General features: G+C 43.7%; 3 protein-coding genes and 3 non-coding genes across 6 annotated transcripts in view; 3 read left to right on the top strand and 3 right to left on the bottom strand.

Moving 5' to 3' along the window:
• Positions 1–20,983: 20,983 nt before the first annotated feature.
• edem2 (ER degradation enhancer, mannosidase alpha-like 2) lies at positions 20,984–66,812 on the top strand. The gene is made up of 11 exons (XM_078554934.1): positions 20,984–21,299; positions 29,445–29,555; positions 37,075–37,114; positions 41,703–41,808; positions 44,575–44,700; positions 49,204–49,415; positions 52,007–52,148; positions 53,921–54,045; positions 58,519–58,663; positions 63,994–64,115; positions 66,257–66,812. The coding sequence occupies exons 1-11, from the start codon at positions 21,196–21,198 to the stop codon at positions 66,743–66,745; spliced, it is 1,722 nt and encodes a 573-aa protein (XP_078411060.1). The 5' UTR covers positions 20,984–21,195; the 3' UTR covers positions 66,746–66,812.
• Positions 66,813–74,653: 7,841 nt separating this feature from the next.
• On the bottom strand, positions 74,654–74,726 carry trnam-cau (transfer RNA methionine (anticodon CAU)). Its single transcript has one exon. It is a non-coding gene; the product is annotated as a tRNA-Met (tRNA).
• Positions 74,727–75,668: 942 nt separating this feature from the next.
• On the bottom strand, positions 75,669–75,741 carry trnam-cau (transfer RNA methionine (anticodon CAU)). The gene has a single exon. It is a non-coding gene; the product is annotated as a tRNA-Met (tRNA).
• An 834-nt stretch (positions 75,742–76,575) lies between these two features.
• On the top strand, positions 76,576–76,648 carry trnam-cau (transfer RNA methionine (anticodon CAU)). Its single transcript has one exon. It is a non-coding gene; the product is annotated as a tRNA-Met (tRNA).
• Positions 76,649–86,103: 9,455 nt separating this feature from the next.
• On the top strand, positions 86,104–118,817 carry LOC144688424 (microtubule-associated protein 1 light chain 3 alpha). The gene is made up of 4 exons (XM_078554935.1): positions 86,104–86,262; positions 88,791–88,846; positions 93,359–93,465; positions 117,647–118,817. The coding sequence occupies exons 1-4, from the start codon at positions 86,223–86,225 to the stop codon at positions 117,807–117,809; spliced, it is 366 nt and encodes a 121-aa protein (XP_078411061.1). The 5' UTR covers positions 86,104–86,222; the 3' UTR covers positions 117,810–118,817.
• Positions 118,818–132,430: 13,613 nt separating this feature from the next.
• Positions 132,431–144,179, bottom strand: part of pigu (phosphatidylinositol glycan anchor biosynthesis, class U) — a 22,698-nt gene continuing 10,949 nt past the window's right edge. The window contains exons 6-12 of the mRNA XM_078554936.1: positions 143,319–143,419; positions 142,356–142,453; positions 139,416–139,570; positions 138,229–138,372; positions 135,992–136,116; positions 134,517–134,659; positions 132,431–133,378 (exon numbers count right to left, since the gene is read on the bottom strand). Of these exons, the coding sequence (XP_078411062.1) occupies positions 133,265–133,378; positions 134,517–134,659; positions 135,992–136,116; positions 138,229–138,372; positions 139,416–139,570; positions 142,356–142,453; positions 143,319–143,419 (880 nt within the window). The 3' untranslated portion in view covers positions 132,431–133,264. The remainder of the gene's footprint in view (positions 133,379–134,516; positions 134,660–135,991; positions 136,117–138,228; positions 138,373–139,415; positions 139,571–142,355; positions 142,454–143,318; positions 143,420–144,179) is intronic.

Here is a 144,179-nt window from a genome sequence, read left to right on the forward strand (position 1 = left end):
CTATATACTTACATTATTACATCACCAGATGCATGCATTAACATAATATATATATACATATATATATATATCGCATCAACAGAAATCATTCCAGTTCAGAGTCCAGGTTTTTAAATGTCTAATTGTTCCCTTTAAGCTTCAAACTCTTGATAAAGCATCTGTAATCAGATTCTCTCATCCAGCGATATGTATAATCTGTAGATTAAATGGTTGCAGTAATAAACTCTATCTGAATAGCTTTGCACTCCTGTCTCAAAATTTGTCCAGAAACTTTAAAGGATTGTGGTTTGCATAAACAATTGTTTCTGACGAATTGTTTGCCACATAAATTGCAAAATACTGCAACGCTAACACCAAACCCAAAGTCTCCTTTTCGATCGTTGAATATTTTCTCTGTTGTACATTCAACTTCCGTGAAAAATATCCTATCGGTTTTTCAATTCCAGCGTCATCTTCTTGTAACAGTATGACCCCAATGCCTATATCACTTGCGTCAATGGCCAACTTAAATTGCTTGGTGTAATTGGGTATTGCCACAACTGGTGTCATAGTTAATACAGTTTTCAAATTGTCAAATGCCTTCTGACACTCCTGTGTCCATTGAAACTTCTTGTTTTCTTTTATAATAGTTCAGTCAGTGGAGCAACCACACTGCTAAAATTTGGTAAAAATTTCCAATAAAACCCACTCATGCCCAGAAATCTCAAAGATTCTTGTTTTGTCGTAGGCACTGGGAAATGCACGATGGCCTTGACTTTCGCATCTCTTGGAGCCACCTTACCATGTCCAATGTTATGGATAGATATGTAACTTGCGCTTTTGCAAATTCACTTTTAGCCAAGTTCATCATCAAAATAGCTTCTTGTAATCAAGTAAATAATTCTTCCAGATGCTGTAAATGCTCCTCCCATGTAGGACTGAAAACTATCAAGTCATCAATATAAATGGCACAATTGATCAGACCTGCAATTACTTTATCAGCCTTTGAAATGTCCTTTCTTTTTCTGCTGCCTTAAGTTCCATTTTTTCCATTTGCAACTGAATTTGAGCCCATTCCAATTAACCACCCCTTGGAGAACTCAGTCTCCCAGATATTCCTTCCAATTTCAAATGCTGTGCTACACCTTCAATTGTGTCTGATTTCCTCACCCCTGCAGGTAATCCTAAGTGTAACTTATCTGCCAATTCCATTAACTTAGCTTTAGTTACTTTTTGTTAACCAGCCAAAGTTATAACTTCAATTCCCAGACAAGCCTGAGCAACTGCCAAAGCCATATTGCAGACTCACCACTGCAAAAAAAAAACCTCACACCAACTCCTGAATTCCAAGTGCTTCTCGTACTTTTAACCGTGAGATTCCCCAACTTCAAAAAAATCAAGGAATTTCAAATGTATCCCGCAAAGGGCCCCCAGTTTTTGTTATGATGCTGCAGATGGTAAATGCTGAACTGTTCAAATCCCAGAGGGAAACTTGAAACAACTATCACAACTAATTTTCAATGTATATAAATTTCGAGATGCATGCATTGAATTCAGTAGTAATAAGACTACCAAGTCTTACAGGTTTTTACAAAACTAGATTAAATACTTATTAATAAGACAAATGATTTTAAATACATATTTAGATCTACAAATTACTACTATGATAACTTCTAAATCCCCTAATCCATCTAACTCCCAGTTACACTTCCGTTAAGGCAACAGTAAGACACACAGATTTTAAAAGGCCCAGGCAAAGAAACATGATACCCTGAGCAAGTTAAAGTGAGTTTTCTTAACTTTGGCCCTTTGAAGACAGCAGCTTGACGCATTGATGCTGAAGGTTTTTCCACACTTGTCAAGTTCTTAAAATGCTACCCTTACATACAGCCTTTGCTCCTTTATACATATTTTCCCCTTTGAATGTAAATATCCATTGTTTCACTATGTCTTTGGACTTTATCTAATAAAAACCTCTCAGAGCGCTAAGTTTTACCAGTAATCTTTGGGAAAAATAAACACACAATTTCTAAACTTCACCTGGCTGGGTGACACATTTCACTCCCTCTTTTGAAAACAACCTAATCTAGATTATTTAAAAATGCAAATGTTCCCTTGACACCTATGTTTCTAAACTTCCACATCCTTACCTAATTAACATTTCAAACCTAACCTCTCTTCTTACATCAAAGTATGCCGACTTGCTGCCTCTAATTGAATTAAGTCTTTCACACACACACACACAGACATCTGTAGACACATAGACACATCCCACTATTATTCTATTTTACAATAAATTCCAATAATATTATGAGAATTATTAATCTTTGTTCCACCATGGGTAATCATACCCAGTGGGGTCGTATTGAGCCATACCCTTTCAGACACGATAGGCTGAAAGGCCTCTTTCTGCACCATAGCTTTTCTGTGGTTCCAACAAAAACATGCATTTGTATAGCGCCATTAATGTAGACAGATATCCCAAGCTCTTTCGCAGGAGCACTATCAAAAAAAAAATTTGGCACCAAGGCACATAAGGAGGTATAAGTGCAGATGACCGAATGAAGTAGGTTTTAGAGAGGGAGAGTTAGAGAGGTGAAGAGTTTTAGGCAGGAAATTCCAGAAATCACAGACCAGGAAGGGCCCTGATCTGTGCCAATTTCAGTTAGAACAGCAATGGGTACGTTATGATTGTCCTCAGTCACCCTAAACAGGGAGTGGAAAAACCACCAAAAAAAAGTTCCTGCTCCAGACCATCACCCAGTAAAGCCAGATGGACAGTTTGCATGCATGGTCAATATAGGATTGAGCTCCTGGAGAAATCTTCCCCACTACTCGCAGATAGTGCAGCAAACACACATCTTATAGACTCACACTCAAAGGATGGTCACTTCAGGATGAAGTACTGGAAGACCACTAGCATTGAACAAGCTGCACTCCAGAATAAGCACCACTTTCAGGAGAAGAGGGGTAATGCAAGAAAATGTTAAAAAGTATATTTGTTTTTTATTCTTTCATGGGATGTGGGCATCACTGGCAAGGGCAGCATTTGTTTCCCATTCCTAATTGCCCTTGAACTGAGTGGCTTGCCACACCATTTCAGAGGGCAGTTTAGAGTCAACCACATTGCTGTGGGTCTAGTGTCACATATCAGCCAGACCAGGTAAGGACGGCAGATTTTGTTCCCTAAAGGGCATTAGTGAACCAGATGGGTTTTTATGATAGTTGTCATGGTCATCATTACTGAGACTAGCTTTTCAATTCCAGATTATTAATTAAATTTAAATTTTGCCAGCTGCCATTTGAACTCATATCCCCAGAATATTAACCTGGGTTTCTAAATTACTAGGCTAGTGACGTTACCACTACACCACCTCCTCTCCAAATATTAGCACTGTTTTGCTGTGAGAATGCTAATATATTTACTGGATAAAGTGATAGGTTATAAAACTCCAATGCTCAATCCTCCCAGCAGCAAAGATTACACAGGTGTATAACAGTGCCTCCAGGTGACTGGTTTTCCAATTTTCCTCCACATTTAGTGGAGCAATGCATGGCTTCCACTTGTAGGCTTGTTTGACATAACACCGAATCTGAGATCAGAACTTTACCACCCAAAGATTTTGTTGAGCAGCATAAACTGAGGTTCCAATTTGCCTCTTGAGAGAAGGAGATAGAAATCCATTAAAAAGCGATACACACTTGATCTGAACACTTTGCCTTAATACCTCAAATGTCTAGTTGGATTTAATACAAGTGGTTAAAATGAGTTTCTCTATCCATTCGGCCAGTCAACTGAGCCTGAGGTGGAATCTTTGTTGGAGCAATATTTTAACTACAGCAGTATTGGGACTCTTGCCAGCCACTACAGCCTGGTGCAGCATTTAATCACAGTGTTTGAAACTGGATGATTATAATACAGTGTTCTGCACATTGTTTGAAAGAAGAAAGCAAACCAGACGGTACATTCAGCAAAGCAATTCCCTGAGAAGCCATGACCTTTCTGAGAAAATGAGGAGTGATCGATAGGCAATTGGGTAAGAGAAACTCAGGTGCAGGTAGGTTAATAAAGGGCGGATTAGTTCCATACATAAAAGCACAAGGGATTTAAAGACAGTGTGCAGTCTTCTTCAGGGACATTTATGTACCACAACTTCAGAATGTCCAAAAATGCTTTACAGCCAATGTAGTCACTTTTGTAATGTAGGAAATGGAAGGGAGGTTTTGTGGTGGGGCAGGTAGTGTCGCTATCACTGGACCAGATGCTCTAGGCTCAAGTCCCACTTCAGGAACTTATTGGCCATGGTTCCATGGAAGATGTGTTCATAACCTGGCCAAAGAGGTTGATTATCAACCTGCAAATCCTTCCAATATGCCTATGGCAGGTGGTAAGAGTGGGATAGTTCTCCCGGTCAGCCAGGACCTCATGTGTGGTAGCTGCAGTGCAACAGCCTCCCCACAATAAAAGGACTCCACATGCAAGCTGAAATAAAAACAGAAAATGCTGGAAAAACTCAGCAAATCTGGCAGCATCCGTGGAGAGAGAAACAGTGTTACGAATCGGTATAACTTCTGATGAACTCAGAAGAATTCTCTCCAAATGTCACTCCCACTTCAACAAGGATCCATCTCCAGGGTTTCATTCTGAGATTCCTTTCCCCTAGAATTGCAATTCGTCACAGTAGTTCAAAGCAAAAGTTGCCTAAAAATTTAACGTTTAGTTTTTATTCATCTGTTGCAGTCAGTGTAACACTCCCTCAGCATCAGTCCGTATTTAACACTGAAATCGCTGGAGTAGGCTTCAAGCCCACAACCTCTGACTTGGAAGTAAGAGTGCTATTCACTGAGCCACCGCTGGAAATACACAGCTACCTACTGAGCCACCACAGCAGGAGAGTTCAGATTCCCCTTCTATTGTTTGACCGAGGGGCAACAAATAATGTTCCGGTATCTTTGTACTGCATTGCCTTTCCTTATTAGATTAATGTGGTCATAGGAGGGTTAAAAAACAAGAAATAGAGCTGGATAATGAAATTGTATTCAATTTATGTCTAAAACTAGCATTTGTGAATTACTCATCCTTTAGAAGATGATGGTTGGGGGTGATTATGGGATTATTGCTCCTTTATCCCTCACATGAGTCCCTTAGTGACTGCTGAGTGTAAACATGAACATAAGGTCAGTCCTCAATGAGCACATATTCAGTTCAGGATGATCAGAAACTGATGAAAGGCAGGCAATGGGAAGTTCAGAGCTCTGCAAGCCCTCCCATTCCATAATCTGTTAGTTGATGAACGGCTGCTATCCTGGAGGTCGTATTTTCTTCGATCTCTGTGACAATTTCAATATTTGATTGTCCTAAAATTTCATTACCAGTTCACAAGCTGATCATAAATATGGTGGCCTTATCTGATGTCGGCATTAAGCAATATCGGGCAGAATTGTTTGGATGGTGGTGTCTCCCAGCCCCCCTACCCGAAGAGTCAATGGTGAATGCACCCCGCTGATCCCAGCTGCCCTGTAGCCATAGAACCATAGAACACTACAGCACAGAAAAAAGGCCATTCGGCCCTTCTAGTCTGTGCCGAAATATTATTCCGCTAATCCCATTGACCTGCACCCAGTCCATAACCCTCCAGACCTCTCCCATCCATGTATCTATCCAATTTATTCTTAAAACTTAAGAGTGAGCCCTCATTTACCATGTCAGATGGTAGCTCGTTCCACACTCTCACCACTCTCTGAGTGAAGAAGTTCCCCCTAATGTTCCCCCTAAACCTTTCCCCTTTCACCCTAAAGCCATGTCCTCTCGTGTTTATCTCTCCTAATCTAAGTGGAAAGAGCACACTGAGGGCATTAAAAAGGTAATTGGATGAAATTTTTCGCTGCCGTCCAACCTTATGGTGGGCGGGCAGGCGAAAACACCAAGCGGTTTTTGCACTTTTTAGGGCTTGAGGTTTCCGACAGCTATTACAAATTAAATAAAAATTTAAACATTTCATTAATAATTCTGTCACATGAGCAGGGACATGTTTTATAACATTTTTAGAAATCTTTAGTTTTAATATTCTAATCTCTTTATCTCCTTGAGGCAGCTCTAGGCCTCGGGGATCTTTTCCAGCGCGCACCCACTGAGCGCGCACCCGCTGAGTGCTGCCGCGCGCGTTTCACACTGGGCGGGCCTTAATTGGCCCATCAGCGTGAAATCACGGTCCGGCCCCCCCCATCGCAGGCAGCGGTCGGCTTCTTGACCTCGGGACCCAGGTTCGAATCCCGCCACGGCAGATGGTGGGATTTGAATTCAATGTCTATCACCAAAAGCGGCTCAGTAGCACCACCACTGACCAAGCTGGCCGAGCCCTAAATGACATAACTGCTAGGCTGGGTCTGCGTCTGGGAGCCAACTAGTGGGAAAAACATACTTGACCTCATCCTTGCCTACCTGCCTGCAGCTGATGCATTTGTCCATGACAGTATCGGCAGGAGTGACCACCGCACAGTCATTGTGGAGGCGAAATCCCGCCTTCATAATGAAGATACCCTCCATCATGTTGTGTGACACTACCATCTTGCTAAATGGGATAGATTCCAAACAGATCTAGCAACTAAAGACTGGGCATTCATGAGACGCTGTGGGCCATCAGTGGCAGCAGAATTGTTCTCAGACACAACCAGTAACCTCAAGGCCTGGTATAGCCCCCACACTACCATTACCATCAAACCAGGGGACCAACCCTGGTTCAATGAAGAGTGCAGGAGGGCATTCCAGGAGCAGCATAAGGCAAACCTAAAAATGAGGTGTCAACTTGGTGCAGCTATAACACAGGACTACTTGCGTGCCAAACAGCATAAGCAGCCAGTGATAGACAGAGCTTGGTGAATTCCTGCAGTGCATCTTGTAGATGGTACACACTGCTGTCACTGTGCATCGGTGGTGGAGGGAGTGAATGTTTGTGGAGGGGTCAATAACCAGGGGGCATAGATTTAAGGTAAGAGATAGAAGACTAAGAGGGGAGTTGAGGAGAAATTTTTTCACCCAGAGGGTGTTGGGAGTCTGGAACTCACTGCATGAAAGGGCTGTTGAGTCAGAAACTCTCACAACATTTAAGAAGTATTTAGATATTCAGTTGCATTGCCATAGCCTCCAGGGCTATGGGCCAAGTGCTGGAAAATGGGATTAGTGTAGTCAGATATTTGTTGACCGGTGTGGACATGATGGGCTGAATGGTCTCCTTCTGTGTGTAACCGTCTATGAAACTATCATTGATCGTTGTAAAAACCTACTTGGTTCACTAATGCCCTTTAGGGAAGGAAATCTGCAATCCTTACCTGGTCTGACCTACATGTGACTCCAAACCCACAGCAGGGTGGTTGACTCTTAACTGCCCTTTGAAATGGCCTAGCAAGCCACTCAGTTCAAGGGCAATTAGGGATGGGCAACAAATGCTGGCCTTGCCAGCGACATCCACATCACATGAAAGGAAAAAAAGACAGTGACAGATCGTGAAGCCCAGGCAGTATTAGTTCTCATCTCTTTCCTATCAGCTATTTCCTCTTTAACCTCTTGGGTTCCCCAGTGCAGTGCATCCCTCCAGCATGGCCTGCCATTAGCCACATCTCCCCAGCTTGTGGTCCCTGACACTCCTGCTAACATCCTTAAGCCCAAGCCTAGGTCAACCCAGCAGCCTTGAAGAATCTGCAAGTTCTCCATACAGAAGATCCCTTGGAATATCTTCATGATTGCTGTCCACCTTTTTAATGGTTCATCCAAATTCATCAAAAGCTAGCAAAACGCTAGTGCAGAGCTGTTTTAGCTCCACTCCATCCTGTGAGATGAGCACAGTAATTTCAGTGAAAAGAGGTTCTCATTTCAACATGTTTGATGTTACTGCCAGCTCTTAGGCAATATTAAAGAGTTTCCCAGCTGATCTGTTAAGTAGTAATACACCCTCAGGACTAGACATGAAAGCATAACAAAGAATTAAAATGCTACTTTATAGATCAGCATGTTACAGTGAGGGTAATAATGTGAAATCTCTATTAGTGAAACATTTACAAACAGTTCTGTTCGGTCTAGCCTAGATATCCAATTCCACTTTTTGAAAGCTTTTAAACCTGCCTGTAAAATCCACATGGTGACAATTACATCTATACAGGCAATGGCAGGACACTGAAACTCCGCAGAGCATTCCTAACCTAGACAAGAAATGTGATGTTGAGAAGTTAAAAGCTATCCTGTGCACTCAATGCTGCAGGAGACTGAGCAGCTTATGAATTATTGAGTTGCGTAAGGGTAGGATTAGTTTCCCTCCGATGTCATCATTTAATGGCAGTGCACTCTGATAAGGGTTTAACTCATTTCAGTTGGGTTTTTTTTCTTACCCTCTCCCAAGTTTTATTGTGAATTCTCTTCTTTTTAAGTTGTGTCCTTTCACGTGGAATATTGTCAGAGTTTGTTTGGAATCAACAGTATAAACATCACATTCCAGGGCTTTCCATAACTTAGTTGGGAAGTCACATCTTCCATAAAGGCCAGACAGGATTTGCTGTTGCTGTATTTATTGTGCAAGTGATCCTTAAGCTTACTCTAAACCAAAAAAAAATCCATTATTTTATCTAACCACAGAATCATGGATTGATACAGCATAGACAGAAGCCATTTGGCCCATTGAGTCTGTGCTGGCTCTTTGAACAAGCTGTCTAAGTATCCCTGTTCACTTTGCTCTTTCCCCATAGTCCTGCGTATTTTTCCCATTCAAGCATTTATCCAATTCCCCTTTGAATGTTACTGTTGAATCTGCTTCCACTGTCCTTTCAGGCAATGTGTTCCAGCTCACAACAACTCGCTGCATTAAAAACTTTTCTCTTCATTTCCCCTTGGCTTTTTTGCTTATCTTAAATCCGCATTCTCTGCTTACCAACCCGCTTACAATTGGAAACAGTTTCTTCTCTATGAAACTCCTCATGGTTTTGAACACTTCGATTAAATCTCTTCATAACCTTCACTGCTCTAAGGTGAACAACTTTGACAATGTCTATCTGTTTAGAGATCAGTTGCGGGCAGTAATTTTCTAACCTAACTCTGGACATATTTGTTAAGGCATAAAGATGACTTTAAGTTAATTAGAAAGGAAGTTGGAATGGGGGAAGTATTGTGAGGGAATGCTAGCTGATTATAGTTCGAGACAGCATCAATAATCTCGCAAATGCTGTTTGTACAAGCATTCATGAGAGAAAGGTGTGGCCTTCACTTAAAACTTCCCTTGGAGATACTGTCCAAGAACTGACTCTGTGTTTGGTATTAAGACACAAACTCTGTCTAAATACTCTGTGTTACAACACATTGGAACTTCTGTCTTTGAATGCTTTAAGCTGTCATCTGAAAGAGGATTGGAGTTGCTTGTCTATAAATTCTTAGTCATCTGATGAACATAAACATTTCATTTACTGCAGTATTACTTGTGAACTTTGTCAAACAGAAATTGTTCTCCTATGGAATCATTACAAAAGTTGGCTTTAATGGCACCTGGCAATGTCGCTGACTGGGCCAGCATTTATTTCCCATCCCTTATTGCCCTTGAGAAGGTGGTGGTTGGCCGCCGCCTTAAACCGCTGTAGTTCGTGTGGTGAGGGCACACCCATGTTGCTGTTAACTTGGCAGCTCTACTATTTTCACCCAGCAAAAATGAATGTGGTAATATAATTCCAAGTCAGGATGCTGTGTGACTTGGAGGGGAACTTGCAGGTGGTGGTGTTCCCATGTGCCTACTTCCTTTGTTCTTCAAGGTGGTTAAGGTTGTGAATTTGGAAGGTGCTGCAAAGGAGCCTTGGCGAGTTACAGTGCATCTTGTAGTTGGTGCACAGTTGGTGCACAATGCTACCACTGTGCACCAGTGGTGGAGGGGGTAATTCTTTAAACTGGTGGATATTAAAAGCTCCAACAGCAAATCATTGGCAACAGTGGGAAAATAAAACCAGCGATAGATTGCAAACTCAATTACATGGAGTTAATTTAAAATGATCATGCACGCATACACCCTCTCCCCATGACATCAAGGACAAACTGAACCAAACTCACTGAACAGAAAGACACAATTTCTGTTTAATACAGGGGGTGTGGGGTGTGGGGGGGTGGGGGTGGGTGCATAAGCAGCAAATTTAAAACCATACACTCTTATTCAAATACTGATGCCCTTGTGCCCTAGTGGGTAAAATTTTAGGACAGTGCCAGAATTTTAAATTAAAAATGATATATTCTGGTCAATTTTTGAACACTTTTGAACACGGGTTTTTGTTTACTTCACCAGATTTTTAATGTAAAAATGCTTTATATGAGGTTGATCTCAATAGGATTTTGAATCAGAAGTTCAGGATTATAATGAGAAAGGATTCTTTCCAATAGTGGCAGCTGGGGCATAACATATGATTGACAAATGTGACATTTAACTCTCATATCGACTACTTACCTTGTTGTAAGCACATGCACATAACCATAGCTTGTGCCTGTGCTCAGTTTAACTGTAACATTTATTTTAGGTGCCAGCCATGGCACAGTGGTAGCACTCTCACTTCTGAGTCTATAGGTTCAAATATTAGAGACTTCAAAGACTTCAGCCCATAACCTAGGCTGCCACTTCAGTGCAACACCAAGAGTGGACTGTGTTGCAGAATGTGCTAAGCCAGGATCCTAACAAGGAAGAGCTCCGGGCGTAACCTAACTGGATATTTACTTAGAAAACAGTTTATTTACACTATTTATGGTCTGTACATAGTGGGTTACAGGGAAGGCACATCTCCTCTCAGGGCTACCTATCTGCAGCCTAGAGTCTTCAGCATGTGACTGCTTGGTGTCAGTGCTACATCATCATGTACCTCACAGATTAGCATATCCATTCTGTTAACCCTTTATACTACATCATTCCACCCCTCCCATCCCTCACCAAGTGTTAAATGTGGCAGAGCTTTCGCTGTGTGCCCGGTGCCATTGGCTTTGTTTTTCCCGAAGGTTCAACTCCTTCACTCTCACTGTGTTATGGTCAGCAGGGGTGATATGAGGCCAAAAGTGCGCAGCAATAGGGGAACCTGCATTTTTAAATGGCAGCCCATAAGGAGTTCAGCCGAAGAGATCACTCGAGCCATCTTCCGCTTTATCTGGAGGTCGAAAATGGATCGTGTCCGCAGGGACGCGATGTACAAGCCTCTAGATAAAGGGGGAAAAAACGTGCCCAACATCGCCCTCATACTGATGGCCAACTTTGTGTGTGGCTGCATCAAGCAGTGCGTGGCTGCATCAAGCGGTGCGTAGACCCTCAGTACGCAAACACGAAGTGTCACTACGTGCTGAGGTTCTACCTGTCCCCGGTGTTGCGAAGGATGGGTCTGGCCACGCTGCCGCGGAACGCTCCAAGTAGTTGGACCGTGCCGTACCACCTGTCCCTCGTGGAAAAATTTATGCAGAAAAACACCTTTGACCACAAGTCCATCAGGCAGTGGTCAGCACGTAATGTCCTAGAGGCCCTGAGGGAAAAGGAGAGGGTGGACCCTGTGGGATGGTTCCCCGAGCAGACTGTCAAAGTCATTTGGCAGAATGCCTCATCGCCAGAACTTTCCAACAAGCACCAAGACGTGGCTTGGCTGGTGGTGAGAAAGGCCCTCCCCGTCAGATCCTTCCTACACGCCAGGAGTCTCACCCCCTCTGCACGTTGCCCTCGAGGTGGCTGTGGTGGGGAAGAGACCGTTGTTCACCTCCTTGTGGATTGTGCCTTTGCAAAGAAAGTCTGGAGAGAGATGCAGTGGTTGCTGTCGAGGTTCATCCCGAGCAGTTCTGTCACACAGGACTCTGTGCTCTACGGGCTGTTCCCAGGGACACACACCGAGACAAACATCAACTGCAGCTGGAGGATCATCAACTCGGTGAAAGACGCGCTTTGGTCTGCCCGAAACTTGTTGGTCTTCCAGCACAAAGAGTTGTCCCCGACCGATTGTTGCGGACTGGCACAATCCAAAGTCCAGGACTACGTGCTGAGGGACGCACTAAAGCTTGGGGCAGCTGCCGCAAAGGCGCAATGGGGAAGGGTCGCTGTCTAAGACCTTTCTGCCACAGCGCACCGAGGGACTGGGAACTGTTTAGAGCCCCTCGGGCTGTACAGCTCAAAATGAAAGGCTGTAAATGATTGTAATATTGTTTGTACTGATGCACCTGGTGATACATTTTGTAAAAGTTTAACCTGGATTGTACCCTTGTAATGGTGTTTTTGAAATGGTTTGGAATGTGATTGAAGATATTTTATGAATAAAGTATATTTTTGCAAAAAAAAAAAAGTTCAGCCGAAGAGAATCCATTGGCTAGGGGGTGTGGCCCGATACTACATGAGAGCTGAAGGTCAATCTGAATTCTTGGACAGGCCCTTACTGGTCCACACTGCTCACTCAGAGGAGAACGGTAGATCCCATTGTTAATGATGAATTGCTGAAAAGGGTCATTTGCAAATTGGTGTCCATTATCTTAAATAATTTTGTCCGGGAACCCGTGGGTGTAAACGATGGTCTGTTGTGCCCTGATGATGGACTCCGCTGTGGCTGTATGAAGCCTGATTATCTCTAACCATCGAGAATGCTAATCAATAACCACAAGATAATGTCTTGCCATGGAAGTCAATGTGGTCGAGCCCTAACTTCTGCCACGAGAGGTGAGGAAAGACAAACGGTACTAGAGATTCCGTTAATGCGGCAGGTATGAGAGGGATAGGACAAAATCCTGAACTGCTTGTGTGATGCCTGGGCACCACGTTATTGCGGGGCTCTTGTTCTGCATTTAGTGACGCCTAGGTAATCTCCATAAAGGTTGTGAAGATTATCTTGTCACATGGGGCGTGGAATGACCAAATGAGGGTCGTAAACCAGGAGGTCATCCACAACGGTCAAATAGGCTCACTGCTCATAGTATTTGTGGATAGGATGGTTGGTAGGGCTGTACTTAGACCACCCCTGGAGGCAGAGCACCCGCACTTTAACGCATTCAGCGTCCTCTCTTGGAGTGCTTCAAACATCCTGGAGTTTCATGGTGTTATGGGCAGTAGGCTCATGACAGTTGAGGAAAATGCTTCTACTTCAGACAGCAATGTAGAATCAAGGGTGACAGCATGGCTGACCATGGCCCTGGAGATAGTATCAGCTGTTGTTTGTGACATCCCTGGGGACATAGGCAGCTGTATATTGGTACTACATCAAATGGAGGCAAAATACAGAGGTTGAATACCAATGGGCACTTTAACAATCTCTGTGAAATTGAGGAGTGTTATGATGAGCTTTTGGTCAGTTTCTACTTGGAAGGGCAGCCCTATCAGGTAATCAGAAAAGTACACAACAGCCCAGTGCTTCTTTCTCAACAGCGGCATATCTTCCTTCGGTTTCCATGAGAGCTCTAGAAGCAAAAATGGACAGGTCTACCATTACTGTTCTTTTGCAGCTGGATGAGAACAGCGCTGAGGCGAGCGGAGAAAGCACCAGCAGAGACGACAGTAGGCAAAGTGGGCTCATGGTGCACCAGGACATCTGTGGTAATCTGAGGTGTAATACACCTTTAAAGACGGTTAGCAAATTGACCCCGTGACTGTAAGACCTAATAGCTGTGTAGCGCGGGCTACCAGGTTAATGTTAGTCTAGAGTAGGGTCTGGCCGGAGAAGCACACATCATGTTAATGCTCTGTTGTTTGTGTAAATAAATATTATGTGCTTCATTTCATACTGGTCTCTGCGTCTGCCATATATGGTAATCGACTCACCTGCCGACAGATAAGCGTGCAACCAGTTCGCGAGCATAGCGACCCATAGTCAAAACATAATAACATCTAAGGAGACTAGTCGCTCTTCAATGGATTGAAAGGCCTTGAATTGTTCTTCCACAGGAGATCTCTTCAGGGTTCCATGAGTGTGGCCTAGTTATGGATGAACTTTCCCACCTGGTTTACCATCCCAAGGAAAAGTTGAATGTCGGTGATACACATCGGTTGGGGAAACTCAGTAATGGCCTTTGTTTTCTGTTGCTCGATTGTATTATCATGCCGCTGGATGATGTGTCCTAGGAATTTTATCTTGGTCATGGCAAACTCACACTTGTCATTCAGCGTGAGGCCTGTTTCCTGGAGAATGTTGAGGACATCTCTTACCCTATGTTTGTGTTCCTCCCTTGTAGGGCCATGTATGAGAATGTCGTCCATGTGGCAGATAACCCCATGTTTGCCCTTGAGGATTGACGATATGGTACATTGGAATATCTCAGGGGCAGACAAAATGACAAAAGGGAGGCAGTTTAAAGAAAAATCAACTAAAGGGCATGATGAAGGTCATCAGATTCCTTGTCGACATTTGCCAAAACCTGCTATTCGCATCAAGCTTAGTAAAAAGGACACTATTGGTGAGATTGGCCAAAATATCGTCTACTAATGCCATTGGGTGGATGATGGTGTAGTGGTGTAGCTGGACTAGTAATGCAGAGACCCAGGCTAATGCTCTGGGGACATGGGTTCAAATCCCAAACATGGCAACTATTGGAGTTTAAATTCAATTAATTAATCTGGAATATAAAGCTAGTCTTAGTAACCATGATCCATGAAACAATCACGGATTGTTGTTAAAAACCTATCTGGTTCTGTAATGCCCTTCCTTCCCTTTGGGGGAGGAAATCTGCCATCCTATCTGCTCTGGCCTATATGTGACTCCAGACCCAAAGTAATGTGGTTGACTCTTAACAGCCCTCTGAAATGACTTAGCAAGGTCAGTTCAAGGGTATTTAGAGATGGGCTACAAATGCTGGCCTTTCCAGCGACGCCCACATTCCAGAAAGAATGAAGAAGAAGGGAAAACTTCCTCTATTTGGCTTTATTAAGCTGTGTATGATCCACACATAGCCGGAGCTATTAGGCTTAGAAACAGTGGCCAGACTGGAACACCAGCGGGTAGGTGGTGTGACCAGGGAAATTACGCCCCTGTGTAATATGCAGTCACTTTCTCCTTAATCTTCAGCAACAGTGGGGATTGTGGCACCTTCCTAGAGGTGAACAGGCACACTGGCATGGTGTCTGGGAGCGGAGAAATGTGATATCTGTCTTTAAGCTTCCCCAGCCCTTGAAAAAGTTGTGGAAATTTCTGGAGAAATATGACCCTGGTCTGTTGGAAGAATCTCATTGACTTTCTGTGTGATGCCTAACTGTACACATACATTCCCGCTGGGATGCTAAGATAGCGAATGATATAAAGGGTCTCCGTGATCTCTCGCCCCTTATGGCATAGTGTGGCTGTAATCTGACCCTTCACATGTTCCTCCCGGCCCCTGTAGTATTGTATCAGTAGGTTGGAGAGGAATTATGTGGAGCCATGCAAGGTGATCCACCAGTACAAATATCCCTGCACTTGTATCAAGTTTGAAGTGTGTTGGGAACCCTCTGACATCTAAATTGTTGGACTGGGAATGCTGGTGAACTTCACCTAGGAAGTGTGAGATAGGCGTTATCTCCTTGAGGTGCCATCGTTTGCCCCGTTTGTTGGAGACTGTAATTGATCAGAAGCCCTGGAAATGTCCTCTCCTGCTGCATCTGCGCCCCCTGCTGGACAATCCTGCTGTCTGCGCTGTCGTCTCGTGCCACAGCGTGGACATTTCAAAAATGGTGGCAGGCCGGTTTCCTGCCTTTAGTACTTTTTTGGTGGGCTTCAGCACGGGTGGAGTTACTGAGTTTGGGCCTGCTAGACAAATGGAATTTCTCGGCACCTCAGGCAGACCGAGACAATGCTGTGTCGGTAAAGACTAGTTATTGGGTCCGGAGTGGTCAGGAGCGAGTGACCGGCCCCATCTGAGGCCCGGGAGACATGGGTACCAAGGGTCCAATTCGTGTCCAGCCCCACAAAAGAAGGGGAAGAACCGACCTGGATTAGTTGTGTGTGGGTGATCAGACCCGAGGCTACTCGGAACTATATAAAGTTTATGTGGCATGTCTTCTGGCAGTGATCTCTGTGTGGGTCTTCGAGGCTCGAATTGAGCGGAGTTGGGGCAGTGACTGTTATTGCAGCGCCACCATCGCTACCCATCTTTGGTGAGAGATCGCCAAGATGCCTGACAAGACATCGTGCCGAGCTGGGATTGTGGTCGTCTTGGGTGACATGCATTGGGTTTGAAGTGTTTTGAGGTGTTTCCTATCAACTAAGACCATGCAAATGCAAGACTATCTTTGAAAATGAACCATACGGAGATTACAACTCCAGGCTGTGTGTCAGTTTCAGCTCACTTGGTAGCACTCTCACTGCTGGCTCAGGAAAGTTCTGAGTTCAAGTCTCATTTCAACACAAAAATCAAGGCTGGCACTCTAGTGAGATATTGAGGTCGTACTGCACTGATAGAGGTGCTGCCTTTTGAAGGAAACATTAAACTGGTACAAACTTACACTGACTGGGATGTGCTGCCTGAAAGAACAGTGTGAGCAGATTCATTAGTAACTTTCAAAAGGGGAATTGGGTAAATACTTGAAAAGGAAATATTTGCAGGGCCAAGGGGGGGACGGGGGGAAAGCAGAAGGGTAATGGGACAGGCACGATAGGCCGAATGGTCTCCTGCTGTGCTGTATTATTCTGTGAAATTGAGGCCCTTGTCTGCCCTCTCGGTTGGATGCAAAAGATCCCATGGGACTATTTTGAAGAAGTGCAGGAGGGTTATCCCCAGGGTCCTGGTCAATACTTATCCCTCAATTAACATCACAAAAACAGATTATCCGGTCTTTATCTCATTGCTGATTGTTGGAGTTTGCTGTGTGCAAATTGGCTGCTGGTGTTTCCTACATTACAACAATGACTGCATTTTAAAAGTACTTCTTTGGCTGTAAAGCACATTGAGACAGCTGGTGGTGATGAAAGGTGCTATATAAATGCAAGTTTTTCTTCCTTAAAATTGAGAGCTTGTTGAATCTTGAAAAAATCCACATATGATGCCAGCCATAATGACAACAGCTTGTATTTATATAGCACCTTTAACTTAATAAAGTGTTCCAAGTTGTTTCACAGGAGTGTTATAAAGAAAACTTAGGAGTTCTAAGTTCTAAGGCGTGTCTTAAAGGAGGAAAGAGGGGTAGAGAGACAGAGAGGTTTAAGGAGTGAATTCCAGAGCTTAGACAGCTGAAGGCACAGCCACCAATAGTGGAGCAATTAAAATTAGGGATGCCCAAGAGGACAGAATAAGATGAGCTCAAATATCTCAGGGGATTGTGGGGCTGGAGAGTACAGAGATCGGGGAGTGGCGAGGGCTTGGGATTCCAAAACGAGGTTGAGAATGTCAAAATCGAGACATTGCTTGATTGGGAGCCAATGTAGGTCAGTGAGCACAGAGGTGATGGGTGGACAGGACTTGGAGAAAGTTAAGACACGGACAATAGAGTTTTGGATGACTGCAAGTTTACAGACATTATATAAGTATATAATTGGTGCCAATATTCTCATAGATAAGGTGTATATCAGCAATGTTGTAATATGAAATGTACTGTGCAATTATAAAAAAGCACCACCATTGAGGAACAGCATGGTGTACCGTGACAACTGACTACCTGGGCAGTTGGTGGTGTAGTGGTAATATCACTTGGCTAATAATCCAAACACCCCCAATTAATGCTCTGGGGAGATGGGTTCATGGCACCTGGTAGAATTTAATTTCATGTAATGAAATTGAAAACTAGTCTCAGTGATGATGATTATGAAGCTATCAATTGTTTTAAGAAAAATGTATCTGGTTCACTAATGCTCTTTAGAGAAGGAAATCTGCCAACCTTACCTGGTCTGGCCTACATGTAGCTACAGACCCACAACAATGTGATTCTTAACTGCCCTCTGAAATGGTGTGCAAGCCACTCAGTTCAAGGGCAATTAGAGATGGGCAACAAATGCTCACTTTGGGTGAGGCCAACACCTTTAGAAGAGAGATTTAGGGAGAAGAAAAATTATTCTATGACTGCCTATAGCAACTCTATAAGGAGGCTTCCATTTTATAGCACTCTCCATTATAATTTGGGAAGATGGTGGCAATGTCACTTGACTAGCAATCCAGAGGCCCAGGCTAATGATCTGGGGACATGGTTTCAAATCCCATGATGGCAGCTGATGGAATTTAAATTCAATTAATAAATCTGGAAAATAAAGCTAGTCTCAGAAATGGTGACATGACAGCTATCATCAGTTGTCGTATAAACCCACCTTGTTCACTAATGTCCTTTAGGGAAAGAAATCTGCCATCCTTACCTGGTCTGGCCAATGTGTGACTCCAGACCCACAAAGCCATGGTTGACTCTTAACTGCCCTCTGAAATGGCCTAGCAAGCCATTCAGTTCGAGGACAAATAGAGATGGACAACAAATGCTGGCCTTGTCATTGATGCTCAGACAATTAAGGAAAGCCAGCATGGATTCATAAAGGGAAAATCATGGTTAACTAACTTGCTGGAGTTTTTTGAGGAGGTAACAGAGAAGGTTGATAAGGGAAACACTGCTGATGTGGTGTATATGGATTTTCAAAAGGCATTTGATACAGTGCCACACAATAGACTTGTGAGCAAAATTCTATGTCATGGAATAAAAGAAAAAGTAGGTACTTGGATAAAAAATTGGCTGAGTGACAGGAAACAGAGAGTAGTGATAAATGAAAAACAAAAACAGAATTACCTGGAAAAACTCAGCAGGTCTGGCAGCATCGGCGGAGAAGAAAAGAGTTGATGTTTCGAGTCCAGACTTGCTGAGTTTTTCCAGGTAATTCTGTTTTTGTTTTGGATTTCCAGCATCCGCAGTAGTTTTTTGTTTTTATAGTAGTGATAAATGGTTGTTTTTCAGATTGGAGGAAGGTTTGTAGTGGAGTTCCCCAGGGGTCAGTGTTGGGACTCTTGCTCTTCCTGATATATATTAATAACCTAGACTGTGGTGTGCAGGGCATGATTTCAAAATTTGCAGATGATGCTAAGATAGTGTCAATGTTGTCAACTGTGATGGGGATAGTCTTGAACTTCAAAAGGACGTAGATATGTTGGTGGATTGGGTAAACAAGTGGCAGATGAAGTTCAATGCAGAGAAGTGTGAGGTGATTTGTTTTGGCAGGAAAGATATGGTGTGACTGGATAAAATAAAGGGAGAGCCTCTAAAGGAGGTGCAGCAACAGAAGGACCTAGGTGTATATGTACATAGGTCACTGAGGATGGCAGGGCATGTTGAGAGAGCAGTTAATAAAGCATATAGTATCTTAGGCTTTATTAATAGGGGCATTGAGTACAAGAGTAAGGAAGTCATGTTGAACTTGCATAAGACACTAGTTAGGCCTCATCTGGAGTACTGCATCCAGTTCTGGGCACCATACTTGAGGAAGGATGTGAAGGTATTGGAGAGAGTACAGAGGAGATTCACAAGAATGATTCCAGTGATAAAGAACTGTAGCTATGAGGATAGATTGGAGAGGTTGAGACTGTTTTCCTTGGAGAAAAGGCTGAGAGGAGACTTAATAGAGGTATTCAAGGGGTGTGGACAGGGTAAATAGTGAAAAAATGTTCCCACTCAAGAGAACATCAAGAACTAGAAGACATAGATTTAAAATAATTGGCAAAAGGAGTAAATGTGATGTGAGGAAAAAATTTTTGGAACAAACTCACTGAAATAGTGGTGGAGGCAGGCTCGATTGAAGTATTCAGAAGGGAATTGGATTGCTACCTGAAAAGAATGTGCAAGATTATGGGGATAAGGCAGGAGAGTGGGACTAGGTGGAATGATTTCAGAGGGCCAGTGCAGACTCGATGGGCCGAATGGCCTCCTTCTGCACTGTAAAGATACTGTGATAATGTGAAGCCAGCAAGAGCCCCACATGGCCTCTTTTCAGGAAGGCCTACTGCATCTTGTTCCAGGCGGGCACTTGACAGGCCAGAAGTGGGCCTTTCACTGGGATCAAGGACCCCGGGAGTGGAAACCCATCCACTGAGAGCTTCCGACATGTTGGAGGCTGGCAGCTCTGTTGAACGGCAGCACCACTGGGAAGGCAGTGGCTGCTGCTGGTATAACACCTACGCGAGGCTAGTATCATCAATGGATCCCAGGTCACAGGGGAGTGATGGCGGGAAGGGGGTCATGGCCGGGGAGGGGGTGGTCAGCACCAAGGGCAGTGTGTGGCTCTCAGTGGACCTCCCCTTCCAGGTGCCTGGTCCCTTGATCAGGCACTGAATGCCTTTGAACGAGGAACCCACCCCCTCAAGCCCCCACCTTTCCCCCACCTCTTGGGAGCCTGCAAGCAACCCTGCACAGGTTTGCTGTGCACCGTGTGGCGAGCCCCTGCCCTCCATTGGGTTAACATTAGAGGCAGAGTGATGAGGCCTTAAGTAAGCCTTCATTGCCCGCTTAAGGGCCTCAAGTGGCAACAGGCTGGGAATGCTGCCCTTGGGCCTTCCTGCCATGGACTTAGTCAGGAGGTGTGAGGATGGCAGAGTCCCCACCCACCACCCTCCCACCTGATTAAATGCCCCCCTGCCACCAAACCCACCAGGGGGGAAGGCACAATTCCGCACATTATTTTTTTCTCCTTACATGGATTAAATGATTGATAAATACAGATGTGAGAACGGGTAGAGATGTGCATTTGTTTTGAACGCATGGCCCGAAAGGGTGGCGAAAGCAGATCCCATGGGAAATCCCAAAAGCCAATTGGGCGTGCATGTACTTGAAGAGGACTAATTTTGCAGATTATGGGGAAAAATCTGGGCTGTGGAACTAAATTGGACAGCTCTTTCAAAGAACCAGCACAGGCATGATGGGCTGAATGGCCTCCTTCTGTGCTATATGATTCTAAGCAAATGTTAAGCCTTTCTGAAAGAAGAGTACAGCCACTGAGAAGCTGCGGCATATTGATTGTTGCCATGTACGAAATGCACCAGGCAATTAAAAACCACAGCACCGCCATTGGGAAAGTGCAGCGCACTGACTGAGTCAGCGCTACAGATCGTGGTGAGGGCGCAGGCGCACATAGGTGTTCGCTTCCGGGTTTGCGGAGTCGCGCGCGGGGGGGGTGGGATAGCGGCCCGTCAGTCAAGCTGGCCCAGGGAGCGACCTGTCAATCAAGCTGTCCCAGGGAGCGACCCGTCAATCAAGCTGTCCCGGGGAGCGGCCTGTCAATCAAACTCTCCCGGGAAGAGACGTGCAGCGGAGTCAACACAAATACATGCTCGGCATTTTCTACACCGCCTGCTTCTCCATTGTCATCGGAGCGCGGGGCCACAATGCAAAAGGCAAAGAAATCCAGGCGGAGGAGATGGCTCAGTACAGGTCAGTGCCGCTGGATTGGCGTTGCAGGCGGGGTAGGGGAGAGGGGGGGTTAAAATGGAATGCCCCTTCTCCTGTTTGCAGATTGCTCCCTGTTGAAAGTTGTGCTTACACTTGGGCAAAATGAACTGCCGCCAGAAATAAATGCATCTTCCCCAGGCTCCCTAGAGGTGTCAGCTGTGGCTCAGTTCATAGCACCCTCGCCTTTGAATCAGAGGGTTGTGGGTTCATGTCCCACTCCCGGAAACCAAGAACTGTGATTTTACTCGAAAAGAGTTGCAATCTGTGACTGTTGGTAACTCAAAGAGTTTCCCCAGGCTCCCTGACCAATTAGAGGGCTGACGTGCCCGCTGATTGTATTGTGCCACAGGAACACATTTTTAACACTTAACACACAGCCTTGTTACGTTGGGAACAATGACCCCTGGGCTGTTTCTCTCTGGGGTGGGGGGGGAAAACATTGGTCTGCTTGGACAACTTCTTTACCTTTCTGCTGGTAAATATTGATAGGGGAATGTGGAATTCACTGCTGAAACCAGCTTCCCCCACCCCCTTAGCAAAGTTACAGGAAGAGGATGATGATACGATTTCCTGGTGTTACTGCATTGTGGTTCCAAATGTAGCAGCAATCCTCTGGTATCTTCGAAGCATAGAAAGAATTTACAGCAGAGGAGGCCATTCAGCCCGTCATGCCCCCGCCGACCAAAACGAATGAATCCCACTTCCCAGCTCTTGATCTGGACCCAATGCAGTTCCCTCTACATTGGAGAGACCAAACGCGGACTGAGTGACCGCTTTGCAGAACACCTTCGGTCTGTCCGCAAGCATTACCCAGACCTTCCTGTCGCTTGCCATTTCAACACTCCACCTTGCTCTCATGCCCACATGTCTGTCCTTGGCTTGCTGCATTGCTCCAGTGAAGCTCAATGCAAACTGGAGGAACAGCACCTCATCTTTCGACTAGGCACTTTACAGCCTTCCGGACTCAATATTGAGTTCAACAATTTTAGATCGTGAACTCTCTCCTCCATCCCCACCCCCTTTCTGATTTTCCCCCTCCTTTTTGTTTTTTTCCAATAATTTATATAGATTTTTCTTTTCCCACCTACTTCCATTATTTTTAAATGTATTTCCATCCATTGTTTTATATCTACCTTTTAGCCTATTTCGATCCCTTCCCCCCATCCCACCCCCACTAGGGCCATCTGTACCTTGCTCGTCCTGCTTTCTACCCTTAATTAGCACATTCCTTAGATAATATCACCACCTTCAACATCTCTTTGTCCTTTTGTCTGTGACATTTTGGTTATCTCCACCTATCACTGGCCCTCTATCCAGCTCTACTTGTGTGTGTCCACCTCCCCCCCCCCCCCAACCCCAAACCAGCTTATATTTCACCTCTCTTCTATTTTTACTTAGTTCTGTTGAAGGGTCATTTGGACTCAAAACGTTAACTGTGTTCCTCTCTGCTGCCAGACCTGCTGAGTTTTTCCAGGTATTTCTGTTTTTCTTTTGGATTTCCAGCATCCGCAGTTTTTTGCTTTTTGCTTTGATCTGGACCCTGTAGGCTACGGTACAAGTGTGTATCTGAGTGCTTTTTAAGTGCGACGAGGGTTTCTGCATCTTAACAGATTTTCAGGCAGTTTCAGATCCCATTACCTTTTGGGCGAAAAAAATACTTCTCAACTTCCCTCTGATGCTTCTTCCAATTACTTTAAACCTGTGCCCCCTAGTTATTGACCTCTATTTTAAGAGAAATAGGTCCTTCCTACCCACTCACTCTAGAACCCTCGTAATTTTATACATCTCAATTATTCACCTCTCATCCTCCTCTGTTACAAAGAAAACAGTCCCAGCCTATCTAGTCTTTCCTCATAACTAAAATTCTCCATTCCTGGCAATGGCTCCTCTGTATCCTCTCTAGTGCCATCACATCCTTCCTGTAATGAGGTGACCAGGACCAATGAGAATATAATGTGTGTCCATGCTATGATATTTTGTGTTGAGTTGTGTTGTGTGCCACTGACAAGGAGCTCTTGGCACCGGCTGCCTGCCTTGCAGCGGCTCAAACCTGTGCTCACCAGTCATCCTGTGACGAAATTTGCCTTAAAACACATGTGGCTTAATTAACTTTAGTAGGGAAATAAACATGGTCTTTCTGCAGTCAAAGTGGGTCTAAGATGGCAGGCTTGGTGATAGGAGATTCGAACCAAATCTACCCTCTTGTCGTAGACCGTGTATCACTGGAGTCATGCACATCCGCAGTGTTCCAGGGTACTGTTGGCTCATTAATAGAAACTGGAGGGTGGACCTGCAAGTGGGAGCTGGGGCTCACCCCACTCAACCCTAGATGGCTCTGCTCGTCAGTGTCCTATAAATCGAGGTGATCAGCGAAAAGCTTGTTGTGGCTTTACCTGGTTAAACTCATGTGCATTTAGGGGCCATTTGCCAAATCGTGCTGAAGCTCTCTCTGGGTGTGGCTGGACATAAGAAATAGGAGCAGAAGTAGGCCATTTGGTCTCTCGAGCCTGCTCCCCCTTTCAGTAAGATTATGGCTGATCTTCTACATCAACTTCACCTTTCTGCACTCTCCCTATATGCCTGGGGCTCCTTCAGTATCCAAAAAAATGATCAATCTCAGTCTTTTGAATATATTCGCCCTGCTGAGTATCCTCGACTTTCTGGGGTAGAGAATTCCAAGGATTTACAACTTTTTGAATGAAGAATTTCCTCCTCATCTCAATCCTAAACGGCCAACCCCTTATTCTAAGATTGCGACCCCTAATATTAGACTTCCGAGCCAATGGAAACATCCTTCCAGCATCTAACCTGTCGAACTCCTTAAGAATTTTATATCACCTCTCATTCTTCTAAACTGTAGAGAACATAGGCCTAGTCTCTTCATCAGACAATCCCTTCATCCCAAGAATCAATCTAGTGAATCTTTGTTGCATTCCCCCCAAGACAGGATATCTTTCCTTGCGTAAGGAGACCAAAACTACACATTGTACTCCAGGTGTTGCCTCACCAAGGCCCTATTTAATAGTAAGACTGCTTTACTGTATTTGCATGATAACTTTGTGATTTGTGTGCAGGTACACCCAGGTACCTCTGAATACCAACATTTCCCTGTCTCTCGCAATGTAAAAAAAACTGTTTTTCTATTTTACCAACAAAAGTGTATAACTTCACACTTTCCCACATTATTTTCCATCTGCCATGTTCTTGCCTCTCATTTATCTAAACCCTAGGTATAGTATTTCCTAATAGGGAGAAAGTGTGCCCTCCATATTGTGCAGTAGGTTATTTAACGGTATGTTACTTTTTTTTATTCCTTCATGGGATGTGCATGTCACTAGCTGGGCCAGCATTTAATGCCCATCGGTAACTGCCCTTGAGAAAGTGGTGGTGAGCTGCCTTCTTGAACTGCTGCAGTCCATGTGGTGTAGGTACACCCACAGTGCTGTTAGGGAATGAGTTCCAGGATTTTGACCCAGCGACAGTGAAGGAACGGCGATGTATTTCCAAGTCAGGATGATGATTAGGTTGGGCAGGAACTTCCAGGTGGTGGTGTTCTCTTGCGTCTGCTGCACTTGTCCTTCTAGATGGTAGTAGTCGTGGGTTTGGAAGGTGCAGTCCAAGGAGGCTTGGTGAATTCTTGCAGTGCATCTTGTAGATGGTATACAGTGCTGCCACTGTGCGTTGGCGGTGGAGGGAGTGAATGTTTGTGGATGGGGTGCCAATTAAGCAGGCTGCTTTGTCCTGGATTGTGTGGAGCTTCTTGAGTGTTGTGGGAGCTGCAGTCATCCAGGCAAGTGGGGAGTATTCCATCACACTCCTGACTTGTGCCTTGTAGATGGTGGACAGGCATTGGGGAGTCAGGAGGAGAGTTACTCACTGGAGGAGTCCTAGCCTCTGACCTGCTGTTGTAACCACACTATTTATGTGGCTAGTCCAGTTCGGTTTCTGGTTAATGGTAACCTCTAAGATGTTGGTAGTGGGGGATTCAGTGATGGTGATGCTGTTGAATGTCAAGGAGCGATGGTTAGATTCTCTCTTGTTGGAACTTGTCATTGCCTGGCACTTGTGTGGTGCGAATGTTACATGCCACTTATCAGCCTAAGCCTGGATATTGTCCAGGTCTTGTCGTATTTGGACAAGGACTTCTTCAGTATCTGAACAATCGCTAATGGTGCTGAATATTGTGCAATCATTAGTGAACATTTCCACTCCTGACCTTGTGATGGAAGAAAGGTTATTGAGGAAGCAGCTCAAGATGGTTAGGCTGAGTACACTACCCTGAGGAACTCCTGCAGTGATGTCCTGGAGCTGAGATGATTGACCTCCAACAACCACAACCATTTTCCTTTGTGCTAGGTACGACTCCAACCAGTGGAGAGTTTTCCCCTGATTCCCATTGATCCCAGTTTTTCCAGGGGTCCTTGATGCCACACTCGGTCAAATGCTCCCTAGATGTCAACGGCAGCAACTCTCACCTCACCTTGGGAGTTCAGCTCTTTTGTCCATGTTTGATCCAAGGCTGTAATGAGGTCAGGAGTGTAGTGATCCTGGCGGAACCCAAACTGAGTGTCATTGAGCAGGCTATGGCTTAAGCAAGCGCTGCTTAATAGCACTGTTGGTGACCCCTTCCACCACTTTACTGTTATCAAGAGTAGACTGATGGAGCGGTAATTGGGTGGGTTGGATTTGTCCTGCTTTTTGTGTATAGGACATACCTGGACAATTTTCCACATTGCCGAATGAATGTCATTGTTGTAACTGTACTAGAACAGCTTGGCTAGGGGCGCAGCAGGTTCTGGAGCACAAGTCTTCTGTACTATTGTCGGAATATTGTCAGGGCCCATAGCCTTTGCAGTATCCAGTGCCTTCAGCTGTTTCTTGATATCACGTGGCGTGAATCAAATTGGCTGAAGACTGGTAATAATAATTATTATTGAGGTTGAGGATATACAGAGGGAACATAAACAGAATTACCTGGAAAAACTCAGCAGGTCTGGCAGCATCGGCGGAGAAGAAAAAAGTTGACGTTTCGAGTCCTCATGACCCTTCTGCCGAAGAGTCATGAGGACTCGAAACGTCAACTCTTTTCTTCTCCGCCGATGCTGCCAGACCTGCTGAGTTTTTCCAGGTAATTCTGTTTTTGTTTTGGATTTCCAGCATCCGCAGTAGTTTTTTGTTTTAATACAGAGGGAACATGTTTATTCAGTACCTTGAGCACATATAAAGAGAAACTTAGGTGGCTGGGACTCCAAGTGGAGGGCTCTCTTCTGAGTCCTCGCCTTTACCATTGGGCATTTGGCGTGGAGGGTGTTGCATGCAGCAGCCTCTTGCAATTGTGGATTGAGATTGTTCACGGACTCCCAGGCCACTTGTATTTTCTGTGGTCTTGTGGAAGTCTATGTTCCAGGTTGCCCAATCTGGCAGCCCCTTTTTGACTACTTGGAGGGGCTGCTCCTCAAGCTTTGATTGCACTTCATCCACACGCCCCTGATCTGGCCACCCGGTGTGGAAGGGTGGGGCAGGCAGATTGGAGGACCTCCTCATGGGTCTGCTTCTGGGCCTGCACAAGGTGACCATTAACAGATATAGGCAATGGGCCATGGAGGGGGTTGTTAGACCCGGCTGTCTGCCCCTATTCTGTGTTCGCACCTGGGTGCCCCTGGAGAGGGAGCGTGTGCTGCCCGTCATTACGCTTGAGGCCCCCCATGACCAGTAGGCACCAGAGGGGCTGGGTGCATCATCAACCCCAGGAACATTGAAGAAAACTTATCAAAATGACTTGGATGAAGGGATGGATGGGATGGTTGCCATATTTGCTGATGACACAAAGATAGGTAGGAAAGTAATTTGTGAAGAGGACATAAGGAGGCTACAAAAAGATAGGTTAAGTGTGGGCAAAGACCTGGCAAGTGGAGTATAATGTGAAAAAATGTGAAATTGCCCATTTTGGCTGGAAGAATAAAAGAGAAGCATATTATCTAAATGGTGAGAGATTGCAGAGCTCTGAGTTGCAGAGGGATCTGGGTGTCTTCGTGCATGAATCGCAAAAGATGAGTATGCAGGTACAGCAAGTAATTAAGAATGCTAATAGAATGTTACCATTTATTGTGAGGGGAATTGATTACCAAAGTAGGGAGGTTATGCTTCAGTTATACAGAGCACTAGTGAGACCACATCTGGAGTACTGTGTACAGTATTGGTCACCTTATTTACGGAAGGATGTAAATGCATTGGAAGCAGTTCAGAGAAGGCTTACCAGACTAATGCCTGGAATGGGCGGGTTGTCTTATGAGGAAAGGCTGGACAGGCTAGGCTTGTATCCACTGGAGTTTAGAAAAGTAAGAGGCGACTTGATTGAAACATATAGGATCCTGAGTGGACTTGTCAGGGTGGATGTGGAGAGGATGTTTCCTCTTGTGGGAGAATCTAGAACTAGGGGGTCACCGTTTAAAAATAAGGGGTCGCCCATTTAAAACGCAGATGAGGCAAAATTTTTTCTCTGAGGGTTGTGAGTCTTTGGAACTCTCTTCCTGAAAAGGTGGTGGAAGCAGAGTCTTTGATTATTTTTGAGGCAGAGATGGATAGATTTTTGGTAAGCAAGGGGGTGTTGGTTAATCGGGTAGGTGGGATGCAGATTTGAGTTTACTATTAGATAAGCCATGAACTTATTAAATGGTGGAGCAGGCTCGAGGGGCCGAATGGCCTCCTGCTCCTTGTTTGTATGTTCGTATAATTAAATTAAAATAAAGTTTTGTCTTTTTATTACTGTGCCCTCTTAAGGGGCTTTCAATTAGTTGATTAGTTTATTTGTTATTAGTTTACTTTATAGGTATCAAAAGAGCATATAAAGAGAGACTTAAAGAGCGATGTCCACTGGTACGCTTATTATTTTAATTTGATAAGTTTCCTTTAAAGTTTTTTGGTTTATGTTACGTTACCCTTTCATGGGGTGCTCATTAGTTAATTAGTTTATCTGATTTACTGAAAAGAGTATGAAATGAGACTTCCCCTTTAAGGGGTTGTTTGTTCATCTTAATTATTTACTTGACTATTCAATTACCAAAAGATTATAAGAAGAGGCAATCTGGGACACTGGCTGCTGCTTAAGGAGGAGGCAGGATTGGAATGGGCAATAAAAAATGCTGATTTAGCCAGTGATGCCCAAGCCCTGTGAAAGTATAATTTAAAAAAAGCCATTTGTAATGTTGCATTCTGTACACAAATCTAGTACTAAGTAAAAGATTGGTGTCTGGATTTCTACATCATCGCCTGGCTTCAGAATAAATTAATATAGATTTCTCAGTAGCTTGGTTTGAAGCATGTAATGATATTTCCATAATGTAAGACAACTAGCTGACTTATAAAAATGCCCACAGTGAACATATGATCTTTAAAGGAAATCTTGCTAGTGACCGATGATTACTTGCTGTTTGGAATTTCTATTTGTTCAGTAGGGTTATTATGGGAATGGTAGCATAGTGATAATGTTACTGGTCTGATAATCCAGAGGCCCAGACTACTGGGGTTGTCCATTGAAATTGAGTAGACAAGGCCTATATTCTCTAGAGTTTAGAAGAATGAGAGGTGATCTCATTGAAACATATAAAATCCTTAAGGGGTTCAACAGGTTAGACACTACAGTTGGTGGAAGTTGAATTCAATTAATTAATACACTTGGAATAAAAGGCTAGCCTCCTTAATAATGATCACAAACTACTATTTTGTCATAAAAACCCATCTGGTTTGCAAACCTCCTTTAGGGGAGGAAATCTGCCGTCCTTACCCGGTGTGGCCTACATGTGACTCCAGACCCACAATAATGTGGTTGACTCTTAACTGCCCGCTGAAATGGTCTAACAAGTCACACAGAGGGCATTTAGGGAATGGGCAATAAATGCTAACCTTGCCAGTGACACTCACACCCCAAGAATGAATAAAATAAACTGAACAAATTCTATCTGTGACATGTGATAAGCACCTCAGACCTTGCTAATCCTCCAACAATAAGAACTTGTGTGTTTTTACCGTCCCTTTGGGTTCTGTGCTTCTTTAGGGTTTGACTGGAGAATTAGTACAGACTGGATTACAAGTCTCCTATATATCGATGTGGTTTCTTTCCCTTCACAGAGAGCGAGTCAAAGACATGTTTTATCATGCCTACAACAACTATTTGGAGAACGCTTTCCCTTATGATGAACTACGACCTTTGACTTGTGATGGCCAGGATACGTGGGGGAGGTAAGTTGTAGCTGACCTTAGCTGTATTCATTTTCTAGCAAAAAAATAATTTTCTTTTAATTTTTGAAGAAGAGGTGTTTGAGGGGACATAACCCAACCCAAACTATTAGATAAGTTACTCAGTAGTCATTGATCACTTAGCTTTGGATTAATTTGATTAGATCTTTGTGAATACGCACACTCATGGGAAAATAATAGTTAAATAATGCATCTTTTTGACAAGACTCCCAGATGCCTCAGTTTTGGAAATGTGTAGCAATCAGGTCAGAAAGTCCTGGGTTCAGTATCTGTGGTGTTAGCTGATTGTAGCTGAGGGCTGGGCAAAGGTGCTGCAGCTAATCTTTGGAGAGGGAAGGGGCTTTCCATTTTGATTGCTGCCTTGGTTTTATGGATGATTATATTACGGGCAGTGTGTCTACAGAGATCACACACTTGAGGTGTCTTTGTTTTGCACAGATGCTAAAGAGTCTAACAATGCTGGCTACCTCTGAGCTGCAGCCGGAAACACGCGAGCAGATTCCAATTTGCAAAGTGTCATGACAGCAACTAAACTCCTTTGGTATCAGGCTGCATTTACTTACAGCAATTAGACTTTGTGGCATTAAAGGGTTAAGGCATCTGAAACAGACAATGGAACTAATGTGAATACATTGAGACAGTGCATTCTGTGGTGTAGCTATACGCGCTAATTCAAAATAAAACTATACATGCAACATCAAAATAAAGTGACACACAAAACGAGTAATTACACTGAAAGTGCAGTGGGGCACAAGCTTGTAACTTGAAGTGTAGGCGTGCTCAACACTTCGCGTGTGTAGGAGCAGGGGAGTGTGGGGGTGGGGAGGAGAGTAAATACCTTGATAACCTGAAGGTTTAAGGTACAAAATTTAGAAGGGGTCTGCAAGATGCCTTCTTCAGAAATTTTGATTTTAACATCTTTTTTGGCATGGATGTTGCTGTTTTTTAAAATAATAAGTTCTGTTTGGTGCAGCGGCATACTTTTAAGGAGTTATTTAATAAATCTAAGCAAAGATTATTCCCAGTGAGAAAGAAGGGCTCTTTGAGAAGGATGCATCATCCGTGGCTAAATAAGGTGTCAGAGCCAAGTTTATGGCACCACAGGCAGCTCTGCTGTACAGGAGGGGAGAAAAAAAGAGGGGAAGACCAGTAGTAATAGGGGATTCGTTAGTTAGGGGAACAGGCAGGCCTTTCTATGGCCATAGGCGTGACTCCAGGATGGTATGTTGCCTCCCTGGTGCTGAGGTCAAGGACGTCGTGGAGCAGCTGCAGGACATTCTTCTGGGGGGGGGGCGTGACCAGCCAGAGGTCGTGGTCCACATTGGTACCAACGACTTAGGTAGGAAAGGGGATGAGGTCCTGAAAGCAGGGTTTAGGGAGCTAGGAAGGAGATTGAAAAGCAGGATATCTAAAGCCGTAATCTCAGGATTACTCCCGGTGCCACGTGCAAGAGAGCATAGAAATAGGAGAATTGAAGAAATAAACATGTGGCTGGAAAGCTGGTGTAGGAGGGAGGGCATCAGATTTCTGAGGTATTAGGACCTGTTCTGGACGGTCTACACCTGAACAGGACTGGGACGAATATCCTTGCAAGGAGATTTGTTAGTGTTGTTGGGGTGGGGGTGGTGGGGTGGTTAAACTAGATTGGCAGGGGGATGTGAACCTGAGGGCAAGTTCAGAGGAGGGAACGGGAGATGGAGAATTAGCGAGTGACTCTGAAAGACAGAAGCAGCACAGGTTAAAAAGTGTACAGCACAGGAATTTGGCAGTGTTAAAAGGTATATATGTAAATGCAAGGAGTATAACAAATAAAGCTGATGAGCTGAGGGCACAGATGGACTCATGGCAGCATGATATCATTGCTATCATGGAAACTTGGCTTGAGGGGCAAAAATGGCAGCTTAACATCCCTGGATATAGAGTTTTCAGGCAGGATAGGGAGAGGGATAAAAAAGGTGGGGATGTAGCATTATTGGTTTAAGAATCAATTACAGCTGTGAGGAGGGATGATTTACTAAATGAATCATCAAATGAGGCCATATGGGTTGAGCTCAGAAATAAACAAGAGGCAGCCACACTGCTGGAGTGTACTATAGATCCTCAAATAGTGGAAGGGAGTTAGAAGAGCAAATATGTAGACAGATTTCTGAGTGCAAAAACAGTAGGGCAGTAATCGTTGGGGACTTCAACTACCCTAATATCAATTGGGATACGAACAGTGTGAAGGGCACAGAGGGTGCAAAATTCTGGAACTGCTTTCAAGAGAACTTTTTGGCCAATACGTTACAAGCCCAATGAGAGGGGGCACAGTTCTAGATTTAGCCTTGGGAAATGAAGGTGGGCAAGTGGGTGAAGTAGCAGTGAGGGGGTGCCATTTTGGAGATAGTGACCTTAATGTAGTTAGATTTAGCACCATTATGGAAAAGGACAAAGATAGAACAGGAGCAAGAGTTCTAAATTGGAGGAAGGCAAATTTTACAAAGCTGAGAGGTGAGCTGGCGAGAGTGGGCTGGATACAGCAATTAGAAGGAAAAACTGTGTCAAATCAGTGGGAGACATTCAAAGGTGAGATTCTATGGGCACGATGTAGACATGTCCCCACAAAGAAAAAGGGTGGTACTGCCAAATCTAGAGCTTCCTGATTATCCAGAAACATACAGGCCAAGATAAAGCAGAAAAAGAAAGCTTGTGATAGTCACAAAAGACTTAATACTGTTGAAAGCCTATAGGAGTTTAGAAAAGGTGTGAAGTAAAAATGGAAATTGGGAAAGCAAAGAGAGGATATGAAAAAGTATTGGCATGTAAAACCAAAGAAAATCCTAAGATGTTTTACCAGCACATTAAGAGCAAGAGAATAACTAGGGGAAAGGTAGGGCCTATCAGAGATGTACATGGTAACTTGTGCGTGGATGTTGAAGATGTGGGCAGCGTTTTCAATTAGTACTTTGTCTCTGTCTTCACTAAGGAGAGGGATGATGCAGACATTCTAGTTAAAGAGGAGTGTGAAATATTAGATATAATAAGCATAGTGAGAGAGGAAGTACTGGAGGGACTGGCATCCTTGAAGGTGGATAAATCACCAGAGCCAGATGGATTGTATCCCAGGCTGTTGAAGGAAGCCAGGGAGGAAATAACAGATGCTCTGAGGATCATTTTCCAATCCTCAATAGATACAGCTGAGGTCCCAGAGGATTGGAGGGCTGCGAGTGTTATACCATTATTTAAAAAGGGTGTGTGGGATAGGCCAGAAAATTATAGGCCGGTCAGTCTGACTTCAGTGGTGGGCAAATTATTGGAAACAATCCTGAGAGACAGGATAAATTGCCACTTAGAAAGGCACAGATTGATCAGGGATAGTCAGCATGGTTTTGTTAGGGGAAGACCGTGTCTAACCAACTTAATAGAATTTTTTGAGGAAGTAACAAGGAGGATTGATGAGGGTAGTGTAGTGGATGTTGTGTACATGGATTTCAATAAGGCATTTGACAAGGTCCCACATGGCAGACTAGTCAGGAAAGTGAGATCTCATAGGATGCAGGGCAAGGTGGCAGGATGGATCCAAAATTGGCTCAATGACAGGAAACAAAGGGTAATGATCAGTGGGTGTTTTTGTGAATGGAAAATGGTTTCTAGTGGTGTTCCACAGGGCTTAGCGTTGGGGCCCTTGCTGTTTGTTGCTTATATTAATGATTTAGACTTAAATGTGGGAGGCATGATTGGGAAATTGGAGATGATAGAAGAATTGGCCGTGTAGTTAATAGTGAAGAGGATAGCTGTCAACTCCAGAATGAGTTGAGTGGGCGGAGAAGTGGCAAATGGAATTCAATCCAGAAAAGTGTGAGGTAATGCACTTGGGGAGGGCAAACAAAGCAAGAGAATACTCAATAAATGAGAAGTCATTGAGAGGGGTTGAAGAAGTGAGAGACCTTGGAGTGCATGTCCACAGGTCTTTGAAGGTGGCAGGACAGGTGGACAAGGTGGTCAAGAAAGCTTATGGAATGCTTTCCTTTATTGGGTGAGGTATTGAATACAAAAGCAGGGAACTGTATAAAATGCTGGTTAGGCCACAGCTGGAATTGTGCATACAGTTCTGGTCACCACATTACAGGAAGGACATAATTGTTTTGGAGAGAGTGCAGAGGAGATTGACAAGAATGTTGCCAGGGCTTGAAAATTGCAGCTATGAGGAGAGATTGGATAGGCTGGGGTTGTTTTTCTGAGAACAAAGGAGGCTAAGGGGGTGACCTGATTGAGGTGTACAAAATTATGAGGGGCCTAGATAGGGTGGAGAGGCCTGTTCCCTTAGCTGAGGGATCAATTACCAGGGGGCATAGATTTAAGGTGATTGGTAGAAGGATTAGAGGGGACATGAGGAAAATCTTTTTCACCCAGTGGGCGGTGGCCTAAGTTGGTGGTTGAGGCTGAAACGCTCAATTCATTTAAAAGGTACCTGGATCTGCATCTGAAGCGCTGTAACCTGCAAGGCTATGGACCAGGCGCTGGAAAGTGGGATTAAAATGAGCGGCTACTTTCTTGTTTCTCCTTTTGGCCGGCGCAGGCACAATGGGCTGAATGGCCTCTTTCTGCACCATAACTTTTCTCTGGTTCTATCGAAGTTAAGGATAGTATCAAATTGAAAGAAACACTGTACAAATCTGCGGCGATTAGTGGTAAGTCAGAAGATTGGACAGATTTTAAGAACCAGCAAAGAATGACTAAAAATAATGAAGAGGGAGAAATTACAGTATGAGAGTTTCTACAAATATTGAAAAAAGAAAAAAAAAACCAAAGCTAGTGTTGCTCCTCTAGAGAGAGTGTCCTGGAGAATTAATAATGGAAAACAAAGAAATGGCTGAAGTGTTGAACAGGTATTTTGTGTCTGCCTTCACTGTAGAAGACTTAGAAAACTTCCCAAAGACACTTGAAAATCAAGAGGTGAACATGAGGGAAGAACTTGAAGCAATCACCACCACTGAGGAAAAGGTGCTGGGAAAACTATTAGACCTGAAGGCTGATGAGCCATAGAACCATAGAAAAGTTACAGCACAGAAGGAGGCCATTCGGCCCATCTTGTCCATGCCAGCCCGAGGACACCTTTCTAATCCCACCTTCCTGCACCCGGCCCATAGCCCTGCAGCTTACAGCACTTAAGGTGCAGATCCAAGTACTTTTTTAAAAGAGTTTAAAGTTTCTGCCTCTACCACCAACTTGGGCAGCGAATTCCAGACACCCACTACCCTCTGCGTAAAAAAGTCCTTCCTCATGTCCCCACTACACCTTCTGCCACTTATCTTGAATCTATGTCCCCTGGTTCTAGAATTCTCCATCAAGGGAAACAATTTTATCCTGTCCACTCTATCTATTCCCCTCACAATTTTATACACCTCAATCAAGTCACCTCTCAGCCGCCTTTGTTCTAAGGAAAATAACTCCAACCTATCCAATCTCTCCTCGTAGCTACTCTTTTCTAACCCTGTGGACCTGATGGCCTGCATCCTAGGTTCTTAAAATAGGCGGCTGCAGAGACAGTAGATGCATTGGTCAAAATATTCCAAAATTCCTTGGATTCTGTAAGGGCCCCTGCAGATTAGAAAATACCTTTATTCAAGAGAGGGAGGCAGAAAGCAGGAAACTATAGGCCTTGTTAGCCTAACACCTGTCATAGGTAATTTGCCAGAATCCATTATTAAGGAGGTTGTAGCAGGATACTTAGAAAATCGTAATGTGATCAGGCATCGTTTTGTGAAAGGGAAGTTGTCTTTAACTAATTTATCAGATTTTTTTGAGGAAGTAACAAGCAATATGGATAAAGGGGAACCTGTGGAACATGATGTAAGTGTGGTGGACTTCGATTTCCAGAAGGCATTTGATAAGATGCTTTATTAAAGGTTGCTACACAAAATAAGAGCTCGCGGTGTAGGGATAATATATTAGCCAGGATAGAGAGGATTGGTTGGCTACTGGGAAGCAGAGAGTAGAGATAAATGAGTCATTTTTGGGTAGCAAGCTGTAACTATTGGAGTACCACAGGGTTCAGTGCTGGGGCCTCAACGAATACAATCTATATCAATGATTTGGTTGAGGGGGCTGAATGTATGGTAGCTAAATTTGCTTATGCCACCGAGATGGGTTGGAAAGTAAGTTGTCAAGAGGAGGTAAAGAGTTTACAAAGGGATCTAGATAGGTTAGGTTAGTGGGCACAAGGTTGGCAGATAGAGCATAATGTGGGAAAATGTGAACTTGTCCACTGTGGCAGGAAGAATAGAAAGGCAGTATACTACAGTGACAAGCAGTAAATAGAGAGAGATTGCAGAACTCAAGGGTACAGAGGGGCCTGGGTGTCCTGATATATGAATCTCAAAAAAGTTAGTATGTAGGTCCAGCAAATGATTAGGAAGGCAGATTAAATGTTGGCATTTACTTCAAGGGGAAGGGAATATAGAAGTAGGGAAGTTTTGCTGCAGCTGTACAGGGCCTTGGTGAGACCACATTTGGAGCACTTTGTGCAATTTGGTCACCTTCTTTGAAAAAGGATATAATTGCATTAGAAGCAGTTCAGAGAAGGTTCACTCAACTCATTCATGGCCTTATCTTGTGCAGAATGGTTGAACAGGTTGGGCCTATATACCCATTGGAGTTTAGAAGGTGAGAGGTGATCTTATTGAAAGATAATAGATCCTGAGGGAACTTGATAGGGTAGAAAATGGGAGGATATTTCCTCTTGTGGGGAGACTAAAACTAGGGGACACAGCTTATGAATAAGGGGGTCTCCCATTTAAGACGGAGGTGAGGAGAAATGTTTTTCTTTGTGGGTTGTTAGTATGTGGAATTCTCTTCCTCAGACAATAATGGAGGCCGTGTCATTGAATCTATTCAAGGCAGAGTTAGACAGATTTTTGTTAGGTAATGGAGTCAGGGTTATGGGGCACAGACAGTAAAGTGGAGTTGAGACCACAACCAGATCAGCCATGATCTTATTGAAGGACGGAGCAGGCTCGAATGGCCAAATGGCCTACTCCTGAAAATTGAGTGGCCGGTGGGGGGGCAATAAATTAAGGCAATAAATGTTGACCTTGCCAGTGACGCCCACATCCAGAGAATGGAATAAAAACCCATGAGTAGAACTGGATGGGAAGGGGCCTCGTTTTAATTTGCAAACTGGAGCCAGGCCCCAAAAGGCAACAAATGCAGATGGCGGCATGCGTCTTGTAGCACTAGCTCACTTGGCCTACAAAGGCCTCTGGTTCAGTTTTCCCCCAGTGCCGGGTCAGTTGACCTCAGCTAGAGGTTAGAAGGTCAGACAGAAGTGAAGAGTGGCCAGTTACCAAAAAGGGTCGATGGGTTGGATGCTTTTGGGGGAGGAAGTGAGTAAAAATTCTCGGGGGATTGAGTGCAAATAAACTTTTATTATAGCCACTAATTGAATCAGGGATATAGTCAAATTGCTGTGATAAGCATTCCTTACCGTGCAAGAAGTTAATTTTATTTTCTGCATTCACAGCTTTTCTCTGACGCTGATCGATGCATTAGACACGCTCTTGGTAAGTGCACACTCATGCTCGGACTGATTAGACTGTTTGGGTACTTCATACTGAGTCCGAGCTAGTTTTTCTCCTCCCTCCCTTTCTTTATAAACAATCTTTCTCCCTGTCATTGTTTTTTCTGCCAGCTAAGAACATAAGAGCGTAAGAAATAGGAGCTAGAGTAGACCATACTGCGGCCTGTTGAGGCTGCTTTGCCATTCAGTATGATTGTGACTAATCTTCAGCCTCAACTGCACTTTTGCATCCACTCCCCACACGTTTTGATTTGCTGAGAGACCAAAATCTGTTTATCTTGGCCTTAAATATATTCAACAATGGAGCATCCACAACCATCTGGCATAGAGAATTCCAAAGGCTCACAATCCTTTGAGTGAAGAAATTTGTCTTCGTCTCTATCCTGAATGATCGCCCCCTTATCCTGAGACTGTGCCTTCGTGTTCCAGATTTCCCTGTCAAGGGAAATAACCTCTGTGGTCTACCCTGTCAATCCCCTTCCGAATCTTAAATGTCTCATTCTTCTAAACTCCAGAGAATACAGACCCAGTTTACTAAGCCTCTCATCATAGGGCAGCCCCCTTATCCCGGGGACCAATCTAGTGAACCTTCACTGTATCCCCTCCAATGCAGGTATATCCTCCCTTAAATATAGAGACCAAAACTGTACACACTATTCCAGATGTGGCCTCACCAAAGCCCTATTTAATTGTAACAAGACTTCTTTATTCGTGTGCTCCAATCTCCTCACAATAAAGACCAGCTTGCTATCTGCCTTCCCGATTGCTTGCTGTACCTGCATGCTAGCTTTGTGTTCCTTGTACGAATGAGCCCAAGTCCCTCTAATTGTTACTGTTTGTGGATCTCACACTTTAAAAAAAATATTCTGCTAATCTATACTTATGACCAATGTGAATGACCTCACACCTCCCCACATTATACTACACCTGCCACCTTGTTGCCCATTCACTTAACTATCTATATCTCTTTGCAGCCTCTTTGTGTCCTCCTCACAGCTTGCATTCCTCTTCCTGGCTCCTCCCTGTTCACTGTTATTCAAGTGTATGTGTATGGACCCTGCTTACCTTCTAGCAGCATGTGTGGCTAAAAGCTGTTCAACCATGAGGGACATCGTAGTTCAGCCCAGAACTGTCCTTGTGACACTCACCCCACCAGCATCGGCACATGTACAGTTCTCTAGGAGAAAACACTACAAGGCGTTCAGAAGCAGGGACCCTGTCTGATTTATGTAGTCACATTGAGGTCTGCTGTAGCATTTTTATCGTTGCCCTGGTGGAGCTCAGCTAACTCAGCACAAACTTTGTGTTGAACCTGATTCTCCTGTTCCACCCCCATCCTTTCTTCTTTTAAAAAAACTTGGGATGTGGGCGTCTGTTGTCCATCCTTGATTGCCCTTGAACTGGCCAGGCAAGGACAAGAGCTTTCCTGCCCTAAAGGGCATTAGTGAACCAGGTGGGTTTTTACACAATCGACAACGTCACCATTAGACTTTTAATTCCACCATCTATGGGATTTGAACCCGGGTCCCCAGAACATTACTCTGGGTCTCTGGATTATTAGCCCAGTGACAATACCGCTATGCCACTACCTCCCCTTCTGACACACCAAAGCCTGTCTGCCATCTATAAGACACAAGTCAGGCGTGTGTTATGAGGATGTATCATATAGAATATTAATTTATAATGTCATCAGCTGGACATATATAATATGTATGTTGAATATTTTTTGAAAGAACACCTTTGTTAAACAAAGGACACTGGCCTATAGCAGCTGCTGTGTTGCATTTGTGAAGGACTCATGTAACTCTGTGGTGAGACAGAGTCTACAGTTCTTTCTGAGACAGTGGCTAAGATAAGCCCAGATTGGAACCAGAGAGAGGTCACGTGACCCAGCTCTTGGGTGTAAAATATACAGGATTTGAATTAATAGTCAGAGATTGACGGCCACAGGGATAGAAGGGCCAACAGCCTTACCCCCTCTCCCTTTCTTTGAAACCTCTCGCATCAAAGCTGAGCTGTATGTGATTTGAAAACCCACCAGAAGACCTCATTGCTGCAAACCAAGAGTTCTTATTGGAGGATTCCGAATCCACACCACTGTATTCAAGAGAAAAGCAAATCAAACAGCCATGGCTGCTCCAGTGAGATACCCAAGTACCAGCAGTTCCTGTGGATAGTGACCCTTCAGCTGTAAACAAGCATCCAGACAACCAGTGAATATTTTTTCCTGACTTTAATTTTTACTTGGCCAAGTTTTAAAATCTGATACTCTGAAGAGTTTTATTTTTTGCATGCTTGGGGTTGCGCATGTGTTGTTTTTGCATTAGTGGGTAATTGGACATATTAAACTTTTGTTAATAATTCTGCATCTTTGCCTGAATGAGTTTTATCAATAAAACTAACATAAGGAACCTGGCAAGCTTATTTCTTACACCGAGCTACACACAGTTAAGTATATATATTGAATTGGCATTATTGCCTCCTTTTTAAATTCAAACTCTGTTAATACCAGGAGTGGGACAAAGAGTTCATAACTGGAAAAGTCTGTTCATCCCTCCTAACCTGGTCGTAAAAAGTTTGAAAGGATACTGCCCACTTGCCTGGATGAGCGCAAACTCAACACCATCCAGCCCAAAACAGCCTGCTGGATTGGCACCCCATCCAACACCTTGAACAGTTGTTGCCTGCACCATTGGCACACAGCAATGTGTGCCATCTACAAATATGCAATGTAACAAGGCTCCTTTGACAGCACCTTCCAAACCTATGATCTGTACCACCTAGCAGAACATGGGCAGCAGATGCATAGGAACGCTACGATCTGCGATTCCCCCTTTAAGCCCCGCCCATCCTGACTTGGAATGGTACTGCTGTTCCTTCACTGTCTTTGGATCAAAATCCTGGAACTCCCGTCCCAACAGTGTTCTGGGTGTTCCTACATCAGATGGACCGCAGTGATTCAAGAAGGCAGCTCACCACCACCTTCTCAAGGACAGTTAGGAATGGGCAACAAATGCTCACCTTACCAGCAATGCCCACATCCCATGAAGGAATTAAAAAGGAAAAAAAACCTGTTGAATGGAATGGGACCTTGGATTTGACCTGGACACTGATCTCCTGCAGTCTGAGTCAAGGAAAATTCTTGCTACTCCTGTTGTTTTTTCCAGTAATTGGGCTCAAATCTACAATGGCTTGGGGAAGGAGTGGGTGTTTACAAGCCAAGGCATATTTTAAAAATGAATACATCCCCGAATGAGGCACGTGGTACCCTCTTTTTCAAGAGTGACATTGGAGAATATTTTCCATAAAATAATTAAGTTTATTTTTTCCTTTAATGGAATAGATATTGATTTTTTTTTTTAAATTGACAGAAATGTAGTAAAACTAACACAATGGGTGGTACTGTGGGGTTAGATTCCTATCTCTTCACTTTAAAGACCCGATGTCTAACAGGTGGATCTCCATTTACCGAATTAGGCAGCCGAAGACATTCTGTGAATCACAACTGTTTTATTGTTAAACTGTAGTTCGGTACTAATATCAGTTTCCACTCTTCCCATTTGGATCCTTTCCCTGTCCAGAAGTAAAACAAAGCCCCTCCTTGGGGAAAACCCAGTTCTTAAGTACAGGCTTCAATGAGCATCATCTGCTGTCAATTCACTCTGAAGCTTGTCCTGGTTTACGCTTAAAGGGACCTGCGTTTCTAACATTGTCACCTCAAACCAAATCCAGCCAAACTTTAAGGGTCCCAGGTTAAATGAGCTCAGTTTCTAGTGATCTTCTATTCACACCTCAGAAACAGAGTCCAGCCCGTTCCAGTGAGTGTGCTTGGGTGGGAGACCCGTGGTTGGCTGAGGTCTGAATGTCTCTGAAAAATTAAAGATAGCCCCCCTCCCCCCGGGAGTCCAAATGGACAAACAGACTGCTTCACACGAGCCAATGGTTGATGGCCATCATGTGTTTCTTGCTGCCATGGTTTTGCTGGGAATGATGTGTCTTGGAGGCATTAGAAAGATTCGTTTCCTTGTAGGAATCTAATTTTTCAGGTCAGGGGTGTGGGGGTGGGAATGTTGATATGTTGTCCTTCTCAGCTGACGGACAAAATAGAAAACTGTCACGAGTGAGGGACTAGGTGGCATATTGCTCCTTTAATCAATGAGCTGCAAACTAGGCCAAAATGATGAGGCCAATGTTGCCTCTCTCTCTGCTGGCTGAAAGGAGCCTGTATTAAATGAGTCTTTAAGGCATCTTAATCCAGTTCCAATGAGGTATAGGGAAAGAAAATGGTGTAGGGAATGAATATGTTATGTGAGCAAACGCCAGTAATATTGGGGCCTCTGAAATGAACCCATGGGGCAGGTTGAACCTGCAGCTTTATTTCCCACACCCTTGAAGTGGTTAACATTATACAGCTTCACAGTACTAGTCCCCCTCCTGGACCCTGCTCAAGCAGCCATTATTAATATACATGTCTTCTCCGTTGGCTCGCTGCAGTAGTGGGGAGGGAGGGGGTGGCTGGGGTTATGAATGTGCAGGTTCTCAAGTGTTGTTCCAATCTCTTCTGCATTCAGGTGCTGGGTAATGTGACCGAGTTTCAGAGAGTTTTTCACGTTCTTCAGGATGGAGTGAACTTTGACATTGACGTCAATGCATCTGTGTTCGAGACCAACATTCGAGGTAAGCTTGCAAGACATTCTTTGAAACCTTTACAAACTACAGAAATAACTTGCACTTTTGATGGCCTCCCAAACCACTTCACAGCCAATTAAGCACTTCTGAAGTGAAGTTGCTATTGCAGTGTAGGGAACATGGGAGCCAATTTGTGCACAGCAAGATCCTAAAAACATCAATGAAGGTAATGACCAGATCATCCGTTTTTATCAGTGATGTTGGTCAGGCCATCACAGATAAGTTCCTTGTTGTTCTTCAAATAGTGTCCTGGAATGTTTTATGCTGACCTGAGAGGGCACATGTGGCCTTAGCATAGCATCTCTTCCAAAAGGGCACCAATGACAGTATAGCACTCCCTCAGTACAGTGCTGGATTTTGTGCTCAGGTCTCTGGTGCGGGGCTTGAACCCACAAACTTCTTGCCCAGAGGTGAGAGGGCTGAAACCTATAGCCCCTTCTCATTTCCTTCCGACCACCTCCTCTTAAAGCCCATATTTTCCCAATCCTATCTCTATTCTATCTTAATTTAAACGTTTCTGCTTACATTGAAGCTTTGGCCCATTTTAAAGAAAAATCTCATCTCTCCAACCGTTATTTCATGACAGGGTCTAACCATATTTAAGTAAATCCAACATGGAATCACCCAACTTGACAACCCTTTCCAGCTGCTTATCTCCCTCTGTGTAAAGAAAAGCTAACAGGTGTCAGTCTTAAATTTGGCCTTCAACAACTTAAACACGTGGCTTCTTACCTTTATGTCCTGATGAGTCTGAAAGAAAGGTCGTTGAGTTTATTTTCTATGTGGCCTTGTTACGTAGGTTACTGGCCCCATCTGTTGTGACATCTGAGTCTGGTGTCTCTTGTGGACAAAATCTTACTTGCCCACGTGTTATTCAATATAACAGCAGTTGCAAAGGAGCCACCATATGGCAAGATTATTGTCTTACGTGAGCATGAGCAGCGACACCATCTTTGTAGCTGTTGTCCTATGTCCATTTATTTAAAGTCTCCCCAAATGTTTTGCTTTCCCATTTTCATGCATCTCCCACTCCATCACTAAACTAAGATTCTCAAACCTTTTTGGTTGAAGGACCCCTTTTCAAATGGATTAATAATCATAGACAGCACCTCCTTCTAAATTATAATATTATACGATATGAAAGTGCTGCATGTATAGAGTGCTTTAATATTGCTTTGGATGCAAACTGAAGCTCAGTGAGTTGCACTCTCGCCTCTGAGTCAGAAGGTTGTGGGTTCAAGTCCCACTCCAGGCCTTGAGTACAAAAGTCAAGGCTGACACTCCAGTGCCATTGGAGGCACTGTCTTTTGGATGATACATAAGCTGAGGCCCTTTCCGCCCTCTCAAATGAATGTAAAATGTCCAGTGGCTCTATTTCAAAGAAGAGTAGAGGAGGTATTGCTAGTGTCTCGATCAACACCTCAAAAACAGATGATCTGATCATTATCACGTTGCTGTTTGTGGGAGCTTGCTGTGTGCAACATGACTGCCCCTTTCCTGCATTACACCAGTGACTACACTTTAAAAGTGCTTCATTGGCCGTAAAGTACTTTGGGATGTCCCGGTGGTCATAAATGGCGCTATATAAATGCAAGTCTTTTTTTTTAAAGAAAACACATTTGTTTACAGGTATCAGTGAGATTGTTGTGCCTACTTCTGAAAAGTCTGTCTGCCCTTGGTGTGATTTTTGTCCCACTCTGCTCCTGTTTCCCGGCTTGCCCCAAGCCCACTTCATCAGTCCTGCCGCATTAACACCCCCCCCCCCTCCTCCAAGAAAGTCTCTGCTGATCCCCAGGGTCTGCGCCCCCACTTTGAGAACTGCTGCACCATACTTATGATAACATAGCAGGTAGGCGACCATTGCTTGTGGCTTGTTCTGATGTGTGACTGGCTGCCAGTGGGCGCAAGTGTGTGGCACTGGGGGACACCTTCTGATTTTGTTCCTCTTCAGGAAAACAGTTGGCATCGGACTTGCTCCTGAAAGCAGGTGCAAGGTTAGGAATTCACCATTTAGTGAACGGCAGGAATAGAGATGTGCACTTGTGTTCCACCAGATTGTGTAACACCATTGCACTGCGCAGTGTTGAAAGACTGACAGCCCCTCCTGACAGCAACACTGGCTCTCCCTGGCTGCAGTAGCAACGGAGTCCACAGCAAAACCCCTCCAGTGTCTGAAAGGGTAAATATACTGGCATATAGCACTGAGTCACTGAAGATCAGGAAAATGCTGCTTTGGTTTGGATCTAAAAATATTTGTTTCTTTTACACAGATTGTCTCTCTGAAGGGGACTTGAATAAAATTTTCAGTTTGCCAATTACTATCAAGTGTTTTTTCTTGAATTTTTTTTATCTGCATAGGATTATATAGGATACGTGGCACACAAACAGGCCATTCAGCCCAACCAGTCAATGCTGGTGTTTATGCTTCACTCAAGCTTCCTCCCATCTTTCCCCATCTAAATCTACCATCGTAATCCTCTATTCCCTTCTCCCTCACATACTTGTCTAGCTTCCCCTTAAATGCATCTACACTATTCGCTGCAACCATTCCCGGTGAGAGCGAGTTCCACCTTCTTACTGTTCCTTGGGTAAAGAAGTTTCTTCTGAATTCCCTATTGGATTTCTTGGTGACTATTTTAAGGCCTCTCGTTATTCTGTTCCCCAAAGAGGAAACTTTCTCTCTCTCTATCCACTTTTTCTACCTGCCTGCATGTTTTAATGCTTTTTTGTTTGTGTGTTTGTTCCTTTCCATAGTGGTGGGAGGCTTATTGTCTGCTCACTTACTCTCTAAAGAGGGCGGAATCAAGGTGGAGCCAGGATGGCCCTGCTCTGGACCTTTGCTCAGGTTGGCGGAGGAAGCTGCTCGCAGGCTGCTACCAGGTGAGGGCCCTACTTGCTACCCCTATACTGGCACACCAACCATCCACCATCTTTCTTTTCTCTGTGAATATTACCGTCATTCTGAAACATAATTACATTTGCAAACTATTGCTCGGTGTTTCAAACACGTGCTACACTTCACTTGATGGTGGTATAGCGTATAAGAGCAGGAAGGTTGTACTAGAATTGTATAAAACACTAGTTAGAGTGCAGCCAGAGGACTGTGTACACCTCTGGTCACCGAATTACGGGAAGGATGTGGTCACACTTGATGGGCACAGAGGGGATTTATGAGCTTGTTGCCAAGAATGGAGAATTTTAGCTATGAGGGAAGTTTGGATAGGCTGGGATTGTTTTCTTTGGAACAGTAGAGGTTGAGGAGGAGATTTCATTGAGGTGTATGAATTATGAGGGGCCTGGAGAATTTGGATAGGAAGGACCTATTTCCCTTAGCAGAGAGATTAGTAATTGGGGGCGTGGATTTGAAGTAATTGCTAGCAAGATTAGAGGGGAGTTGAGTAAATTTTTCAGGCCTGGAACTCACTGCCTGAAAGGCTGTTAGAGGCAGGAAAACTCATCATATTTATAAAGCATTTGGAAATACACTTGAAGTGCCGTAACCCAAAGAGCTGCAGACCAAGAGTTGGGAAATGGGATTAGGCTGGATGGCTCTTTTTCAGTTGGCAGGGACAAAATGGGCCAAATGGCCTCCTTCAGTGCCACAATTTTTTCTATTTTTTTCCATTCATGCCCATCCCTAGTTGTCCTTGAGAAAGTGGTGGTGAGCTGCCTTCTTAAACCGCTGCAGTCCATGTGGTGTAGGTACACCCACAGTGCCGTTAGGGGGGGGGAGTTCCAGGGTTTTGACCCAGCGACAGTGAAGGAACGGCGATATATTTCCAAGTCAGGATGGTGTGTGGCTTGGAGGGGAACTTCCAGGTGGTGGTGTTCCCATGTATCTGCTGCCCTTGTCCTTCTAGATGGTAGCAGTCGTGGGTTTGGAAGGTGCAGTTTAAGGAGTCTGGGTGAGTTCCTATTGCCATAACTATTGAGCTGTAAGGGCCTTTCACCCCTTGTCAACTTCAAAACAAGAATGAATATAATGGAGTCAGATCCAGAACACCGCAATTTGGAGTAAGACTGAAATAGACTTTTGAGTTTTCCATTGCTTTTGGAAGTGATGAATTTTGCTGGGTACAAATCCTGGCGCCCCCCCCCCCCACCCCCCCCCCCCCTCCCGCCCCCAGGTACAGGCAGACCCCTCGTACCTTCCGCAACATGAGTCCAGCTAGTGAGTCGGCAGGAATGGAGGGGAGGGGGGAACCAAACCGGAATCCCATCTGTTTGCAAATTTAACTGACCATTTTCCCACTGAAAAGAGTTTTCTAAAACCTGGAGTCGGGAACCTTAAATTCTGTTGAGTTGCAGTTTGTCAGTTGATGTATCATATTCACAGGACAGTTGTGGGTGCGTTACAGTTCACTCCGAGTCTAAGTTGCTGTTACAACATACACTTTTACATGCGTGTTGTGGCCTGGAGCTATGGATGGTGATGGTAGAAGCTCCACCAGGCGGCCGACCAGGAATCTTCCCCCACTCTTTACCGCCTGCCATTGGCGTGTGTTGGAAAGGTTTACAGGTGGAAGCACAATCTGTTTGGCCACGTTATGAACAAGCCTTCCTTGGCCATGAAGGCCTGGAGCGGGACTCGAGCCCGGAGCTTCTGGCTCAGAAGCAGGGACACCACGCACTGCGCCACAAGACCCCCATCATAGGATGGTAATCAGACGCAAATGTGAAAAAAATACATGAAACAAGTCAGCCGTTTATGGAATACCAAACGGATGTGCAACAGCTCTTGTAGCCTCAATGGGCTCAGCAAAAACAGAAGGTGAAATAAAAGCTTGAAGGGCTCTTTGAGCCACCTTGTGGCTGACAGAGTATTTCACTTTGAGCTGAGGTACATTATTTCTTTATGTTAAACATTAAAAACTTGAGCCCGTCATTTATCCACCCACCAAAAAAAAGGTTAAATATTTACGTACGCTGGAGGGAAAACATGATTCCCTGGCGGGATGCGGGTAACGTTGCCAAGGCCCTATTTATTGCCCACTCTGCATTAATATGGCGCCCTTCACAACCTCAGGATGTCCCAAAACACTTCAGAGCCAGTGAAGTTCTTTTAGAAGAGATGAGGTATTCCGAATCACGAGGAGTCTGGACAGAGTAGATCATTCCTGTCGCTGGAAGGGTGGACACGCAGAGGACGTCGACTATAGAGCGGACGGCAAAAGAATCGATGGCAATATGAGGAGAAAGTTTCTAATGCAGCGGGTGGTTAGGGTCTGGAGTGCTCTGCCTGAGAGTGTAGGAGGCAGATTCAGTCACTTCGCAGGGGAATTGGATAAGCACCTGCTGGGGAAATATCTGCAGAGCTTTGGGGAAAGGGCTGGGAGTGCGATTAGTGAACTTGCTTTTGCAGGGAGCCGGAGAGGACGTGACGGGCCGAATGGCCACCTGTACTGTAACCATTCTATGATTCTGCGTAGTCAATCGTTGTGATGTAGGCGAGGTGGCAGCCAGCTTGCACCAAGCAAGCTCCCACAAACAGCAACGTCAGAATGACCAGATAATCTGCTTTTATTGATATTTATTTAGGGATAAACATTGGCCAGGACACCAGAGAGAACTTCTCAACCCTCAGGCGTTGGTGATCAGGATCCTTGGACCTTCTCCATCCTTGTGTTGGTGACATTCCCACAGTGATGTTGGGCAGAGAATCCCAAAATATTGACCTGCAATGTTGAAGGAGCGATGTGTGACTTTGATGGGAACTTGGTGTTCTCGCAACATTGCTGCTCTTGTTTTTCTCAATGCTGGCAGTTGCAGGGGAGGGAGATGCTGTCAAAATAATCTTGGCGAGTCACTTCTGCGATTCTATATATAGCCTATACCACAGCCACAGTGTGCCACAGGGTGGTGGAGTGAGTGGATATAGAGTCTAGTGGGGGGAGGTGTGCCAATCAAGCAAAATACCCCATATTGGAAGATCTCAAGCTTTTTGAATGTTATCGCAGCTGCACCCAGGCAATTTATCATGCCTGACTTGAGCCATGTAGTGGATGAGAAGGCTTTGAGGGATCAGGAGGTGAGCCACTAATTGTGAATAGCATTATTTCCAAGCTCCCCTCCAAGCCACACATAATCCCGTCTTGTACATATATCACCGTTCCTTCACCGTCACTGGGTCAAAAGCCTTGTAATTCTCTACCCAACAGCACTGTGGGAGCACCTTCACCATATGGGTACTGTAGCAGTTCATGAAGAAGGCTTCACCTTTGCAAGGGCAAGTCGGGATTGGCACTAAATACCAGCCCTACTAGCAATGTCCACATCCAGAGAATTTTGTTTTCAAATCTTACGAATTGTTTGTCCCGCCTCTTAAGCTCCATCCCTACCTGGTTATGTGGGTGCGCAGGCTATCCGTCACCAGGCCTCTGCAATGTCTGTCTCAGCTACTTCAAATATTGTTTTCCATTCTGCTTGGCAGTGCCTCGGTAAAAAGCCCATGGCATATCCTGTGGCACTGGAGGCTGATGCTCGAATACAATGTACCATGCCAGCATTTGGACAGGTTTGCCTTGAAGCCAATCATTGGGAGCTGTGATGAAAGTTGTACACACCGACGAACCTGATTCATTCTTTAATCTGGCCTCTTTCTTAAACTGTCAATGCCTCACCTCCTGAGTCAGTCTGCAGACTGCAGTGTAGGAAAAGAAACCGAAGGGAGATACCATCTTGAGATATTTATGGGCAAGGAAGGCCCATCTTAATTCATCAATCCAGGAATACCCTACACTTCTTCCAATGCAGCAACTCATTGTTTCCTGCTTTTCACCCTTACTATTTGATCGGAGCGTCCCTTCCTTGTGTCGGTCGCTCTTTGTGAAGAAAAGCTTCCTGTTATCAGTGTTAAATTTACCTTTTACTGAGCCTGTGTCTCCCGACCCACTCTTGGAATTTAGTTTATAACAATATCCTGAGTTTACCATTTCCATTCCCTTTATAAGATGTTTTATTGGAGGCCTCCTGCTCAGGCTGCAAAGCCCAAGATTCTCCAGCCTTTTCAAGAGCACCAACTTGCATTTATATAGCACCTTTTAATGCACTGAAACATCCCGAGACACTTCTCAGGCGGGTTATCAAACAAAATTTGACAGCAACCGACGTTGACAAGGAGATCTTGGGACAAGAGAATTTGATTAAGGGGTAGGTTTTAAGGAGCTTGTGAAAGGAGGAGAGGGAGGTAGAGAGATTTAGGGAGGGAATTCCAGAGGTTAGGGCCTCAGCAGCGGAAGGCAGGCCTTTGAAGCCAGGGCTCGTAACGCAGCCCTCAGTAGCTGTAGCATTATAGTTCAGGGTTTAGCTTGGTTTTGTTGATACACCTTCACCAAGTGCCAAAGCTCAGGGTGTGGTGAAAAAATACATGTGTTTTATTCCAAGCTTTCCAGACTCCGACAGGAATGCCTTATGGAACAGTGAACCTCATGAACGGAGTTAATCCCAGTGAGACCCCAGTCACTTGCACTGCTGGTATTGGCACCTTCATTCTGGAATTTTCTACTCTCAGCCGTCTGACAGGTGACCCTGTGTTTGAGGAAGTGGCGAGGAAAGCACTGGACGCACTATGGAACAGCCGATCGGATATTGGGCTTGTGAGTATTTCTTCTTATAAGGTTTCACCCGCCTTTCCCCCCCCACCTCCTCTCTCTCTGATCATTGACATGTAGTCATGAGGAGTTTTTGTTTCCCCTATTAGGTCAGATGCTTTTTGCTTGACATCAATGTCAATGTCACATCTCTGTGAGCAGCTGATGTTTCACCCAGGCATTGAGACACCAAAACCAGCTCCAGCAGCTGGTCTGAATTATCAGATCTTCATTCAACAGCCCTCTGAGATCTCTGCACTCTAATTCTGACCTCTTGTGCATCCCCAATTTTAATCACCCACCACTGGTGACCATGTGCCAACCCTCCCTAAACCTCTCCACCTCTTTCTTTTTATTCTTTCATGGGGATGTGGGCGTCGCTAGCGAGGCCAGCATTTGTTGCCCATCCCTAAGATGTCAACCATCCCTAAGAGTCCTGGAGGTCTGTGGTCTGGAGTCACATGCAGGGCCAGACCAGGTAAGGATGGCTAAAGGACATAAGTGATCCAGATGGGTATTTTTGACAATCGGTGATTGTTTCATGATCACCATTACTGAGACTAGCTTTATATTCCAATTTTATGAACTGAACAGAAATCCCGTGGTGGGATTTGAACCCATTAGCCTGGGCCTCTGGATTACTAGTCCAGTGATATTACCTGCTATGCCACCACCTCCCCATCTCTTCCTTTAAGGCACTCCTTAAAACCTACCTCCTCAATCATCTGCCCTGATATCTCCTTAGGGGGGTTTGGTGTTACATTTTGCTTGATAACACTCCTGTGAAGCGCCTTGGGACTTTTTTTACTGAGTTCAATGCAAATTTCTATTTTTCCTCTCGTGGTTGTTGCCTCCAAAGGGTTGATTCCCATGTACCACGTTCAGACGACGCTGAGCTAAGAGATTTGTTAGTCGAATGTAGAAGAAATCCAGTCCACCGGCAGCAGTCGCTCAGTCCCGAATACAATACACATGCATTTCCCATAGAGCAGATTGTGACCCTTGCACAACTATTTTGTTCCTGTTCCACTGTGCACTGCTAATTTTAAATACCAGTTGGAAATGAATTGCATGTCTCACAGAAAATACGCATTGTTGAACTTTGGTCATCAAGAGAACTTGGTTATCAACTGCAAGGTTGGATTTGTCATTAGTGAGATTTGGCTGCTTGTAGTTGGCACTACCTAGGAAAGAGTCAATTTTATTTTATTTTTTACAGTTAATTAGTGATCCATTGCTGCTGTTTCACAAGTCATACCTTTACTGTCACTTGCCCCTGTACTCAATGTCATTTACCAAGACATTCACCCCTGAGCTCTGAAATTTTGCACCAGACATCGCCACCTCTTGATCCTCCGTAAAGGTGCTCTTTCAAGCCTACGTCTTTGACTACTTGTCCTAACACCTCCTTAAGAAGCTCGATGTCAAATTTTGTTTGATGACACTCCTTATTATTTGATGGGATGTGGGCATCGCTGTTAAGGCCCGCATTTATTGCCAATTCCTAATTGCCCTTCAGAAGGTGGCGGTGAGCCACGTCCTTGAACCGCTGCAGTCCATGTGGTGTAGGTACACCCTCAGTGCTGTTAGGGAGGATTTTGACCAAGTGACAGTAAAGGAACAGCAATATAGTTCATGTGAAGGGCCTGGGGATGTTTTACTGTGTTAAAGGTGCCAAATCAATACAAGTTGTTGTTGATCAGTTCCTTTCCACAAGCTGGCTTTCCCATGGTTCTGAAGGAGCCAGATCTGGAGTTATATGTAATGGGAATGCTTCTTATCTTTGGTCAGCCATTGTGACAAAATGTGGAGCTGTAGAAGAGTTGACCGTCAAAACTTTGTGACCCTACAAGGACGGTCATAGTCACCCGGATGAACTCAGCAGGTCTGGCAGCATCGGCGGAGAAGAGCAAAGTTGACGTTTCGAGTCCTCATGACCCTTCAACAGGGTCATGTGGACCTGTTAAAGGGTCATGAGGACTCGAAATGTCAACTTTGCTCTTCTCCGCCGATGCTGCCAGACCTGCTGAGTTTTTCCAGGTATTTCTGTTTTTGTTTTGGATTTCCAGCATCCGCAGTTTTTTTGTTTTTATTATTATAGTCACCCGGATGCCCTGAGGTTTCCAGTGCAGTGCCTCTCTAACGAAGTCCAAAAATAATGACACACTTCCCCTTTAAAACAAAAAAAGATTCTTCTCTGGGTAGGTAGACAGGAGTGTATAACAGGCACATGGAATACCACTAGTTCCACTGCAAGCCACACACCATCCTGACTTGGAAATATATCACCGTTCCTTCACTGTCGCTGGCTCAAAACCCTGGAAGTCCCCTCATAGCAACACTGCGGGTGTACCTACACCGCATAGACTGCAGCGGTTCAAGAAGGTGCCTCACCACCACCTTCTCGAGGGCAATTAGGGATGGACGATAAAGCTGGCCTAGCCAGTGACGCCCACATGCAACAAATGAATAAAAAAGAATCTCATTACTAAACCCAAATCCACTTTATTTGTTTCAGTAACTATAGAATCAGGAAATGTTTTAGCTAAATCTTTTCTGTTTTGCCTTTTTCCCACCTCAACACATCTTTTGCATAGGTTGGAAACCACATCGATGTCCTAACGTCAAAGTGGGTGGCACAGGATGCTGGGATTGGGGCAGGGATCGACTCTTACTTTGAATATCTGGTGAAAGGAGCCATCCTATTACAGGATGAAGGGCTGATGTCTTCCTTCCTTGGTGAGAATTGTGCTGTAATTAACTCAGCTTCTGTGTTGTGTGATTTCCTCTGCAGCTTTCGATGTATGGTGGTGTGAGGGGCATAAAATATCCGCCTTGTGTATGTTTACATGACCCATGCCGGTTGGTGAAGTTGAAACTAATACACAGCGGCTTTCTTTACTGGAGAGAGTTTATTGACTTAGTTCAGAGTCAACACTACTCACACACCAGTGTCCCAGCTATCACCATTATTAGGTGTTCCAATAGCCATCACCTGTTTAACAACATAATTGACATTAAACCTTAACAATGTAATTAATAAGGTATGGACAAGTGTATACCTGTCTCATGGTGAGGCAGAGTAAGAGGGAGCTTTCTCGATAACTAACCTATACAGAGTAATTGTATCTGACCTAATAATGCTTGATCAGGCAATAGGTAGTGCTTTCCTTTTTATTTTATTTGCGCTTATCTGACTTGGTCACTTGGATTATTGAGTTATATCCTTCTGCAAGAAGCAGGGAGAAGGGGACTCGGATCATAAAGGCGACTGTTTGAATTAGTTTTGTTAAGAAGACGGAATGTGGTTTAAAGGATTTAACTCTAGATTAAAACAATGGGCCAGAATTTCCTGGATTGCGGATCTACAGAAAATGCGTTGAAATTTATGCTGGTTTCTGCACGGACCTGGCCAATGGGAAACTTGCATCACAATTTCCTGCTAATCTCACTTGCACCGGTGCAAGCAAGTGCAGATGCACTACCGCCAATAGGAGTAGTGGGGGCGATGCTGTTTTCTACCACCTTCTCAGCCTCTTGTCTCTGCTGCTGCTCTCTCTTCCATTTGTTATGTGTGGCAGGAGTGTTTCCATTGTGAAGGCCATTTTAGCTGCATAGTCCTGAATATATGGAGAGAGAGCAGGGTATGAAAAAATCTCAGCTACACTGAGGCAGCACTGTGGTTAAGAATAGTGCTGTCAGTTTAACGTAAGAAAAGTTTTAAGACATAATGTGTGAAGAAAAGAAGTTAAAAGTGCTGGGTGCCCTCAGGCCACACTGCCTAAACCTGTAGGCGTGGATCTATGCTAGCTTGTTCTTTGTAGGAATTCCAGGAAATTTGCATGAGCTGACCTTGGGGTGGAGCTGTCTAAATGGGCAGCAGAGGGTTTCAGAGCAACTGTCTGGTATGTGATGCAAGTGATGGAGGAAATTCATGCCTTTTGATCTTTCGGTGTCAATTGATTAAACGTGCATTTCCTTTGGGGAGATAAATCGGCCTATTGCTGCTCTTGCACTGTAGTTATGGTGCAACTTTTCAGGAAATTCTGGTTGCAGTGTTGCTCTGCTAAGTGTGTAAATGACTTCCCTGCGAGTAACACACACTCAAGTTTAATACCCTTTGATATCATCGGGTTAACTTGTGAAATGAAACAGGTCAAGACCCTGATTTAAAATAGCTTACGTTCTGTATAAAGCAGTGCACTGACAGGAGAAATTAAACCCCTTTTGAGAAGTGGACACTTGTACAACGTGTACTTTGGAAATTTTCCTTGCCTTAATAACCAGAACATTGAGACAGTGATTATGTCACTCTGGTAGGACACAGAACATTCTGGGCTAGACTCTAATCTACCAACACAAGGACTAACCGAGAGTGACTCTTATTCATCGCAGAGAGTACCAGCTGTCACAGTAATCGAATAGTTCGGCGTTTTAAGTATTTATCCCTGTTGAAAAATTAATCTCAATTTAGTTCCTTCCTATAATTTATTTCTTTTTTGTTCCCGTAGATTATGATAAAGTAATTAAGAATTACACAAAGTTTGAAGACTGGTATGTGTGGGTTCAGATGTACAAAGGCACCATCTCCATGCCTGTCTTCCAGTCTCTCGACGCTTTCTGGCCAGGACTACAGGTCAGAATTGCTGGGCTGTTGTGCTGAGCTCAGCCCTCTTGGGTTTTGTCTCTTTTGTCTCTTCTCTTGTGATGTTTCTTTCTTACAAACTTTAAATTTGGCTAAAATTTCACTCCAAAAGGGCACGTCCACCAGTTAAGGCTTGGGTTGCAGTGGCTTGGCAAATTGGACCCGTTGTTATTGCAAAGTTCCTTTTGAAGAGAAACTCGATGATAGATTGTTCCTATGCCCCTAGTCCAATCCATAACCCAGTGAGAACAAGGCTATGGTGGAAAGAGGGAAGCTGGGATTGTGCTCTTTCAGGCAGAGAAAGGGCGATTTAACAGAGGTGCTCAGAATGATGAGGGTTCTTGATAAAGCACTCCTAATGGAAAATACGTGGCAGAGGTTGGACTCAGCTCTGATAAAAGAAAGACTTGCATTTATATAGCGCCTTTCATGACCTCAGGATATCCCAAAGTGCTTTACAGCAAACCAGGTGCTTTTGAAGCATAGTCAGTGTTGAAGTGGGAGCACCACCACCTGCAAGTTCCCGTCCGAGTCACTCACCACCCTGACTTGGAAATATATCATCAATCTTTCACTGTTGCAGAGTCAAAATCCTGGAACTCCCTCCCTAACAGCACTGTGGGTGTACCTACACCATACGGACTGCAGCGATTCAAGGCGGCGGCTCATCACCGCCTTCTCAAGGGAAATTAGGGATGGGCAATAAATGCTAGCCCAGCCAGTGAGGCCCACATCCCTTGAATGAATAAATAAAAAAAGAAATGTAGGAAAGGCAGCAATCAATTTATACACAGCCAGCTCCCACAAACATCAGTATTATAGCGACCAGATAATCTGTTTTTTGGCAATGTCGATTAAGGGATTAATACTGGCCAGGAAAATGGGGACAACTGCTCTGCTTTGAAATAGTGCCAAGGGATCTTTTACATCAACATGAGAAGATAGGCGCGGCCTCAGTTTATTGTCTCTGCTGAGAGATGGCATCTCTGATAGTTCAGCCTTCCCTCAGTACTTAGATTAGATATTTATGCTGAAGTCCCTGGTTGGGGGGAGGCGGGGCGTTGAACCCACGATCTTCTAATTCAGGTGTGAGAGTGCCACCCACTGAGACACGGCTGACATCTGATTAGTTTTCTGTTTTCTGGGAGTTAATCACTTTCCTGTATCTTCCCATGCCTGTAATAGTCTGGGAACATGACCCCACCTTTTGTGGAGTTTTTACAGCTGTTTGGCACTCCCTCATAACAATGCAGCTAAGATCAGAAACCCTGCGCACTGGGATAGAACCCATGCCATAACTGTGGTTCGGGTTGTTGGTTCTATAACACATTGTGCTATAAAAACATATACTTTTATTTATAAGCTAAGCTTACGATTACTTAAATAAAAACAAAAAACTGCGGATGCTGGAAATCCAAAACAAAAACAGAATTACCTGGAAAAACTCAGCAGGTCTGGCAGCATCGGCGGAGAAGAAAAGAGTTGACGTTTCAAGTCCTCATGACCCTTCAACAGAACAATTACTTCACTTTGTTATCATTATAACGTGCAACTACGGGGATTTTGAAGGCAAAAAAACTAGGTGGACTTGGGTCTTTTTTCATTGAGCAATTCCCGTGTTCCTGTCAGTTTTTCAAAGGGCTTTGTTTGAAGGACAGGAATGGAATACAACATGGACAGGGCACTACAGTGCAGTATCTCAAATCAACATCTTGGGGGTTACCCAGATACGGAGCTGAATAGCCATATAAATACTGTGGCTACAAGAACAGTTCAGAGGCTAGGAATCCTGCGGCGAGTAACTCACCTCCAGACTCCCCAAAGCCTGTCCAATTTGATTTCGGGTCGGGCAGTTCAGGTCAAACTGGGTTGGTTGGGATCAAGGGTCGCTCGGAGTGTGGGAACAGACCGGCGTGCAAGTGGCGAAGGGTTTAACTAGTCAGACGCCACACTGCGCTAATGGAACAGCTAGCCAAATTGTCCAGGTAAGCTTTCATTCAATCAAAATTGATGCTTGGCACGTTCTAAAGATGTCAAGGCACAAGTCAGGAGTGTGGTGGGATACTTTCCACTTGCCTGGATGAGTGCAGCTCCAACAACACTCAAAAAGCTTGACACATCCAGGACAAAGCAACCTGCTTGATTGGCACCACATCCACAAACGTTCACTCCCTCCACCACCAATGCACAGTAGCAGCAGTGTGTACCATCTACAAGATGCACTGCAGAAACTCACCAAGGCTCCTTAGGCGGCACCTTTCAAATCCTTGACCACTACCATCTGGAAGGACAAGGGCAGCAGACACATGGGAACACCACCACCTGGAAGTTCCCCTCCAAGCCACTCACCACCTTGACTTGGAAATATATCGCCGTTCCTTCACTGTCGCTGGGTCAAAATCTTGGAACTCCCTTCCTAACAGCACTGTGGGTGTACCTATGCCACATGGACTGCAGTGGTTTAAGAAGGTAGCTCACCACCACCTTCTCAAGGGCAATTAGGGATGGGCAATAAATGCTGGCCCAGCCAGCAACGCCCCACATCCCATAAATGAATTGTTTAAAAATCTTGCTGTCCAAAAACCAGACATCTTTAGAATGCGCCATGCATCAATTTTGATTGAATGAAAGCCTACCTGGACAATTTGGCTAGCTGTTCCATTAGCGCGGTGTGGCGTGTGGCGTCCCCTTCACCACTTGCACGCCGGTCTGTTCCTGCACTCTGAGCGACCCTTGACCCCAACCGACCCAGTTTGACCTGAACTGCCCGACCCGAAATCTAGCAAGATCTGAAACCCGGCACGGCCTCTGATCGTATTGAATGAGGGGTTGCACAGGTTTGATCCACTTTTATGTTCTTATGTTCAAACCGTTTCAAAAAGGGTGTTGCACTATGCAAAGTTGCCTGGCCAGTTTATTGTGGTATAATCCTGGCTTTTGACCTTGTTACCTGGAAATGACAATGTAAGCAGTTTCAAGAGCCAAGGAGCTCAATTAGATCATAGAATCCAACAGCAGGAGGAGGCCATTCAGCCCATTGTACCTGACCCAGCTCTTTTCTAATTCGTTCCATTCCCTTGGTCTTTCCCCAAATCGCTGCTTTTTTTACTTTTTCAGGTATATATGTCTAAATTTCCTTTTTACTATTCATTCTGCTTCCACCATCCTTTCTGGCAGTGCATCCCAGATCATGGCAACTTTTGCTGTGTTTAAAAATAGAAATGTTAGCCCTTGGTTCATCCCCCTCCCTCACACCTCCTGTGGCCCAATCATTATCAGTCTATAGAAGCATGGGACTTAGGAGCAAGAGTAGGGCATTCAGCAGTGGCTAATCTGGTTGTGGTCTCAATTCCACTTTCCCGTCTGCACCCCCCCCCCCCCAATAACGCTTGACTCCCTTGTCTGTCAAAAACCTTCTAACCCTGCCTTGAGCAAGTTCAATGATCCAGCCTCCACTGCTTTCTGGGGGAAGAGAATTCCACAGACTAAACGACCCTTTGAGAGGAAAAAATTCTCCTAATCTCCATTTTAAATGTTCCCTGGTTACTGACCCACCCGCTGGTGGAACAGTTTCTCCTTATTTACTATGTCAAAGCCCTTCATAATTTAGAGCACCCCTATTAAATCGCCCCAATGCCTCCTCTGCTCTGGAATTCCCTGCCTAAACCTCTCCACTTCCCTCAGCCTCCCTTTAAGACGCTCCTTAAACCTACCTGTTTGACCAAGTTTTTTGTGGTCACCTGCCTTAGCATAGAATTGTAGAATGGTTACAGCACAGAAGGCGGCTATTCGGCCTGCCGTATCTGTGCTGGCTGTCTACAAGAGCAGTTCACCTCGTGCTACACCCTCACCTTTACCCCGTGGCACTGCAATCTTTTTCCCTTCAGATTGAAGAGAAAGCCACGATTGAATCTGCCTCCACCACACTCTCAGGCAGTGCTTTCCAGATCCTAACCACTCGCTGCGGGAGAACTTTTTTCCTCAAGTCTTCGTTGCTTCTTTTGCCAATCACCTTAAACCTGTGCCCCCTTGTTTGCGATCCTTTCACCAATGGGGACAGTTTCTCCCAATCTGCTCTATCCAGACTGCGCATGATTTTTAATTTTCTCATGTAGCTCGATATCAATATTTTGCCGATAATCGCTCTTGTGAATGTTGTAATGTTACTACATTATAGGCACTATATAAATGCAGGTTGTTGTCAGGAGAACAATTCCAGCTGTGCTTCTGGAGAGAGAAATTATTGGCTGAAGGGAGGGCACACAGGATTGATCCATCAATAGGAACCAGCTTGTTAGTCCCAGTGGCAATTTTTTGCTTTGAGAAACCCTTCTCTGCTCTTTACGATGGACCTTATCACTACAAAAGAAATGAAGACTTGTTTTAAAAACTCTTCTATCTTAAACCAGACCTTGTTGCCTTTTAAGCCTGGGCTGATGCACTCTTTTATTTCTTCCACCGTAGACCCTGATTGGCGACATTAATAACGCCATGAAAACATTCCACAACTATTACCAGGTTTGGAAGCAGTACGGCGGCCTTCCTGAGTTCTACAGCATCCCTCAGGGTTCGACTGTGGACAAGCGGGAAGGCTACCCACTACGGCCAGGTGAGAAAAGGAAAAAAAAAAAATCTTTCATTTCAGTAGCACCGTTCATGTCCTCGAGATGCCTGAAAGCACTTCGCAGCCAAGTGCAGGCATTGTATTTGACATAGGCAAGTGCAGCAAATATTGTGCTCTCAGCAACAGTAAATAAGATAGACAACTAGTTAATCTGTTAAATGCCAGGTATTTGGTCCTAGGACAACCCTTGCTGACAGCCCCTTTTCATGTGGATATATAATAGATTTGACAGCCCCTTTCTGTAATTTTCACGTGAATATATAATAGATTTTCTTTCCAATATTTCCCCCCCCCCCGTTGCTCCAAGGGTGTTGAGTCCTGAAAAAGAGACATGTCGAAGCTTTTCCTCTTGTACTCATCAGGACACTTGGTAAGAATACCAATATTAGGGGAATGTGAAGTATCCTGATGAGTGCAAGACGAAAAGCTTCAACTTGTCTCTTTGTTTCAGCAACACTTGAGTTCTGTATTACCAAATGACGTGGTGTTGATTTTGCCAGTATTGGACATTGCCAAGCATAAGACATTTGACCAAGTCGTCATTATTTGTGTGAGCCTTGACAGTTGAGCTGTTTCTAACTGCAAGGGGCAGTGCAGCTGAACCCTATCCTGTCAGTCAGTATGTGCACTTCTACTAGGAGGTCTCTAGGTAGCAACCAAGAACTCTGGCTGACCTCCCCTCTGGCCGCAGTCTGCCTCACTTACAATTATTGCAAGCTAACGGGTGTCCCAACTTATTCAGCACAAGACTGAGAGAGATCTTTTTAGCCTGTATGGTACTGTTATTCACTGGCTAAAGTCACTGGGCCACGAAAGGAGCTTCCTAACAGTATTTCACAGTCTGAACAAATCCCACTTTGTTTGAGGCAATACACAACTAATAAAATCTCTTTTGGGGGGGGCTTTACTTTTGTCATACAGTAAATGTCTTTGGGGTATTTGACTGTGGGGGGCACCACAGCCAAGCCTGATTGTACTGCCCCCCAATGTCTCCAGCAAAGGTCATTCACTGGTTCCGAATTTTCTGTTCCCTGTTCTAGAAACTCAGTGTTGCATCACTACTGCTCGTCTGGCTGAAATCAGCTAACTCGGGCCACGGGGAGAATTTGGCATTAAGTCTTTATAAGGTTTAGATCATTTTTTTTTTCCATTCATTCGTGGGATGTGGGCATTGTTGGCAACGTCAGCATTTATTGCCCATCCCTAATTGCTTCTGAGAAGGTGGTGGTGAGTCGCCGCCTTGAACTGATGCAGTCCGTCTGGTGATGGTGGTTCACCCACGGTGCTGTTAGTTAGGGGGTTCCAGGATCTTGGCCCAGTGACAGTGAAGGAATGGCGATACAGCTCCGAGCCAGGACGGTATGGAGGTATAAAGACGTAAAAGTAACTTCCTTCACTAACCATTGGGAGCGAGAAGAAGAGTCTGAAGAAGAGTCATACGGACTCGAAACATTAACTGCTGATTCTCTCTTCACAGATGCTGCCAGACCTGCTGAGTTTTTCCAGCATTTTCTGTTTTTATTATTGGGAACGAGAAGCTTGACGCACATCTCAATGTTCTGTGTTAAATTTTCCTGGTCCCCTGTCTCCCACACTTGCTTCTGCCTGACTGTGATGGACAGGTGATCTGTTCTAGATCTGTGTCAGTCCAGCGTTCCAGCCTGTCACTGGGGCGATCAGATTACAGTGGTGACAGCCACACAGCCAAGATCAGGACTGTGTTCCATCATCTCCCTCAATGTGCAGTTATACTGACAAAATGTATTGCTGAGTGGTTCATTAAGCATTCTAGAATATCATTCGGAATATGGTATGCTAGTTTACTCTCGAAAATAGTTGTGATAGGGGTTTTGCCTTTCTAGAAGTACTTGCAGTGCTAAGGTTAAAAATAAAACAAGTGTAAAGCGGCCCTGATGTTTAACAAGACAGGTACAGCCAAGCCCTTGTAGAATTGTGAGCATTCTCATCGGCTTCACTCTGCACACCATGGGGGACATAACTACTCTTCGGCTGAATGCAGTAGTGGACTTTAGTGAACCAGCAGCCTGATTTAATTTCCCTGCCCCTGATTTTGAAATTTGAGCAAGAAAGAGACCAGAGCCTAGTCCCCACCTTCCCCCCCCAAAATACTTCTTCACAACTGGTGTGATGCCAAACATAGACAGTTTATTCTGGACTTGCTAGACTCTGATGGAGCCATTTCAAACTCCTCGGGCTGGATTTTTCCTGTGGGTTTGGGAATAGAATTTGGGACTGTTTCCAGGTCCCAAGCACTCTCAGAGGGAAGTAGTCACTCATTGTGATTTTCATGGAGATGTTAATATGATCCAAGCCAATTGGTGAAGCCAAAGCCAAGACACAGAGCTTTTCTTTATCGAGGAAGTGTATTGACTTGTTCAGTCTCATAGCTCTCCTTTCACACACTCAGTGTCCCAGCTATCCCCTATTTGTATGCTCTTTTTAGACCAATAAAACAAATAAACTAATGAACTAATTAAAGGGGTTCCCCTATTTATATGTGCTCAAAGTCAATTAATACATCAACTGTTTCTCTTAAACTTAACAATGTAATTGACATTATTTTTCTTTTATTCATTTATGGGATGTGGGCGTCACTGGCTGGGCCAGCATTAATTGTCCATCCCTAATTGCCCTTGAGAAGGTGGTGGTGAGCTGCCTTCTTGAACCGTTGCAGTCAATGTGGTGTAGGCACACCCACAGTGCTGTTAAAGAAGGTGGTTCCAGGATTTTGACCTAGCGACAGTGAAGGAATGGCGACATATTTCCAAGACAGGGTGGTGAGTGGTTTGGAGGGGAACTTCGAGGTGATGGTGTTCCCATATGTCTGCTGCCCTTGTCCTTCTAGATGGTAGTGGGCGTGGGTTTGGAAGGTGCTGTCTGAGGAGGCTTGGTGAGTTCCTTCAGTGTATTTTGAGATGGTACACACTGCTGCTACTGTTCGTTGATGATGGAGGGAGTAAATGTTTGTGTAAGTGGTGCCAATCAAGCGGGCTGCTTTGTGCTGGATGGTGTCGAGCTTCTTGAGTGTTGTTGGAGGTGCATTCATCCAGGCAAGTAGAGAGTATTTTTTTTATTCATTCACGGGATGTGGGCTTCGCTGGCTGGGCCAGGATTTATTGCCCATCTCTAGTTGTCCTTGAGAAGATGGTGGTGAGCTGCCTTCTTGAACCACTGCAGTCCATGGTGTAGGTGCACCCACAGTGCTGTTAGGAAGGGAATTCCAGGATTTTGACCCAGTGCCAGTGAAGGAACGACGATATATTTCCAAGTCAGAATGGTGAGTGACTTGGAGGGGAACTTCCAAGTGGTGGTGTTCCCATCTATCTGCTGCCCTTGTCCTTCTAGATGGTAGTGGTCATGGGTTTGGAAGGTGCTGTCTAAGGAGCCTTGGTTAATTCCTGCAGTGCATCTTGTAGATGGTACACACTGATGCTACTGTGCTTCGGTGGTGGAGGGAGTGAATGCTTGTGGATGTGGTGCCAATCAAGTGGGCTGCTTTGTCGTGGATGGTGTCAAACCTCTTCAGTTTGGTTGGAGCTGCCCTCATCCAGGCAAGTGGGGAGTATTCCATCACACTCCTGACTTGTGCCTTGTAGCTGGTGGTCAGGCTTTGGGGAGTCAGGAGGTGGGTTACACACCGCAGAATTCCTAGCTTCTGACCTGTTCTTGCAGCCACAATATTTGTATGGCTTGTCCAGTTCAGTTTCTGGCCAATGGTAACCCTTAGTTATTGGGGGATTCAGCGATGGTAATGCCATTGAACACCAAGGGGCGATGGTTAGATTCTCTCTGGTTGGAGATGGCCATTGCCTGGCATTTGTGTGGTGCGAATGTTACTTGCCACTTTCAGTCCAAGCCTGGGTAATGTCCAGGTCTTGCTGCATTTGGATGTGGACAGCTTCAGCATCTGAGGAGTCACGAATGGTGCTGATCATTGTGCAATCATCAGAGAACATCCCCATTTCTGAACTTATGATGGAAGGAAGGTCATTGATAAAGCAGCTGAAGATGGTTGAGCCTAGGACACTACCCTGAGGAACTCCTGCAGTGATGTCCTGGAGCTGAGATGATTGACCTCCAACAACCACAACCATCTTGCGTTGTGCTAGGTGTGACTCCAAACAGTGGAGAGTTTTCTGCCTGATTCCCATTGACTCCAATTTTGCTAGGGCTCCTTGATGCCACACTCAGTCAAATGTGGCCTTGATGTCAAGGGCAGCCACTCTCGCCTCACCTTGGGAGTTCAGCTCTTTTGTCCATGTTTGAACCAAGGCTGTAATGAGGTCAGGAGCTGAGTGGCCCAGGATGGAACGCAAAGTGAGCGTCAGTGAGCAGGTTATTGCTAAGCAAATTTTGCTTGATAACACTGTTAATGACTCCTTCCATTACTTTACTGATGTTGGAGAGTAGACTGATGGGGCGGTAATTGGCCGGGCTGGATTTGTCCTGCTTTTTGTGTACCGGACGTACTTAGGCAATTTTCCACATTAACCTTAACAATGTAATTCACATTAGCAAATTTTAACAATGTAATTGACAAGAGATTAACAGAGTTTCCCCTTAATTGGCCTGGAGACAGTTTCTCCAAGCAATTAAGATTCCCGGCGGGCTCTCTAACCTAGAGGGGCAATCAGAGGCCTTCTAGCTGTAGAAGAGCAGCAGGCTGTAATGCAAGGTAAGTAAGAGGGAGGGCACTTCAACATAGAGGTCTCCCTCTCCAAAATTGTGAAATTTTTTATCGAAAGAAAAACAGATTCAGCATCCAGGCCAACACTGTGGGGGAGGTAGGAACCCTGCTACGGGACAGCCTGTGGCTGCTGCTACACCCAGGTTGGCAGGGAGGGCCTCTAGGCTGAAAGTCAGCCTCCTTTAATTGGCCTCATTAGGCTCAATTGTCAGTACCCAATCCCGTCCCGGCAAAAATGGCCCAGAGGTGGGATGGAGCCGGAGAACTGGATGGTGGGACGGACCCAGCTGGCAGGGCTATTTTTGGCTCCGACCTTTCTCCGAACCCGACTATGGCGGAGGGTGGATGAAAATCCAGTCTGATTCACCCCCTTCCCCCATAGCAGCAACCCCCCCACCACCCAACACCCCTTCAAGAATTTGGGATTCAAATGCCATGTTAAAAAATAAATACAGCTGTGTGAGCATACAGGCAACAACTGGCCTTTCGGACATTCTCACTTCCCACTGCTGTCTTTTGTTCCAGTGCAATGGATGTGATGTCCAAAGGTAATGGATTTTTGCCAGCCTGAGTTTGCACTGTTAATGGGGATGGTTTGTTGTTACAGAGCTTGTGGAGAGTGCCATGTATCTGTATCGAGCAACTGGAGATCCAACCCTCCTGGAGCTGGGCAGGGACGTCATTGAGGCTATTGAGAAGATCAGCCGTGTGGACTGTGGCTTTGCTACAGTAAGTACCGAACCTGTTAAAAGTTCAGCGGCAATTCTTGTAACTTTTGCTTCCTCGTCGCTGAGATTATTCTGACGTACTGCAACCAATTCTGGATCAATCAAATTGTGGGGTGTGGTGGTGGGTGTGTTGGGAGCGCACAGGAGAAAAATAAACTTACCGGTTTATTATGGGTGGGATTAAAGCATTTATATGGTGCTGTGCAAGACCTCAGAACTTTCCAAAGCGCTTCATAATTAAGTACTTTTTCCGTGTAGCCACTATTGTAATGTAGGAAACTTAGTGTGCATTCTTGCAGTCAGAACCTGATTTCTAGCCAGCTGCACCTGCCGGCAAATGCACATATGGCTTTACATTGGGTAAGCACAAGATCAGGTTTGGCCACAATGTAGCCGAAAATTCCAAATTTGTTTTCTTTAGGTAATTATCCCCTTTGAAAGCTCTTCATGGATGAATAAAACTTTTCTTCATGTCGCCTTTGGTTCTTTTATTAATCACCATAAATCGTTGTGTTCTGGTTCTCGATCCTTCGGTCAATGGGAACAGTTTCTCCCTGTCTCTTCTATCTAGATCCCTCATAATTTTGAACACTTCTACCAAATCTCCCATCAGCCTTCTCTCCTTTAAGGGGAACAGTCCCAGCTTCTCCAATCTATCCGCATGGCACAGCTAAGTGTCAGATACCATGCTGTACTCTTTTTATTTATATTCGTTTATGGGATGTAGGTGTTGCTGGCTAAGCCAGCATTTATTGCCCATCCCTAATTGCCCTTGAGAAGGTGGTGGTGAGCTGCCTTCTTATAAGACTTAGACTTAGGGGTAGAAGTAGGCCATTCGGCCCATTGAGTCTGCTCCGCCATTCAATGAGATCATGGCTGATCTGATAAGCCTCAACTCCACTTTCCTGCCTTTCCCCATAAACCTCGATTCCCTTACTGATTAAAAATCTGACTATCTCTGCCCTGAATATACTTAACGACCCAGTTTCTACAGCCCTCTGCGATAAAGAATTCCACAGATTAACTACTCTCTGAGAAGAAATTCCTCCTCATCTCTTATCTTAAATGGGCGACCCCTTGCTCTGAGATTATGCCCTCTGGTCCTAGACTCTCCCACAAGGGGAAACAACCTCTCAGCATCTACCCTGTTAAGCCCCCTAAGAACCTTATATGTTTCAATAGGGTCACCTCTCATTCTTCTAAATTCCAATGAGTACAGGCCCAACCTACTCAACCTCTCCTCATTAAGAAAATCCTTCCATACCTGGAATCAACTTAGTGAACCTTCTCTGGACTGCCTCAAATGCCAGCATATCTTTCCTTAGATAAACTGTTCACAGTATTCTTAACTGGTGCCTTGTATAGTTTTAGCAAGACTTCCCTATCTTTTTACTCCATTCCCTTTGAAATAAAGGCCAACATTCAGTTAGGTCCAAACCATTACCAATAGGCCCCTGAAAAGTGTCAAGAGATTCGTACATCCAGGAAAACCCTTTGAAATACAGTCCCACCTTTTAAAAGCCAGTTATGAGATACAGGTGGAACTTTCCTCAAACAATGGAACCAAGAAATGGATTAAAGTTATTTAAAGATGTCTGCCTATGATGTTAAGCAATTCTATGTACATCAGCTTTATCAAGCTTTAGTTTCCTGCGCTTGGGTGTCCTTTGTGATTGTTAACAGAGGTATGCACTGCGATAAACAAAATCAACTGCACGCTTTTGAGTGGCTTTCCGGTTATATTCTTCAATTTAGCAGAGCTAAAGGAGCAAAAGCCATTTACACAGATTGCAGGTTGCAGACACCATTTTGAAAGTGGAATCTCCCTTTACAATACAACAGAAAGAAAATCTAGAACGAAATGTTAAAATGGAGTATTTTATAAATTGAAGTCGAACTAATCTCCAATCCACCACAAGCGTGTCATCTTGAAGCACTGCAGCCCATGTGGTGTAGGTACATCCACAGCGCTGTTAGGGAGGGAGGTCCAGGATTTTGACCCAGTGTCAGTTTACCCACTGATTATTGTGGGTGGGGCCGTAAGTTGACAATGTTACGGATGTTTGATTCTAATCCAGCGTTTGAGCACCTGTTTTATCTTTTATAGATTTGGTGATCAGCTCTTGTTTTCTTGCATTTAAGGTGCGGGACTTACGGGACCACAAACTAGACAATCGCATGGAGTCTTTCTTCCTGGCAGAGACGGTGAAGTATCTCTACCTGCTCTTTGACCCTGACAACTTCCTCCATAACGATGGGTCCACCTTCTACACTGTCACCACGCCTTACGGCGAATGCGTACTGGGCGCCGGTGGCTACCTGTTCAACACGGAGGCACACCCCATCGACCCCGCGGCCTTGCACTGTTGCAGCCAGCACAAGGAGGACCGCTGGGAAGTTGAGGGGCTGATGCAAGGCTTCCGCGCCTCGCAGTATGTGAGGATGGGACTATCTGCGCCTGGCGCTTCAGAGCAATATCTGCAATACAGCAAGAAAATACGGACAGCCCAAGGTGGAGAAAAAATAAATAAGAGGACAAATAAAAAAAGAGTTCCAATACTAAGCTGCCCCAGTCAGCATTTTAGCTTAAAGCTCGCAGTGTTAGGTCAAGTGTTTACAGACTATTCCTAGTGTACACAATGAGCTAAAGGGACTCTATTTATGAAATTAAGTGGAATAAAGTTTGACTGTTTTATTTTTAATGGGGTTTCAATGGGTTTTCTTTTTCTGGAGGATGGGAAGAGTGTTAGACAAATATCCCAGCATCATCGCTCGAGGAACAGAACAAAATGATTTAGCCGACACCCCCACCCAGCCCCCACCCCCCCCCCAAATCATTTACTGAAAAGAATGCCAAGAAGGACTGTGTATTTATAGAGTCTTTCAAGCCCTCAGGATGCATCAAAGTGTTTTACAGCCAGTTACTTACTTTTGAAATGTAGTCATTACTATTATTAGTTAGCAAATCGCAGCAACCAATTTTGTGCATAGCAAGATCCCATATGTGCCAGTAAATGACATCAATGACCAGTTGACCTAATTTTGGTAGTGTGGGAGGGAGGGAGGGAGGAATGTTGACCATGACACTGGAGAACTCCTTGTTCTTGGAATACTGTCGTCTGATCTTTTGCATCTACCAATAAGCAATGGGAGCTTCAACTGAAAGTCCGCGTCTCTAACAGTACAACTCTCCCTCTAGACTGAATCGTCAACTAGTCAAGAAGTCCAGTTTCTTCATCCATAGGAACATAGGAGCATGAGTAAGCCATTCAGCCTTTCGAGCCTGCTCTGCCATTTAACTAGATCATGGCTGATCTCCCTCAACGCCACCTTCCCACACCAACCCAGTATCCCTTAATGTCATCGGTATCTAGGAATCTATTGACCTCTACTTTGAACATAATGACTGAGCCTCCACTGCCCTCTGGGGTAGAGAATTCCAAAGACTTATCACCCTCAGACTAAAGAAATTACCCCTCATCTCAGTCCTGAATGACCTACCTCTTATTCTCAGACTATGCCCCGTGATTCTAGACCACCCACCCCCAAACAGGAGAAGCATCCTTCTTGCATCTACCCTGTTGAGCCCTGTAAGAATTTTGTACACGTCAATGAGATCGCCTCTCATTCTTCTGAACTCTAGAGAATACAGGCCCAGTCTCCTGAATCTCTCCTCATAAGACAGTCCCGCCACCCCTGGAAGTAGACTGATGGAACCTTCATTGCACTCCCTCTGGTATATCCTTCCTATGGTAAGGAGATCAAAACTGCACCCAGTACTCCAGGTGTGGTCTCACCAAGACACTATACAACTGCAGCAAGACTCCTTATTCCTGTACTCACATCCCTTTGCAATAAAGCCTAACACACCGTTTGCCTTCCTAATTGCTTGTTGTACACGCATGTTAGCTTTCAGTGACCTGTGAACAAGAACACCAGGTCTCTTCGTGTATCTGTGTATATCAGTACCATAGATCTATTTGGAAATCTCAAGAATTACAAAAGTTTACTTACAAAACTGCAGGTTTATCTGGGGCAAGTCAGCAGCCAGGCATATCATAGAATCTTAACAGCACAGGAGGTTGTTGAGCCTATCATGTCTGTTGGTTCTTTGAAAGATCTCCCCAATTAGTCCCACTCCCCTACTCTTTCTCCCATAGTCCTGATAGTTTTTCCTTTGTAGGTATATAGCCAGTTCCTTTTTGAAGCTTGATATTGAATCTGCTGGCACCACCATTTTAGGCAGTGCATTCTAGATTACAAAAACTCACAGTAGAAAATAACAATGTTTTCTCATGTCGCCTCTGGTTCTTTTACCAATCGCCTTCAATCTGTGACCTCTGGTTATCGACCCTCTGCTACTGGAAAGCATTGGCCCCTCTAAGATTCAATCGGTAAAAATGAAATTCTCCTCACCGTCTCCCTGTTTTTTTGATGTGAGATTTTCTCCCCCACTTTCTCTCTCATTTTCTGTTTCTCGCTTTCTTAAAGTGCTTTTTAGTCTTTGTCTTCAGTTCTGATTGACATGCGCTTGTGAAATAAATAATCCGTCTTCTCCCTTGACAGATACTGGCGGCGTTGCTGTATACTTGCAGCCTGTCTGTTTTAATTTCTGAAATCCTGCTGCACTGTTGGGGAATTTTAACACAGACAGGATACCAGAGAAGGGATGAGCAGGGTAAATAGATCACAAAAACACAAAAGGTTTCTTAATTTAATTAATAACTTTGCATTTCAAGAAAGGGATGCAAACCAGATAATGAATTGAAGGCTTCCCATTGAATATGTAAAATTGGCAGGAAGTGGTTCACACTATAATCCAATAAAAGTGACATCCAAGGAGGAAAATCAAGTGATTAATAATGTTATCTCATCCCACAGATTAGCTCATTGCATATCTCAGTGCACATTAAAGATGAGTGCTATTAACTGGGGAAAACTACATGGTATCTCTATGATATCTCTTATTTCTGTTAAGGGTCCTTGAGAGGGTGCAGAGAAGATATATCAGAATAGTTCCAGGAATGTGGGGCTCTAGCTACAAAGTTAGGGTTGGAGAAGCTGGGATTGTTCTCCTTGGAGCAATGGAGATTGAGGGAAGGTTTAATAGAGGTGTACAAGATTATGACAGGTTTGGATAAGGTAAACGAGGAAAAGCTTTCCACTAGCTGATGGTACAAGGACTAGGGGACACGGATTTAAGGTTCTGGGCAATCGATGTGGGGGGAAGGTGAGGAAGAACTTTGAAGGAAATGAACTTGCAGAACTATAGGGATAGAGCGGGGGAATGGGATTGTCCCATGGAGAGCCAGCTTAGGCTCTGTGGGCTGAAAGGCCTGTGGTTTATTAAGTTTGACCATGCGTAGTAACTTCCTTAGCCCGTAAACAAACTAACTGCTAATCTTACAAAACATCCTGCCTTTTCACCACTGTTGGAGAACACATTGGAGCCCCAGAGTGAACCCAACCTTTTTATGAGAACCACAAAGAATCTATAGTGAGGTTGAAAAGATAGAGAGAAAAGGCGAGAGAACTCAAAAACAAATCTCCCCATCTTTTTCCCCATCTACACACTTCCTATCAATGACATAATTTGTAAAATAATGCGGATTCTACATAGGGTTGCCAACTCTGGTTGGAGGTACTCTTGGAGGTTTCATCACATGACATCCAACTGTCCCAGCCAATCAAATGGCTCCCTCCCCACCATCTCCAATATTTTTGTGATGAATACAAAAAAAGTGTTCAAAGCAATGGAAGCGAAAACACGATTTCTTTTAATGCCCTTATAATTTCTCTCCCGGGTCTGTTACTCCACAGGTCATACCATTAGTTTAAAAGTTTGATTCACTCACCAAAATGGCCAATTGTTTACCTTCGCTACTGTTACCCAGAATAAAAGAGGCTTTAACCAGGCTTCCTTCAATAAACAACAAACTTATTAGTTCATTATAAAACCAGTCTTGTCAAATAGAAAGGCAAAGCTTATTAACATATAGTATGAAATATGAAAGTAGGTCAATGACTCTTTTGAGATACCCTAAGTCACACACACACACACACACAGCCCCCCCAAAAAAGGGGAATTCTGCTAAAGGTTAAAAGTTAATGGTTCAAGGAAAAGGAAAGATGATGGAGTCCTTGAAATGGCGCCTGGGTTGGCGTCTGATGAAGGGTCATACGGACTCGAAACGTTAACTGTATTCCTCTCCGCAGATGCTGTCAGACCTGCTGAGTTTTTCCAGCTATTTTTGTTTTTGTGTTTGGGTTATACGGTTGGTCTTAGCGCTGATCTGCGAAACAATCAATGACTCTTGCACTGCTTTTCAGGCAGACTCAAGGAACACTTGCAGGTGCTCAACTCCAGCATGTAGAGCAACTTAGGAACAGCTTATATTCATTTCCGGCTGTGGACTACAAAAAGGCTGCTGTCTTCCTTCACAAGCAGTTGGTCCTTCTTCTCAGAGCAAAACCAAAACCAACTTAAACACAGTTTTCCAGGCATATTTGTTTTATCCAGAGCTATAAACTGCCATGTGACCCCCTTTTTAAATAGTCCACCAGAGTCAAGAAGTATCTAGCTTCTTTACAACTTTTCTTGTAAATGGCTGTCTCTGCCAAGAAAAGCAATCGGAGTTCTTGCATTAACCCTTTAAGGAACAGTGTCTTTTAAACACAAATTCTCCCATAATGTTCGTAGTCCCTTGAAGATGAACCATTTTCTGTGATTAAAGCGTTCATCATGGGTTCCTGAAGTCCAAGGGATGCAGACTTGAAAAAATATTGTGGGCAACTGGTTTAGCCATCCATTCATCTGGCTGAACCACTTAAAGCACAATCGAATCCTGCTCTCATCTGCTAAAACTGCTCACTATTCCAGGATCATTCTGGAAAACAAAGATAACCCAATCACTAAGGCAGCCTATTTCTACATCCGTAACATCGTATAACTGTGCCCCTGTCTCAGTGCATCTGCTACTGAAGCCGTCATTCACGCCTTTATTACTTCTAGACTTGACTATTGTAACATACTCCTGCCTGGTCTCCCACATTCCACCCTCCGTGAACTTGAGGTCATCAAAATCTCAGCTGCCTGTGCCTTAGCTTGTACCAAGTCCCATTGCCCTATCACCCCTGTTCTCACTGAATCACTACCACCTTCTCAAAGTTCCCAGTCAAACAGCAGTTTGACTTTAAAAATCACATCCTTTTGTTCAAATGCCTCCACGGCCTCATACCTCCCTGTTCCTGTAATCTCCTTTAGCTCCACGACCCTCCGAGATATCTGTGTTCCTCTAATTCTGGCCTCTTAAGCATTCCCAATTAGAATTGCTCCATTGGTGACTGTGCCTTCAGTTGCCTAGCCCCAAGATCTGGAATACCCTCCCCACACCTCTTTGCCTCTACCTCGTTTTCCTGCTTTAGCACACTCCTTAAAACCTACCTCATTGACAAAGGTTTTGGTTATCCGACACAATGCTTCCTTATGTGGTTCAGTGTCATACTTTGTTTGACAATGTTCCTGTGAAGCACCTTGGGGTTTTTATTATGTTCAAGGTGTTATATGTATATAAGTTCTCATTGTTGTTGGTATCCGGTCCTCCAGTGTTACAGCAGTTGAAGTCTGGACTTTTTTGCTCACTTATTTTTCCCAAAATACTGGCACTTTTTTTTTGAGTTGACTCAACCACTCACTCCATATCCCAGAATCACAGAATTGTTACATGCATAAGGAGGCCATTCGGTCCATTGTGTATGCACTGGCTCTCCGAATGAACATTCTTTATTGCCATTCTCCCACCCTCCATAACCCTGAATATTTTTCCACTTTAGATAGCAGGCTAATTCCCTTTTGAATGCTTCGATTGAACTTGCCTCCACCACACTCTCAGGCAGTGCATTCCAGACCTTAACTAATTGCTGTACGAAAAAGCTTTTTCTCAAATCGCTTTTGATTCTTCTGCCAATTACTTTAAATCAGTGCCTTCTCGATCTTGATCCTCCCACCAATGGGAACAGCTTCTCCCTATCTACCCTGTCCAGACCCCTTATGATTTTAAATACCTCTATCAAATCTTCTGTCAGCCTACTTTTCTCCAAGGAAAACAATCTTAACTTCTCCAATCTATCTTCATAACAAGTCCCGGCCAATATTTATCCCTCAATCGACATCATTAAAACAAATTACCTGGTCATTCTTCTTCTCTTAGGCAGTCCCTCAGGATCGAGGGTGACTTGCTTCCAATCTGGTTCGATCGGCTGTGAGATGGCTAATAAGTTTAATGCACGATTTGCAGACTGTGCCACATGCGGGGCAGGTGCTGCTTGAAGGGTTGGCAGATGAGGTGTTTGGAAGTTTGTGCGCTCTCTCCAGTGCCTTGAGTTTGTCTCTGTGTGCCTCCGACAAAGTCTCTTGATGTGTTCAGCGCCTTCCCAAATTAACCTCCATTTTGGTCGGTCACAAGCCTAGGGTGTCCCAGGAGTCGGCGGGGATGTTTTCAGGGATACTGAAGACATCCCTAAAATGTCTTCGCTGTTCTCCTGGGAGTGCCTGTTGTCAGGCATATGAAGAACATGTCCTGCTCTGAGCAGCCAATTTTGAATGATTAGCACCTCAATGCTGGGCATGTTGGTGTGGGACAGGATGCTGCTGTTGAACTGTCTTGACCTTTCTCACTAACGGATTTGCAGGATCTTGTGAAGGAACCTCAGATGGTTTTTCTAGGCTAGTGAATCTAGAACTGGGGACACAGTCTCAGAATAAGGGGCAGGCCATTTAAGACTGAGACGAGAAGGAATTTCTTCACTCAGAGGGTGGTGAATCTTTGGAATTCTCTATCCCAGGGGGCTGTGGAAGCTCAATCACTGAGCACATTCAAGACAGAAATCGATAGCCATGATCTGTTTGAATGGCAGAGCAGGCTAAATGGGCCAAATGGCCTACTCCTGCTTCTACTTCCTATGTTCCAGTGCTTTGAGGTGTCTGCTGTAGGTTGTCCAAGTCTCCAAAACATATAGGAGCATGGGTCATTATCACATTGCTGTGTCTACGAGCTTGTTGGAAGCAAAGAGGGAGCTGCACTTCTTACATGACAGCATTGACTACACTTCAAAAGTACTTTTTAAATTTGTTCATGTGATGTGGGTGTCGCTGGAAAGGCCAGCATTTATCACCCATCCATAGTTGCCCTTCAGAAGGTGGTGGTGAGCTGCCTTCTTGAACCACCGCAGACCATGTGGCGTAGGTACACCCACAGTGTTGTTAGGGAGAAAGCTCCAGGATTTTGACCCAGCGACAGTGAAGGAACGGCAAAATATTTCCAAGTCAGGGTGGTGTGTGGCTTGGGGGTAATTTGTAGATGGTGGAGTTGCCTTGCATCTGCTGCCTTGTCCTTAGAGTCATAGAGGTCTACAGCACAGAAAAAGGCCCTTTGGCCCATCTAGTCTGCACCAGTCAAACAAGTACCTGACTATTCTAATCCCATTTTCCAGCACTAGGCCCATAGCCCCTGTATGCCATGGCATCGCAAGTGCACATCCAAATACTTCTTAAATGTTATGAGGGTTTCTGCCTCTACCACCCTTTCAGGCAGTGAGTTCCAGATTCCCACCACCCTCTGAGTGAAAAAATTCTTCCTCATATCCCTTCTAAACCTCTTGCCCCTTACCTTAAATCTATGCCCCCTGGTTATTGATCCCTCCACCAATGGGGAAAAGTTCCTTCCTGCCTACCTTATCTATGCCCCTCATAATTTTATACACCTGAATTATGTCCCTGCTCAATCTCCTCTGCTCCAGGGAAAATAACCCCAGTCTATCCAATCTCTAACTCTCATAACTAAAACTCTCCAGCCCAGGCAACATCCTGGTAAATCTACTCTGTACTCTCTCTAGTTTTTTGTAGGTGGTGGAGCTCCCATGCATCTGCTGCCTTGTCCTTCTAGGTGATAGAGGACACGGGTTTGGAAGATGCTGTTGAAGGAAACTTAATTGGGAGTAAAGCCCTTAATTGAGACATCCTCTGGTTGTGAAAGATGTTATATACATGCAAGTTTTTTTTTAACTTGAGACTCACAAATAGGAATTGTTGCCAAGCAGGTAAATATCAGTTTAAATAAAAGCAAAATACTGCAGAGGCTGGAAATCTGAAATAAAAACATAAAATGCTGGAAATATTCAGCAAGTCTGGCAGCATCTGTGGAGAGAGCCCAATATGACATTTCTTTAGAACGCTAAAAGAGTCATATTAGACTATAAATGTTATCTCTGTTTCTCTCTCCACAGATGCTGCCAGACCTGCTGAATATTTCCAGCAATTTTGTGTTTTCATTTCAGGTAATGTCAGCTAGTCTCTTGAAAGAATTCAGCTAATTAATTGTTCTGTTTTATTTTTTTAAGAAATTGGCAATAAAACTATTCTACAGTTACAGGGCTTATGGTATGTATTTCACACGTTTTAGGGACGAAACAGCCAGACGCCAGCTGCTGTGCAAAAATAATTAGGGCTGACCTTTAGCTATATAACAAAAAAACAACAAGTGCCCCGTGTGAGGCTCGAACTCACGACCTTCAGATTATGAGACTGACGCGCTGCCTACTGCGCTAACGAGGCTCTGAATGTAGCGGCAGCAAAGCGGCTTCAGGCTCTGGGATATTCAATGTAAAGGCTGCAATATTTTTGGAGTTGGAGCGATAAAGGAGTCAGACCGACAGCACCGGCTGACTGCAGCTTCCCAAGTGTTTGTGTGCAGCCGTGGGGCGGTGCACTCGGGAGCCAGCGGCTCGGGAAGGGGCATTTCGGGGGTGGGGGGCATTAATGGTTTGGGGGGGGGGTGTGGTTGGGAACCGCGGAGTCCTAGAGCCTAGAGTTCTATGGTCGGATGTGGGAAAGTCAGGAACTCATCAAGTCCTTGAAGGGGGCAATGGAAAGAGAAAGGGGATGGAGGGAAGAGAGAAAGCAGGTCAATGGGGAGGGCAATGGAGATGGTTCCAGGAAAGTGGAGGGGGGGGTGTGCTTCAGGGAGGGGGGCAAAATAGAGTGGCTCAGGGAATGGGCAATGGTGTATGCATTAAGGAGGAGAGTGGTCAGTGAGGAGGGGGGTCATCAGGAAGGGGGTAATGGAGAGGGTGGGTCAGCGAGTGGGCATTAGAGAGGGCAGTCAGGGAGGGAAAGGGGGGCAATTGTCAGTTCGTGCCTGTGGGGCTACTACCAAGGCAATCATACATCACACAACAAAAACAGAAATACACCTGGAAAAACTCAGCAGGTCCGGCAGCATCGGCGGAGAAGAGCATCCCAAGTCAGCTTTAAATGCAATGAGGTGGAGAAACACAAGGTTGGGGCACTGGTGTCATAGGTAAATGTTGCAATGATCCGCAAAGTGAAAGTAATAAATTGTAAAATGGAAAGAAAGATCAGCAGGCTTTACGGCTGTCTGCAGTTCGAGCCACCGAACAGGGAGAAAGGACCCCGAGATTACCACACTGGGGGCGGTGGGGTAAGTGTTGCAGACCCGATTGTTGGCTCTGAAATCTCAGTTTCCCGTAAAACAAGTGCCCCGTGTGAGGCTCGAACTCACGACCTTCAGATTATGAGACTGACGCGCTGCCTACTGCGCTAACGAGGCCCTGACTATAGGCGAAGCTTCAGGTCCTGAGATTGTGACAGTCCATGCAAACGTTGCTATGTTATTAGAGTTACAGTGGAGTGACAACAGCTCAGGGAACTGCAGGGTCCTCAGCGTCTGCCAAGAGGATAAATACTGGAAACTCAACAACATCACAGAATGGTCACAGGACAGAAGGAGGATTGTCATAGCTGTGCCAGCTCTGTGCAAGAGCAACTCCCTGCCCTTTCCCCATGCCCCATGTTATGTCCTCAGTTGTGAAGAAGAGTCATATCGGACTCGAAACGTTAACTCTGTTTCTAAAACAAAAATACCTGGGAAAAACTCAGCATCTGCGGAGAGGGATACAGTTGATGTGTCAAGTCCGTATGACCCTTCATCAGAACTAAGACATATAGAAATGAGATGAAATATAAGCTGGTAGAAGGGTGTGGGACAGGAGAGCTCGATAGGGGGCCAGTGGAGGCCAAGAAGAGATTGCCAAAGATGTCATAGACAAAAGGACAAAGGGGTGTTGATGGTGGTGATATTATCTAAAGGATGTGCTAATGGGGACAGGCTAGTGGCAGGTGGCCCTAGTGCGGGTCGGGTCGGGTGGGGTGGGGGGAAGGGATCTAAATGGGCTAAAAGGTGGAGATGAAACAATAGATCAAAATAAATTTAATAATAGGAGGGAAAAGAAAAAAATATAGTTGTAAAAAAAATATAAATTATTGGAAAAAAGGGGACCGGGAAGGGGGTGGGGATGGAGGAGAGAGTTCATGATCTGAAATTGTTGAACTCAATATTAAGTCCGGAAGACTGTAAAGTGCCTAGTTGGATGATGTGCTCAGGGCCTCGTTAGCGCAGTAGGCAGCGCGTCAGTCTCATAATCTGAAGGTCGTGAGTTCGAGCCTCACACGGGGCACTTGTTTTATGGGAAACTGAAATTTCAGAATCAACAATTGGGTCTGCAACACTTACCCCATCGCCTAGTTGTGTTCCTCCAGTTTGCGTTGAGCTTCACTGGAACATTGCAGCAGGCCAAGGATAGGCATGGAGAGCAGGGTGGTGTGTTGAAATGATAAGCGACAGGGAGGTTTGGATTATGCTTGCGGACAGACTGAAGGTATTAACTCTGTTTCCTCTTTTGACATATACTGCCAGACCTGTTGAGTTTTGCCAGCATTTTCTGTTTTTATGTAATGTGTGCTGTGCCTGAAGGCAGGTCCTCCATTCATTGTCTGCTGCTGCTTTCTCCTGAGCTGTTTTCTTGGCAATTCTTAAATCAGTGGTGGTTTGTTATTGTCTTCTACGCTCGGGAGTTGGGTGAAGAGGCAGGTCCCAAGACTACCTCAGATGGAATGTCAATTGAACACGTGCCCTTATTCTGAAGCACACGCCAGCCATCTAGCCAACTGACCTAACCAGCTGCCCACAGCCCTGTGATTTTTTCTCTCATCAGGTGCTTATCCAATTCCCTTTTGAAAGCCACAGTTGAATCCCCTTCCACCACATTCTCAGGCAGTGCATTCCTAATCACTTGCTATGTAAAAATGTTTCTCCTCATCTTTGTTTGTTCTTTTGCCAATCACCTTATGTCGGTTCATGATCCTCCCTCCAATGGGAACAGCTTCTCCCTATCCAATTTGTCTAGAACCCTCATAATTTTGAATACCTCTATCACTTCGGAAGTATTTCACTAATTTTGGGCTCCCTCACGAGTAGAAACATGTATTTTACACAAACTTCTCCAGACTTATAATCCTTCTTGAATGCTCAACTCCTCTGATTTTGGATCCTGTGCATTCCCATACCTCTTCACCTCACCATTGCCATCAGCTGCCTCTGACCTATTCTCTGGAACTCCCTCCCAGAATCTCTCCATCTTTCCACCACTGATCTTCCGGTTTTAAAATCCCTCTCAAAATCCATCTCTTTAGCCAGGTTTTCAGGCATCCATTCCTAGCTCATTTCCTGATGTTTATTTCTGAAGCACCTTAGAACATTGTGTTAAATGCATCTGGTAAATGTAAGTTGATATTGTTGTTGTCTCCACCACTTACTGGCCAAGACAGTGGGCAGTCTCAAAATGAAAATATTGAAAATACTCGGCAGATCAGGCAGACATCTGTGGAAAGAAAAACAGTTAATGTTTCAGGTCTGTGACCTGCTGAATATTTCCAGCATTTTGTGTTTGTGTTTTAGATTGCCAGCATCTGCAGTGCTTTGCTTTATTGTTTAATTCACTGCCTGCTTCCGACTTGTCCAGCAAGCAAAGAATTTAACCTCCTCCTTAGAAACTCAATCTGTGAAATGAGGATGCCATGAGAATTTGATGTCTACTTCAGTGCTTTGTGGCACAGTGCAAATGCTTCAATGCTACAATGTGCCATTTACTGTATTCAAGCACACGCATTAATTACTATAGCTTCAAAACGATTGCTCCCTCCTTTAGGGTTGATGTATTAGAGGAGGTCAATCTTTTAGCATAATATTATTGTCACTGCACTTCAAACATAATTCATTCTATGAAGCATCGTGATGTGCCACATAAGTATCACACTATTAGTATGTTGATGGTCAGAATTATTGCACCACACTGGATAATGCAGAGTGGTTGTTTGAAATTCTATTTTTTTATCAGCAGTTTTTTTCTTCCCTGCCCTCACCTTTTATATTTTTCCTCAGGCGAACGGCTGGCAACATGCCATGCTGTCCCAGTGATCCTCTATAACTACTCCATTCCAGTGATTCTCTGTAACCACTCCATCCCCGGTGATACTCTATAACCTTTCCACCCCCAGTGATTCTCTATAACCTCTCCATCCCCATTGATTCTCTATAACCTCTCCATTCCTGGTGATTCTCCATAACCTCTCCATTCCCAGTGATTCTCTATAACCTCTCTATTCCCAGTGATTCTCTATAACCTCTCCATCCCCAGTGATTCTCTATAACCTCTCCATCCCCAGTGATTCTCTATAACCTCTCCATTCCCACTGATTCTCTATAACCTCTCCAATCTCAGTGATTCTCTATAACCTCTCCATTCCCAGTGATTCTCTATAACCTCTCCATCCCCAGTGATTCTCTATAACCTCTCCAATCTCAGTGATTCTCTATAACCTCTCCATCCCCAGTGATTCTCTATAACCTCTCCAATCTCAGTGATTCTCTATAACCTCTCCAATCCCAGTGATTCTCTGTAACCTCTCCATCCCCAGTGATTCTCCATAACCTCTCCAATCCCAGTGATTCTCTATAACCTCTCCATCCCCATTGATTCTCTATAACCTCTCCATTCCCAGTGATTCTCTATAACCTCTCCAATCTCAGTGATTCTCTATAATCTCTCCATTCCTGGTGATTCTCTATAACCTCTCCATTCCCAGTGATTCTCTATAACCTCTCCAATCTCAGTGATTCTCTATAACCTCTCCATTCCCAGTGATTCTCTATAACCTCTCCATCCCCAGTGATTCTCTATAACCTCTCCAATCTCAGTGATTCTCTATAACCTCTCCAATCTCAGTGATTCTCTATAACCTCTCCATCCCCAGTGATTCTCTATAACCTCTCCAATCTCAGTGATTCTCTATAACCTCTCCATCCCCAGTGATTCTCTGTAACCTCTCCATCCCCAGTGATTCTCTATAACCTCTCCAATCTCAGTGATTCTCTATAACCTCTCCATCCCCAGTGATTCTCTATAACCTCTCCATCCTCAGTGATTCTCTATAACCTCTCCAATCTCAGTGATTCTCTATAACCTCTCCATTCCTGGTGGTTCTCTTAACCTCTCCATTCCTGGTGATTCTCCATAACCTCTCCAATCCCAATGATTCTCTATAACCTCCCCAATCTCAGTGATTCTCCATAACCTCTCCATTCCCAGTGATTCTCCATAACCTCTCTATTCCCAGTGATTCTCTATAAACTCTCCAATCTCAGTGATTCTCTATAACCTCTCCATCCTCAGTGATTCTCTATAACCGCTCCAATCGCAGTGATTCTCTATAACCTCTCCATCCTCAGTGATTCTCTGTAACCTCTCCATCCCAAGTTATTCTGTATAATGGCTCCATTTGCAGTGATTCTCTGTAACCATTCCATCCCCAGTGATTCTCTATAACTAGCCATTTAATTCACAGTGATATTCTGTAACCAACCTTGCAGATGAGATGTTAAACCAAGATGGACATTAAAAAATCCCATGTCACCATTTAGAAGAAAAGTAGGGAAATTATCTCTGGTGTTTGGGCAATATTTATCCTTCAATGACCATCAGAACCAGTTACTATCACTTTGGTGTTTGTGGAAGATTACTGTGCACAGTTGGCTGCTGCTTTTTCTACATTACAACAGTGACTGCACTTCAAAAATACTTAATCAGCTGTGAAAGGCACTACATAAATGCAAGTCTTTTCTTTTTAGCAACTCTGCCTTTGGTGAAGTTATTTGTGATGAAACGTTAATCCAAGGCCCCATCTGCCTAATAAGGAGGGTGTAAGTGATCTCATGACACTATTTCGAAGAAGAGCAGGGTAGTTATCTCTAGTGTCCTGGCAAATAGATATTTATTCCTCAATCAACATCACAAAAAAAATTATCCAATCTTTATCACATTGCTGTTTGCAGGAGTTTGCCCTGCGCAAATTTGCTGCTGCTTTCCCTACAGTACAACAGTGACGACATTTCAATAAGTACTTCATTGGCTGTAAAGCACTTTAAGATAAAAATAAAAATACCTGGAAAAACTCAGCAGATCCGGCAGCATCTGCGGAGAGGAACACGGTTAACGTTTCGAGTCCGTATGACTCTTCAACAGAACTAAGTAAAAATGTCTGGTTGTCTGTGAAAAGTGCTACATAAAAGCAAGACTTTACTTCCTTCCACTTGGAACCTCCCATTGACCATTTTTGCCACTTGTGCAAGTTGTGAACACACCAGTGATGTTCTATTTGTGATGAAGGATAGAATTGGAGCCAACCTTTATGCACTTTCACATTTATTTACAGAGTTACTCATGATAAGCATACACATCCTAACCCAACCACCACAGTTTTAGTCTATATATATTATATAAGGGCTCAAGTGCATCCCCAAATAATGCCCATCGCCTGAATAGAATTAACCACAATAAATGCACAATTAACAAGTGGCACACCTTTAAGTTCATCACTGCCTGAAAGAATATTTTTTAAAAATTGATGGTTCTACCTGAAGTGAAGCCTGGCACTAATTTCATTGCACCATTGCGGACACACATCCTGCCTTGTGAGAAGGATGATTAATCATGGAGGGTCTGACAATGCCAAGTTTGCACCAGATGATGATGCCAAATTCATCTAAACATAACTTGCCATTGTGAGCATGGTAAAATTTCACACTGACCTTCTGTAAAACCCAGTGTGTGGATTACAGATTCATCTTACTTCTTATTTATATTCCAGATTTTACAATAAAGAACCAAATACTAGTAAAACTGGTACATAAGGCATGGATGAAACAATTCCCCACCAGTGAATTCTCATTCTCAGATTAAACAAGATTGAATATTGATAATGAGAATGGTGGAACTTTCTGTGCTAGGGTAGGTTGTGGGCGGTGTGAGATTGGAAGATGGCATCTGAACTTAGAGGAGTAAACATCTAGATTTACATAGCAATTCCAGCAGGAATAGCACAGGCCAGGCCCAACTGGCATGTGGTGGCGTTTCTGCTCCAAATGAACCTCATCTCACTCCACTTCATCTCTGAGGTGGAGTGAGTCAATGTTTAAAGATAAAGGGTCACCAACTTAGGGCAGAGATGAGGAGAAATGTTTTCTCTCAGAGGGTGGTGAGTCTTTGGAATTGTTCCTCAAAAGGCAGTGGAGCAGAGTCTTTCAACATTTTTAAGGCAAAGCTAGATAGATTCTTGATAAGCAAAGGAGTGAAAAGTTATCAGGGGTAGGTGGGAATGTGGAGTTGAGTTTGCAATCAGATCAGCCATGTTCTTACTGAATGGTGGAGCATATTCAAGGAGCCGAGTGGCCTACTACTGCATCTAATTCACATGTTCCCTCTGTCAGAATGACTTTCTATTCCTTCCTCTCAGAGATACTTATCTAGCCGCCCTCTTAAGAGTATGATAGCTTAATAGGAATGTTACCAGAGCCCTGGACTAATGTTCTGGAGTTCAAATCACACCTTGGTAGTGTTGTGAGGTTGTTTAGTGTCTCACTAAGACACCAGAAGGCTTGTGTGGTTGAGCCTAAACCATCTATTGGTAACCCATAACTATATAAATAGAGGCACTGGAAACAACAACAGCAGCCAAGGCCTTGTCGACCCTGCAAAGTCCTCCTTGCTAACATCTGGTGGCTAGTGCCAAAATTGGGAGAGCTGTCTCACAGACTAGTCAAGCAACAGCCTGACATAGTCGTCCTCACGGAACCATACCTTACAGATAATGTCCCAGACACTACCATCACCATCCCTGGGTATGTCCTATCCCACTGGCAGGACAGGCCCAGTAGAGGTGGCGGCACAGTGGGATACAGTCGGGAAGGAGTTGCCCTGGGAGTCCTCAACATTGATTTCAGACCCCATGAAGCTTCATGGCATCAGGTCAAACATGGGCAAGGAAACCTCCTGCAGATTACCACATACCGCCCTCCCTCAGCTGATGAATCCGTGCTCCTCCATGTTGAACACCACTTGGAGGAAGCACTGAGGGTGGCAAGGGTGCAGAATGTACTCTGGGTGGGGGACTTCAATGCCCATCACCTAGAGTAGTTCAGTAGCACCACTACTGACCGAGCTGGCTGAGTCCTAAATGACTGGTCTGCGGCAGGTGGTGAGGGAACCAATACGAGGGAAAAACATACTTCACCTCATCCTCACCAATCTGCCTGCCGCAGATGCATCTGTCCATGACAATGTCGGTAGAAGTGACCACCGCACAGTCGTTGTGGAGACGAAGTCCCGCCTTCACGTTAAGGATACCCTCCATCGTGTATTGTGGCACTAGCACCATGCTAAATGGGATAAATTTCGATCAGATCTAGCAACTCAAGACTGGGCATCCATGAGGCGCTGTGGGCCATCAGCAGCAACAGAATTGTACTCAAACACAATCTGCGACCTCATGACCCGCCACATCTCCCACTCTACCATCACCACCAAGCCAGGGAATCAACCCTGGTTCGATGAAGAGTGCAGGAGGCCATGACAGGAGCAGCACCAGGAATACCTAAAAATGAGGTGTCAACCTGGTGAAGCTATAACACAGGACTACTTGTGTGCCAAACACTATAAGCAGCTAGTGATAGACAGAGCTAAACAATCCCACAACCAATGGGTCAGATCTAAGCTCTGCAGTCTTGCCGCATCTAGTCGTGAATGGTGGTGGACAATTAAACAACTCACTGGAGAAGGAGATCCACAAATATCCCCATCCTCAATGATGGAGGAGCCCAGCACATCAGTACAAAAGATAAGGCTGAAGCATTTGCTACAATCTTCAGCCAAAAGTGCCGAGTGGATGATCCATCTCAGTCTTCTCTGGAGGTTCCCAGCATCACAGATGCCAGTCCTCAGCCAATGCGATTCATTCCACATGGTATCAAGAAATGGCTGAAGGCACTGGATACTACAAAGGCTATGGGCCCTGACAACATTCCGGCAATAGTACTGAACACTTGCTCCAGACATTGCTGCACCCCTAGCCAAGCTGTTCCAATACAGCTACAACACTGACATCTACCCACCTTTGTGGAAAATTGCCCAGGTATGTCTGTACACAAGATACAGGACAAAGCCAATTGCCACCCCATCAGCCTACTTTCCACCATCACTAAAGTAATAGAAAGGGTCATCAACAGGCACTGGCTATCAAGCGACACCTGCTTAGCAATAATCCGTTCACTGATGCCCAGTTTGGGTTCTGACAGGGCCACTCAGCTCCTGACCTCAGTACAGCCTTGGTTCAAACATGGATAAAAGAGCTGAACTCCCGAGGTGAGGTGAGAGCGACTGCCCTTGGCGTCAAGGCTGCATTTGAGTGTGGCATCAAGGAGCCCTAGCAAAACTGGAGTCAATGGGAACCAGGGGGAAAACCTTCCACTGGTTGTAATCATACCTAGCACAAAGGGAGATGGTTGTGGTTCTTGGAGGTCAGTCATGTCAGCTCCAGGACATCACCACAGGTTTTCCTCAGGGTAGTGTCCTAGGCCCAACCATCTTCAGCTGCTTCATCAATGACCTACCTTCCATCATAAGGTCAGAAGTGGGGATGTTCACTAATGATTGCACAATGTTCAGCATCATTCGCGAATCCTCAGATACTGAAGCAGTCCATGTCCAATTGCAGCAAAACCTGGACAAAATCCAGGCCAGGGCTGACAAGTGGCAAGTAACATTTGCTCCAAACAAGTGTCAGTCAATGACCATCTCCAACAGGAGAGCCAACCATCACCCCTTGATGTTCAATGGCATTACCATCACTGAATCCCCCACTATAAACATCCTGGGGGTTACCATTGACCAGAAACTGAACTGGACTAGCCATATAAATACTGTGGCTACAGGAGCAGGTCAGAGGCTAGGAATCGTGAGAGGAATAACTCATCTCTTGACTCACCAAAGCCTGTCCATCATCTATAAGGCACAAGTCAGGAGTGTGATGGAATACTCCCCACTTGCCTAGATGAGTCCAGCTCCCACAATGCTCAAGAGGCTTGATTCCATCCAGGACAAAGCAGCCCACTTGATTGGCACCACATCCACAAACATTCACTCCCTCCACCACCGATGCACAGTGGCAGCAGTGTATACCATCTACAAGATGCACTGCAGGAATTCACAAAGGCTCCTTAGACAGCACCTTCCAAACCCACGACCATTACCATCTAGAAGGACAAGTGCAGCAGATAGACGGGAACACCACCACCTGGAAGGTCCCCCCCCAAGTCACTCACCATCTGACTTGGAAATACATCGCTGTTCCTTCACTGTTGCTGGGTCAAAATCCTGGAACTCCCTTCCTAACAGCACTGTGGGTGTACCTACACCACATGGACCGCATCGGTTCAAGAAGGCAGTTTACCACCACCTTCTCAAGGGCATCTTGGGATGGACAATAAATGCTGGCCCCCAGCCAGCGAAGCCCACATCCCTGAATAAATAAAAAAATATACATCTCCATGGATGCTATCTCCATTCTGGCTCTTTCCAGACGTTCTTACACACAGCCTACTGTCATGTGACTCTCTACATCACTACGTTGTCAGAACTGTTCCCACAGTCCCACATTAACCCTAAGTCTGCCAAACACACCATTATACTACAGATAACTGGGGGGATTTAAATTCAATTCATTAGTAAATCTAGAATAAGATGTCATTAATAATGTCACAAAACTGCTGTTTTGTCATTAAAAAAAAATCTGGTTCACTGATGTCCTTCAGAGAAGGAAATGCACCATCCTTTCCTGGCCTGGCCTACACGTGGCTACAGATCTACAGTAATGTGGTTGACTCTTAACCGCTTTCTGAAGTGCCTAGTAAGCCAGTCAGTTGTATCAAGCTTCTGCAGAAATACAGCACTGTGGGTGTACAGTACCTCCACCACGTTGGCTGCAGTGGTTCAAGAAGGTGGCTCACCACCACCTTCTCAAGGGCAATTAGGGGTGGGCAACAAGCCTTGTCAGTGACACTCACATCCCAAAAAGCCATATTATTTATTGGCCTCCTTTTGGTAGCGAGTTCTGCATTCCTAACTAACCACTCTTTGGATGAAGCAGTTTCTCCTGAATTCTCTGTTGGACTGATTAGTGATTTTCTTTCATTTGTGTTTTCTTCTTCTTATCTCCCCCACAAATGGAAAGATCTTTTCTATGTTAATCTTCAGTCATGCCATTTATTAGTATCGTATCGAAGTGTTGATTTACAACCCGCAACGGTCTGTGACATAATGCAAATACTGAGTCACCAGAGAAAAAAACTAAACGCTTAAACTAAAATAATCAATAAAATAAGGTGGAGGGACAAAAACTATTCAATGTGTCTATGAAGGATATACTGGCGATGTAGCTGTACAATTTTCGTAATTGCAATCGTTCAAGGTATAAACTTCTTGCCCACCAAGGTTAAAATCTTTATAGATCTCATTAGGATAACTGTAACAATCCCATTTGCCGTTAATGTAATATGACCTAGGTAAGTTTGAAAGATATTAAGATTGTTGTGTGTCGTTCGAATACAGTTCAACGGCTGGACTTCAACCGAAAACAAAACGATGTTTGATTTGGCACCTTTTCTTTTATGGTGGCTGTGAAAGGGAAATAAACATCGGCGAACATGTCACTTGCTTCCCTGCGCCCTCCCCCTTAAGTATCTTTTGCGTTGACGTCAAAGTGTTCACGTGATCCGGTTTGTTACATCGCTCTGTGTTTGGACACATCAGGAACTGCACCGTCCGCTTTAGCTGATTATTCTCGGGTTCTCCTGCCCAAAAGATGCCTTCTGACAAGTCATTCAAACAGAGGAGAAGCTTCGGTAAGTGATTGAGCTACAAAGGGAGGAAAAGAGGAGACGAAAAAGGACCGGGGAAGGAACAGAAAGGGAGAAATGTAGCACTTGGGAAGAAGTCTTGGCGTGTGTCTTGTTTGTGCGTGTCTCTCTCTCTCTCTCTCCTTGCTTCCTTTCTCTGCGGGGCTGTTGCTGTTTTTCTTCTCTCTTATTTGCCTTTGACCTTCTCTCAGCTGACTGTGTTGGGGGTGATACCGGTGTGGACTCATTTAAACAGCTGCTAAGAGGACAGGCAGATCAGGGCCAGGAAGGGGGGAGGGTGGAAGAGGAGAAATAGAGAGAGAGAGAGAGATCAGTCGCAGGCAATAAGGAAGAAACCGTCTCCAAAGTGCCTAACAAAGGGAAAGCTCTCAAGCTCTCTCCCTGAGATCACGGGTAGCCTCAGGACAATGCATTACCAACCAAACGCACACATCTTTCTGTTTATCATCTCTGTTGAAATGAATCTCAATCATTTTTTTTCATCCCTTTTCTCAGTCTGAACATTGTGAATCACTGATCTGCAATCTCTGCAATTGTGCCCGGAGCTTACCTTTATCACAAACCCTGGGACAGAGCTTTCTGAAGGATGTGGATTTTGTTGTTGTTGCTGTATTCACACATTGGAAGCCATTTTACCGTAAATTCATCCTTTCAAACACTGTTTTAATAACAAAGACAATTCGCCTCCTCCTTTACCTTTACAGATCTCTTCGTTTTTTTAACCAGCAACGCGAAATTTAGTTAGAAAATCAGTCAAATTGTCATTTCCCTTGCAATAATCTGGTCTTAATTATAATGTTAGAAATGAGCGTTTACAAAAACCTAAATTATTTGTCCAGGGTACTACAATAAACGTTAGGGAGGTTTACAGCTGTTGTATATGATATGCTGTTTTTACATTTAGCCCAGACGCTCTTGTGTATTTACTTTCCAAGGGCAACTTGTACCCTGTTTGGTGAAAATAACGGCAGATTATTTTCTATTTATCTTCAGTTACATGTTTGGTATTAATTTGCAAAGCAAAATAGCAACTAACAAGGTGTAATTTTTCTACCATACATTTAACTGCTGAAGCATTAATTTAATTACATTTTTTTAAAAAAGCTAATTTATAATATTTTCAAAAACTGATATTAAGCCAGTTTAAGTTAAAGGGGTGTGACAAATGGTGTGATACACAATGTGTATTTATTGTTATTAGTTAAGAGTACAGGAGCAGGTTAGGATTCGGCCTCGATTGCTTCAGAGAGACAGATTCCCATTTGTTTTCATCTATTGAGATGGTGCCAACATTGAAGAAAAAATAGTTTGAGCTCTCCCCAACTAATATGTCAAAGATGGTGGGGGGATTTTGAAACCATAATTATTCTATGTCAGTTACTGAGTGAGGCCTAGTTTAAGAAGGGTTGCCTCTAGGGGAATTGGACCATTAGCTTTTGTTTCTTAAATATGAATCCAAATGTCAAATATTGGTCCTTAGTTTCCAGTCTTGGGCAAAACACAAATCAGTTTCATGACAGTTTCTAATGTAAGTTTTTTACTAGATTAACTAGATTGTGATTTTCAATACTGTACCTTATTCCCCCTTCCTTCCACATTAGGAGTGTAAACACATTCCTCGCTCACTAAAACCTTAATGCTCTTTAATTTTGTAATTCTGTCTGTAATATTGCTCGTCAGTGATTCAGTATTTCAACTACAAGGAGGCAGTTGTCCTTTATTGTATAATTGCCAGATGTTACTACATTTTACCAAATCCATTGTAAAAATTCTGAAAGATTGGGAAAGTTTTACTCAAGTTTAAATAGGACATGGCCCTGTTAATTACTTGGGAGTTGCAATTATTTTTGCCAAGACTGTAAATGCTGTTGAGTCATATTGTTCACTGCATTTTGTTGATGTATTTGCCTTCACTTCAGCCTTCCTGGGTGATGATCTGGAGGCTACCGAGCCCCTGAAGAACCTCCCTTACCCCCTCTGCCTTGCTCCCAAATGCATCCTTCTGATGTGGAACGACACGGTCCCTGTTTGCAAAGGAATGTAAACAAAGAAACAAGGATGTAGCCAGTATGAGCTGGCAATGCAGGAGCTGTATGCACAACTGGTGTTGTGGGCCCCATTCTCCAGACCCACCCTGCTCCCCCAGCTGAACTGATCTCGATCAGTTTGACCAAGGGAGAACCTAAGCTCTTGCTAGTGCTCGGAGAGGATGTAACAATGCCCACACCTTACCCTCGTGGAGTGTCCAGTGACCTCCCTAGACCACCCACTTTACCTGTCTTAAGGAAAAGACCCTGATCCTCTCCACTAGTGCTAAAGAACTGGACTGAGCTCACTCAAGGCCCTGACTCTGTGCAACCTGCAAGCAACACACACTGTATCCTGTAATAACCCAAGCATCGCTTGAGATGCACCTAACTTGTTTCTATGTAATTGAATTAAAGAAATCGGCTTTCCCAGTGACAGTCGAGTTCAGAATGATATGCCTTGCTTTTCTTTTATTTGTGGTACAGCTGATCGAATTAAAGAAGTTCAACAGATCAGAGACCAGCATCCTAACAAGATACCAGTAAGTGACCTTCCCTTGCTATGATCAGAGCTGAACTGTAAACTTTTTTGGAGGGATGGGATGAATGTTAAGCAGTTTTTTTTAAAAAAAAGGAAGATATGTTTTTAACGTGACTTCGGAACCGAGCTAAAGAGGAAAGAATTACTGAACTGTGGGGGGGAGGGGAGCGGGAGGAATTAGGCGCAGGGGAATGGGCCGAATGGCCTCCCTCCGTGCTGCATCATTCTGCGGGAACCTTTCTCAGCCCCCACCATTCACTGCCTTAAAGACCAGTCTTCTGCAAAGGTCGGTGGATATTCCTGAATTGCTTCTTTTGTTGCTAGTTCAGATTTACTGCGCACACGGATCCAAGTGGAAGGGAATTGGACGCTGTGTGAAGGATGGAGTGATCCCACGCCCAGGGAGTGTAGTTTCAGTGCAGCCCCTCCCCGGGTGCTGATCAATTAACTGCGCCGACTCTGGTCGCCCAGGGCTGCGCTCTGCAGACTTGCTGCTAACAGGTGAGGACTGAGTCCCCGACTGTCAATAAAACAGAGAGAGAGAGCGCATTACATCATGTTTTTTTTACCGCATTGCGTTTCGGGTAGGAACTTAAGTCATAGTAGCTTCCAACATAATTGAGTTTAAAGACAGCCAGAGCCCCAATCCAACACAACACATCGGCTGCTGGGGGGGAAGGCTTCCTCTTACCGGCTTGGCCAGGGGAGAATTTTAAAATTACTTGTAATTACTTGCTTGTAATTTTTTTTGTTGTGTGTTGTCTTAAATGAGATAAGCTGCTCCTGGTTAGCCAGACTGTACATTTCAGTGTTGCTTTAAATCGAGTTTGATGTGACTGTGTTCTTTTGGGCCAACTTTGGCTGCTTTAGTGCTATGGGTGTAATGCCGTTTTGAGAATTTTTTTGGGAGGGGGTGGAGATTGAAATTTTAAACACTTTTTTTTAAAAATGAAAGGTTTTGTTCATAATCGGTCTTTTTTTTTCTGGGGCTGGGGAGGGGATGGTTGGTGAGAAGTCAGCTTCTGTAATCCTTACCATGCTTGCATATAGGGAATGAGATTTTGCTCTCAACCCTTTGTTCCCCCTCCTCCACTCTCCTCCCTCCAAAATTTAATCTTCTGATGACAAGTGACTATTTTTCCTTTTGCAAGGTGCTGGATAATTGTCAGTGTTCATAGAACTGTACCCCTGGATGAGTCAGCATCATCAATGGGCATGGCCAAAATCAGATGTTGATCTGAGATTTTGTGGGTGCCATGATTTGATTGAATGGCAGAACAGGCTAGAGGGGCTGAATAGCACACTCCCTATGTACTCTTGATATAATATGAGTGTGTTATTCATATCATTACTTTGTGCCATATCAGTGATGAGGCAACCTTCGCACAGTGGTCTACAGTTAAGCATTTACACCCGTTGAGCACGTCTAGACTTGATCTTGAGGAGCGTGCTTGCATAACTCCATAGAAAAGGGCGGACACGTGAAGCTACAGCTTTGTAATGACCCAGCTATCCACAGAATCCATGTTTACAATGCAGAGAGAAGCGTGACCATTTGTGCAGTCACACTGCATTTCAGCCCTTGAGCAGTTTGTAACACACATCTTAGTCATCAACTTTCAAACAGTGGAAGGAGCACAGTTTGTGCAGCCACAGTATGTGCACCATTTATCCTGCATGAGTGTTTAAAGTACATTGAAGGACCCAAACCTCAGTAATAACAATCATCCAATAGTTTGCCCATAAAGAATTTCCTACCTCCTTTCCCACCAATAGCTAAATACCATTGTCTGCATTGGGTGGAGAATTTATTTCCTATCCCTTGGATAGATGGGTTCCAATATCTCTATTTGCATAGTCATTGTAGCATTAGGACAAAGGCACTATCCCTATTCCTGTTACTTTAAATTCTGGCTTAATTTTGGCTTGCATGGCTATAAAGCAAGATGAGATGATACATTCAGCTACCATCATCTCCCTGGGACTATAATTTGAATGTCATGAGCTCCTTTACCTGGTTTCACAAAATTGTCTGGTCACCTTGGCCCAGTCTGTCCTATCTCATCATCTTGTAGAAGAGGAGCCTGTGAAACATTGGGTCTACAATTCTGGCCAAACCCAGATTTATACTAAAGTTTCCAAGTCTGATGTCCTTCTTGGATGAAACATTTTGCCCTTTAAATTAAGTTGAAAATGGTATTTAAGTCAAAATGTTAGTCCCTCTCCTTCCTTAGCCTGCACCAGCAAATGTTTTGTCAACATTTTGTTGACTGAAGACATTAAAGTCATAATAGGGAGTAATTTAAGACTACTCACTCTTGGTTGGCAATTCCTGCAGTGCCTGCCTATTCCCAGTAGTGGCCGCTAAACTATTTCACAACAGGATTGACATTTGGGTGCACACAGAACCTTGTGGACCATACAAATAACATTGAAATAGTTTGACTTGCATATGTCTCAAGTTGTCCATACTAACCAGGATTTAGGATTATCTACTAATAAAACTGCAAAACCAACAATAACTTAACAGGACTAGCAAAGTATAAACAAAATAGGACAGAGCTTTCTGGGCTTTGTGGACCAATTTCCAAGGCTAGGGGTCTCATGTAGCCCAAGGACCATAGTTTGAACTCTGTGAACAGCAGTTACAAATTTCACTGGGGACATTGGGCAATCTGAAATAGTGGGACCCTCTACTGCTTGCACTGCAGTGACCTACCTTCCTAATTATCTGCCAAAAGTTTCATGAAGCAAAAAGCCATCTGAGAATCTGCCTTAATGCCCAGTCCATTATCATCAATCTCCTCCTCTCTCCCCCTCACAGTCTATAAAAGATTAAATGCATTTGCTTTGTGCTGGTTTACATTCCCATGCCCAGGGTTTATTTTGTGTAAGATCAAAACTTATGTATTGATAATTATCCTCCAATTTCTGGTGGGTTCAGGAAAGGCAGAGGCACTTGCAGCATGATCTTCACCCTTCGGCAATTGCAAGAGAAATGACTCCACTGTGCCCTTGTTGACCTGATGAAGGCCTTTGACACATTAAATAGGGAAACCTTGTTGAAAGTCATAGCCAAACCTGGACATCCTGATGGAGCTGGAAATCTGATGTAGCAGTTTCATAATGGAATGACTGCCAGAGTCACTGTGGTGAATACACTGACCCCCATTGACATAACAAATGGTGTGAAGCAGCGATGTGTCATGGTCCTTGTGCTTTTCAGTATATTCTTTGCTGCCATGCTTTCTGGTGCATTTGATGGAAATGTTGATGGAACATACATCCAAATAAGGACAGAAGGCAATCTCTTCAACCTGAGATGACCGAAATCCTCAACTAAGGTGTCAGAGATGATGATATGGGAGTTGCTGTTTGCCGATGACTGTGCCCTTGTGTCACACTTGTGAGCATGACCTTCAAAGCATCATGGGCTGTTTTTCAAAGGCAGCTGATGACTATGGGCTAACCATCAGTTTAAGGAAGACTGAGATATTCCACCAACTAGCACTAAACTCTGACTATACCCCACCTACTAGAACTGTCAATGACACAGCCCAGCAGGCTGTAGATAACTTTACCTATCTCAGAAACACAGTCTTCAGAAATGTCTGTATTGACAGTGACAATAAAATTGCCAGAGCCAGCTCAGCATTTGCCCATTTACACAAGACACTCTGGAGGAAATGCGATATCAAACTTACAACAAAACTTGCTGTGTACAAAAGCTATGGCAATACCTTCCTTCCCATATGCCTGTGAGACATGGTCTATCTACTTCAGACATATTAAGCAATTGGACAGGTTCCACCGGAGATGCATTCGGAACATCATGGGTATCAATTGGGAGGACAAAGTGCCCAATACTGAGGTACTTCAAAGAGCAGAAATGTCTGGAATTGAAGCACATGATCAGTGTCCAGCTCAGATGAAGGGGACTCCAGGGTGACTGATGATAGCATCCCTAAGGGGGTCATGTGTTCACAGTTTAAGTTTGGATGCCACCTGTGAGGTAGACCGAGATTAAGGTTCAAGATGAACCTTGGTAGCATATCCACCACAGACTGGGAGCAAACTGCAGCAAGGACTACCTGGGGTGAGATCTCGAGTAATGGCATTGTTTCCTTCAAAGAGCAAAGGACAAAAGGTAAACTAGAAAGACCAGGCAGTCCCAACAAAATCAGACAGTTTATCCCTGCCAGTACTGTGGAAAGCCATGCAGGTCTGCAATCAGGCTCCACAGCGAGGTTAGAGAACACACCAGCTGACTGTATCTATGTACACAATAAACAGCCATTTTCACTAATGAAGGGAAACCAACAACGATTGGAAGATGCTCTCTCCATTGCAATGGATAGTGGTGATTCTACCGTAGTTTTGGTATACCAATTTTTTTTCCGAAATTAATTAAAGGAACAATCTAGTGCATGGAGTCTTTGCTATGTTATTAAACTTTTTGAAAGAAAAGATTGTTATCGTGTATCTCTTCACCTTGAATCTGTTTTGCCAACAGGTGATCATTGAAAGGTACAAGGGGGAGAAGCAGCTGCCAGTGCTGGACAAGACCAAATTCTTAGTTCCTGACCATGTCAATATGAGTGAACTTGTTAAAATTATTCGGTAAGTGTTACCTTCCCAGCAAAGGCGACAGGAAGCAAAAGCCACCTCTGGTGTGGAGGCGCAGGATGTTAAGTGGGAACTTGGTTTGAAATGTAAGTTTTAAAAAATATATATACAAACAGCGGAGAGGGTAGACCTATTTAATGTGGGCCAATGTCCCCTTGCATAAAATGCCTCTGTCATTTGAAGCAAGGGAACTGATGTGAGGAACCTTTTTTTAAAAAAGGAAGAGAGAAAAATAAATTAAAAATTCAGACATGACCATACAGCAGCCTGCTGCAAATCAAAAGTGTCTGCTGTGCAGTAAATACTAGAGGGAGCAGATTTGCTTGTGGCGTGGGTAAACGTACTGTGTGCTGTGACATACAGGCCAGGGAAATATCTATTATGAAGACACACAAACGCCCCTTCATTCTGCCCAGTGTGGTCTCTACAGTTATCTTTCATGTCCCCAAGGGAATCAAGGATTATGGGGAAAAGGCAGGAGAGTGGAGTTGAGGATTATCAGATCAGCCATGATCTCATTGAATGGTGGAGCAGACTCGATGGGCTGAATGGCCTACTTCTGCTCCTATGTCTTATGGTCTTATGGTGTAGAAGCTGCTTGGTGAATGCACACTCCTTAGCTCCAGGCAGAAGGGGTTGAATGGCCCACTCCTGTTCCTTTTTTTTTATTCATTCATGGGATGTGGGCTTCGCTAGCTGTGCCAGCATATATTACCCATCCCTAGTTGCCCTTGAGAAGGTGGTGATGAGCTGCCTTCTTGAACTGCTGCAGTCCATGTGGTGTAGGTACACCCATAGTGCTGTTAGGAAGGGAGTTCCAGGATTTTGACCCAGCAACAGTGAAGGAACGGCGATATATTTCCAAGTCAGGATGGTGAGTGACTTGGAGGGGAACTTCCAGGTGGTGGTGTTCCCATCTACCTGCTGCCCTTGTCCTTCTAGAAGGTAGTGGTTGTGGGTTTGGAAGGTGCTGTTGAAGGAGCCTTGGTGAATTCCTGCAGTGCATCTTGTAGATGGTACACACTGATGCTACTGTGTGTCGATGGTGGAGGGAGTGAATGTTTGTGGATGTGGTACCAATCAAGTGGGTTGCTTTGTCCTGGATGGTGTCAATCTTCTTGAGTGATGTCGGAGCTCCACTTGGCCAGGCAAGTGGCGAGTATTCCATCACACTCCTTGACTTGTGCCTTGTAGATGGTGGACAGGCTTTGGAGAGTCGGGGGGTGAGTTACTCGTTGCACAATTCCTAGCCTCTGACCTGCTATTGTAGCCACAGTATTTATATGGCTAGTCCAGTTCAGTTTCTGGGCAATGGTAACTCCCAGGATGTTGATAGTGGGAGATTCAGTGATGGTAATGCCATTGAACATCAAGGGGCAATGGTTGGATTCTCTCTTGTTTGTCATTGCCTGGCACTTGTGTGGCGCGAATGTTACTTGCCACTTGTCAGCCCAAGCCTGGATATTGTCCAGGTTTTGCTGCATTTGGACATGGACTGCTTCAGTATCTGAGGAGTCGCGAATGGTGCTGAAGATTGCACAATCATCAGCGAACATCCCCACTTCTGACTTTATGATGGAAGGAAGGTCATTGGATGAAGCAGCTGAAGATGGTTGGGCCGAGGACACTACCCTGAGGAACTCCTGCAGTGATGTCCTGGAGCTGAGATGACTGACCTCCAACAACCACAACCATCTTCCTTTTGTGTTAAGTATGACTCCCACCAGTGGAGAGTTTTCTCCCAGATTCCCATTGACACCAGTTTTGCTGGGGCTCCTTGATGCCACACTGTGTCAAATGTGGCTTTGATGTCAAGGGCAGTCACTCTCACCTCACCTCGGGAGTTCAGCTGTTCTATCCATGTTTGAACCAAGGCTGTAATGAGGTCAGGAGCTGAGTGGCCCTGGCAGAATCCAAACTGAGCATCAGTGAGCAGGTTATTGCTAAGCAAGTGGCGCTTGATAGCACTGTTGATGATCCTCTTCCATTACCTTACTGATGATCGAGGGTAGACTGATGGGGCGATAATTGGCCAGGTTGGGTTTGTCCTGCTTTTTGTGTATGGTACATACTTGGGCAATTTTCCATATTGCCAGGTAGAAGTCAATATTGTAGCTGTACTGGAACATCTTGGCTAGGGGCGCAGCAAGCTCTGGAGCACAAGTGATCTGATCCGTTGGTTGTGGAATCGCTTAGTCCTGTGTATCACTTGCTGCTTATGCTGTTTGGCACGCAAGTAGTCCTGTGTTATACCTTCACCAGGTTGACACCTCATTTATGCCTGGTGCTGCTCCTGGCATGCCATCCTGCAGTCTTCATTGATCCCCTGGCTTGATGGAAATGGTAGAGTGGGGGATATGCCGGGCCATAAGGTTGCGTTCAAGTATAATTCTGCTGCTGCTGAATGCCCAGTCTTGAGTTGCTATATCTGCTCAAAATCTATCCCATTTAGCACAGTGATAGTGCCACACAACATGATGGAGGGTATTCTCAATGTGAGAATCCACAATGATGGTATGGCGGTCACTCCTACCGATACTGTCATGGACAGATGCAGCTGCGGCAGGCAGGTTTCCCTCTTCTTTGTTCCCTCACCACCTACCGTGGACCCAGTCTAGCAGCTATGCCACTTAGGACTCAACCAGCTCGGTCAGTAGTGGTGCTACCAAGCCACATTGAGGTCCTCCACCCATTCTGGTACATTCTGGTGTTCAACATGGAGGAGCACTGATTCATCAGCTGAGGGAGGGCAGTACGTGGTAATCAGCAGGAGGTTCCCTTGCCTGTGTTTGACCTGATGCCATGAGACTTCATGGGGTCTCCAGACAATTTTGTAAATTGTATATTGTTATATCTCTGCTGTGGCAGGATTCAAACCCAGGTCCCCAGAGCATTACCCTTGCTAGTTCAGTGACAATACCAGTAGACCATCACCTCCCACCTATGTTTCTCCTAACATCAAAATTCATTTGATGAGCTATTAGAGGGTCCTGCCCTTGGAATCATTCCCAACACCCCCCTTTCAGGAGAGCAGTAAGGCAGTGCTCTCATTAGGCCAGGGTTGCGTTTATGTTATATACCTAACTTTTAAATTCTAGATCCTTTCAGAACCAAGACATATTCTTGGCTTCATGCTTCCGTTCGTTCTCCAGTCTCTCGAGGATAGCAGCCAGATTATGTCCTGTGTTTTTAAAGCTGCTATCCTGTACTTCCTCTTTCGGCATTGACCTTGAAAGCATTTTAAAATATCGCTCTCTGAGTGAATCCTACAGATCAGTCACGTTTTGTTAAACTTAAAAAAAAAACCTGGGGGAACCACAGAATGTTGCATTAGAGAATGGTTTGGATGGAGGGTACCTGTGATCATCTGTTACTCACTGTGCTTCTGTGGCAAAATGTCAAGCAGAAGTCAGAGGGAAGGGTGAGAGCGAAAGAAAGGAGAAAATGGGATAAATTGAGAGGACGCAAAATCAACATGTAACTGACACTCGGTTTTTAGAGTGCCACCTTGTCCCTAAGTAATTGCCAGTGTTAGCCTGGATCACAATGCCCTGCATGGGCACATTAAAATTCTGCTGTTAAACTCCAGTGCAGTAATCCCTTTACAGGGTGTATACGGTACACTAATTCCCAGTTCAATGGAGTGGTGCTGTTATTTTCTTTAAAATAAACTTGCTTCGCTCAAACGTTGTAAGAGCTGAAACAAAACAGGAGAATGAGATTGGAAGCGGCCCTGATCACCATCTGGATTCAGGATTGAGATCAGTTCCCCAAAGGGTCTCTGGATTTCCTTGTATTTGATGCCAAGTTCAAATTATAAACCAAGTTCAGTGGAGATTTTTTTTTTTGTGCATACTTAGAGTCAGAGTTCCAGCTCGAGTCACGCAGCTGTATTTGGCTGATCTTCTATAGAAAAATGCTGGCACGGTTATTCCGTAGAGAATCATTTATGCTGTTTGCATTGGGAACCGGTGTTTTGGTTTTGCGTTGTTAACATATAAACTTGGTCTTGATTAAGATCTAAAGCAATATACGACCGACCTGCCTGAGTTTCCTATTTCAATTGAATCACTTTTCTTTAAACATAATCCAAATTGTATAAGCATTGTGATCAGGGATGAAATTACAAGCCTAGACTAACAAATGTTGATGCTCAGAGGGATTTGACTGTGCTTGTACGAGGATCACAGAAAATTAACATGTAGAGACAGCAAGCAACTAGGAAGGCAAATGACATGTTGGCCTTTATTGCAAGGGGGCTGGTGTAAAAGATGTCTTGCTGCAATTGATGAGAGTACTGGTATACGGTTTTGGTCTCGTTAGCTAAGGAAGGATGAACTTTCCTAAGAAGAATTGCCACAAAGGTTCACTAGATTGATTCCTGGGATGGGGCTCTTGTGCTATGAGGGAGAGTTCGAATAGAATGGACCTCTACTCTCTGGAATTTAGAAGAATGAGAGGTAATCTTATTGAACATATAAAATTCTCAAAGGGATTGATAGGGTAGATATTTGGAGGCTGTTTCCTCTGGTTGGAGAATCTACAATTAGGGCTCTAGTCTCAGGGTTAGGAGGTGGCCAGTTAGGAGTGAGATAAGGAGAAATTTCTTCACTCTGTGAAAAGCAGGTAGGTTAGGTTAAACGTGTATAGAACTTTGGTTAGAACACACGTGAAGTATAACCCAGAGTTCTGGGCTCTATTATTTAAAGGATATAGAGGTGCTGTGTGAAATTGCAAATAAGATTTTACAAGGATGATACCAGAACTGAGAGGTTTTACTGGCCAGGGATGATTGAACAAGCTAGGGCTCTTCTCTCAAGAAAAGAGAAAGCTCAGGGTTGACTTGATAAGAGATTTATAACATTGCAAAAGGAGTTTGATATGGAAGATATAGGAAAGATTGGCTGAATTTTACAGTGGAAGTGGGTTCGGAGGAGGGACAGTATAGTTGTTCCCTGATGCTGTGCCACCCCCAGGCGAGTTTACAGGGGCAGGCTTGCATGGGAATCTGCAACCCACTCCATTAAGAAAGGCAACTAAATAGCGGCTTCACTTAGGGGCTATTTTCTGAACCTTCCTGCATTTTACTGGCATTGGACCGCTTCTCAGTTCGGAGATGAGCAGCAACTTGGAGGCAACCTCCCCAGTGGCAGGCCAGAGGGTCTTTGTTGCCTCCTCTCACTGGCAAAATGAATGAGCCACAGTGATGAAAAGGCCTCAGCCACAGCCCAAACCTTTCCTGTGGAGGGGCTCCAACCATCCAGTCTCACTGGGACTCCCACCTCAGCAAATGCCCACCATCCTTAATTGGACAGTGAAGGTGGAGGTGGCCAATTAAGATCCCGCCTCACATAACGTTCTGCTGGCGAGCACCTTGACGACGAGCGTGGGCTCGGGACCCGCATATAATCCCAGCATCAGGTTCCTGCTGCCCACAGGAACATTCAGGCTGATGTGCCCCCTGGTAGGGGCAGCCAATGCTAGGGGCCATAATCACTAATAAATTCAACAGGGAATATTGGAGGTACTACTTTACCTGAAGGTTGAGGTGAATAGCATAGTTGCTTTTAAGGGGAAGCCAGATAAACATGAGGAATAAAGGAATAAAAGGATATGCTGATAGGATTAGATAAAGTCTGGTAGGAGGTGGTTCATATGGAACATAAACATTAGTACTGAGCATTTGGGCTGAATGGCTCTTTTTGTGTTGTTCTGTACATTCTGTCTAATTCTGTTATCTTGTCCATACCTAACGTTTACATGTGCACTTCTGTTCAGTATCATCAGGTAGTGATAAAGAGCAGGAACGCTACCCAAGTTTGTCTTTTGCCAGCGCCCAAAAGCAGTGTTGAGACAATTGTAGCAAACTCATTAAGGCCTAAGATTTGAGTCAGTTACCATCTTCAACTCCTTCAGTGACCTTCCCTTCAAAAGGTCAGATGTCAGGATATTCAGTTATGATTTCAGAGTATTTTTTTTACATTTGTTCGTGGGATGTGGGCGTTGCTGGCTAGGCCAGCATTTATTGCCCATCCCTAACTGCCCTTGTTCAGAGGGCATTTAAGAGCCAACCACATTGCTGTGGGTCTGGAGTCACATGTAGGCCAGACCAGGTAAGAATGGCAGATTTCCTTCCCTAAAGGACATTAGTGAACCAGGTGGGTTTTTTTTTCAACAATCGACAATGGTTTTGGGGTTAACATCAGGCTTGAATTCATTAAAAATCGGGAATTACAAATTTCACCACTTGCCATGGTGGGATTCGAACCAGAGTCCCCAGAGCATTACCCTGGGCCTCTGGAATACTAGTCCAGTAATGCTTTAGGTGGTGGCATAATGGTATTATTTACAAGTGGAGCACATTGTAAACAGAGTAAAAATTGGGAATTTGGTGAGAATGGGAATTCTCTGGTAAGTAGCTGGCAAGTATATCCCAAACTGAAATTTAGTTCAACACTTTGAAGTTAACGTTGAACTTTAAAACTCTTAGAGAAACTGCAAGTTGGCTAATAGAAACTGCCTTATTTGGTAGTTAACTGTCAATCAACGGTAAGTGATTACCTGAATAGGTGTTAATTAATATGAACAGGAAGCTCAAGTTAGACATTTTGGGCACAGTCGAGGTATATTCCCTCGAAAGGGAAAGGTAGGTCAAACAAATCCGGAGCACCCTGGATGACAAATGAGATGGAAATTAAGATAAAGACAAAAAAAAGTGTGCTTATGACAGATATCACGTAGAAAATATAATTGAGAACCAGGCTGTGTATAGGATGTAGGAAGCAAATAAGAGAAGCAAAGAGGGGGTATGAAAAGAAACTGGCAGCCAATATAAAAGGGAATCCCAAAGCCTTCTATAGGTATCGTAAAATGGTAAATTGGCAAATGAAGCAAAAGTGACATGAGAAAAAGCTTTTTTACACAGCAAGTGGTTACGGTCTGCCTGAGATTGTGGTGGTGGTAGGTAGGTTCAGTTGAAGCATTCAAAAGGGAATTAAACTTTTCCCTGAAAAAGGAGGATTATAGAGAAGAAAGCGGGAGAATGGCACTAGGTGAATTGCTCTTTCGGAGAGCTGGTGCCGACACGATGGCCAAATGGTCTCCTGTGTTGTAATAATTCCGTGAGTGAGCGTTTGTAACTTAGGTGTGATTCAAAAAGCTATGTAAAAGTAAACAGTATCTGCTGACTCTCAAAGTCTGTCACAGATGGAGTGTGAAACTTGGGAATTTGGGGGAAGGAGGTGCTGTTCTTTGTCTTCAGTACTTGTGGTTTGTGTAAGCTTGAGGCAGGATTTAAAATTCGTGTGGAAAAAGAAAAAAAAATTACAACAAACTAAGAAGTAGATGGAAGTTTGTGGGTGTCAAGACTGACCCAAGCAAATACACCTGCAGCAGATGTCTCAATCTCGAGTCTCTGCCTCAGAGTTCTTGAGCTGGGGTGCAAGTTGGAGATACTCTGTGACACGTGTGGGGTGGGGTGGGGAAAGAGGGAAAATTATTGGATAATTTGCTCCAGACTTCAGTCACTTCTTGTAGAGAGGAACAAGTTCAGTATGGGATTGGTGAGACCGATGGTGTGCAGAGTAAGGGGAACCCAGGTGAGACAGAGATTGAGGATATGCAGGAACTGATCCTATTCGACAGGTACAATGTGTTTGTTTACCTGTGAGGAGGATAAAAACTGTTGGAATGATAGCCAGAAAACTGATGACCATGGCACCTTGGAGCAGGAAGCTGTCTGAAGGGAGGGGGGACGGTGGTGGGGAGTGTAATGTGGTTGTTGTAGTGGATTGAATAATAAAAGGGACAGGCAAGATAGAGTCCCACACAAAATATTGCCTACCTTGTGCCAAAGTGAGGGACATCTTGAATTGGCTTGATAGGATATTATTGGGGGAGGGTCCAGTTGTTGTGATTCATGTTAAGACCATCAACATAGGATGAGTAGACAAGTGGTCCTGTCTGGGAATACGAGAAGCTAAATTAAAGGACGGACCTCAAGGGTTTTACTTTCTGTATCATTACACAAGTCACGAGCAAATTGGTGTATGGAGAAAGAGATTAGGGAGATGACACATGGCTAAAGGAGCAGTGTGGGGAAACCAGGTTCCATTTCATGGGTCACTAGCACCAACAGTAAGACGGGAAGGAACAGTACTGTTGTGATGGGCTCCACATGAGCTGGGCTGGGACCAAGCTCCTAGAAGGATGGATAAATAGAGTGGCCACAAGGACTTTAAACAAGAGTAAAAGCAAAAAAAAAAACTACGGGTGCTGGAAATCTGAAATAAGAACAGAAAATGCTGGACAAACTCAGCAGGTCTGACAGCATCTGTGGGGAGAGAAGCAGAGTTAACATTTCGAATCCATATGACTCCTCTTCAGAGCTTTAAACTAGAGTACTGCTGAGGAAAGGGACATGCTGTCAAAGCTTTTCAACTTGCACTCATCAGGATAGAATCACAAGAATTTTTAAAAATTCATTTACGAGATGCGGGCATGACTGGCTAGGCCAGCATTTATTGCCCATCCCGAGAATACCAAATCTCAAAGGGAACAACATTTTCTACTGCATGAGAAGGGGGTGCTGATTGGTTGAAATTGTTGTTCCCTTTTAGATTTGGCATTCTTGTGATTCTGTCCTGATGAGTGCAAGATGAAAAGCTTTGACAGCATGTCTCTTTTTTTTTCCTCTCTTAGTTATACTCAAGTTCTGTGCTGCCAAGCAATGACTTTAAAGTACTAACTGGGGGTGGGGAAGACACGGGTGGAAAAGATGGCATAAAATATTAGTTTGAAGACAAATAAAAGGGGAGTGGGTAGAGCAACAGTCAGAAATTGAGCTTTAGGCAATACAGGTAAAGAGAACACTGAAAGATGTAAAGTAACTAAAGCAGCTGAGAGCAATAAGAAACATGTGGGTAAAATGTTAGAGCAGAAGGACCAGTTAAGGTGAATGGTCCAAATAAGTGTTCTTTACACAAGCTCAGGGAGGATAAGGAATAAATTAAATGAACTGCAGGTGCAAATGCAAATGGGAGGTTACGACATTTTAGTCATTACTGAGACACAGCTGCAACAAGATATTAGGAACTAAATATATCAGGTTATGAGATCTGCAGAAAGGCTAGGAAAATGGTAGAGGGGGAGGAGAGGTTTCCTTAGTGATTAAGGTGCAATCACTTCAATGATAAGACAGGATGTAGTGAGTTGCAAGCAGGCATTGGAGACATTCTGGGTAGAATTAAGAAATAGAAAAGGATTTAAGACTGTAGTGGGAGCTATGTTTAGGCCCCCCTCGAAGTGGTAGATTGTGTAAATACAGAGATCAGACAAGCGTAAAGAAAAAGCAGAGTAGGGGGAGTGGAGCAAGATTTTAATAGATAGACAGCTTTGATTGATTGGGATAAGTAGAACAGCACACGCCAGAAAGGTAGTGGATTTTCTGAGTGTGCCCATGGTGGTTTTCTGCAACAATATATCCTAGAACCAAGAAGGGGACAGGCTGTATAAGTTTTAGTTGTGAGTAATGGGGGGGCCTTATGGCACAGTGGGTGGCATCCCAGCCTCTGAACCAGAAGCTCCAGGTTCAAGTCCCCACCTAGGACCTGATGGCAAGGTGCAATCATAACACGGCTAAACAGTTTGTGTTTCAACCAGCAAATCCTTCCAACATACACCAATGGCAGACACTAAGAGTGGGAGAGATTCCTGGTCAGCCATGTGATCGAAAGAGCTTTAGAGCCTCTACCATCACCATCCGTAGCTCCAGACTACATCATGCATGTAAAAGTGCGTGTTGCCACAGCAACCCGGACTCCCGGTGTGAACTGTAACATGCCACCGGTGAGTAATGAGCCTGATTTAACTGACAGTGCTTGAATACTTTTCCAATAGCGATCATATGATAAAGTTCAACCTAGTATTTGAAAGGGAGAAATGTGAAACAGTTACTAAGATCTTAGGTTTAGGTAAGGCTGACTTCAATGTGATAAGACAGAGATGGTTCACAGTAAAATGGGAAAATATGTTAATGGGTATAATGACAGACGATCAGTGTGAGGTATTCAAAAAAAAATGATACACAACTAGTTTATAGGGCAAGAGCCCTTCTGGCTCAAAATAGCCATGACGAAAGAGGTAAGGGAGAACATAAAACTTAAAAAAAAAACACCAATCCTGGCAAATTGGAGAGGTATGAGGAACAGCATAGAAACAGAAAATAGGAGCAGGAATAGGCCATTCGGCCCTTCGAGCCTGCTCCACCATTCATCATGATCATGGCTGATCATCCAACTCAATAGCCTGCTCCTGCTTTCTCCCCATATTCTATGATCCCTTTCGCCCCAACAGCTATATCTAACTCCTTAACTCCTTCTTGAAAACAAACAAATGTTTTGGCCTCAACTACTTTCTGTGGTAGCGAATTCCACAGGCTCACCACTCTCTGGGTGAAGAAATTTCTCCATCTCAGCAAAGGCAGATAAAACAGGAGTTACAAGAGTGTGAATATGAAAATCAGCACAAAAAATCTTTAAAATTATATTAAGAGAAAGAGGGTGAACAGGAGCAATATGGACCCCTTAAACTGCTAACAGTGATACTGTCAATAAAAATACGGAAATGGCAGGTGTGTTGAATAACTACTACTTTGCATCAGTATTTCCAGTACAAGGAAACGAATATTTAATCAGGACAGAGACTCCACAAAATTAATGTAAGCAAAACAAAAGTACCAAAAAATGACGTGGTTTCCATCCCATGATTTTAAAGGAAGCCAGTTACAGCTGTCCTAACTATAGCCATTCAAAGGTAAATTGATTTGGGATCCATTCCTTTGGATTGTAAAGTCGAGCTTGTCGCTCCACTGTTTAAAAATGTGGGAGAGAGAAATAAGGGAATTATGGACTGGGACAAACTCCTGGAACTCCCTCCCTAACAGTACAGTGAGTGTACCTACACCACATGGATTCGGTGGTTCAAGAGGGCAGCTCACCGCCCCCTTCTCAAGGGCGATTAGGGATGGACAATAAATGCTGTTGGCGTTAGCGACACTTGCATCCTATGAGTGAATTAAAGAAAACTGACGTGGTGTCTAAAGTTCAATTCCTCACTGGGTATATTTGTCAAACCATCAAAGGATTCCTGACAGAAAGAAGTTGAACATAAAATAGCTTTTTTGGCCAAAGGTTGCCATTAACTAATCATTTTAAAGAGACAAATGAGGTAGTTGAGAACAGTGAGTACCTCCCTTCAAATGAATTCAGAATTATAGAACAACGGAGTGAAGTGCAGCTCTCTTTAATTGTATCCTGGCATCTTTCCTTATTTTGCATTATTAGAATTGGAAACCCTGTCTTATACAAAAATGACACGTCTCATGAAAAGAGTTGAGTCTTTGCCACATGAATCACCACCTGTCCATTGGTTGCTAATGCAATATTAATGCAAGGCCTAATGTCAGGCCTCTATTGTTACAGGAAGTGCTCACATTAAGCATTCTTCATAGAAGAGGTGTAAAGAAGTTTAACCACAGTCTATATATATATATATACATATATATATTTTAGACCGTTTGTTTTGCTAGGTGTGCTCACAGTTTTAGTCTGGAAATGAAATGGAGAGGTTATAGAAGTCCAATAAAAGCAAGAGAATTGAACTATTGATCAAGTTTAACATATTAAGTTATAATATTTGGTGAATATATTTGTTTTTGACATTGAGTCCGCAGCAAGGGAGAGTTTTAAAATGAGAGCTGGGCCATCTTTACGTAAATCTGGAACTTGCTGCCAGAAAGTTGCTGAGGGGTCAGTTGAAAATTTTAATACCGAGATTGGTAGATTTTTTGTTCGGTAATGTTTAATGTTTAGTCGCAGCAAGGCCCTGATATCCTTCATTGAAATATTCGGCAATGGATGTTGGAATTGAAAATTGACTTGGGATTCAAATTCAAACTCTCTGGTATACAATCCAATTGATATCAATTCAATACATTAATTGGCTGAAGTAGTTATTAAATAGACCATCCAAGGGAAAGTATTTATCATGTACGCCTGTATATTTTCTCCTCTTTCACCTCCTGTGAAAATACATTCAGCTGACATTTTCCTAGCTCTCTGGCAATCAGTTCTTTTTAAATGGTTTTGGTTTGCGGGTATACAACAGCAGCCAGGGCAACTCCTGCTCCAGTTGCAGCTATACTTCTCGTGACACAGAAGCACAACACTTTTACTTGGTGCTATCTCACAAGTATTCACGGAAACTAGTAGTTTTCCATGTGGGGAATCACAAACTCCACGGGCAGGATTAGAGTTGCTACAATTGACAGCAATGCCGTTTGAAACGGCAATAGTTTGCATTTATATAGTGCCTTTAACATTGTTAAACTTGCCAAAGCTCTCTATGGGAGGGTATTCAGCAGAAACGTTGCACCGAGCTAAAGGAGACATCAGGATAGGTCAACAAAAGCTTGGCCCAAGTGGCAGGTTTTAGGGAGGGTTTTAAAGGAGGAGGAAGAGGCTTAGGAAAAGAATTCCAGAGCTGAAGAATAAGATAGCGGAAGACACGGCTGCTGGTGGTAGAGCAAAGTAAGTCGGGATGCACCAGAGACCAGAATTGGAGGAATGCAGGAACCCGGAGGACTGGAGAAGATTATAAGAGATGGGGAAGGGTAGAGGTCAGGAGGGATTTGAACGCAAGCATGAGATTTTTTAATTTGAGACTCTGTGGACCGGGGAGCCAAAGCGAGCACAGGGGGTTGGGAAAGAGGAAATAAGGTAGAGTTTCTCCCTCCGGATTGCTGTATGCTGACCCATGCTGGAAGGCACACATGGGAACACTTGAGTTAAGAGAATCAGGGTCATTCTTATGTCCCCCACAACTAAATGGTTGGCCAACCAGCCAAGGTTATGAGCAGCACTTACCAAAAAATGACTGCTGCCTGGGGTGGGGGGGCTCTATGTCAGTAAGGGAGCCAATGCCTTGAGAAGCAAGGGAGGGGCCTATTAGTCAAACCACACCCACCTCACTCTAACTGGCAAGGCAGCATTAGCAGATCCTTTAATGATGACCAATCATGATTGGAAATATGTGTCACAGCCTCAGGTGGTTTTGGTGCCAGGTGTGACCAGCTGCAGCTTTGATAAAATTCCATCAACAGACTCACGGAATATTGCCCACGAATAGAAATACAATTTTCAGTACAATCTGCTGACTCAGTTATGTTGCAAACCATTAGAGCAATAGTAATCTTATCCTGAAGGTTATATTACTGACTTGCAACACATGGTTGAAGCCAGCTATTATTTATAAGACATTAGTACCTCTCTCCTGGGATAGTCCGGGAGCGTGGTGTCTGCTGTTTCCTGCTGTTCTGTGGCAACCTAAACGGGACCAGTTCGTCTGTCAATGTAATCCAGCAAATTTACCGAAGCAGTGAATCACGTGAGTGGCTGGATGCGAAAATCATAGAATCCTAGAAATTTGCCGCACAGAAGGAGGCCATTGGACCCATTGTGTCCACAGTGGCCAGTAAGTAGCCATCCAGCCTAATCCCGCTTTCCAGCTCTTGGTCTGTAGCCTTGTAAATTACAGTACTTTGGGTGCATGTCCAAGTATTTTTAAATGCAATGTGGGTTTATGCCTCTACCACCCTTTTCAGGCAGTGGGTTCCAGATCCCCACCACCCTCTCGGTGAAAACATTTCCTCTGAAATCCCCTCTTAAACCTCTTGCCCTCAATCTATGCCACCTGGTTAAGGATCCCTCAACCAAGGGGCATCAGGTCTTAATATCCACTGTATCCAGACCCCTCATAATTTTATACATTTCAGTGAGACCTCCCCTCAGCCTCCTCTGTTCTAAAGAAGACAGTCCTAGCCAGTCCAGTCCTTCCTCATAACTAAAACAAAATTGTAAAATAAAAAAAAATCTACATAATAGGAGGAATTCTTGTGGGTTTTGTGTGCGCATGTGTTTACGCATCTGTACATATCTATTGGTCTTGGGATTATACTTGTGTGGGAGATGACTGAAACCCACAGTGCATAGAGTGTATTGCAACAACCCACATTACATGCCACCCAGCGGGATTGGGACCTCCTTTTGACAAAGGATGTGTGGGAGAAGGAGACAGATACATCACTGGGGTTGTCATTTTCACTGGTTACCTGTGGAATACTGGGTATCCACCATGACAGCTCGTGCCACAGGTCAACCAGGCAGTAGACTTTACAAATGTATGACCAGTAATAAAACATTAAGCATCAAGTATTTTTTTTTATATATATATATATATTTTAAGTATTTTACACAATTTAAATAAAAATCCTGACCCAAGCTGATGTTGGCAGAGATATTTTATTTTTGGTGTCTTGCTGAGGTGGACTGTTGTCCCTGCCAGGATTGGAGGGAGTTGTTAATGAGGCACTTCGATGCTCCTATGTTGTGACTGCAGTTGATCCAAATGAACACATGTTCAAAGTGCTAGTCATTAGATACTTGTTTTTTGATGGAAGAAACCTTCCTGGTGTGAGGAGCATCACCGGCAACTATTAACCCTTTGCAGAGAATTGTGAAAATAAATTAAAAAATATTTGGAAAGATTTGGGAAGGTGGGGGAAAATAGACCGATAAATAAAACCTGCATTTTAAGCTCACACTGAAAATCCAATCATATTCTAGAATTCTACAGCACAGAAGGGGGCCATTTGGCCCATCGTGCCTCGTGCTGGCTCTTTTGGAGCTATCCAATTAATCCCATTTCTCTGGAGCTCTTAATTTTTTTTTTTCTCTCTTCACATATTTATCCAATTCCTGCTTGAAAACCAGTGAATCTGTATCTGCCACCCTCTCAGGCAGTGCATTCCAGATTACAACAATTTACTGTGTTTCTTTTTAAAAAAGGGTTTCCTCATGTTGCCTCTGGTCCTTTTTTATTAATCGTCTTAAATCTGTGACTTCTGGTTACCAACCCTTCTGCGACTGGAAATCAATGTTCCCTGTAAGCTGCCTGGCTGTGTACGAGTCAGCCCCTCCCAGTTGCCGTTCGTGAGTGACCATGTATATAAAAAAAAATTAAAGGAGCCACTTACATAAACAAATGAGCCACACTTGAGAAGAGGAGGAGGAGGAAGTTCCACAATTATCCCCATCCACAATGATGAGGGAGCACAGCACAACAGTGCAAAAGATAAGGCTGAAGCATTTGCAACAATCTTCAGCCAGAAGTGTTGAGTGGATGATCCACCTCGGCCTCCTCCAGAGGTCCCCAGCATCACAGATGCCAGTCTTCAGCCAATCCAATTCACTCCGCATGATATCAAGAAACTGCTGAAGGCACTGGATACAGCAAAGGATATGGACCCTGACAACATTCCAGCAATAATACTGAAGACTTGTGCTCCAGAACTTGCCGCACCGCTATAGCTACAATACTGACATCTACCCAGCAATGTGGAAAATTGCCCAGGTATGTCCTGCACAAACAGCAGGACAAATCCAACCCAGCTAATTATCACCCCATCAGTCTACTCTTGATCATCAGCAAAGTGATGGAAGAGGTCATTGCCAATGCTATCAAGTGGCACTTGCTCAGCAATAACCAGCTCACTGAACTCAGTTTGGGTTCTGCCAGGGCCACTCAGCTCCTGACCTCATTACAGCCTTGGTTCAAACATGGACAAAAGAGCTGAACTCCGGAGGTGAGAGTGACTGCCTTTGACAACAAGAAAGCATTTGACTGTGTGGCATCAAGGCGCCCTAGCAAAATTGGAGTCAATGAGAATCAGGGGGAAAGCTCTCCGCTGGTTGGAGTCATACCTAGCACAAAGGAAGATGGTCATGGTTGTTGGAGGTCAGTCTTCTCAGCTCCAGGACATCACCGAAGGAGTTCCTCAGGGTAGTGTCTCAGGCCCAATCACCTTCAACTGCTCCATCAATGACCTTCCTTCCATCATAAGGTCAGAAGTGGGGATGTCACTGATGATTGCACAAAGTTCACCATTCACAACTCCTTAGATACTGAAGCAGTCCATGCGTATATACAGCAAGTCCTGGACAATATCCAAGCTTGGGCTGATAAGTGGCAAGTAACATTTGCACCACACAAGTGCCAGGCAATGACCATCTCCAACAAGAGAGAATTCAACCATCTTCCCTTGACATTCAATGGCATTACCATCACTGAATCCCCCACTATCAACATCCATCGATCAAACTGAATTGGACCAGCAATATAAATACTGTGGCTACAAGAGCAGGTCAAAGGCTGGGAATTCTGCAGAGAATAGTTCGCCATCTGAGTCCCCAAAACCTGCCCATCATCTATAAGGCACAAGTCAGGAGTGTGATGGAATACTCTCCACTTGCCTGGATGAGTGCAGCTCCTACAATACTCAAGAAGCTCGACACCAGCCAGGACAAAGCAGCCCACTTGATTTGGCACCCCATCCACCACCTTCAATATCCATTCCCTCCGCCATCGACGCACAGTGCCAGCATTTACAAGATGCATTGCAGGAACTCAAAAGTTCCTTTTATAGCACCTTCAAAACCCATGACCTCCACCACCTAGAAGGACAAGGACAGCCGATGTATGGGTACAGCACCGCCTCCAACGTCCCCTCCAAGCCACTCGCCATCCTGACTTGGAAATATATCGCCATTCCTCACTGTCGCTGGGCCAAAATCCTGGAACTCCCTCCCTAACAGCACCATGGATGTACCTACACCACATGGACTGCAGCAGTTTAAGAAGGCGGCTCACCGCCACCTTCTCGAGGGCAATTAGGGATGGGCAATAAAAATGCTGACCTAGCCAGCGACGCCCATGTCCTGTGAAAGAATTTTTTAAAAAGTGAGAGGATATGTTGCTGAAAACACACTCTCTTTATTTACTCTATCAACCCGTTCATGATTTTGACCACCTGTTAAATCTCTTAACTTTCCTCTGAACTAAGGAGAGCAACTTTAAAAAAAATATATAAAAAGTCATGAACAAAGTGTACACTTTGTGTACAATCAAGATTGTCCTGTCAAGTTTATATACTGACACAATATACTTATCTTTCAATTCTCTCTGTAAAAGAGGAGAGCCAGTCCAAAACATATATGGAGACAAGTTGAACAGCGTGCAGGCAAAAATTGAAGTGCAGTACTGAGGGAGCACTACACTGTCTGAGGTGCTGTCTTTCGGATGAGACCTTAAACGGAGGCCCCATCTGTCCTGTCAGGTGGATGTAGGAGATCCCATGGCACCATTTTGAAGAAGAATAGAGTTGATGAAAGGTCATCAACCTGAAATATTAACTTTGTTTCTCTCTCCACAGCTGCTGCCTGACTTGCTGAGTATTTCCAGCACTTCCTGTTTTTATAAAAAAAGGAGTTATCTCTGGGCAATATTTGCACCCCAATCAACATTATATAAACAGATGAGATGGTTATTATGATATTGCTGTGTAAAATTTGCTGCCTCATTTTTTTTTTATTCGTTTATGGGATGTGGATGTCACTGGCTAGGCCAGCATTTATTGCCCATCCCTAATTGCCCTTAAGAAGGTGGTGAACAAAGAACAAAGAAAAGTACAGCAGAGGAACAGGCCCTTCGGCCCTCCGAGCCTGTGCCGATCATATTGCCCGTCAACTAAAACATTTTGCACTTCCGGGGTCCGTATCCCTCTATTCCCATCCTATTCATGTATTTGTCAAGCTGCTTATTAAACACCACTATCGTACCTGCTTCCACTACCTCCTCTGGCAGCGAATTCCAGACACTCACTACCCTCTGCGTAAAAAAACTTGCCCCGCACATCTCTTCTATAGTTTTCTCCTCTCACCTTAAATCTATGTCCCCTAGGATTCCACCCTGGGAAAAAGCTTCTGACTATCTACTCTGTCCATGCCACTCATAATTTTGTAAACTTCTATCAAGTCGCCCCTCAATCTCCGTCGCTCTAGTGAGAACAATCCGAGTTTCTCCAACCTCTCCTCATAGCTAATAACCTCCAGACCAGGCAGCATCCTGGTAAACCTCCTCTGCACCCTCTCCAATGCCTCCATATCCTTCTGGTAATGTGGCGACCAGAATTGCACGCAATATTCCAAGTGTGGCCTAACCAAGGTTCTATACAGCTGCAGCATGACTTCCCAGCTTTTATACTCAATATCCCTGCCGATGAAGGCAAGCATGCCATATGCCTTCCTGACTACCTTATCCACCTGCGTTGCCACTTTCAGTGACCTGTGGACCTGTACACCCAGATCCCTCTGCCCGTCGATGCACTTAAGGGTTCTGCCATTTACTGTATAATTCCTGCCTGTACTAGACCTTCCAAAATGCATTACCTCGCATTTGTCCGGATTAAACTCCATCTGCCATTTCTCCGCCCAAGTCTCCAACCGATCTATATCCCGTTGTATCCTTTGACAATCCTCTTCTGGTGGTGAGCTGCCTTCTTGAACCGTTGCAGTCCATGTGGTGTAGGTACCCCCACAGTGCTGTTGGGAAGGCAGTTTCAGGATTTTGACCCAGTGACAGTGAAGGAACGGCGATATATTTCCAAGTCAGGAAGGTGTGTGGCTTGGAGGGGAACTTCTAGTATTACAAAAGTGTCCAATATGACAAAAGTGACAGCACTTCATGAGTACTTCAGTGGTAAAGAAAGCACTTTGGGATGTTACGCCGTCATGACAGGCGCTACAAAAATGCAATTTAAAAAAAAACAAATCTATGTTCAAGGATGGGTGTAGAAAAGTTCCTGATAGGGCGTGTGGCTGAGCAGTAGCCTGGAGGGTACCACGCAAGCCTTGTTCTGTGATAATTACCACATATCACATTGTGCAAAACAAATCAGAGGCACTGTGCATTGAAAAACCTGGCCAGGCGCAACAACTAAATGTTTTGGAGACCATTAGAGTGGGGGTACGTTCCCCTAACACTGCACTGCCCAAAAAAAAAATTACGTTTTTTAATACTCGTTCTTGCATTTTGCAGCATTTCTGTGAGCAGACTTTGTGGATATGTAGGCTATTTTTATCCTGAAAAAGCACATGGAATATACTGGGTTCAATGATAAAACTATAAAATATGAAAGCACGGATGCAATGGTAAATTTATTTCTAAAGCTTTAGTGAGACCACAATTGAAATACTAAACACTAATATTGGACTCTACCTGTTTGGAAGAACTTTGAGGTAATAGAGAGGATGGAACACAGACTCGCTAAAATGCTGCCTAGCATCAGGAAATAATGGGGTTGATTTCATTAAGACAGAGGAGATTATTGGATGATTTGAGAGAGAAGTTTAAAATTAGGAAGGAATTAGAAGGTTGGGGAAGTCTAGAACAAGGGTACATAGATGATTAAATATAAAGAATTGAGGACAGCGGGCAGGAGGAACCTTGTTTACACATAGGGTCGTTAGGCAATGGAATGCACGATGGCAGTTAGCAATAGATGTGTAGACCATGTCAAATATTTAAGAATTGGTTAGAGAGATGTTTGAAAGAAAGGGGGGACTAAAGTGATATGAAAACAGGGACATGGGATTAGGATCCATGGGGAGGATAAACACTAACACAAACTGGTTGCTCTGGGTGACCTGTTTCCATTTTACAATTCCTATGTGATTTTTTTTTTGGTCAATGTTGTTAGTCAGGACATGCAACGACTAATTATTACAAATATCTTCCTTCGTGTCCATTCTATATTGCATTCCAATCTCTCATTACAATGACCAGTTTGCTATTTATAGCACAAAAAAGGGTTTATTGACTTAAATTTCATGTTGTCGACAGGTATGAAAATCTCAGGACTGTCATGTGTCACGGTAACTTTCCAACCGCTAAATTGTATGGGAAAAATATTTTGAATTTTTTTTTCTGTCAAATCACATTAAACAAATTTTTGTATTTACTTGCTACAAATCATTAATAATATGCTGTTTGAAGATTAAAGTGTTTTTGTGACTAAAATATTTTCATTCGCTCACTCTCAAAGTTGTGCAATGAGGGAAAACCTTCAGTATTTGATATTTTGGCCATTTTGTGGGTTGATCAAACTTCAGATTGTTTCTTGGTCACTATAATGTGTTTGAAGTTCTTTTACTAACTGAGAAATCTACGCTTAACAAATTTTAATGATCAGGACTATTATGCCTAAGATTAGAGCTGCTTTCTTGTTCAAAATTTCCGATTTGTTCTGTACAGCAATGGTTAAATCCATCAGTAAAATAAGACAATGATTGATTGTAATCAGAGAATGGGGCATGGTGTCAGATGGACGTGGATGAAGATATTTGTGATCATTAAGAGCTGAACTTGAGTATCGCTGAAAGCTTTTTGTCTTGCACTCATCAGGACGGACACAAGGATACCAAAGGGAACAGCAATTTATACTGCATGAGAAAAGGGTGCTGATTGGTTGGCAAGTAGACAACTGTTCCCTGGTACTTTCTCCATGGCCACGCCTTGACAAATAGTCCACTTACCAACCAATCAGAACCCTTTTCTCGTACAGTATAAATTGGTGTTCCCTTTGAAATTTGGTATTCTTGCTGTCCTTCATCTGACCTGATGAGTGCAAAATGAAAAGCTTTGACAGCATGTCTCTTTTTTTGAGCAATACTCTAGTTCTGTACTCCCAAGGGACTATTTAGTTGCTGAATCTTTCAGCTAGTAATAATGACTTGCACACGTCATCCAATATTTTTAAAAATCTGCTCAGGTGCTGGAAAAGAAGTAAAGTGATGGGTCTGTACTCTGAAAAGATGTAGCTTATGTGTTAGGTCCAGGGCCAATACTTTAAGGTTACAGAAACAAGATCTTAAGAATGACACTAAACGCAACAGTTATTTGTTTAAAATTAATGGTGGGTAATCCATCATGGCTGTTGATGAGAAGAAACTGTGGACTATATGGTATCCAAATTAGCACTGCAAAGGATTCCAAACTATTTCCACTCATTCTGTTTTTTGCCTGGTTCAGTTCCCAGTAATGCCTGCATCCCATGAACGAATTTTAAAAATATATCATTACAAGTCTTTCTTTTTATGGGTTCACAAGCAGATTCAATAGTAGCCTTCGAAAGGGAATTGGGTAAATGCCTGAAGGAGAAAATGTTACAGGGAAATGCGGAAAGGACCAGCACAGACTCGATGGGCCAAATGACGGCCTTCTGTGCTGTATTATTCTATGGAATTCTTCTCAATACTGTTACAGCTTAGTAAGGCAGTCACAACTGTTTTTTTATTTACTTATTTGAGTGAATAGTTCAGCTTGACCGCTACTGTAAAATCTACAGTGCTAACGCCATTGCTAACGCCCTTGTATTCTTTGTACAATTCAATGTTGTCAGTTACAGCCTAAGCTGCAGTCCGATGAAGTGCTGTCCTCTGCCTTTTAAAGTCTGAGGATGAGCATGAGGTAATTCAATAAAACCCATTAGCTAAAATAAAGGTTCCGTCATCTGTCATCAGATGTTAATCCGAGAGCCTCTTCAGGTGAGTGTAAAATAACCCATGATACTATTTTGAAGGGCAACAGGGAAGTTCTCCCCAGTGCCCTGGCCAATATTAATGCCTCGACCAACATCATTAAAAACAGATTATTTGAACATTATCACGTTAGTGTTTGTGGGAGCTTGCTGTGCATACATTGACTGCTGTGCATCCCCTCCAGTACAGCAGTCAATGTGACTATACTTCAAGAATTCCCAAAGCCAGTGAAGTACTTTTGAAGTTGTGAAAGGCACTATGTAAATGCAGTTTGATCCCTGGGCGTGCCATATCTAAGTCTCCAGAGTGAAGATGATAGCTACCTCATCCACCTCAAAGGTGGATATTCAGGCCATAAGACCATAAGACATAGGAGCAGAAATTAGGCCATTCGGCCCATCGAGTCTGCTCCGCCATTCAATCATGGCTGATAAGTTTCTCAACCCCGTTCTCCCGCCTTCTCCCCGTTACCTTTGATCCCCTTACCAATCAAGAACCCATCTATCTCGGTCTTAAATACACTCAATGACCTGGCCTCCACAGCTTTCTGTGGCAAGTGTGTTAAGTCTCCCATGGTGTACATTCAAAGCCCAGGATTTGAGAATGTGGGGTTGGACCGACACTTCAGTGCTGCATTGCCAGAGTAACTGCCTTCGAATGAGGTGCGAGATCTTTAATGTGCATTCTAGAAGACCATCCACTGTGCTATGATGACACAGGTAGATATCAAAGGCCCAGTGGTGCTATTAGAAGAAGAGGAGGATGTCTTTCCTGTTCCATGGCCAACAATTTCTCCCTTTATAATTAACTACCAAAAACAGCTGCTTATTCCTCTCGTACCCTTTTTTTGGTGAGATCTTGCTTTGTACAAAAAACATGGTTTGCCAGCATAACAGTTACTTTATTTACAAAGTAATTCATCACACCAAGTTTGTGATATTTCTGACTGATGTGATGAAGTGCTACAAAAATATTGTTGAAAAGAGAGACATGTTACCAAAGCTTTTCATCATGCACTCATCAGGACAAATGCAAAAATGCTAAATTTCAAATGATCTCAACAATTTATACTACAGGAGAAAAGGGTGCTGATTGGTTGGCAACCTGACTCTGATTGGCTGAGGCATTGCCATGGAGAAAGCAGTGGGAAACTGTAGGCTCCCCAAGCTCTCGGGTACATGTCCCTCTTAGTTCCGTACTAGCAAGCAACTGTTTATAATTTTGCTCTCTCGCTTATTAAGCAAGTTCCTTCCTGGGCATCTTTCATTCCTTATTGTCAGAGGTAGCAGGTGTTGAGCAGGAAAAGCCCAAGATTCAGTGAGGACCAAAGGACAACAATGATTTCTCCTGGGCCCTAGTAACCTTCTGTCATGTTTAAATCGGCTTTCCCCATTATTATTTTTCTCACCAACAAAAGAAAATCTTGAACAGAAACGGTGATATTGTGTTACACACACTTTCAGAAATAAATATTTAACAACCATCAACATCTGTTGTCTTGGGCTTAAGCAACATTTAGCGATCCTGAATGTCATTTTTCTTTTTTTTTCTATCCTGATTACCAACGACCGCATTTAGTGTCTTGTATGTACCTTATATCAAGGATTCATCTGCCCCCTCAGATGCAAGAAATCACATGGCATTATTTTGATTGAGAGCAGGCGAGAAGTTCCTGGGTGTCCTGCCAATATTTATTTATCCGTCAACTGACATCACACATTCTCTGGTCATTATCACATTGCTGTTTATGGGAGCTTGATGACTACAGAGTGGCTGCCACGCTTCCTACTTTACAACAGAGACTATGCTTTTAAAAATGTTTCATTGGCTGAAAAGCACTTTGCGATGTCCCGAGTTTGTGAAAAGTATTATATTCAAGTTCATGCGTAGTTCAATTTTCAGGAGTAAATTTTTTAAAATCCTGAATATTTTCCCTTTAAAATCCCTAATGTCAGTGTTAACTTTATTGCTGAGGAATTGATTTGTTTTCTATTTTAGCATCCAGCACTCAAGTCAATTATAGGGCAGAAAAGTGTAAAGTTTTCTTTACAATCCGCTTGGTCCCAAACTCAAGCACCCACTAATCAACTGTGTAGCTTTTCCATTACCCCATCTTTTCATGATCCTTGAGTCAAATTGGCGAGTCATTACTAAACTAGGGGTCATTTCTGTGCTGAGGACCTACAGGCCGAAAATGAACAAATGCGTTTCATGTAGGTCTGGAGTTGTCAACCTTCCAGGATTGTCCTGGAGTCTATGGGAATTAAAAAAAATTTTTTCTTATTCATTCATGGGAATTAAAGGTAAATCTTCTGGACACTGCTGCCAGCAAACCCTGGGAGAAAATTACCATTAAACAATATTTTTTCTTTCACTTATGTAGCAAAAAAAAACATGGGGTAGGGGGTGGTGGAACACTTTGGGTGGTCATGTGATGAAACCTCCAGGAATATATCTAAGCAGAGTTGGCAACTCTACCCTACATGGGCTCTTTATACCCAGCAGGGAGGGGACAACTTTAATTCCATCAAGTTGGCTGGATTGAAATCCATGTCCCTGAGGTGAAAGATGTGGGTTTATCACGCGATCGTTTTCTTTTCCTCCCGACTCGAACTGACTTTGCCATTGCTGCCAGTCACGTTTCTTTCTCTGAGGTTTAACGGCTGTTCCTCCTTCCCTCACAGGCGCAGACTCCAGCTGAACCCAAACCAAGCCTTCTTCCTGCTGGTCAACCAACGGAGCATGGTCAGCGTCTCGACCTCCATCTCCGAGATCTACGAGCAGGAGAAGGATGAAGACGGCTTCCTTTACATGGTATATGCCTCTCAGGAAACCTTTGGGTGCTGAAGGCGGAAGCAGCACCACTACAGCGAAGATCCCTGGACTTCGTTAACCGGTCAAGGATAGAGAGAAGAGAGAATTTCACTGTGTTTCTAAAAAACAAAACAAAAAAAAAACCCAAAACACCAGGATTTCTATCCTGCATTCTGTCACTCTCACGTACTACGAACGCATAGTGTACCGGGGTCATGTAAAACATTGAACAATAGCCTTCTCTCACTTGTATCTATATGATTGGCAATTGTTTATTTGCTAGTTATTGGTCTTTTTTTCCCTTGTGTTTTTTTTTCATTTGTAATTAAAAAAAAAATGTGATTAATGCATGGTCCACCTACCGAAGCAATGAGGAGTTTCAAGGCCTTATGATGACTGGTATTGAATTATGCAGACAGCCTTGAATGGAGAGGGTGAGATATATTATAATATATTATATATATATTATCTATATATATATATATATATATAAATTACCAATGACTTTAAAATTGATTTTAAGTGCATATCGAGTATCGGTGCTACAAGGCAATAGGTAGGGAGGGGAGGGGGGGGGGGGGAAGTGTGGGAGGGGGGTGGGGGAAGGGTGGGGATAGTGGGAGAAGAAACGCAACTTAGGACTGTGCATAATGCTCTTTCCTGGTTTTCATGATCAGCTATTTTAGGTAGAATTTGCTTTTAATGCACTTTATAAACAGCACGGGTGTTTAGGAAAACCCAAGTACAGTCACATTGTAGCATATACAGAAGTAGACTTTTAATGTAGGTGGTCAGTTCCTGTTTTCTGTGACACTGTTATAATTCTTTATATTATTTGTGTGTTGCTTTCTGACTGCATTGGCTATGATTTTATTTTTGGTTGCCAGTTCTGTGTAGTTACAGCGCCTGTTAATGTGTGATAAAAAGGGAATGGCATTCACGGAAATTCTCATAATTGTTGATTTTTATTTCTTCTTTTTGAACAAAACTTGCATAATTTACAAAAAAAAAGTCCAATACAAAAATTATGATTTAAACAAGCCCAGGTCTCCTTGATCCATTTTGTATTTTGAACATTTGGTTTGTCTTGAACTAACTTTTCTAGATTTATGGAGCATAAAACCCAGACGAGCCTGTCTGAGAGAAGTGCTCCCTTGGTGGGTTGCATAAGCTGAACCCCTACCATCCAGGAAGGTCCTGTGTTTGATCTCTAGTCACTCCCAAGTTTGACGATCTCTGCCAGGGGTTGGTTAGGGAGGAGGAAGATCAGTTAGGGTCCCATTCCCCTGACCACTAACTGCTGACCCCTGATGCAGTAACGCAGGAGAGGGTGAATTATGCTTAACTCAACATGCCATGTAGTGACAGGCCACAGGTCCTTTTGAAGCTTCCTTCATGAGGAATGGATTTTCAGCCAAGATACTTCAAAGCAGTTCATATCCACAGAACTGGAAGAGTCTTCATGAGAGGAGGAGGAGGAGATGGCGAGGGCGGTGACTTACTTGAATAATTAAAGCATAATTTTTCGGAACAAAGCCCAATTCAGACAAGGGCATTTCTTGTGTATGGAATAACCAACCCATCGGCCTGTTTTCTCACAATGGGAATCAAACTGTGATCCTTCCAAGATCATTGGAAATGAACAGGAGTAGGCCATTCAGCCCATCAAATCTCCTCTGCTATTCAATAAGATCATGGCTGATCTGATAGTGGCGTAAACTCCACTTTCCTGCCACCCTCCATAACCCTACACTCCCTTGTCGATCAAAAATCTTTCTAACTCAGCCTTGAATATATTCCGTGACCCAGTCTTCACTGCTCCCTGGAGAAGAAAATTCCAAAGACCATCTGGGAGAAGAAATTTCTCATCTCAGTCTCTACTCCTTATTCTTAAACTGTGCCCATGTTCTAGATAACCCCAAGAGGGGAAACATCCTCTCAGCATCTACCCTGTCAAGCCCCCTCATGTTTCAATAAGATCTCCTCTCATTCTTATAAGTTCCAATGAGTGTAGACCCAACCTGCTCAACCTTCCCCAAAAGAGACAACCTCCTCATCCCAGGAATCAGCCAAGTGAACCTTATCTGAACTGCTTCCAATGCAAGTATATTCCTCCTCAAGTAAGGAGAGCAAAACTGTACACAATACTCCAGGTGTGGTCTCACCAACATTCTGTACAGTTCTAGCAAGACTTCCCCACTTTTATACTCCATCTTCCTTGAAGTAAAGGCCAGCATTCCATTTGCCCTCCAAATTATTTGCTGTACCTACATACTATTTTTTTGTGATTTATGTACATTCCAGATCTCTCTGCCACAGAATTCTGCAGTTTCCCTCCATTTAAAAACTATTCTACTTTTCTATTCTTCCTGCCAAAGTGGACAACCTCATTTTGCAACCTTACACGCCATCTGCTAAATTTTGGCCATTCATTTAACCTATCTACATTGCTTTGCAGACTCTTTGTATCCTCCTCACAACTTACTTTCCTACCTATCTTTGTATCATCAGCAAATTTGGCTACAATACAGTCAGTTATTTCAAGTTATTAAAATAGATCATAAATTGTTGAGGCCCCAGCACTGGTCCCTGAGGCACTCCAATCATTATAGTTTACCAACCTGAAAAATGACACATTTATCCTCTTTCCTGTTAGCTAGCCAATCCTCTATCCATGTCAATACATTACCCCTCCAAACATCATATGTTTTTATCTTATGTAGTAACCATTTATGTGGCACCTTATCAAATGCCTTTTGGAAATCTAAATACACTACTACTGGTTTCCCATTATCCACCTGCTCGTTACATCCTCAAAGAGCTCTAATAAATTTGCCAACCAAGGTTTACCTTTCATAAAACCATGTTGACTCTGTCTGATTGTCTTCTTATGATTTTCTAAATGTCCTGCTGCTACTTCCTTAATAGCTGTTCTCCAGCCCCTTCTTGATCCAGAAATGGATTGAATTGGCTTTTGAGTCTCACAGCATCCATTTCAATGGTAATTTATTACCCATGTCTTATGGTGAACTTATTCCATTGGTTAATTTGCCCTCATTTATAACTTCACCAAAGTGAAAAATTTGCCAATTTGCTTCATGATCTTCAAAATATCAAATAGGATGCCTCAGAATTTCTCTTACAAAGAAAACAAACCCAAATTCCTTGACCAGTCCAAATATTTGAAGTTCCTGATTGCTGGAATTGTCTTTGTCACTCACCTGTCTATACTCTCCAGGTTGAAACTCAGTTCTGACAATAGAAATGGAAACAATGTTATCCTTGTGTGCAGAGCAGAGAGGCATTGGTGAGCCTTATAGACACTGCTCTGTTTGCCAGTGGGTTGCATTGCTCTCAATGAGCTGTTGAAAGATTCTAGAGTTTTACTATCACTACCCTTCCTTTCTTTGTACTTTACAAAGACAATAATAAGATGGTGTTGCCAATTCAGGCTGATCAATGGAGAGGTGTTGATGGTGAGATTCAAGCTGCAACATTTTTGGTTAAATTCAGCAGCTCCTGGAGTTCTGTAAAGCATGCACACTCCCTTGTGTCACCACCATCTTAGGTTAGGAAAGCAAAATACTGAGAACACTGGAATAAAGAGAAAATGCAGGAAAACACTTGGCAGCAACTGTGGCGAGGGAAATAGAGTTAATGGGCAGAACTTTCCCAGCCAAATGGAGGTGGGTTCCAATGTGTGTGGAGTCTGAGGGTCTCAGAAAATGACGTAGGGGGCGAGATCCCAATGGGATCCCACCCTCTGTCAGCTTTCCCTGGGGCAGCTTCCAAATGGGGACCCCCTGTGGGTCCGGTGGGAAAGCATTTGAGGTGATTAAAAAGGTAATTAGGAGCCTTTTTAACCACAAAATCCTTCTTTCCCAACAGTGCATAGCTTCCACGCTGTGCCTGCATCTCGCTGAGGTGAGTGCACTGCAGAAAGAATTTTTTTCAGTGAAACGGACAATCTGGGAAAGCTTTTATCAGTTACGCCAAAGTGCTCCTGCTCTGGTCAGATGAGAGACTGCTGGTCAAAGCACTTTTTCTCTGAGTGCCTTCACTGTTTGACAAGTGATTGCCAACGTCTTGGAAGTCTAGTGCTTCACTCACCCTCAGCTGCCCTTCCCTGCTGCAAGCCTTCATCATCCTTTGCAGTTCCACCTTCAACCTCCACTAAGGGGCAAGAGCAGAAGTCACCAGCAGTAACACCCGCTGTCCTCTCAGCTGCATGCCCATCCACAGGGCAGAGGGGCTGGGCACAAAGATCCAATTGGAAGGAGGTTAGACCCATAACGCAGAGGATCAGCTCTCTCAACGTGTTCGAGTACCAGTGCCTCAGAAGGTGAGGCTCTCACGGAATGACTGCTGACATCCGCAGTCTCCGGAAACAAGGCCTCCTTCCGGTAGAGCAGGCGGGTAAATGTTGCCAGTGGTCAACAAGGTGCCTGTGACTGGAGGGCCACGCCCTGTCCTCTCCTCACCTTGTCTCTGCCTTTCATCAGGTAGTGCGTTCTCTTCTGCAAAGAGAAAAATCAGGGAGGTCTGAGTGTTCATAATGATCTCTGTGGAGGGGAGGCGAGGGCACCATCTGTGAAGGGTATGTGTGAGGCATGGGTGCAAGAGGCTGAGGGTGAGTGTGTGTTAGCTGTTTGGATGGGGATGTGAGGTGCCTGCAGAGAATGAGTGGAGCTGCAAGGTGTGTTGTCCTGATGAGTGCCATGTAGGAGAATACTGGGCAGTTCAGAATTATGGAACTCACCTTGTGCACTGTCACCAGGTTGGAGGGAGCATACTCATGCTGCTGACTTCCTGGAGATGGGACATTAATTCGTTTGGGAAAGAGCAACTGCCTGATTGAGTCGGGTACCTGACCTGAAATGGTCCTACCCTTTAGCAGAGACTAACATTAAGGTTTGTAACCTTTCGTCAGAACTGGAATAAGTTTAGACATTTAACAGTTAATGGACAAATACGGAGCCAAATGGGGGATAAATGGAGGGGGTCAAGGGACAAAGTGAAGGTCTTTCAGGTTGGTTGCCAATTGATGAAAATATTTTTGATGTCAACAAATTACAAATGAGAAATAAGCAATAGCGGTAAATGAGGAATGGCATTTTCAAAGTGTTGATGCAATCTATCAAGATCCATACCTTAATCCCTTCGCCCTATCAGTTTACATGATTAAAACTGCTCCTAGTCAAGCTAATCTGTTAATTACAAACTTCTTACCAAACTTCAGCTGCTTTGTAGAAGGACTCTGCATTAAATTGTGCCTAACATCTAATTAGATACTTTTGAAGAACAGTCACTGCCATGTTGAAAGATACATCAGTCAAATTTTCACTCAGCACCAACTCATGAACACTAATGCGATGAATGGTCAGTTGCTGATCTGTTGTCAATGGTTTTTATTTTAAATTCGTTCATGGGATGTGTGGGCATTGCTGGCAAGGCTAGGCCAGCATTATTGCCCTTGTTCAGAGGGCATTTTAAGAGTCAACCACATTGCTGTGGGTCTGGGGTCACAGGTAAGGATGGCAGATTTCCTTCCCTAAAGGGCAGGGAAATGCAGATGAATTTTTACAACAATCGCCAATGGTCATCAGTAGACTTTTAATTCCAGATTTTTATTGAATTCAAATTCCACCATCTGCAGATTCAAACCTGGGTCCACAGAGCATTACCCTGGGTCTCTGGAATACCGGTCCAGTAACAATACCACTATGTCACCACCTCCCCTCAATGTGCAGAGGCACATTGCACAGGAGAATTATTTTGTTCTTGTTTGACCAGAGATTACAGAGAATCTTTTCCATTTAGCACGATCAACATCTTAGTAAAAGCAAAATACAGCGGAGGCTGGAAATCTGAAATAAAAACAGAAAATGCTGGAAAAACTCAGCAGGTCTGACAGCATCTGTGGAGAGAGAAACAAAGAGTTAACATTTTGAGTCTGTCTGACTTCTTCAGAGCTCAAGAGAAGTAGGAATGTGATGGATTTTATACTGTTTAAGGGGGTTGGAGCAGGTAAAGCTGGATAGAAGGTCAGCGATAGTTGGGGGCTAAGGAGAGATTGACAAAGATGTCATGGACACAAAGGGAGTGTTAATGGTGAAGACTAAAACTCAGCACCCTCTTTAGTCTTCACCACTACAGTCAGCAGTGACTGTTACACAGAAAGGGATATGCGGAGAGAGCAGGAAAATGGGGTTGATGTAGAAAATCAGTCATCGTATTGAATGGAAGATCAGGTTCAAGGGGGCATATGGTCTACTCCAGCTCCTATTTCTTGTGTTCCTATGGCAGCCATTTTTTTTCTCAAAAAGATCATATTAGCAGTAGAGAGATAACCAAATAAATCAGTTTTAATGATTTTGGCTGAGGGATCAATATTTGTCGGCAACACTGTTTCTTCTTGTTCAAAAAGTACCATGGGATCTTTGACATCCACCCCGAATGTGCAGATGGAGTCTTGGCTTAATATAGTCTTATTCAAAGGCTGACATCTCAGACAATGCAGCATTTCCTCAGAACTGCGCTGAAGTGTCAGTGTAGTTTATATGCTCAAGTATCGACTTGGAAGGCAAGTACATTACTGTCAATCTATCCCCCAGATCGAACTGGAGATGCTGAAGACGGTGGCTTGAGCCCAACGACCAAGTCACTGCATAACTGGTGCATCTTTGAAGGGTTACCTCTGAAAATGATCCTTGTTCCGACCTAATTTCTCGCCTAATCCAGAGTAGAAGAACGCTTCTTCATTGGTATGGTACTTGGTGCCCTTAAGGCTGAGTAATGGAGCTGGTCCACTCTTTCTAACAAGACAGCCTTTCAAGGAAAGCAGCAAGGAACCTTCCTGTAATATTTCACATTATCTATGATGTTTGAGATACATCTCATTACCAGAATAAATTTGTTTGAGAGCTTAAAGGCATTTCAGCTACAATGGAATTTGGATTTTCGATGCACATATTCCAACACAAACTGCAGCTCATATTGGGGGAAGGCATGGCCAAATGGAGACTAGATTACATATACACATATAGCTTTGGAAATGTCGGGTAGGGCAGGGGAAGGTCAATTCATGTGAAAAGCTCTTCAAAGGTTAGCATTCCAAAGTGACTTACCCCATAAATGGAAAATCATCTTATTTGAAGATCAACTTTTGCCAACTTTTGAGCCCACTATCACATACGCCCAGATATGATGCGGTTCACTTCAAACTTAGCCTCACAAGAGTTTGGGGCACTGCATTTCCATTATCCTTATTGATTGGAGTATACTAGACAGCTTGGAACCAATTACTAGATTAATAAAAATAGAAAATGCCGGAAATATTCAGCAGGTCGAGCAGCGTGTGCGAAGGCAGGAACTGTTAGCCTTTTGGGTCAATGACCTTTTGTCAGAACTAGAAGTTAGAGATGTGACAGTTTTAAGCAGATGCAGAGGCACGGGAAAGGGTGGGGGATAGGAGAGAAGAACAAAATGGAAGGGTGATCAGGTGGAAAGCAGGAATGGTTAAATGACAAAAAGGATGATAGTGGAAGGCAAAAGAGGGTTGTAATGAGACAAGTGAAGAAACCAAGGATGGTTCTGGAGGACCTGGGCTACCAAAATCAATATTCAGTCCAGAAGGTTACCTAATCGAAAAATAAGGTGCTATTCTTCCAGCTTCCACTGAACTCAATTCAAACAGTCTAGGAGGCTGAAGACAGGTCAGAGGAGTGGGACAGAGAATTAAAATAACAAGTGACTGAAGCTGAGGGTCCTGCTTGGAAATTGAATGGAGATGTTCAGCAAAGTGATCATCCAATCTGCATTTGGTCTGTGCACAGCAAATACAGTCCACTAAATTAAAACTAGTACAAGTAAATCACTGTTTCACCTAGAAGGAGTATTTGTGGCCTTGGATAGTGGGGAGATGAAAAGACAGGTGTTGCATCTTCTGCACTTGCACAGGAAGGGGAGTGGGTTTTGTGGGTGATGGAAGAGTGGACAAGAATGTTGTAGAAGGAAGGATCCATCTGGAATCCTGTAAGGGGAGGGGGAAAGAGGTGTTTGGTGATGGCATCAAGCCGGAGCGAGCAGAAATGGTGGAGGATGACTCATTAAATATGGAAACTGATAAGGTGCAAGGTGAGAGCAAGGGGAAATGTTTGTATTACCTCTCCCCCTGCATCTCTTGCCCTACCTAAGCCGTTCATAATCTTCTAGACCATTTAATAAATCTCCCCAATGTGTTTCTGGAATCGAGGGAGAAGACGTCAGGGAGAAAGTGTGAGAAGTTGGACAGATAAGGTGGGGGCCCTGTCAACTACAGTGGAGTAGAATCCTCGATTAGAGTCATACAGTCAGTTATGGCACAGAAGGAGGCTATTCAGCTCATCGAGTCCATGGCAGCTCCCTGCGGAGCAACAGAGAGTACCTCTCCCCATAGTCCCTGTAGCCCTGCAAGTTTATTTCCTTCAAATGCCCATCCAATTTCCTTTTGAAAACATTGATTGTTTAGAGTCATTACCACTCACTGCAAAAAAAATGTTCTTTTTTATATTCCCCCCTGCATCTCTTGCCCTAAGTCTTAAGTCTGCGTCTAGTCCTTGTACAATCAGCTAATAGGAAGAGTTGCCCTACCTAAGCCTGTCATAATCTTCTAGGCCATTTAATAAATCTCCCCTCAATCACCTTTGCTCCAAGGAGAACAACCTCAGCCTTTCCAACCTAACCTTGTAACTAAACCACAAGCCCCCCTCCCCTCCCTTCCCCACCCTACCCCACCCACCAAATCCCTGGTAAATATCTTCTACGCCATCGCAAGGATCTTTGCGTATCTTTCTGTTCCTGCATACCGTTTAGAATTGTGCCATTGCGTTTGAATTGCCTCTCCCCATGCCTTCTGCCAAAATGCATCACCTCACACTTGTCTGTTTTCAATTCCATTTGCCACTTGTCTGCCCATTCTGTTAACCTGCCTATGTCCAGCAAAAGGCAATTTGTATCATCCTCACCAGTTGCCACTCCTCCAAGATTTGTAACATTGGCAAATTTTGAAATCATAATTCGTATTCCAATGTCCTTGGGAAACAACACTGTCTACCACTCTCCAGTCTGAAAAACAACCAGCTACCATGACTCATTGCCTTTTTAAAAATTCATTCTAGGGATATTGGCTTCACAGGCTAGGCCAGCATTTATTGCCCATCCCTAATTGCCCTAGAAAAGATGGTGGTGAGCTGCCTTCTTGAACCGCTGCAGTCCATGTGGTGTAGGTACACCCATAGTGCTGTTAGGGAGGGAATTTCAGGATTTCAGATCTTGCTGGATTTCAGGTCGGGCGGTTCAGGTCAAGCTGGGTCGGTTGGGGTCAAGGGTTGCTCAGAGTGTGGGAATAGACCAACGTGCAAGTGATGAAGGGGATAACTAGTCAGATGCCACACCGCACTAATGGAACACCTAGCCAAATCGTCCAGGTAAGTTTTTACTCAATTAAAATTGAGGCATGGCATGTTCTAAAACTGTCCAGATTTTGGGCAACTCTGGTTTCTGGGCAGTCAGATTTTTAAAAACTCATTTACGGGATATGGTCATTGCTGGCTAGGCCAGCATTTATTACTCACCCCTAATTGCCCTTAAGAAAGTGGTGGTGAGCTGCCTTCTTGAACCATTGCAGCCCCTGTGGTGTAAGTACACATACAGTGCTGTTAGGGAATTTTGACCCAGTGACAGTGAAGGAACAACGATATATTTTCAAGTCAGGATATTGAGGGGAGATTTATTAAATGGCCTAGAAGATTATGACAGGCTTGGAGGGGAACTTCCAGGTGGTGTTTTCCCATGTATCTGCTGCCCTTGTCCTTCTAGATGGTAGTGGTTGTGAGTCTAAGGAGCCTTGGTGAGTTTCTGCAGCGCATCTTGTAGATGATACTCACTGTTGCCATTGTGTATAGGTGGTGGAGGAAGTGAATATTTGTGAATGGGGTGCCAATCAAGCGAACTGCTTTGTTCTGGGTGATGTCAAGCTTCTTGAATGTTGTTGGAGCTGCCACTCAACCAGGCAAGAGGACCGTATTCCATCACACTCCTGATATGTGCCTTGTAGATTGTGGACAGACTTTGGGGAATCAAGAGATGGGTTACTTGCTGCAGGATTCCTAGCCTCTGACCTGCTCTTGTAGCCACAGTATTTATATGGCTAGTTCGGTTCAATTTCTGGTCAATGATAATCCCTGGGATGTTGATAGTGGAGGATTCAACAATGGTAATGCCATTGAATGTCAAGGGCGATGGTTAGATTCTCTCTTGTTGGAGATGGTCATTGCCTGACACTTGTGTGACGCAAATGTTACTTGCCACTTGTCAGCCCAAGCCTGGATGTTGTTCAAGTCTTTCTGCATTTGGACATGGACCGCCTCAGTATCTGAAGAGCTGCGAATAGTGAACATTCTGTTCTTAAGCCAAGTTTTTATCCAATTGCACACTAGCACAGCTATTCCACAGGCCTCAATTTTGCTAACCAGCCTTTTATTTGGTGCCTTGTCAAACGTTTTCTTAAAATTCATGTAGACACCATCTACTGTCTTCCCTCATCAACCCTCTGTTACTTCATCAAAAAATTCAATTAGTCAAGCTTGATCTGCCATTTACAAACCAATGCTGGCTCTCCTTAATTAACTCAAACCCTCCAAGTGCCTGTTGATTTTTTTTTTACCTGATGGACTCCAAAACCTTACCCACCACTAATGTTAGACTAACTGGCCTGTAGTTGCTGGGACTGTCCTTGCACCCTTTCTTGAACAAAGATGTCACATTTGCCACTCTAATTCGTTAGCACCTTCCCCATACCTAGGGAAGCTTGAACAATTAAGGCAAGCCCTTCTGCTACCTCCACCCCACTTCCTTTAGTAACCTGGAATGCAAGCCATCAGGACCAGGTGACTCATCCACCCTAAACATTATAAAAAAATAAGTCAGTTGTGTGGAAATGGCGTGGTCAGAACAGATGCAATGGAGATAGAGAAACTGAGAGAATGTAATGATGTCCTTAAGGCACCACTTCCCAAACTGTGGGTTACAACACTGCCTGTGCCCTGCTCATCTCTTGGTCTCTCTTTCCAGGTCATGGGTTCCAGCCTGTGGCTACTAGAGTTTCCAAGCCTGGCCCAAAGTCTGAACCCAGCAGCAAAACCTCTGTCTGAGCCCAAACCTGTTTACCCTGGTGCTGCGGAATGACCTGGCCTCCGACATCAACCACCTCAAGAACCTCGACCTGAGCTTTGGCAGCTCAGATGAAGAAATGGATTGGTGAATGCATAAAATAACATTTTTACAAAGTACTTTAAAAACACAACTTTTCATATTATGTGATGTACTAAACATTGATCTGTAATATGTAAACTTTAATTATACTGAATGTTAATATGCTGCTTTGTTTCTGTTGGTGTCCGCAGTTGTATTGGAAAATAGCTTAGGAAGCACTGGGGAAGGAAGATGTATAATCAAGGTTATGGTTGAAGCTGGGCCTTTTACCACCTTTCTATTACTTCTATGTCAATAGAAGACTTTTGTACTTCTTTTTATGCTAGTTGCCAGTTTCTTCCCATACTCTCCCTTTGCTTCTCTTATTTTTTTTTAATTTCCCCTCTGAACCTTCTATATTCAGCCTGGTTCTCAATTGTAATATTCTTCTGACATCTGTCACATGCACCCTTTTTTCAGCTTCATCTTACTTTCTATCTTTCATCATCCAGAGATCGCTGGATCCGTTTGCCCCACCATTCTCCCTCTTAGGAATATACCTTGATTGTACCTGTACCATCTCCTCTTTAAAGACAGTCCATTGTTCTGATACAGTTTTGCCTACCAATCTTTGATTCCTATTTGTCTGGGAAAGATCTGTTCTCACCCCACTGAAGTTGGCCTGGCCCCAATTATTTTTACTTTGGATTGTTCCTTGTACTTTTTGATCGGCAACCTAAATCTAATGATGAGCACTGTCCTCTAAATGTTCCTCGACTGACACTCGATTCACCTCATTCCCCAGAAACAGATCCAGCAATGCCTCCTTCTTCATTGGGCTGGTAATATAATGATGTAGAAAATACCCCTGAACACGGTCTAGAAGCGTTTGCCCCTCTCTATTTACACTATTACTATTGCTGTCTAAATTAGGATAATTAACATCCCCTCTAATCACTACTCTATAATTTTCACCACACTAATTTTCTAGCAAATTTTTCCCTCTATATCTTTCCCACTAGTTGGTGGCCTATTGAAGACACCTAGCAATGATATAGTACCTCTACTGTGATTAGTCCTAAGCAAATAGATTTGTCCTTAACCTCTCTAAGACATTCTCTCACTCCAGCTCCTTTCTTTCCTTCCCTATCTTTCCTGAACACCTTGCATCCTGGAATATTTAGTACCCAGTACAGCCCTTTTTTAGTCCATTATCTCCACATCATATTTTCATGTGGTTATCTGCACCTGCAACTCACCCTTATTCAACAGTGTGCATTCACACACATGTACAGTCTACCTAATTCAGACCTTATTACATTCCCTCTTACTCTGACCCCCATCTAATACATTAGTATTTCATACTCTTGCGATATGTCATCTCCCAATTCTCTGTGCACCTTGGTTTTCCTCTCTAATATTAAACTCCTGCTTCACACACTCCTGCCAAGTTAGGTTAAACCCTCCCCAATAGCACTAGCACAAGGGCATTGGTCCCAATCTGTTTGGGTGCAACATGTCTGGCTTGTACAGGTCCCATCTCACCCAGAACCAATCTCAATGTCCCAAGAAACTAAAGCCCCCTTTCTTGCACCATCTCTCCAGCCATGCATTCATTTGTTCTATCCCGTTATTTTGATACTCACTGGTGTATGGCATCAGGAGTGATCAGAGATTACTACCTTTGAGGATCTGCTTGCTAGTTTCTTATTTAGCTCCCTAAATTCTGCCTGCATCCTCAATCTCATCCCTCTTTTTATCTATGTCACTGGTGCCAACAGAGGCCACACCGACTGGCATCTCCCTCCCCTCTCAGAGTGCTCTGCAGTCACTCAGAAATATCTGCGACCCTGGCACCGGGATGCAACATACCATTCCTGGATTCATGTTTGCTGCTGCTGAAACACCTGTCTATTCCCCTAACACTATTGCTTTATATCTTCCTCCTGCCCATACCCCTTGTACAGCTGAGCCAGTCATGGTGCCATGGACTAGGCTCTGGTTTCACTCCCCAGAGGAACCATCTCTCTCACCAATATTCAGAATGGAATACTGGTTGGAGAGAGATGTACACAGGGGACCCCTGCACTACCTTGTTGACTGCCTGGTAGTCACCCATTCTCTCCTTGTCTGCATATCTTTAACCTACGGGGTGACCACACCTATAAATGCGCTATCCATGAAATTCTCATTCTCGCAGATGCACTTGAATGATTACAAAAGCTGCTCAAGCTCCAAAACATGAAGGCCAAGCTGCTGCAGCTGACGACACATCCTGCACATGTGGTTGTCTAGGATATCTGAATTGTCCTGAAGTTCCCACATGGAACAGGATGCATACCCCACATGTCTGAGCTATCCTGCCATGCCCCTATTTATTAGACTAAGACTCACCAGCTACTCACCAATCAAGTGCTTTTCTTATGCTGACATCACTTAATTTTATAGACAGATTAACTGAAATGTTTTTACTTAACTCCTATTTCCTAAATATTTTAAATTTTGATTTACTGAAAATTTCAAAACTTTGTGTTGCTATCCCTCTCTAATTAATTTTAACTTTATCCTGTAAATTTGATTAATTAATTGACCACATTGTAAATGATCAAATTGGCCTTAGTTTTATGCTAATTAATTGATTTAATCTTAAAGCTGATTAATTTAAAATCATATAAAAATAAAAATTCCAGGCTTACCAGTACTGTCCAGTACTTACCATGACTACTGTCCTGGGGCACTGAGATTGGTTCTGGGCGAGATGGGACCTGTACAAGCCAGACATGTTGTACCCAGGGGCGGGGCCAATGACCTTGCAGGTTGATTTGCTAGTGCTATTGGGGAGGGTTTAACTAACTTGGCAGGAGTGTGTGAAGCAGGAGTTTAATATTAGGGAGGAAACCCAAAGTGCCACAGAGAATTGGGAGATCACATATCGTAAGAGTATGAAATACTAGGGTATTAGGTGGGGTCAGAGTAAGAGGGAATGTAATAAGGTCTGAATTAGGTATACTATGCATGTGTGTGAATGCACACAGTGCGTTAAATGAGGGTGAGTTGTAGGTGCAGAGAGCCACATGATAATATGATGTGGAGATAACGGACTAAAAAAAGGCTGTACTGGGTACTAAATATTCCGGGATACAAGGTGTTCAGGAAAGATCACTTCATGATATATCCCACTTGTCACTGCTCCTCTCTCCCGCTCTGCTTTGCTGCTCTGAGATAGAATACACTACACTTAAACAGTCTCCTGCAAAGTGCCTAATACAGTTTATACCCATTTGAACTTAATTTGGGAACAAGTGAGACATCTACCACTCATTATATTGTCATGACCAAAGCAATTTTTTCATTAGTATGAGGTGCGTGCTGAACAGTGGGAAAAGTACTCCATAACATAGGTTAATAACTTAAACTGAACATTTCAGAATCCAAAGGCTTTGATTAGCTTTATCAACAGAATCTTACAATCATTTGGAGGTGTATAGCAGAGTGTTATAACAGAAGTTTATATGGAAAAGGATATATTGTACATTTAGTTAATGATTTAGACTTGACAATTATATTTTTAGCCCATTTATTACACACTTCACCCATTTTTAGATTTCTGGCAACAAGACTAGCTCCACTTCTCAGAAGTTCGGTCAAGTCTCCCGAGTCAGATTAATAGCAGACATACGCCATGTGAACCCATCAGAAAGGACAGCCAATACTTATGTGATGCAGCCTGAAGCCAGTTACTGCTGAGCCTCCGTTGGGAGCCACCGTAAGATACGTCATATTAGAATACAGCTGGAAAGACAAACCCATCTGGACTTAACCAACATTCCACAGGAACCCTCGTCTTCAGTCACCCATTACCCAGCTAAGCGCTGCAGAGGGGAGAGAGAAACGGGAGCATATATAAACATGAACAATGAGCCATGAGCATTTGAATTCCCAGGCAAGTACAGCTCCAGTGCAATATCATGACTCTTACTGTCCAGAAATAAGTAAAAAAATTAAGGATTAACTTCCAAAAAAAACTTAAGATTTCTAAAACTTTGTTTTCAACTGACAGTACTTTGAACTTAAACTCTTGTCCTCCTGGTGCTTCAAGCACCATAAAAACAAATACATTTAAGTGATTGAATCCTGCAATCCATAGCTGTACCACAGTAAGGGACACTGATGTCCTGAGCAACAGTACCTTCCCTACAAAATAAAACAGGAGCGTGCTGGGATTTTAATGTTAATACATGGCATTAATTGGTCCCTTATTTAAGAACAACGTGGGCTTCTTTGCCATCTGGGGATTTCAAATTAAGTCCCTCGACAAGATGATACTCTCTCCGAATGTAGGCATAGAAGTAATCAGAAACCAACAGGATCTGTGGAGGAATATTAGACATTACAAACTATCACGCCACACACACCAATGTTAAATAAGCATCACTAATTATTTTATGGAACTAAAATAGGTAATGTAGCATGCACATATGGACTAGCTAAGGGCTCCTGCCATGATGGTTACGCAAGTGATTCAGAACATGCTGTAACCATTTATCCATCGACCATTAAAATAAATTAAGCGTCCTGGGGTGCTGCTCATGTCAGGCTACGGGAATACATTGTTTTATAATGTCAGAAACCTTGTATCTAACGAGGTTTAATTGCTTCGCTTTCCTCAGATCAATTTGCGATAATAGGAGTTTTTCTTGGTGTCCTGGCCAATATTTATTCCTCACCCAACATCACTAATACAGATTACCTGGTCATTGTCATATTGCTGCTGTCAGTGCAGAACGTTGCTACAGACAAACTGGCTACCACTTTTCTAATGCTGTAATTTAGAAAAAGTGTTTAATTGGTTGTAAAGTGCTTTGAGATGTCCTGTGGTTGTGAGAAGTGCTACAGAAATACAAGTTACTTTACTTTGTGGCTTTAAAGAGATGCAGCTTTATTAAAAATATATAACACATTCCATATAACACAGTCCTAATAATGTTCCTAATCACCTGCCATAGCTACCCAAACCATTGGAGCTTCACTAATGTACTGACGTACCATTTTAAGTGCACTTGTAGGCCTCAAATGTTTCCTCTTGGGAGGTGGAGGGAGGCGGAAACAGAAAGATTACTTAGCCACAGTTAAGCAAACTAAAATTATGACTATGCCTGTAAGGAGATACACAAGTACAGACCATTAGTAATTTTTTTTAAAGGGGCAATATATTTTACTGAAATACCCCAAAGTCAAGGTCAAGTGCTGCAAGAAGCTAGATATACACTTAATGGCTTTGCACAGTCACCTCTTGCCCCATTTTATGCATTAGAATTGCTGATTAGAGGCAAGCAGAATGACATTGTGCTTTTAACTTCCCCTTCTTTAACCTCATGAAGTTCCATCTACTGGCATCATTAATGGGAATCGTACCTACAATCTAGTGTCCCCATTCACACAGGCAGGACTTTTACTTTAACATTAATCCACACAGGTAAAGACACTCTGACGATCTATTATACTAACCTGTCCCACATTGAAAGCTAAGGTAATGGCGTAGTAGAAGTTGGAATTTGCACTTCCAGCATAAATCCAAAGGTGCCAGAGAACAGGGAACAGCACTGATGAAGATATCAGCATGCACGTCACTACAAAGATGTTCCGAAGGACTGAAAAATACAATTTAATTTGGTTACTTTAGTCTGGCAGATTTGTGGTATCTTCCAAGACCATGCATTGGAGCAAGGGGACAGGAAGGATGACTTCAACTAAGCTATTGTCAGTAGGAGAAGCACGTTCTCATTCCAACATTTCCTGTGTAAACAGTGTGGGAAGCAAAAGAGAATATGTTGGACTTTCATTGGGTTTCAGTTGAGTCCAAGAACTTGATGGATGTCTTAACTCTGTAGCACTAAAGGAGCAGTATGCCACATTTACTGATCAGCAAAACTCTGTTTGTCCCTGGTAGCTTAGTAGATAAGACTTTTGTCCTGATGCAGAAAATCACTGGAGGGTCCCAAACTCAAGGAGTAATCAACATTCAAGTGGCTACATTCAGGATGAGGTTCGACTCCTAATCTGTGATGAGTTAACTGATCTCGACTGCAGCATGGATATTTCTGTTGTAGTAATTCTTGGGACATGGGCATTGCTGACAAGAATGGCATTTAATGCCCATCCCCAATTGTTTTGAGAAGACAGTGGTGGGCCAATTGAGTGACTTCCAAGACAGTCAGAGGGCAGCTAAAAGTTAACCACGTTGACATGGGAATGGAATCTAGACCAGGTAAGGATTGTAGCTTTCCTTCTTTAAAGGACATTAACAAACTAGTTGGGTCTAAATGTCAATTGTACATAGTCATATTTAGTGTTCCCTGCAATTCCCCTTCGCTCTGCAAGGTCACTCTAAGATTGCTGGACAGCCGGGTACATACACATTTTATAAGGACCGCTTCTTACATGCAGCCTCCTGCATGCCTGTACATCTTCAAGGGAACTTTGATCGTGGTGACTTTTACTAATGCCAGCTCCTTTTAAAAACTGCACGGAAATTGTCACACTGCCATAATGGGATCTGAAGTCATCTTTTGTGGATTATTAAATACAGGCCTCTGGATTATTAGTCCAGTAATATAACCACTACACTGCCATATCTCCATTCATTTGATAATTGTTTGGAGTGCCCAAAGATATGGGATGGTAATAATTACCCATTGCAATGAATAGCCTCTCCTGGAAGGTGCAAATGTGTGGGTGGCAGGTAATGAGAAGCTCAGGCACCACTGTGATGCTTTCCAAGGCCATTCAGCTTGTCAATTCACCATTAACTCTTGTGCAGAAAGATATAATGGTCGCATGGGTGAGGTATTACAGCACTGCTAGCAAGGATCTAACAAAGATGTCCCTTTGAATGTTCCTTCAGCAGAAGAAAGGAGAACATTAAAGAAAAATATAAAATTATACTGTTAGTTCCAGATATGCTCCATCAATGTCATACTTACATCTGTAAAGGTGATTCCACATGGGCAGGAAGGCCATGTATAGTGCTACATCTCCTACGGTAGGGTAAGACTTAAAAATTGCAATGATTGCAAGCTGAATGAACATGAAAAACATGGGATGATCTCTGTAAAAGAAAAAAAGAGTAGCAAATCAATTGCAAACAAGTTATTAAAAAGGAAAACTGCAGATAAGGCCCAAATAGATAAGCTTATAACTTGGACATTGAACAGTCAGCACTAAACATAAGCTACTCAATAGACAACATCAGGCTTCACAAATCTGGTAGCTAATTAAAATTCAGAGTTGTATATCAAAGAACATAATTTACATCAAGGGTTTTGGTAGTCTGATCATGGCTTTTCATATTAAGTGGCCCTTTCATCAACAGAATAAATGAAAGAGGGAACATAGAGGTTTGGGATCAGATCATTTATTATACGTACAATGCAAGAGATCTCATTATAGAATTTTAAATAGAACTTTTAAAAAAGTATTGTACTCTCAGTGGGGCAGGTCAACTGGTTAAGAGGGTGACCTGATGAGCACTTCAAATACTTTCACCATTACGTTAGCCAGGATTATTAACTTACCCCAAATTACGCACAGCAGGTGTGAACTGGAATAAAAACAGAAAATGCTGGAAATGCTCAGCAGGCCAGGCGTCATCTGTGCTGCCCAATGCTGCCTGAGCTGAGTATTTCCAGCAGTATGTTTTTATTTCATATTTCCTGCATCTGTAGCATTTTGCTTTTGTAGCTGTGAACTGTATGTAAGCCATTTACTTTTTTTATATTTAATGCAACTCATTTTTAGAGTCTCCCTGTACCACACACATCAAAGCTCAGTTCAGACAGAAGGCAAGCAACTCGAATCCAAATCTCTGCCAATGCTGTTCTGTATTCATCCACTCATGCAGAAGTCAATCTGTTCTTGGCAGGGATTTTCAGGCGGTGCCCCAGCCAGAAGTCCATTGAATTGTGGCGGGACTGGAAGATTGCTGCGGTGGGCGGATGCAGAAAATCCCGCCGCTTGTGCGCTCTCCCAGGATCATCACCACTAGGAGTTGTGACAGGGGGAAACAGGATTGCCTCAGCTTCCCTAGCTATCTTCACTTCCTGACTCTGGCTAAGTGCTTCCACTGGACAGTGAGTTTTACTCAACAATATCAGAACTTGCAGGAGGAGTGCACATGCACCCTCACATGCCTGGCACATCACAAGTTCACACCAACAAATTTTCTATTTGCATTTTCCAAACTGCACTTTACACCGTTAACATTTAACAATAACATTATTTTAAAATAAAGAGTTTAGACATCTTCTATTCATGATTGCATATGAATAAAAAACACAAGACTTTACACTTCTGAATCTTAAATTAAGTTCTGTCAGTCATTCAGCAGGGCTTATTACTGAGTAGCTAGGTCACACAGACCAGGATGGTCTGGTTTCATAGCTCTCTCACCTCTGAATCAGAAGGTTCTTGGTTCAAATCTCACGAGAGACCCAAGTACAAAATTCTAAGCTCTAGTGCGGTACTGAGGGAATGCTGCACTGTCGGGAGATGCTGTCTTTTGGATGAAATGTGAAACTGAGGCCCCTTTTGCTCTCTTAGGTGGATGTAAAAGATCCCATGACACTTTTCTTTTGATGAAGGGCAGGGGAGTTATCCCTGGTGTCCTAGCCAATATTTATCCCTCAATCAACATCGCTATAAACAAAATTATCTGGTCATTATCATATTGCTATTTGTGGCAGCTTGTTGCATGCAAATTGGCTGCTGCATTCCTTATAACAACAACTATACTTCAAAAGTGCGTAATTGGTTATAAGGCTCTTTGGGATGTGCTTTGTTTGTGAAAGGTAACTATATAAAAACACAGCTTTCTTTCTTTCGAGGCTCAAGAGCGACAAACAATTGACCTCAGTGTAGTGGGCTACTGGTTGCCTACATCTGATAGCCATGTGGTAACCAAATGGAAAGTGTGTGGGGGGCTACTGGGCAAGGAGGAGACTGGGCTCAGCTGCATTTCCTCAAAGCTGAGTAGATAAGCAACAGTGATAGTCTTAGATTAACATGAATAATGGCAGCTTGGCTGAGGTACCAGAGGGATGTTAACATAAATGGAACAATCCCCCAGCAACATCTCTGAGAGGCAGGGGGTGGGGAAGCTACTGAAAGAGGCATAAAAATAGAGAACGCAATGAAAATGCTGATTTAAAAATAAAAGTTTCACCTTAATTTCACTGACAATGGAAGTGTGTAGAAGAACACGTTGATTTGAAAGACGCACACGAAAAACAAGCGAAAGTGCTCAAACATCTCAGCAAAGAAGTACCAGAAAAGACCGATGTTTGGAGTAAGATCTGGAACAGAAAGACTAAAAGAAAACAAAAAGATTTAGCCAAATCCAATGGGTTTGAAATGTTTCACAAAATCCAAACCGTGCAGGACACATTCCGGAGTCTTTCATCTCGATTTGCATGCAGTTAAGTTTCAACATCAGTTTATCAATGAAATTGCTTCGCTGAGACTACAATTAGATATTTAACTGAGTTTAAGCTCATAATCTAGACTAATTTCAGTGCAGTACTAAGGGAATGTTGTATTGTCAGAGGTGCTGTCTTTCAGATGAGTTACGGTCTGCTGCTTGTTCAAATGGAATGTAAAAGATGTACTCGAGGAGGAGAAGGGAGTTTTATACGCCATTTCAGAGAGCGTTTAAGAGTCAACCACATTGCTGTGGGTCTGCAGTCACATCAAGGCCGGACCAGGTAAAGAGGGTTTCCTTCCCTAGAGGGCGTCAGTGAAAGACATGGGTTTTTACTGCAGCCCAGTAGTTTCCTGGTCACCATTACTGATATTAGCTTTGTAATGCCAGCTTTACTTAATTGATTGAATTTAAATTTCTCAGTTGCCATGATGGGATTTGAACTCAAGTCTCCAGACCATCAGTCCAAGCCTCTGGATTACTCGTCCAGTAACATAACAGTTACAAAAAATGAGGTTTATAAGATGGTTATGTTTTGGGACCATGTCTTTAATTTAGAGCAAGATGAAGGGGGTCAGGAGACTTGTTCCGAAGTCTGCCTGACAATAGCCCTAGGTTGCATGGCTGTTTAAGATTAAGGGGGTCTCGGTTTCTTTTACTGGGAAGATGGTGTAAAATGTTCACGATTGGGGCTGCAATTTACGGGATGGGGGGGGGGTGGGGGTGGGTGGGTGCAGGAAGGATTGCACTTAATGTAAAACAAAAGTTTCATTCTGTTCCATTTCCCTTTCATCTTTAATCTGCGCCTGTCACAGCATGACACCCTTCTCTTTAATAAGGCCCTAAACTTGGACAGCAAGTCAATATTTTTTTTAAAAATGTTATCTGTGCATTTTAAGAGGTTTTTGAATTTTTTTTGAATAACAACTCACATGAAGCCATAGGTAGAGGGAATAAAACTCCACGAATTCAGCAAGAAAAACGACAAGCATACAGTGACCATCAGGCAACCCAAACACATGACTGTATACTTGAGCAAATATACCAAGAAAGTAGTGCTGTGTAGGCTCACCAATACACAGTGTTTCTGTGGCAAGAATAAAAAAAAAAGACATGAATATGTATGCATACTTTGATGAATTTCAAATCATTCCTTATTTACCTTTTTCTCTCAACTTTAATAAGAAAAAAAATGCTTTTCTTCAGATTGGCAAGAGTTTCCTAGTACTGAGCATCTGCTGGGCCCCTAAGCTCAGGTATAGTAGTTAGATATAAAATTCCCTTTAGTCTGCCCAGAAATATGGCTTAACCTCACCATCAGGAAGTAATACCAACTGCATCAGCTTACAGCATACTGGTGTGCTGTAAGCTGATGCAATTGGTACATCACTGACTCCAGCCACCAGGACTATCATTTCAGCATGGAATTTGGAATACATGTGGGGAACCACTTGAGGTTATTTTCTCACCATTTTGGAAACTCAGTTCCCAATGCACCGAAGCACCAAGGCAGGGTGTCACTATGCAATCTATGGGGCAAGTATTTTCAACGCAAAGAGCTCATTCCACTTTTTATCTCCCGCCCCCGCCGCCAAGGTAATCACATTTAAAATGTCTCATGAACTGTGCAGTCAAGACATTTATTTCAATGCAGAAGAAGCTTTGAAGGTTGTTTAAAGATATAAAAGCAATGACACCATCACTGACTGACATCAACTGTATTCGGCCTCCTACTGAATCTTTTATTTGTCCACTAACACTCATTCCCTTCCCACATTGTGCTTCAGCCATGAAGGCAAGATGGGTTGAGTTGTGAATTCCTACCTCTCCCAACTACGAAAGCAAACATTCCACTTTCAGCCTACACAAAGAAGTTTTAGCTCATAAGCCAGCACCAAAGACTAGCTTTAAGGTAACTGTATAAGCCAATTTGTTCTGTTCTTTAATAAGTAAACAATATCATCTGGTGCTTTATGTGTTCTTACTTTACAACCCACAGCAAGATATAACAGTACCTTTGTGTAAGATAAGAGGAAAGCTGATGTTTAGTTGCCTGGGAGAGACCAAACTCAGGGAATACACCATGTGGGGAGCTAGCTCTTAGGTTGGAATCAACACTCAAGTACCTCAAGCAGGTGAGCACAGTGAACAGATTCAATGTTAACGTTTCAGGTCAATGATCTTTTGTCAGAACAGGTTATCGACCTGAAACATTATTGTCGTTCCACATATGCTGCTCAACATTTCCAGTATTTTCTGTTTCTATTTCAGATTTCTAGCAACTATTGTTTGCTTTTCAACAGATTCAGGAGCTGATTGAAACTGAAAAGAAAGCTCCTTTGTGTACAGCCATGGCTCTGTTGGTAGCATGCTCACTTCTGAATCATAAGATTCAAGTACAAATCCCACTCCAAGGCTTGAACACAAAAATCAAGGCTGAAACTCAAATGTAGTACTGAGGGAACACTGCACTGTCAGAGAATTTGTCTTTCGTATGAGATGTTAAACCAAGGCCCCATCTGCCTGCTTGGGTGATGCAAAAGATCCCATGGCACTATTTTGAAAAACAGCAGGGGAGTTATCCCGGGTGTCTTGGCCAATACTTATCTCTCAATCAACATAATGAAAAACAGATCATCTGGCCACTATCGCATTACTGTTTGTGGGAGTTTGCTGAATGCAAATTAGCATTTCCTACATCACGACAGTGGACTACACTTCAAAAAGTATTCAATTGGCTGTAAGATGCTTCAAGATGTCCAGTGGTTGTGCAAATCACTATATAAATGCAAGTCTTTCTATCTTTTCTTTTTTACATCAATGAATGCCCCCTGAGTCCTCATATTAGAGGGCCAATTTATGCTCCAGACATAAATTACAGCCCACACAACCCAACACCTCACCTTAGGCTTCTTAGGCCTCAGACACTGGCAGATTCCCAAATCGATCATTGTTTATGTAGGACCCTTGTTGACGTCAGCACATCTCAGCTTGTTGTTTGACCATGGGAATGGGTGGTGTGGGGGTGGGGTAAATGTTACCTTAGCCGAGTCTGTTGCAGGCCTCAGCCAATGCCCAGGCATGCACACTTTCCAGCAGGAGTCACTGAATTTCAGGAGTAATCTGGAATTCTGACTGTTTCAGCCTCACCCAAAAAGAGGGGCCAATTGTATCAAATCCATCTTCAGGCTGACATTAGTTAACTTAGGTCAAACCTAAAATCTTCCTGGTCTGTATAGTTTAGCACCACGGCACCTAGTGCTTTTACACTGAGTGTTTAAAAAATTAAAATTCCGATAAACATTGTATTAAACATAACAATATTTCAAATTTACAATACATAACTTCAATATCCATGTGCTCAATGGGCTCTTTCACTAACTGCTATCATAGGTTCATTCTTAGTCAAACTCCTTTCACTACATGCTCGATTGACGACAGCCATGGGCTAGTTCATTTGGAAATCAGGGGGCATTAATTTTCCAAGAGCTATAGGGTATACATCCATAGTTAAATGCTCCTTTCCCAAATCACTGACTCAGGATGTGGTGCAATTCCGCAGACGCTGACAGCTTTATTGCACTCATGTAAGTGGAGATTTTTCATGGTAGGGCACGTGTCCTAGCAGGCTGTTTGACTGACGTGTGGACAACACATGTGGGCTCGATCCTGTTCTTGGCTAACTCGGCACAGTTCAGTCAATAAGCCTGCCACTGTCCTGATCTTCAAGGTGCAGACTCACTCTGCACTGTGCAGTCGTTCACTATGCCATCCAGGGGAGGGAAGGGGCTGTTTAACATAATCTTTTAGTAAAAGATTTGTTAGAATTTAATTCCTTTCTTTAATAACAAAGCATAATTAAAAATAATCACCTGTGCAAGGTATAGTAACGCCGGGGCAAACAATGCAATAGGATACAAGGATTGGTATGCAGCCAAAGCCAAAAACACTGCACTAATAAAGGCACTTCCTGAAAACAGGCAAACAGAAAACATGTCAATTCAAATCAAGGAATGCAATACACGCTAGATAATCTTTATAAAGCTGCCTTAAGGAACAATGTATTGCATGTAAAGACAAGAGACAAGCCAGTGTTTTGCATATAATCTTTCAAAGGATACTGAGCAAGAGATTGCATGTGAAACAACATCTACCCAAGTTGCTACAAAGAGCAGCATTTTTGGTTTCAGATTTCTATTTACCTTATCGCTGATAAGTGTTTCAGTAATGGAACAGTTTATATCAAAGTACAGTATTATATTATCTTCAAATATTTTTCTCATGCCAGTTTTTCCACCTTTCCTTCTGAAAGCACTTACTTCTTCCTAAGCTACAGGTCCCATGGGTACTGGCTGATCTTCAGGAGCTCACCCAACTGACCATTCTTCACTTGCAAGTGCTGGTTGTGGAAGGCATCAGAGATCAGCCCAATCCACTTGATCTGGTGTCCCCGAACAGACACATCCAGCAAATGTACCTAAGTGGGAGCCCTGGTTGACCTTCCCATCCCAAACACAGGAGCATGAAGACCAATTGTTGCACCAGCAAAGATGTGGTAACACAGGAGGGACTAGGAATTGAAATTCTCCACCATGTAGCTGGATGCTACAGTGGGTAGCACCTTTACCCACCTTCCCCTCAGGAGTGGCTCTTTTCCAATATTTCATGAGTAACTGGAGACAAATCTTTCTCTGCAGCAAATTAACACAGAATCAAATGAGACTTCTTCCTCTGTCTCTGCAACTCTGCAATCACCAAAAACAGACTGATGCTTGGCAAATGAAACGGACATAACATACCATTTGTTTTGGAACAAAGAAGTAAGCAAGCCTCACCTTTCACAGTGGCCAAAACAAAAATTGCAATAATTGCATTGTTGATGGCACAAGTAGATTTTGCCACGCAGGTAAGCACAGTGAATGGATTCAGGAGATAACTGGAACAGAACAGAAAGTTCTCTTTATGCATCTCATTTTGTAATGACTGCAAGGGACAGAGCTCATTGCATCTACCAGTGATATGCACAGAGCAAAGATGGCAGACATCCTTATTGACTAAGCAGTGACCATCAGTTGTTCGTTCTTTGGTTGACATGTAACTGATCCAAAATCAGTACAGACTACATTACCTTGAATGCAAAGTTGTATCTGATGTTTTCTTGCTTATGCTATTGATTATGTGAAATGTATTAAAAGCCAATTTGATTTTCTGGGCCTTCTTCCAGTCAATTGGAATATTGCATAAACTAAGCATGTTGCTTCAGAGAACAAAGTCATGGCAAAAAACAATATATACAAGTGCCAAGTTCTCGCTTTTGAACCATATTTTATTATTCTTTTCAATCTAGACGCTGAAGGTATGATGGTCTATATAAAGAAGCAGAAAGCAAGCTGTTAAACCCAAAACACAGGAGTAGGATTAAGCCATTCAAACTCTCGAGCCTTTTCCACCATTCAGTTAGATCCTGGCTGTACTGTATTTTAATGCCATTTACTTGACTTGGTCCAGTCACCTTTAATACTCTTGCCTAACAAAATCTATCAACCTCCCCTCCCACAGTCTGCCTTCATTGGTGCGAATGATATCAGAAGCACGTAGCAGGATTAGTGTGAAAAAATAGTCACCAAATGAAAGAGAGAGTTAAAGTTGTAAAACATCAACTAGAGATTGAAAGTACTGGTTTATTGAACAGAAGG

The sequence above is a fragment of the Cetorhinus maximus genome, chromosome 13, assembly GCF_964194155.1.
Source record: "Cetorhinus maximus chromosome 13, sCetMax3.hap1.1, whole genome shotgun sequence".
NCBI lineage: Eukaryota > Metazoa > Chordata > Chondrichthyes > Lamniformes > Cetorhinidae > Cetorhinus > Cetorhinus maximus.

Bases quoted from the DNA above. Each gene is read 5' to 3' on its own strand.
- edem2 (XM_078554934.1), top strand. From the start codon at position 21,196: ATGCTCGGCATTTTCTACACCGCCTGCTTCTCCATTGTCATCGGAGCG. The intron at 52,149-53,920 runs GTGAGAATTGTG...TTGTTCCCGTAG, and splicing joins GCTGATGTCTTCCTTCCTTG to ATTATGATAAAGTAATTAAG. The intron at 64,116-66,256 runs GTAAGTACCGAA...CTTGCATTTAAG, and splicing joins TGGACTGTGGCTTTGCTACA to GTGCGGGACTTACGGGACCA.
- LOC144688424 (XM_078554935.1), top strand. From the start codon at position 86,223: ATGCCTTCTGACAAGTCATTCAAACAGAGGAGAAGCTTCG. The intron at 86,263-88,790 runs GTAAGTGATTGA...TTTGTGGTACAG, and splicing joins CAAACAGAGGAGAAGCTTCG to CTGATCGAATTAAAGAAGTT. The intron at 93,466-117,646 runs GTAAGTGTTACC...CTTCCCTCACAG, and splicing joins GAACTTGTTAAAATTATTCG to GCGCAGACTCCAGCTGAACC.